Source organism: Hermetia illucens, chromosome 6 (genome assembly GCF_905115235.1).
Source record: "Hermetia illucens chromosome 6, iHerIll2.2.curated.20191125, whole genome shotgun sequence".
NCBI classification, from domain to species: domain Eukaryota; kingdom Metazoa; phylum Arthropoda; class Insecta; order Diptera; family Stratiomyidae; genus Hermetia; species Hermetia illucens.
The window spans coordinates 9,114,080-9,226,390 of NC_051854.1; the positions used below are offsets into that span (position 1 = coordinate 9,114,080).

The following is a 112,311-nucleotide window of genomic DNA, read 5'->3' on the forward strand; positions in this document are numbered from 1 at the left end:
CAGGTGGAAACCCTTTCAAGTGGCATAGCAAACATGGTACTAAGTGTGTGGGGTAGCAAAATAGAGATGTCGCAGTTTTTGACAGCAGGCCATCGGGTTTCTTATAGAGCGTAGGTATCCATGCGACTTTTATGAAGGGCTCTTGCGAGTTCCTCCTCTTTTTCGCCAGGGTGTCTTGCTCGGACTAACTTACTTACATCCTGACGCCATCCATGTGTCAAGAACTTTCGCCAATTTTTCAACAAGACTGGGGCCCGTCCTGTCGCGTCGACTGAGGTGGACCCCCTGACATTTCTCCGAAGCTTGTTACTCAACACGATCATTTTGTTTTTGACAACATTTATGCACTTGCTTTGTCGGCCTATTGCAAGACCTGTCACCAAGAGAGGTCAGGTAGGATTTAGCATAGTGACATAACCCCAACTATACTGTATTTTTCTCCTAATGACAGCATTTTATTTTTGTTTTACTGAGCACAACGCAAAGTATGTTGTTGCCTGTATGCGTTGAATGCGACAGGCTGAAGTTAGTAACAGTGTTTACAGTGTTTATACTCTGCAAATACACTAGGCAACATTTTGTGGTGTCGCTCCCACTGGGGGTTATCAAAACTGTCATGTCATTCCCAGTGGATGCGCTCTTTAACGCGGGATCGAGACGTGAAATTTTCGAGTGTATGGGAAGGTTCTATGTAATGTAGAGAAGCGAGGAAAGTGGAGAGCGGAAAGAAATAAGGGAGAAAGGAGATAGCAGAAAGAAGAAGAGAGATGAAAGGCAAGCAACGAGAGTCTGTTTCTCAGGACATTTCGCTGGATGAGGGCTGTCATCCTGCACAGTCTAATTTAAAATCAGAGCTGCCTTCAGATGAATCAACTTCCAGGAGGGAAGTCACTGTGGCACTTCGCCAAATCATTTACTTGGTGGCAAGCAACTTTTGCGAATATTTTAGGCATGAAGACTGTTAGAGCGCAACTTATTCTGAAACTGCAATACCCCTCATAGGACCAGACTCCATTTTCGACGGACATGGCTCTTGTAATTGCTTTTTATTCCCGTGCCTAAACTTATAAAGATGACGCTTTCGCCCCACAGATCAAATAACAGCAGGGTCTCTGATGTAGTTCAGCAGCCATAACACAACTTACAACTGACAACTTGTAATACTAGGTCGCAAAACATATCAGCTCACCCAACAATTTACTATTTATACAAATATAATATTTACATTATATTAACTCGTCAAACCCATTAGCAACTCACAGCATCTCATACTGTCTGATAAAGCTCACGCTTCTTTTTAATTGCTTGATAGATACTTTCTTAGCTTTTATGAGGAGACACTTTCTCAAAAGCATGTGCCATTGACTCTGGTAAAATGAACTCTACTCCCAACACAATGCCGGTTAACAACTGGGGATGATCAGCATAATCACACTCAAAACTTATAGTCAAAGATCCAGCTAAAATCGTGCCCAAGATAGATGGAACAGTTTTCCGACTTCGGCTGCACATGGAAGCGGTTTCCAGTCCGCGGATCGCTAATAAACAGAATCACCACATTCGATGTTACGATTTCAAGTGTTCAGTGATCTTCACTGTTATAATTTGCTAATATAACAACAGATTCCATTTGAAAATTGGACTTAGTGTTCTCAAACATCGCGATCGGTGAAGATATTGGCAAGGATCTTGTATCTTATAGTAGCCATGACGTTGATAAGTGTTGCAACGCGAAGTGATACCGTGCAAAATAGGCAGTGTAATGTGCCGTCTAAGGACTCCCATTCTGATTTGATGGAGTCAAGTGCTACGGATCTGGATGATGATAATGTTATTTCCGAGCTGATTGGTGATGGTGGACGGTGGCAATTCACGTGGGCTTTACTAGTGTTCGTTTTTCAGATACCAACTACTATGCACATGTTCACATTTGTTTTCCAGGTGATTCATTTCTTTATTGATAGCTTGAAAATGTTAAATTGGCATATGATTTCTATGTTTAATCATTACGCATTAGTCAGCAGTGATAATGGATTTATTATAAATATTTTAGATATTTATTTTTTTTAAACAATCTCGAAAATATTTTTTACGGTGAGGCATATTTTGAATCTCGGATGAAACTACCCTTACCACATACTACTCCTTGTTTTCTATTACTTTTTCTGTGATTTGCATGATTTTCCTGAACAGGCCACTTATTCCCATATACTATCCTTTGATAATAATCGGAGGACTCGCACCAAACTTTCCAGTAACGTGACCTACTATATATCATGATTTTGCTACCCAATTTCCCGCTCCTCAAGTGAAGTTAAAAAAAAGTTTCACCAAAGAATGTTTACTATTATTGACTTTGGGATGATATGCCTTTTGAAACCTACGATAGATAGGGACCATTGCGAATTTTCGAAATTTTTCAGTTTCACCGTCAGCGTCGGAAATTACTATTACTTCTTTTGATACAAACAGTTAAGTTTTTTCATCCCCACTTTTGATATCTGAGGAGCTTTTCCTCCATCCGTTATTGTAACCAAAATCACATACGGTTTTCCCTCATTTCAGCCCCGATTTCATGTATTTTGGTGTAAATTATCAATAAACCTTCAACGATATATGTACGTAAAAAGTGAGCCATTTATTTATAGTGGACACAACAGTCAATTTCTCATTTAAACAGGAAAACAATTGTTTGATGATATCTCCCTAGACTATTCATATTTGAGATAGATAAGAATTTATTGAAGTTTTCCTGCTGTTTACTAATACAATGATACATTTTCTCTAGATTTATAAACTCTACCAGATAAAGTTCAGCAACAATAGTCTGTAAATTACTCAAACGCTTAGGAAGATTATATCTCCATCATAAAATTATTTACAGAAATTTCTTGAAAGTTTTTTTCTGTTTTAGAATGAACACATACGAAAAAGTGTCAATTTAGTAAAAATAACAGCATATGAAAACCACCATCATGCGCTACCCTTACTCTCTCGTGCGAAATCATTTTTAAATCAAATTAATGGCCGGCGGTCCACTCTGCGAAATTCACAACTAGCAATTTCCTTGGAAAACAAAACAAATCCCGCAACTCCTCTCTAAAAACCTACTAACGCGTTTACAGCGCAATTCTTCAGTATTACCAAGAGGAAGTTGGGGACAGAAGTAAAATTTGTGGCAGTTGAAAAGCTGTTGAGAAGGAGGAATGAACCGCCAGTCCTGCTTATCAAGTCCGTAGGGAGATCCCTTATAAGATCAACACCTAAGACAGTGGGACTGAAGTATTTTCAATTCGAAAAAAGGGTGGTGGAGTACTCATCGAATTAGGTCCAAAGGCAACGTTCTGTAAAGCGGTCAAGGGACTACATGAAGAAAAAGCTCTGGCTTTTAGCCGAGAACTCATGTGCCCTTTGTAAATCCGAGATTTTGAATGTCTCATAGAAAAGATCGAAGCAGAAGAAGCCGGCAAGCGTGGACGTCCAGAGGTAACCAATGGCCCGATAGGTATCATTCCTGCGAATTCTCGAGGCCAAAAACTAGCTGTGGTGGAAGTTGTAGAGCAATCCAATTCACAACGGGAAAATCAGAATTGGTTGGGTAGTATGTAAGATACGAATTCGAACAGCCTCCATTAAGGGTTACAGATGCTTAAAATATGAGCCCATGTTTGTAACCTGGCAGGGTTCTAACAGGAGGGCAGCATGCTTTAGATGCGGCCAGATAGGTCACAAGGCAAATATCCGCAACGAAAAGGAGAGTTACATTCTCTGCAGGGATTATGGTACCTCGGGTAAGAGTAGTGTACATACTGTGCCCGGTCTTCAAAGCATCCTACAGATTAAGATGTACCGGAGTGCAACCGGTCGTGAGTTGCGGAAATAAAAAAAATAAAAAAGCTGATCTAGTGCTCATCAGTGAACCAACTAAACACCTCCTCGTCATCAGAGAACCTAGAATCTAGTCTATTACATCATTTCGCGGTAACCTTCCCGATCGCCGCCTCAGGGGAGCCTTCAAGTCAGGAAATTCCAAGCACCAAAGAGAGGATGGTTGAGCGGTAGAGCGTCAGTGTTCGTCCTGTGTTTGTCTCACTGCTGTGAGGTTATTACTTGCACACACATTAAGTGTGATAATAGTGAAACTGAACCACAATCTTACTGTGTGGATGCCCGAACCAAGAAGCGAACAGGAAACACTAACGAGTGAGGAAAGGAGCACGGGAACTGTTACTTCAAAGGACCCCTTGTCATTCGACCCTCCATCGCTCGAGCTCTATCTTCTTCACAACTGGAAGAATACGAACGAAATGAGTAACAGGACCTCATCTGTCAACGCTCCCCAGTATCTTTCTAACAATGTTTTCTGGAAAGGGTTCCCTTGTGTCTGCATAAAATTATTAATGAAAAAAAGTTGTGATTAGTGTCGTCTACAACCCCATTGCAATTCATATTGCACTGCCCGCTTGGAAGCTGGGTTAGGAAATAGACAGTCTCAACATGCGTCCAATTCAGCCACGCACCTAAGATGCCAATAAGCCGCGTAGTCCATTTGCCTCCGACTCATTTTGCACTCATTTGGTGTGTATTCCCGTTCTTCACGAGCAAACATCACCCTTGCGCTTATATATGGTCTTACGCGCCTTAGCAAGAAGGGCAACGGGAATCACTCTCACGATAGGCAGATGCCACCTGCAAAGCTTGAAGTCTTTGTACTTGCGCAGGACGATTACTTTATACCTCGTTACCATGAGCACCAACCCACGCCATAACAGACTGCTTCGCATTTATTGGAAGACGTGGCTTATGATTGCCATTAGCCTACTTGCCTTGTCCGAAAAGCAGCAGATTTGATTTGCTCGAAAATCTCATCTTTGAGTCAAGCGTCAATTCGATATGCTTAACCCATGAATCGACGCGATTATCAACTCGCCGATCGATATGGGACGCAGAGTCAGAATTCTCTTTTCAGTCAGGATAACCGCTTTGGTTTTTCCAACACAAAGTTAAAACCATGAGCTGTCATCTATCCGTTTAATTCCCATAATTCTGCCAAATCTACTTTGCGCTTGTTCAACAGGTGCGATACTTCTTGGGTGTGGAATCTTAGCAGGCTATCGCAAGAACCATTCCAAAAGCCTGGTCGTAAAATCCCTTTGTTACCCCTGATGTGATCTTTATCCTCCTCTGGCCCTCTAGCGTCTTATAGAGCAGGGAGCGGTTTCTCAGATAATCCCCCAATATATGTAAGAGTTAACCCGGAACGTAAATTGAATTTTCTAGTGTGCCTAGAATGTCGGAACTGAAGGCATTAAAGGCATTTCTGACATCAAGCGTGAGGAGTGCCACTCGTCGATATCGTCGGTTAAGGGCTTCAAATTGATGGACCACTTCCACGGTATACAGACGGCAACACGGGGCCTCTATTCCACTTCTTGATCAACGCAAGCATCGCCGCTTTCGAGTGGAAAGGAAAGATGCCCTCTTTGAGGCCAACGTCGAATGCGTCTCGTCGATGGTGGTACACCAGTTTTTCTACCTCTGACGGCCTGGCGCCTTATTGCTTTTCAAAGACAGAACTGCCTCTTCCAGCTCTTTTATGCGGAAAAGTGGACAAAGGCTCCGATTTTTCGAGTTACCTGTTTACGACCGAATTCGTACTTTCATTCTGATGCCTACTTCCTCCCAGTTGTTCAACCGTTGTGTCAAATGGCAGAGCTTAAGGCAATCCTTATAGAGCTCGGCTATTTCCGCACACACACCGAGAGTTAGTGTCAGTCACTTCGAACACAATGTATGACAGTCGTTTGTCGAGAAGTTTTCCAGAACTCGCCATTGATTCCGACGCGAATTTTACGACGTAAATGCTTCTTTAGCAGTCTGGGCGCCAAAACATCCGCATAGATCCGGTGCTCAAAACAACAAGCACTGTGCTCGCCGTCAATTCGAGAATCAATAAGGCATTCCCCATTCAAGGGCCCTGCCCTTGAAGTCCCTCCAAGCAGGATCCGCCTCTACATGCCCAAATCAGCGTCGTCCAGAGCATCTCCCTGTTGAAGCTCCCATCGAAGGGCAAAGGAAGTATTTTGCTAGCCTATTGGAAAAAAACGCACGAAACTAGAATTGAAACCTACAAAAAATCGGCTCGATAGCGCGTGTGGAGTCGTCCAACTTTGGACCGAAGTGCTGCAACTGACATGGAAGATCCTTGACGGGTCACATCCTCAATCGATACTTTTCCTGCCCCAGAGTTCATGAGGAGCGGCCTTTGTTCACGGGGTCGATTGAGTCGGTATTCGGTATTTTGCTGGTTTTAGCTTGTGTTTTCTCCCACTAGATTCACACGATACTGGTTACTTTCGCTCATTGCGATGTTTTGTATAATCGCACGCCTGACCAGCACAGAACCATTCAAACAATTTATTGACGAGACACTTCAGTGGACTTTTCATCGTAAATTTCGGCAACCTTTTACATTTTTGGAATAGCTTTTCCCTCTAGGTCGACTTTGGCTAACCAGGATGGTCTTTTTGATTATTCCCATTCGATTTAATCAATACAGAGGATAACGGTATAACAATCACATGAATCACTTATAATCATTTTTCAGTTTTTATAAATGATCGTTTCAATTAAATCCCCAAGACGAATTTGTGTAGAAAAAACCTTTAGATTAGCTATAATTTCTGATACTTAATTTGTTAAACATTAAACAAGTAGCTTCTCCTTTACAAACAATTTTTATATTGCATACTTATATGTATTTCCTGAGTTACTTGCTCCCTTCATTATTACTTGTTTGGGGAAAAGAAGGAACTACAACTTCTAGCCAAAACAGTTGACAGACGGCTTCGTCCAGGGTAGAGATAACTCATCAGACGCTGCCTCATCTCTACCCTGGGGGCTGTGGCCGGAGCGATTACTACCTGTCGTTACTTTCGGTCCCACTGCTCCCAGGGCAGAGGTGTGGTAGCGTCTGATGAGTTGCTTCTGCTCTGGTCGAAACCGTCAGTCAACTTTTTTGGAAAACTTGGGTGTTTAACCCAAAAAGAGGAGTCCGTGGACCACAATAGAGGAAGTAGGGAACAGTATCACCGTCAGACCGGCCATAGTCATGTTTACAGTTCCTCCTATCATGACAGTTACTGTACTCACATTTTTATCTGACTGTGCGGTAGACACTGAGTGTAGGCTTTGTACTGAAGTGGAGAGCATTTTTCTACAGATTTCTCCGTGGAAGAATCTGAATCTGGTGAGACAGACTTGATTGCTCAAAGTCGTAGATGGATTCGAACTTTGCGACTCCTTATCAGTTGGAGAGTTAAAATCCGTCGTTTTCATTTACGTGTGGTTTGGACACTCTTAGTGTAGTAGTAAATTACTACAGGCTACACCATCATGACGAGGTGGCGTTCAAGAGGAGGATTTATGGACGAGGACAGAAGACAAGACGACGTATGCAACTATAAATATCCAGTTCAGAGTACACTGATGATCAAAGCAACTTCTTCTTTACGGATGTCTTGATAAAAGTATTGTCCGCTGCAAACTATTTGAATTCAGTGGGCTTTAGATTACTTGGTGCAAAGAAGCGAGAAATTATCAAACCAGTGGCCTCGTTTTGTGTGCGATGATGAGACGACCCTCGTCTTCCTCTATCATCTCAATATGAACTCTAGATTCTCGGATTCAAGCGCTCATCGCAATTGTAGGGTTTGGAGCAATGTTAGGCCTTCTGGTCAAAAACGAGAGTGGTACAAATAAATCCTATCTCATCTTGAACGTGATTTCGAGCTCATTTAACAGATGATGGCTCCTGTCTAATTAGGATCTTAGGATCATAAAGTGTTAAAGTAACATAGATCATTATATGGGTCACAATACTGGAAAGTTTGGTGGAAATGCTATTATTATTAAGGCAAAGTTTCCATAATCTATGTACGATTAAATATCAATACTAAAGTGAATAATGTATCGTGCTGAATACATACACATATATTACGAAATACGTACAAATGTCACTGTCGTATATACAAATACTCTCAGAGAGATAGAAATACGCAAAACTGTTCATGCCTAGAGCGCTGAATTTCCGGATATTATCTTGTTACTGACACCTTCCCACATCTTAGTTTCATGTGGAAACTATTATGTAGTACTACTATCCTGCTATTATCGTGCGAGCTATCTTATCAAGTTAACCAACGATAGTTTACATCAAACAAATTAAATGAAAAATTCCTCAGTATCTAAATATATGAATAGGATAGTTTGAGTATATTACCATAAACTATGTATATGAAAATACTCTAAGGTAAATTTTGATGATGCAAAAATGATTTTCTTTTCGTCATTTATTGCGATTCAACTTTATTTCACATTCAAGTATAATTCAAATGTGGAATGCTCCCATTCCCATGGAACCTATCTGTTGAAACCACGAAATGTATATCAACTACAAAGTTGGTTGCAAAATAGTTAGCTAATTTCTTTAAAGGGTAATCCGAGCCAAGCTTTCAAGATAACTCTTCATATGCTTTTTGAAAGATCAAGTCAAATAATGGTCAACCGTGTTACACTTGGGAATCAACCTATATTGGTATTAAGATTCAAATCTAAATGTTACTTTCCTATTTATTATATTCGGAAACCATTCATCATTCAGACCACGGGAAGATTACTGACGAAGTTAACAAAATAAATGGTTCCCGAAATACCGGTTATGCGTTAGGAATTAAAATATTCACTCGAGAACGGAGGAATATTCTACTGGATTTTGTTTGTTAAAAGATTACGTAGTAAACATACTCCATACTCAACAATCTTTAAACACATTGTTACATCCAATTTAAAACGTTAGATGTAATAATTTGTCATAGTCATTATTAGCGATGGCAGGGCGGGATCTACTACAAAAACTGGTCTAAAGATCAACTCATATATCGTAAGATACTCATAGTAAGAACATGTAGACATGAAAAAAAACCATTAATTATATTTGCAAAGCTTAATTCATTGAGAATTAGTACAATAAACATAGTTCGAGTTAATAATAGATATTTTGCACTTCACATGAATACGCTTGAAAATTGGGTGGCTAAATCAAACACTAATTACTTCCAATTTTAAAGGCAATCGTTAAAGCGCAAAACAATACAGATAAATTATAAATGGACAATATCTCACTATAAATATCTACCTCAAGTCTCATAAAAAGCATCTGGATAATTGCTCAAACCGATACTTGCCACAATTCACAAATACCTTCTCTAACCACTGCATCTTTTTCGAAACCATTACTAAAAGTCACAATAAAAAATGCAGAAAAAAACGCATGCAATTTTTAAATTTCTGCAAGATTCATTGCGTCATTACAATTTTGTTAAATACAATTCAGATACAATGGAGTCGAGCACTAGAGGGACTATCGCGTGTTGGCCGTGTGATAACGAATTTTGCTTTATGATTTTACCTTCGCCATGGGATTGAGCTCGGATGTACCAATTTTCCATTACGTGCATTAGATTTTCACACGTTCGCTTGTGGCTTGATGAAATCCGGAAAATGTCAGATGTGAATTCATGCACATATGCGGTGAGTGCGAATGGATGAATGCTGATGGGTTTTCAGGTGAATGGAGAATGTGCTGAAAGTGATGGCAAAGAACATTGGACATTTTTGGAAATTATCCTTCACTGTTTAATTGAAAGTTTTCAATTTATTTACTAAACATCACCATGGAGTAGGTGAGAAGGAGGGCTGAAGCTGCCGGTAAAACTCTCGCAGCTATAATTCCGAAGAAAGGGAGAGGATCTCACTAGGAGAAAAAAGGGCTGCCTGGAGAAATGTGGCACCTCGGAAAAAGAGAGATCGGAGGAAGATAAGATAGGACGCTTTCATCATCTGGGGAAGGGTCCTATGCTAACATTCTCAGAAGAGTGACGGCAACATCAATTCGGAAGATATTTTAACCGTATTAGACGGTCCCACAAAAAAGACCTTATTCTGGATCTCAGAAAATCCAAGGATGTAACGACAGACATATTCTCGAACTAAATTGGTAAGTCCTTACGATAGAAAGACGATATAAAGGCTAAGAAAAACTTACGGTGGAGCATAAGCAGCCATAATCAACCAACCTTGGCTTTTATCACATTGCGAAGACATGCACCAGTTCGAGTGACAGTCCGAAGCAATGCAGGAAATGCGGACAGGTAGGTTTATCAGCAAGGACTGTAGGGCTGACCCAAAGGAAATTGCACATTGTAAGCAGCAGCTGCCCGCAATAAGGAGACGCTTCAACCCAAATCGCAGAACCATGGGTTGTTGGTGGGGTAGTCAAAGGCTTAAGCTTCCAGCCTGGTGACCTGGACGTGATCAAACCTACAACTTAATGGTGATCTTGAAAGACCTCCAGGCTAATTTGGTTACTGACCTGGTGGTGACATCACAACCGTCAAACTATCCATAATAAGTCAACAGGAAGATAAAGAGATTTTATGGTGCTCCGCACATTTCCCCTATGACGCAGAACAAGTTCTCACTGGAGCAATAACCAGAGCTATCCAATATACCAGAAATAAAGAGATGGGGTAACAGTAGGATGTGATGTCAACGTTCAACACATATGCTAGAGAAGTTCCAACATCAATTCAAGAGGATCGAGACTATAAGAGTATCTAGTAGAAACCGATCTGCAGATTCTCAATTTGGGTAATGAACCCAATTTCTCCAAAGTGTTCAGGGGGAAGGTCATCGACATCACGATGGGATCCACTGACATTGTGGCTATAGTCGGAGAGAGGAGAGGATTAAATGATATCACACTCTCTGATCACATGTGCAGTCGGTGCAGGTCTGGTTCCACCGCTGGCTGGAATCAGTCCAAAGAGGCACGGAAAGGTCTAAAGAAGCGCATAAGATCGGCTAAACGATGATCATGGAGACGCTTTTGCGAAGAGACTAACTCTCTTGCACTTCCAGGCAGCACCTTAAATTTCATCTCGGAGCTGACAGGTATGTACAGCCCTCAATTGAGAGACTGAAATATGGCATGCAAAGTAGTATAACTAGAGCGAGTAAAATAAACGTTTAACACGCTCCATAGATACAAATATGCAGGTCTGGATGACATAATTCCAACACTAGTAATAGAGGGAATGAATGCCCTGGGTCTTCATAATCGGAATATATACCGTGCCTAGGTATGCAAGGTATATATCCAGAATTCGTAGCACGATTATATTCCAATTAACTGGCGTGAAGTGAAGGCTGATATTTATTCCCCAATGAGGGATACCCACCTACACGGACGCAAAAAGCTTCCGATCGATCAGTCTAACGTCCTTTCCACTAAAAGGACTAGAAATACTAGTAGATCGGTTCATAAGGGTTACACGCATTCCTAGGTGGTCACTTTACCATAAGCAACACGCCCACCAGAAAGGCAACTCCACGGAGACAGCACTTCATAAGCTCATGGCAAAAATCTAAAAGGCGATGTTCGAAAAAAATACGCCTTAGGTGCATTTATGGATATCGAAGGCCTCATTGGCGGCAATTTGGTTGCCTTCACATACTGGAGTGAAGAAAAATCCACATATTGGTCGGCCAGAAGTCTTAGGATCACCTTTCTGTGGCCCCAGGTAAAGATAACGAGGGTGGTATCCACTTAGGTCGCGGGTTTCTCTTGCGCATCATCAACCATCCCTCGGATTCCTTTAGAACTGAATTTTCCCGACTTTATGCCATTTCCGTTTAGTATATTGGCGGTCATGATTGGCGCTCCGTAGGACTCGTTCGATCGATTTCGAAATCTCCTAGCATCGTCTCATCGGCTATTTTTATTTGCTTTATGCTGCGGAAAAGTGCATCCCTCCTCGCGAGTGCGCATACCAGGGTCAAGGGCTTAGTTAAAGTCCAAAGTTCCTCGAATGTTCAGAGTTCACATACTAGTGGCCAGTACCGCCCCTAAGTACTCGAAAGTGGCGTTCAGACCTAGTCTGCTATGGAGTCACAAAAAATTCGACCCGTCGTGAAACCTAACCAGAAGTTATCTGGTACCATGGGATCCGGGAAGGTCCTCTGAGAGCATATGCTTCATGTGTGGTTGATCCTCTAGTGAGAGTTTCATGGTGATTGGGCCCATACCCCGGGCAGAGCTCCTTTTAGACTCAAGGTCTCAGATCCACTGGTATGACTGCTGAGTCTACACTCAGATAAACCAGTACCGTAGTGCAAGTCACATCAATCTGTGGTTGAAAAGAATCGTGGGATTATGACTAAATGGCATGTACTCATGTTAAACTACAAGTGTCTTCACACTAGTGGCCAAGCACCCCCTTAGTCAAGCAGTAATGCACATAGGCCACCTCTGGCTTGGGATCCACATTAGCTACAGTCAATCAATCAGTTCTTATCTGTCATTACAACGTGATCAGCAAGTACGAGAGTTCGCAGTCGGAAGGGCTATCTTCCAGTCTAGCTATGTAAACCTAAGGGTGGTGTGATGATTTATACAGTCATAGGAAGAAACATAAACAGATGTTGCTTGCTAGAGCTTTTTGCACCACTCATGCATGGTGAACTAGAAGTGTATGCACTGAAATATGCCCGTCAGAATTAGTCTACCATTTCCTGCCAACAAGCATTGGTGTTTTGCAGGCACCAGGGCGAAATGGATTCTCTACTAGGCCGACTTTGAGTATTCCAAATAATGATCAAATGACTGTTACCAACACTGTGTAACTGACCCCCGATATCGTGCTTCGTGTTGTGGTTTTGCGATTAGTACCTCATGACTGCAACTCTTTCAGCTCCCCCAGTAGATTGTCCTCAATTTTTATAACTGCGAAGACAGCTTTAAAGGGAGGCTATTATATTTTTGAGGAGGCGTATTGATACAGTGATTCGTGCTTTAAGAGCGTTTTCATAACAGTCCTGTCAACTAGAGAATTATCTCGACTTCTTCACAATACTTTTTGAAATAGTTCCATTTGATTATCGTATGATTTCTTGTAGGGTGTCTCGAACCTCATCCTTTCTAAATGATTTGCAAATGGCATGCTGTTTGCACCATGGCAATTTTGCCACCTTCATTAGTTGGGTTGCCTGTTGAAGCGCAATCTACACATGGCGGCATCGCTTACTTCCACGACCCACTGGGTAATTTGGACTAACTTCGTCGTCGTCGGATCGTACGTCAAGGGAGGCTAGGTACTACCCAGTTTTAGTCCCTGAGGGGACAAGTATCTGAGAAATTAGGATCCTATGATTATATGTTTGAAATGAAGCTGAAATAGGCTTCGTTGGTTGTCAAAAACCCTACACAGATTTCGTCATATTAGCTGCTATCGCTAGTAAGGTTTGAAACTGCGACTAAATAAAGGACCTCGAAAAACTCTAACTCGAGTCGACAACTTGAAACAATAGCAGACAGACATTGAAGAGATATGTAGGAAAACCAAGCGAAGGTTAGAATAAAGGAATCTGGGTACCAATGCTCGGATGAAATCGCGAAATGTAACATTAAGCAAGGGTTTTGTCGCAAATTATTTTTTTTTTCTCAGCACAAACTCTCAACTTGAGCGACAATTTCAGTGATATAAGCTAGACATTCTACATAGGTCTGAGCGATGTGAGATGGTAGGACTCTGGAGAGTATTCCTATCTCTCTAGCGGCAATGTGCTTTTGTACTCTGGAAAACCAAGTGATAGTAGACGCGAATCCAGTGTCGGCTTGTTCCTGACGGATACCACAAGGCGCGCTCTTCTGACCTAGGGACCGATGTCTGGCAGGATTCTGACTAAATAGGAAATCATAGATGTACATTATCCCAACCTTAAGGCATGATAGTTGCTCACTTTCAGAAATGTTGTGATCGTTGTGATGCTACTATTTTTGATATTTGCTTATACTTTAAAAACCCACTAAGCAACTCAGCCCCTGTTTCTTTGAGGTCCGCTAGTCTTCCTGTGTGGTTTTCCAAGAAATTCCAAAAATAATGCATGGATATGGTATAATAGAAACACCAAAATTCGGCAGAAAGTGTATCGAAATTTCTGTTATTATTTTGAAATACTAAAATCAAAGGTGGTGTACAAACTCATGTGCCAAATTCATGTTTTGCGTACAACCTCAATTCGGTAACGAATAAAATTCAAAAATCTACGTAGGATTTGTGCACATGCGTACACACACATATTGCAAATTCATTGACTTTCAATTGAAATTCTGTTTTTGTTAATTGAAAACTAAATAAAATTTTAAGTGTGGTCCAGAAAAAACAATGTTCCTCGGAAATAAATAGAACGAACGCTGGAAGGATCGTAAAATCGGGGCTATAAAATTCTCATTCCCATCGAATAAAAGTACATATTTAGTGTATGCCAAAACCATATTTTGTGGTTGATACTAGTTTTGTTTTATTTCTATTTTATTTTTTCAAAATAAAGACATAAAAAGTCATTAGAAGCTATCATCTATGCAGACTATTAATTGATAGTCATGTTTTCATGTGATTGCTTGATGTGTAAGTTGGTAATCAAATTTATTTGTTAATTTGTGGCAATAACGAATGGTAATTGCTGTTTTAAGTGCATAAAAAGTTTTGATTGGTTGGAAGGTTGATAGAAATGTTTAAATATTTTGTATTCTTTATTTTTGAGATGATATATAAAATAATAAGGTGACATTAGAAACGGCATCTATGCATAGGTGCGGATAGCCGATGTTGACGGTGTATTACATTTAATGTTTTAAGCACTACCCTTCTACCTTCTCTTTTTGTACCAACTGACATTCAGCCGAAGGGTGGTTGACCCAGCATTTGATGCAGCACGAGCCGATGCTGATTAACCAGAACACTGACATCACTCACACTGACTGACCTCACTTTTCTAAAGAAATCGAACGGTTACGCCAATTAGATCACCAATTTCACTTTCAGGGCTTATTAACACCAAAAGAATTCAGGATGCCTTGCTTATAAAAAGGACTATTTCGCGAGAAAAACTCATTTCAGTTCTCAAGGCCCGCAGCAACACAGCTGACCCTTGCAGCTCCTCAGCATCAAACCAGGGATTTCTTTCAGGATAATCCTTTAGCTCCTCTTAATTAATTTAAACCTCCTTGGTTGAAAGCTTTTCCAGTGGAAACGCAAAAATTTTTTCATGTAGTCCTAACAACACAATCATTTTATCCTTCTTTTACTTAAACTCAACTCCGGGGTTTCCTTTGTAAAGAAGTCATGTCTCAAATAGAAAAACAATAATATGAATATGCCTAGCAATTTTAAGCCAATGACTTAGTGGGCTTTTCCCTTGATACAGACTTACGTCGGTAATATTAACTAAACTAAAATTTCTCACCCCCTATATTGGGTCGAACAAGAGGTAAATCCCCAAGCAAAAATTGGACAGGACAAACAGTCCAGCATCGACGATCTACATTATAATCTATATCGCACCATTCTTGATAAAGTACCGAGCAAACGAGGTACATAAAATATAAAAACTGTCAGTAATGATGACTCCCAAAAGCATACTTACAATACCTGGTGTTTGTGTGATCTATGAGGATCTGCATGGTTGAGACTCCATTGCTAAAATTGTCAGTAATTTCCACGGCTCCATCACTGTCAATTTTCTAAAAGGTGACAGTTTTGGAGAGTAGACTGGCTGCGTCTCTTATATCAATGGCACAGCGCAATAGATAAGCCAAACTTTGGGATAACAAGGGATATTCGACTGATAGCAGAAACAAAAGCTATGTTGAGTAGACAGAATATTTGGAGCTTATTGCGCGTCAATTAGATATCTATCACTTCGCCGACATCGAAGCATTACGAGAGAACTCCCATGGAATAAGCCCCTCTGCACGCTGAATGCCGAGATTACGAAGCTAGCTGTGGTTGATTTCTGAGGCCATAAAAGTGGTCAGTATTGTGTTCGCCTGTGATTATTACCCTGATTTGGTTCAGGTACTCGTTTACAGCTGGGTCTACTAGTAATTGACATCTAATTACGATATAAATCCCTCTGCCACCATTGGTATTCAATCTCAGAAAAACCACAGGGGATGGCTGACATGGGCCGTAAGAAAAAAGTAACAGTCTCAGAAATGCAGCTCCTCATGTGTGGTAAATCACAAAAAATGATCGGAGCTATGTATGCCGACCGTAATTCCTATCTATATCTTTAGTCAGATGATGGCCACACTATCAGCACCGATGAATTCCTTGATAGTTGGTTTGTCATCAGGGTATCCCTCACCAGCTTTAACGTGAATGAAAGACAGGAACATAACTTCATTCAACATGACCAAGTAAGAAATTTCATGGCTTGGTAGATTTATGAACTTGCTAGCTTTGCAGCCTGAGAACCTCTTAGCCTCTTTCCTAGCGCATTTAGTGTCATTGGCGTATTTAAATATTTCGCCGTGGTTAAAATCTATTGGAAAATAGCAGACATAACGGACACATACCATTGGAAGAGATGCTAGAAGAACTGAATACATCTCTTTTATATATGTTTGATAGGAGATATAAATTTAGTCTCACTGGCAAAAAAAAACTGAAACAGTTCAGAAGAGTATGTGGTTTCACAGGCAGAAGCATATGTGGTCTCAAGAACGACAACCTTTGTGATTGGCGGGTGATGGAAAGCCAGGCGTATCGCAATCTGAGCAGTCCCAATATTACCTCACTTCGCTCAGGAAGACAGGACTCTTCAAGTTTATATCAAAATTCAACATATGGATTTACTCAAAGTAGGGTCAACCCCTTCTGTGACTAGACAAGAACAACTAATTGTAGTGTCGGCAGCAGGAATAAGTGGATCACTGTTCGCGTACTCAGAGTGAAATTCATCTTTCCCTAATTCTAATTTTCAAAGATGTATGCAATTTGCAGTAGCACACGTGTACGCAGGCTGCGTATCCTGCAAAAAACTACATAAAGTGACAGTTACGTCTTTGGTGGTTTAACGTGAATATCTGGCGAGTTCACTTTATTCAATGGCCCTCTTAAGGCGCGGATTGATTTTGTGACCACAATCAGAGTCCCGCTGAGAAACGCTCACCGGTATCAGTATATACTGAGTGCATGGTTTAGCATTCATACTGATGAATGCAAGACCTACACCACGTTTAAGGCCCGAAGGTCTCTGCTCGCTTGGACGTAACCACAACCCCTCAATAGGAGACCAACTGCAACAACCAAGCTGAACGCAACCAGGAATTCTCCTGAGACATGTATTCAGAGACTAGCCCGGTTCTCATGGTACCAGTATACTCCTGGTAAATTTTCGTGACCTAAAGCCACGTTGGAAGAATCCCCGTGCAGACTCGGGTCTGATCGCCCTAATTGGAGCATTCGCGTATTGCATCACGGCCAGCATACCAAAATAAGTATAGCGTTTCCCAGTGCTACCACATGAAGGCTGTCCTCTGTCACTCGGTTTGGTTAGGCTGACAGTATTGCTGCCCCGTCTTCTTCGCTGCCACCTCAGGACACCACATAGAATGACAATCGGTTCCCCGCTAGATAAGCTGATTCATTCCCTAATATTAGAGATGAGTTCCTCATCGCCACACCGGTTTGCGAGCATGCCCCTGCAATAACTAGACGGGCGACACCTACAACAAAATGGACCGCTTTTGCGTTTTCCTGGTGTTTCGTAATGACAACTGCGCCCAAAGCATTTCCTGGACCGAAAATTATTGCCTCTTCTGAGGTGGGAAGTAGAAGAACTTCATTGTACATTGCATTCCACAGTGAACGACTTAGTACCGAACACGCCGCGGCGGTATACTATTCCATTTTGCATCCAAGAGTCCTCTGCAGAAGACAATTTTCAACCAGTCCCACCAAATACCCAGGAATATAATGATATATCGAGGCAGCATGGGGTCTCCGTCTTAACAACCTCAGCGATAAGGAGAAAACTCAGGTGAAGATATAATCCATTATCGATTTCTCATCACAAAATATGCATTTTGGAATCTTTATCCACACAACACAAACTAAAAAAGAAATGCAAAATCTTCACGTTTCGGAGTCATCCTACATGGCCAAGAATATGTAAATTACTTGGTCTGGCGCTGTTCCTTTTTTCAGTCAGACATACCTACAGAAAATGGTCTGACAGCGTTCACGATGCAGTAATTTTGAAGCAAGTCTCGTATGAACTTCTTAAATTTGGGACTAGGCAGTGGGGAAATAGCAACTCCAAGGATAGTGACAGTGTACGAAAACAAGCTTCCAATGACTGCATTCCTGGTGTACACCCACCCATTAGTTACTGATACAAGTTGATATAGCAACCAGGCTGCTTGACTTTGTAAGTGTTCTTCCCAGCGGTACGTGTCAATGGGACGCCCATGTAGCGCTCCGAATGAGCAACGAAGCGACCCGGGTAAGGTGGTAGTTAGTTGGCTACAGTCAATGGTTCCTGCGTAATACGTTACTTTGGCCGACACGGATAGATCGGTTTAATGAAAGCAGCACGTCCTAAATTAGGCCACATACCTTAGGAAGAACACCTTGAAGGACCGACATTCAAAGGAACTAACAAGTAAGAAAAAACGGGCTATTTGTCAAGGACCACGAAACATTGGGCGGCTACCGAAAGATGAAAGGACGAATAAAGGAATAAAACTTCTCATGAAACTCGAGAATAGCGAACGAGGATAACAACGAAATCGTGTCTGTATATGAGACAAAAGCCAAATTTTTTCAGATGCATAATGAAATAATATCATTAATGAAAGACTTCAGAAGGCCAAATCAGGCGGCTTTTAGGAGCAACTGCATTCCTAAAATAGTTGGAGATATGGCGATCAATGCTACAAAGGGAGAAAGAAAGCACCAATCACGTACAGACATTGCTAATTAAGACCAAAGACAACAAACAATTGAACCGCACCTCTTTAGAAAAAGCTCGGTCATAGGGAAATTGCCGCCCATTAAAGCGGCCTTCGCTGAACAACATGACGGGTTGCGGAGCATCAACACAAATGAAGGAGAGCCTTGGCTTATCAACACTTCTTTACCAAATGGAGCAATGCAATACAAAGCAAGACGATCATGTGATAGCAATGCTCAATGTATTAAGGAACAACATCCTTGAATTCAGCGAATTTATTAACGATTCTATCATTCATGAATACAGAATATGTTTCGAGGTATAGTGTTGGCATATAGGGGAACGGACGGGAAAATGAGGAGAGGAGAAACCACCAACATCGCCAAAGCCATCGGAAAGCAGAAATATAAAGGAAAGGAGTAGAGAAATAATGATAGGGATAGCAAGATCACTACAAACTCCGAAAGGCCTAAAGGGTCCTCCGGCGAAAAGGAAAGTCCGAATAAAGATATATGTGGCGCTAATATTCAAGCCTCAATCAATAAAGAAAAGGAAGCAAGATGAAAATTCGGCCTGTGTCTGTGGCTTTAATAATGCAACCTAAAAAGCACATTACCACATTACCTTTTACGAAGTAGTGTAATCCCGCAGTGTACCGTTACCGTTTTGAATAAAGTGCTCTTACACACTTCAAGGCCCTGTTCCAATTGGGTTTTTGCGCCTGGACCGAATTTGAGGTAAAGAAAAGGAGAGAGGGGACAAATTCGACCAAAGGTAATCATTATCTCAAAGGATAACCTCTAGGAGATATCCTGCTTATGGTTAAGATCGACTGGTTTTAGATGAAGTGGAAAAGAACATGAGTAGAGACGGACTCAGGAAAGAGATCTCCTAGTAGAGCTTAGAAAGTGTGAAGGTAAATCAGTAGAAAATCTTGCATGGGAATGAAAAAATCGCTTGAGCTGTAACTCGAAGTCAGGACACGCAGGCTTGAGATGTTTGGCGATTTCCAGGACAAAAGCAGACATAAAAGCGGGAATCGAAGACCAATTCATCTTGCATGGACTACAAAAGTCAATGGTAAACCGGCTGATGAGCGCATGTAGTCCCAACCGTCAGTTTGCTGATGGAAGCAGCAATAACACTGTTAGCAATTAAAAAAGCTTGGTGGTCTGCCGGCTTAGATACCAAGCTTATCTAAAAGTATATCCTAGACACTAGGCAGCATGTAAATAGGATAAGGATACATCGAAAAAATGCAGAAGTCACCAGAAAAAAGTCACACATCTAAGGAAGGAGGGGCAAAAATTGCCCTTAACATATTTTGCAGGGAGAGTCATAGCGCCGATGTAGACCACATCGCGGGCTGGTATTTAAGAAGGTACTGATCGCCTTGGAGAAACAACAGTTTCTCGATACAAATAGATTAATGTGCTTTGGCTGGGCCCAGATGACCTTCGATGGTAATACATTTTTCAAGGCGCTATGAATTGGATTCGGACCAGGATTGTTCCAATATATAGAAAGTGATGCATATCAGAAGATATGCGTTTGACGCATGCGATCCCTTTTTAATCAACCAGAATACATACCCGTGCAGACAACTAAATTACAACTATTAGTGGAATGGGGAAATGGCTCGATTACGATCTTCATGCCTCGGAGCGAGACTTTGATATCAGACCAAAGAAAGAGAGAGTGAGGAGTTGAAGCAGGAGCAACGTGGGGGTGAACGCAAAAACGCCATAAAGTGAAATGCATAGAATACTTCAAGCAACTATGTACAGAAGCAGACATTAACCACTAGAGAAACACACATAGAGTGGCTATTAAGAAACAAAGAGGGCATAGATCTTCCCGAAACCAACTACCCTAGCCTTCTAAAAAAGTTGCTACCGATTTTTCCTTCCCACAAGGCAAATGGCATGCTGTTACAAATATCCCTGAATGCATTAGTGGTACCCGCGATCAGGAAACAAGAGTTAGGGGAGTTTTGCCGGAAGATTAGCGATGACACAGCTGTCATTACCGCGCGGAAAATATTCGCTGGCATGCATTGTTGAAGAAATCATCAGCGTCATGGAAAAGCTAGGCTAGTTCTGATACCGAAGGGAACGGGAGACGAGTGAACTATCTTTGTACTATTTAATATATGTCCTGGGTACTGGAAGGACCTACCAACAACAAGCTGCTCCAAATTATTGAAAATGAGGTTTGGCTCTGAGAGAACTAATATAGGTTCCGCGAGCCCAACTTTCAGTTAATTCAACGGGCACAGTAGTGGAATTATTTGGATGGGGTCAAGATTTCTGTGTTATAACACGGACGATGGAGTTACAGAGTATGTGATTACGAAGGAAATATCGAGCTCAGTGATGAGATCTCTGTTGTCGAATGTCGTGTATTATGGCGTACTTGCCCTACCCTTCTTGAACGTGAGCATTATACTGGGTTGCAGCGATCGCCAGAGCTTGATGGTAATTGCAAGAAAATTTGAGGTTGTTGAAGTATTTGGGCCGAGATGGACCTGCCGGGAGAAGAGATGAAAGCAATTTTGATCCATAGATGAAGCCAGAAAACAAGATCAACATTCGAGTTGATTATTCTCCAATCATTCCGGGCGCGGCATGAAAGCATTGGCCATGGGTGCAAGCCATTAGGGGTTGAACTCAGTAAACCACTTAATGTTGCTAAGAGTCTGCTGTACATTCCCAACTATATCAGTTGTAGGGAGTATGAACTAGAGAACTAAAAACACTGCAGAATGAGATGGAAACCTTCAGAAGATGGCAACGACAGCAGAAGAGGTTAGAAAAGGGTCGGTTGATCTGATGAGGCAAACGAGAACGAGATGGGTCCGGAGATCTGATGACATAAGGCCAAACTTGTCCTACGAAAAAATTGTTAATAGTGGATCCATGGAGCAGAGGCAGGAGAGAGAAAGAGATATATTTTTAGACAGGAGCTAATATCGTGAACTCAGTTAAAGGTATTATGGGTGATAATTGTTACGCCAGGTTATGTGAAGGATTGTCAAATTACCCCTCTGCCCCGTTCAAACATCGACATCTTTTTTGTGATTTCTTCAATTTGCTTTTCAACCCGATCGAATTCACACTCCTTTTCTTTCAAACGGTTTTTTTAATTATGGATCGTCAGTGACCCTAATTGCTGCAATAAAAATAGCCTTAAACGAGGTACCACTGCAAAAAAATGCAATTTTATTAACAGAGATATTTGATAGCTCAAAATGTTAACTGCAATTTTAACTGATGAGACCTTCAAGAATGAACGAAAAAGTATTATATTTTGCTGCGGATATTAATTAATCTATGCAGCATGGGTCGGACTATAAAAATAACTTCTCGATAATCTGTTATTTCGGGAAATGCAAAGGTTCAGTGTTTTTTCCCTCGTGATGCAAAAAGACAAAGACGTAAAATCTTTAAGTTTGCTGACGGCTGTGGTATTTATTTGAAGATTAATACTTTGCACCGCTTTCTTCTCTGGTTTCGGAATTTTGTTTTGATGAATTTTGATATTACTCTTGAACTTTCACGAGATAATACGGGCCTTGGTACAAATTGCGTTTGTGTCAAGATGAAGCATTGATGATGAGCGATGGTCACACCATTGTAATCTGAAGCACAACATTTTGACATCTTTTTTTCTTCAGCACAATGAATCTACTATAATTCGCAAATTAATTGAGCTGGTTATGATAATATATAGAAGAGCTGCGCATGATACAAAATTTGTCGCCAATTGTCTTTAATTTTTTGCTAAAGGAATTAGATTTTGATATGCCTTATCCCTGACTTTGTTTATGTTGGCTCTACGGGGGCGCCACAATGCGTCACTTCAAAGAATATTTCTTATAAAAATAGAATATTGATAATACGATAATCAGTTGAAGTATTTACACATGTGTGTACTCTTATATACAAAAAGTTGACACAAATCAAAGCACTTCATTCAAAATTATCAAACTTGCTGAGTAAAACGTTCTAATTAATGCTTCCGATTAATCATTCGTCATAGTTTGGTAGCAATTTGAGGGAAAAAAATTTGTTTTCATAAAATGGGATAGTTTTATGGTAAATTTATTCTCATTAGCGTGTCATCACACATGATCAAAATATGCCTTCCCAAAAAAAAACCACAGAGAAATTTAATAATTAATGTGGTTTTAAGCGAGCTTCTGATCCAATCTAAAGCAAATTATTTACTGTTTGCACAGAATTAAGATATTTTTATATTTTGAGTATTGACTCCAAGTTTAAAGAAGAATATTTGGTGATGGTAATGGTAATCAATACAGAAAGGACTTCAAACAGGGCTCAATTGAATGAACGTACAGAAAGGTGCAAACCTTAAAATCCTTCAATCGTATATGCACATGAGTAAAACTGTTGACAAAACTGGTTTTAGGAAAAGATACCGCCGTTGCACTTACCAATGAATAGTACAATAAGGACCACATTGCAATATGAATGGAAGACGAATCTGCTAAAGCCACTGTTTAGCTGCCACCGCCGAAACATAAATTCACGCTTAACGGCGAAAGCGGTCAATTTTAGGCATGGATCAAGAACCACCAAACTGCTCACCAAACTCGAAAGAGTATCCCATAACACATACAGCCCCTTAAGGAGATGTCAGAATGCAGATTAATGCAACAAAGTGAAGTGTAGCACAGGTGTATACTGCTTCGGCTTTCAAAATGGGAGGATACCGCAAGAAGGAACTCATTCAATTGCGTCAAATCGGCATCGTTGCTAGGATATCTTTGCTGCTTTACAGTACCTCGGCACATCATGAAGATGATGAGGAGCCATCTAAAGAACAAGGGACTCATCTAAGACAATAGCGGAAGACCTCGCAAACCAAGTCAATAGTTTGCCGAGGATCAACCCTAGGTGGCAATTTCTGCAACGTCATCGACAAATGAATTTTAAAAATAGAGACTCCCGACGATATATACCTCGTCACCCTTACCGAAGGGGTAATAACGTTTTTGGTGGTTATTGCAACTGTGGTGAAGAACTTCAGCTGAAGTTTAATCGAGCGAAGGGGTTGAAGTAACATGAAAGAGCACGTCCTCAAGCTTTCCGATACGAAAAGGAGATGTGTTAGTTGGCAGCCATAGCTGCAGCCCGACACTGCAGCAACGATGAAGCTCTCATTGTTGGTAGGTTCATTTCGTCTACTTCACACACAAAAAATTATTCAGCTTATTATCAAAAATATTTATTTACGTCAGCTGCTGTTATTATGCTATTGTTGGCATTATGTACAACTAGATGGGTGGCATAGCGCATAGGTAGTACAGATTTTTAAGGAAGTAGTTATTGTGTTGATGTTGAATCTCAATATTCGAAGGATTTTAATTCCAAGAAAAAGCTTTCCAAGTAACACATCAGTCACTAACAAATTATTTACGTTTTGGGAGTTGGAAACCAAAGTACTAGATGCCGGAAGATGCTTTTAGTCCACTAGGAGGAGCAAAAATTGAGGGACTATTATCAACTGCTCAAGCTGAAGTCACACCATACCGCAAAAATTTTAGTGCCAACACAGTGCATTTTCGGGGCGGTAAATCATTTGGGTCAACAAAAAGCTCCCTTTTCGTTAAGAAGTTAAACCCTGTAGGCGTTTTTTTCGCAACTATACGATGCGTGCGGTGGCATATCGATTGCGATCACAGTGAGTTGTAGACCGATCCAACCTCTTGCATAATCAGGTGACGTTCGCTGTCCACGGTGGGAAAAGTAAGTAAGTATTTTTGAATTGGAAGCTTCGCACAATGTCCAGAAAATACTGTAATCCGACGTAGCGATGTGGCTTAGCACATTAACATTCCAGATACCCGATACTTTGAAAGAAACCGGATAATTGTCAGATAATCAATTCGAATTGCCCCATGAATTGGGGGTTAAGAATATAAGCAAATTCATCCCTACTTGTCGTAAAATGCGACTAGAAAGGATAGAAATTCGTGGGCCAGCCGAAACGTCAAGAATGCCTTAGATAGAGACTAACCTAATTCCAAAGTCCCTTGGCTATCCAAAACGGACTATGATTGGTTTCTGGAATGCTGACACACTCCTCGAGAACGCTTGCTAAGTGCCTAAGTGAAGTACTCCTCTCCCTCTTTCTACACTAATGGCAACGTGATTTTGTACTCTGGAAAACCAAGTGGTAGCAGACGCGGATCTGATGCCATGCCATGCCGATTGTTTCGGACTGCTACCGCAAGGCGTGCTCTTCTGTTCTGGAAACCGGCTTCTGAAAAACTTCTAACTGCAGGACTCCGGTCCAGGTTAAGCGGTTGCTTTCTACTAGCAATTACACGCAGTTCAGGAGAGGCTTTTGAATGTCAAGGTGGGTTCTGACAACACCTTGCTCGGTCAAGTGATGTGGAAGTACAGTCTTCGCGATCATAACTATAATGGTGGATTTCTGTAGGTTCCACTGACTCGTCATTGGTGGCACATTATTTGAGCAGAAGACCTGCCATAAGGTCAGTTGGGTTTCAACTGACCGACACCGTGCGAGCAATCAGATTGACCACTTTATGAACAAAACCAGATGTAGGAATTGTCTCTTGGATGCCCGTAACAAGAGAGGTGTTGATATCGACCTCGAAATGAATCACCATCTGATGGACGCTTACATCCGCCTGCTTGTTGTGTCAGTCAATTCTCACAGGGTTGGCGAGTTGCGACTCCCTAAGTTCAACATCGACCGCTTGTATAATCCAGGTGTGCCGAAAGCTTACTGAGTAACCCTCGGAGAATATCAATGAGCAGTAGGCCGCAATAAAAAAATCTCCGTCCACCACCTCCCCCACCTAGCTGACTGCGGATCAATTGACGGGAGGGGTTGGATGCTCTATCGACCGCTGAGAGTGTTGACGACGTGACGCGGTCGAACTCGGACACCGGGCGAAATCCCGGGAAGTTCAGTATAGTGTGCGTTGCGATACATTTGTTATTGCGCTGGCTAGGGAAGCGGAAGACTCCGCAGAACACAATGATTTCAGAAGTGTGTACCGCAGCACGAAAGAACTAACATATGGTCGCAAATATTTTGATGGTCCTGTGGAGGTCGTTAACGGTCGACTCCTTATCCACGATGACGAGCAACTGAAGAGGTGGAAAAAATATTTCACCACGATTCTTAACCGTACCACATCCGGTAAGGTTCATTCTCCTGTGGATGAAATGGCTCATCACGGTAACATGCGGATATGGACTGTTCTTGCAATCATTTCGACCATCAATGCACTCAAACGAAGAAAACCGCTTTGCCCGACGATCAACCCGCAGAGTTATTTATAGCTGCACCTGCAGTTTCTGCAAATTTGGTACTTGCTCTAATACAAAAGTCTTGGGAATCCGGGCCTTTCCTAGAGCGGAAAAAGGGGATGATCGTTAAGATTCCAAAGAAGGGCACCCGTTTTGAGTGCGAGGATTGAAGGGGTATCTGTGTGCGCTCCTTGCCACCGCAAAGATAATAGCTAAAATAATCCTGGATTGCATCAAAGAATTTCACGAAAGCTTTATCGACAGAGAGCAAGCTGGTTTTCGCTCTAAATCCTCCTGCATTGATAACATCAACCCATATAGATTATTTTGGAACACTGCATGGCGTTTAGATCTTTACATTTAGCGAAAGCTTTCGAAATCGTGAACAGGGAATGTATCTGGCATGCTCAAAGCAGAAGGGGCATTCTGGATAGAAGGAAAATCTCAGAAGTTGGATCTTGTCACCGATATGTTTTCATGCTGCCTTGCCGAAGGACGCAGAGGAATTCAATGGGCGATGATATTTTTCCTGAAACGCCACGACAACGCTAACGGCATTCGTTTGCACTCTCCCCGGATCATGGATCTTAGCGAAATGACTCTGAGGTGGCAGCGAGCTGGATGTCGATCGACGCATTAGCAATGCTAGATCTGCTTTCGCTACGTTGTATAAAAACCGAAAATGCAGTTACCTCACCACCAAGATCTAGCTGAGACGATTAGTGTTCTTTCTTTGCTGCTATATGAACTGTCACTGTCATTCGAAAGGTCTAAGCATTCATGAACACTTGTCTGCGACGCTGGTCAGATAATATTTCACAAAAAGACCTTAGTCAGCGCACAGGCCTGGCAGCCATACATAATGTGATCGAAAAGCGGAAGTGGCGGTGGATAGGTTACACATTGAAGGGGGGCGACAATTCCATTGTTGGCTACGCCATGAAGTGGAACTCACTCTTCCAAGATGACCGACGAGTAAATCGCCGCAAGAGCAATGGGCGTGGAACATTGTAGTAGGAGTGCGGGCGTCTCGAAAAGTCCTGGAGGGACTCGAAGGGCACTTCATGTAGCCGCAACCGATGGATACCTCACCAAGGGGTAAATGGCAACCAAATATAATAATACAAATGTACGCTAACGGGAAGCTAAACTTGGACACGGGCGGATTTAAGACAGTGAATGGTCATCAATTTTTCATTTTGAAATATAGCTTCGCCCTCGTGGATGATAATCCTCACAACTAAATTCTCCATCCTTTCTTCACTTACCCCGAGTACTATCATACGTTATTACAGCGTAGAGCAGTCAGTTACGGCTTGTGGCTCGTACTAGTGTTTCTTGTTTTCCGTCACAATATCTCATGTTTTTTCACCATTCCCAAATAGGTTTAGTTCACGTTAATTGAGGACGAGAGTTATTGAATTTGCCAATCGCATATGCTGTCGACAGAAACCGTGTCTGCGTTGTCGGATGTTGTTCCCAAGGTACAGCACTTAGCCGATATGCGGCTACGTCTTGCTATTCAGTGGAGTTATGTCCTAGACGGGAACTACCAAGTAGTAGAACCGAGCTAACAACCTTTCAAATAAGGAGACAATCGCTTTGATTGAACACATTTATATTTCAAAAGATTCTCGCAATCACCATACTGACTACAGATACCTTGTCCCTCCCTCTCGTTATACGTTATTATCCTTTTCCTTCCATCGGCAGTCCGTTATAAATTTGGACAGTACGTCGATATTCTTTAAGAGGTATATGACCTTTAGGAAGATATTCTCTCCTTTGGGGAAAGGACAGTACATGAGCAATCAGTTTTTAATTTTGACTTAGCCCAAGGCTTTATTTGCGGTAACCTTTACATCAAGGACTTCCTCATTGATTACGTTAAGCACTTCAGCTTGAGCGCTCTTATTGCAGGCTTCAATTAAAAAATGGTAATTTGGTAAGACCTTTGGGTCTATTGCTCGTTAACTCGCAGTTGGAAGTCCTTGAATACTGTGTAACTAATAAAAATTAGATCCCGCCATCTTCGAAAAGTGTTGGAGCATCTTTCTCTTCATCAAAAGGGACCTGGTATAAGCTCCGAAATCAGTTAGATTTCATCTATTTTCAAAATTTTTGAATGACATATGTTTACTCTTCAAGAACTTCTCAACTAAATCTATTGCCACTGATAACAGCTGAACAGAAATTAGAACTTGTTTATTTCATGTCAAACATTTCCTAAACATCCTCTTCACTTAGCACGACGTTTCCGAGTTGGCCACATGTACAAACTACTTCATCTAGATTAAGTTACAAATTAATAGTTAAACCAAAAATAGCATCGCATCAAAGATAACCGTCAAATGATAATCAATCATGATATGATTTCTGCAACTAATATTAGAAAGAATTCAAGATAAAAATGGAGAAAAACATCTAGAATTCAAGAGCTCAGAAGAAGCCGATCAAGTTCAAATACAGAAAGAAGCAAGAACTGCTGGATGGAATGGTTAGCATTTGAGGCTCCCGTGACATCCAAATGAAAATTTTTGCGCACATGGTGTTTCCAGTGGGTTTAATCCACTTATTATTAGCATTTGTGACGTATTTCTGGTGATGTGAAATTATTGGAACTGTTTACTATGTGATTCCATCATGTGCACCAAGCAGGACGTCAAGTTTGGATTGTTGAATTTTCAAAAGCCGGAAGCATCCCAGAAGGTTGTCCAAAGAACTTTTGACTATGCAGGATGATGTGATTTGTAGATCGCCGATAGTTCAAAGACGTATGGTATGGATTGAAGTGGAACTGACTCTAAACTGCAATTTAATCTTGTGTGAAGAGGGTAGTCCGATATGGGTTCACATGGGTTCAATGCCTGAAACTTAGGAAACCATATACGGATACAAAGCTAATGCGATGGAGCAAAGAATTTCCACCAATGATTCTGATTCTTGGGACTTTTACATCACAGACAGCGAACTTAGAGCTGCAAGCACCGAGAAATTGTCCAGTTGGAAGCTACCTCATGAGCTCAACTCCAGCATGTGGACCCTTTGCTAAAAGACAAGTAGGAGGTTAGATATTGTGGTCCGTGGATTCCACGTTATAGCTTGCGAGGACCAATTCTCCAGGGACTTTCTTGGTTCGTGCGACGCCTGGGAGGGCGTAAAGCTTAAAGTCATTCTCTACGATGATATTCCCAGGAGACCGGTTGCTCGGATCTGGTTGCCGAAAATCCGCGTGGATACGGACAAGCTTGTCCAATCCCTGCGCCTTCAAAACCCCCGGATTCCTATGGACGACTGGGTAGTTATCAACGAGCAAGAACCTCAAACAAACAGGCAAACTTTTCTGCTCCGTATTAACGGAGAGTGCCTGGAGACGCTGCAAAAGGTAGACTATAAAGTGCGGTTTGGAGTTAGGAACGCAAAGGTGAAAGTGTTTCGCTCTCCAAAACCGGACGACCTGCATCCAATCGACGCCGCCAATGCGCTATTGGAGGAGATGAGGATCGACGTCCGACGGGGACTGATGAACCCCCACCGCAAGCAGATGCTGACATGATGCAGATAATGCACAGCACTCGAAGTGCGCCTCGGGTAATCTGCTAGTCTTCTCCTAGAGGAAGACGTCGACATCGCACTTATACAGGAGCCTTGGGTCGGGGACGACTGAACCATCAAAGGCTCCAAATTCTATACTTTCTTCCACAAAGCAGACCTAGAGCATGTACAAAAGCAGCAGGAAAGGGTTGTGCCGTTGCTTGTCGAGATCTACCGGAGCTGTATCTTCCTAGGATACGTGCCACAGACTTGGAGAGACACACAAGTGGTTTTCATACCGACCATGAGTCCGCGGAGGAGTTTCGACCAATCAACCTCACTTCTTTCGTGTTGAAGACACTAGGCCGTTAGTACCACCGCTATTAAAGAAGCTTTGACCACTATTGGATTGGAGGGGTATCTAACACGAATATTCAACGGGAGCGGGGTGAGGTAGTGGCGTATGCCGACGATTAGGTAATATTATTGTCAGGGATGTTTCCGTCCATTACGTGCGACTTCATGGAAGAAGCGGTGCGAAAGGTGTGCCTATGGATCGTAAAATACGAATCGAGCATAAACCCAACCAAAACCGAACTGATGCTGTTCATCACCAAGAAAAGAGTATCTGAATTCCGCCTACCGCGGCTGAATGAACAAAGATTAGTTCTTTCCTCCAATGTAAAGTATCTGGGTGTAATCCTGGATCCAAAGCTAAATTGGAGATTGAACATAGAACTGAGGGTTAAGAAGACCTGTATAGTCTTCTATGCCTGCAAGAGAACCAAAGAAATGGTGTCTCCGGCCGAGGATGGTTCTCTGGATGTAAACAGCTGTAGTGCGTCCAATCCTAACGCACGGTTCTTTTGTATGATTGCAGACTTTGAGCAAAAAGTACAAATAAAACGAAGCTTAATAGGATTGAAAGGACCGTGAGTGCAGGTACTATTGGGGCTCTGCAGTTCAGCCTGACAGATGCTCTCAATATACTCCTGCATCTCCTTCCCCTAGACCTCCGCCTTAAAGACGTTGTAGCGAGAAGTGTCAGACTACGTGAGTCCGGACGTCGAGAAATCTGGGAATTCTTCACGGATTATACCACACGTAAGCTGAACTAAGCGAAAAACTTTGCTGTGGATTTTCCAACCAGGACAGAATGGAAGAATGTCGGCGTGTTGCAAGGTTACGAATCAACATTCTTCAGCGATGGATCAAAGATGGACTGTGGTGTCGGTGCGGGGGTTTTCTCGAATATACACAGTATATCCGAGTCGTATTGTCTCCCAGGTTTCACCAGTGTATTCCAAGCGGAAATACTGGCGATACGGGATGTCTGTCGATGGTTGGAGCATGATCCAAGCCCCAACTGTAACATAGCTATTCTGGCCGACAGCCAAGTGGTTATTAAGGCCTTGTACTCAGTAACGACATCTTCCAGGTTGGTAGGGCAGTGTAGAAATGCGCTGAACAGTGTGGGTGGCACGCTGAAGATCACCCTCTTCTGAGTTCCCGGTCATAGGAGCATAGAGGAGAATGAGCAGGCTGACGGATTGGCCAGGCAGGGCCCTGCTCTAGGGCAGGCCTTCGGCAGGTGCTGCCGGTTTCTCGCTGGCGACTTTACTGGCGCATTACTTAGCAGTCGCGAACCTTCGATGGCCCATAAGGGACCATGCTGTGAGGCTCGGAATACACTACAATGGACATTACCGAAGCTGCGGAAAAGACTGACTGTGAACGTTTTCTCCATTTATATATTCGATGTGGTCCCGTTACAGAAAGGCGATAATAATAATAAAAACCCCACAATTTGAAGTGGTGAGTTGGAATTTTTGAATGAAAGGCATCCCCTACCATCCTCCAAGATTTCCAATATGGACATAGGCTCTAAGCGCGCTATAAACTGTAGCGCTTGGTCAACCAAGGGAATATGCCATCTTTCTTTTTTACGTGCTTGTCAATTTAACACTTTTGGCACGCGATACAGTGTCTGGCCCAAGGGTTTACGTCCTTGTTCATGGACAGCTAGAAGTATTTTCCAATGATTAAGCAGTTCGTCCTGATGCCTCGGTACGCAAGATCGTTTCGAAATCGACCGGAATGAATGGTTTAGGCCCCTTGTCTGAAGTCTCGCAGAGCAAGTAGGAGTTTGAGTCGAAGATAGGAAACTCCTTGAACTCTTATTTGGAGTTTGTCCCGTTGTCTTTCTGCGCCTCGGCGTTTGCTGTATAATCGACTCCCGCGGGAACCGTGACCTCCGAGATTCGAGACAAAGCGTCCGCGACAACGTTTTTTATGGAGAGGTTAGAAAAGAAAGGTTTTTGTCGTGCTGATTAAGCGCAACAAAAAAGTAGATCGGTGACAAGTTCATGGCTAAAAACCTTTAGGGTAGTTTCGGGGCCATGTGAATAATTGTCACAGGATTTCGTATATGGACATAGCTGAGTTCAAAATATAACTGCAAAACTGCAATTTTTATTTCAACTTTACACCCCAAATCAGATGCAAGAGTTCCGGAAATAGCCTCAAAGTTCTCTTAATCCATTTTTGAATTTGCATATCTTGAACTTTATATTAAACTTTCTAGGAATTTATATGGATTTCACATAAGCAAAAACTACGGAAAAATTGCAACCCACATAGTCATAAAAGCAAGCAACTGACCTCTGCATGCTAAACTTATCATCAATCAGGTGACTACGTATCTGTTATCCAACATTCGCACTTACGTTCATTCAAATGCGAAACGACAGCATTGAGCTTGAAAACTCGATTAAACACCAGCAGAATATCTTTAAATGCACAATTACCCATTACTGAGATTTTTTCCGGCAAAACAGACACGTAACCTTGCCATTGAATAAAATCTCGCCAAACTACAATTATTTACTTTTTTTCGAATTTTGCAAGTTACCTGCCTCGTCATTATCTCTCGCGCATTCAAGTTTACGTTCTAAGATATTAGATACTCGTATTGTAAATGACAAACTGTTTATATTAGGCCACGATGAAATCCCGGTAGGAAAGCCATCAATTAAGATAAAATTACGTGTGGGTTATCTGGAAGGTGTAGATGAAGGATAAAATCTTTAAGTGAAACTACAGAAACGGAAATGTGGGTCAATGTTAACTGAGAACTGGTTGGTATGACTTATTTGAGTATTTGTTCCTGAAATAATTAATCTTGGCATTTCTGGGAAAAGTTTTCGTGGATATTGCAGTATGGGAAGTGGTTTTCGAATCACCAAATGGGGAAGTTTATGGTACAGCTATTACTTGGGAGAAAACCATTAATTTGGAGGGATGCATCTGTATAAAATCTTGGAAGCTCTTTTTCAGATTTTCATACCTACAGTGGATAATAAAGTAGCGTACTATTAAAAATATCTATTCAGTATGGTCATTTATTACTTTAAGGAATCACTCGTCCCATGTTGGTAACTGGAGTAGGAGTCCTTTTAATCCCTCCGCTTGTGTTAGCTCATGAAAATCTTTGTCCTTAACTTGGAAGTTCCAGAAAAGCATGTACATATAGACCTATCCTTGCTATTGCATGTGGAGTTGCAAAATCTACCATCAGGTCCGTCCCTTCCATGCCTCAGTAGTCGGAACCTTGGCTACTCTGGGATCCAATGTTACAAGCGCACGAGGGGGACTAAAATTGATTCCATTGACAGATCCTTTCAGAAGAACCTCGATTTTTCGCAGATCTGAATACATACGGGCACAAGTTCCCATGATTAAAACCGGTACTCCCAGTGGGAAGTGCGTAATGGGGTACTAAGATCATGGAACTCTGTGAGTTCATCAAGGGACCCTGGGGCAGAGGCTGCGCAAACATTTAAACGAATCAACAGGGTAGCAAATCCCACAAAGAAAAAGGGCTGAACTCCCAAAAAATGAATAAAGGTGAGGAGGACAGCTTAATCTGCCGACGAAACTCTCGTAGTCGGAATTACGGAGACAGAAAGTGGATATTTCTAGAAGGATTCGAAAGCCTGGAGAAAAGCGGGGAGAAGAAAAGAGAAGATTGGAGGTTATCATCATCTCCAAACGTGGTGCAAGGTCATACTTTTACATTCGCAAAGAAATGAAGGCAGACCTCAAGCTCACCACTTTGGGAAATAACTTTAGCCACACCAGATGGTTACAGAAAGGAGATCTTAAGTTGGAGCTCAAGGAATCCAAGAACGCAACCGCGGACAAATTCTTGAGCCAAGTTGGAAATCGCTTAGTGTAGCAAGTCAACATAAAGGTCTTCAGGTGGGACTACGAAGAAGGAGGCTTATGAGGCCTTGGAAAAGCATTTCCGCATTATCTAACTATAAGAGTCAGCGGTGAAAACATCAAGGGAAGTTTACGGTGGAACACAAACAACCATCATCAGCCCACCGTGAAGGTAGCACTTAAACTGTTGGCAATAGGGAGAGCAAGAATAATCAAGCACGAACGAGTGGCTTAGACAGTACTGCTCCTCCTTCAACGATGTGTGGTAGGGTGTGCGACTGACCCTGAAGAGGGTTTCCGGGCTACCCTCATTTGAAAAGTGTTTTCTCTGGCTTCCAAAAGAGGAGCGTAATGGTGCTGAGGTCCTGGATCAGTTTGGAGTCCAGAATAACAACAACACCTCCACCTGTATGCTACTAGGTAGTAAAGCAGGGGGAAGAGCCGATAGGACGGGATCTTTCCTCACTATTGGCATTCCTGAACTGGATATTAAGAAGGTTCGAAAATAAACGGGCGACCGGCTCTACTACGGGCTTGGGACCGCTCCTGCATGGTGGTTTCAAAAGCAGGAAAGCAGCTAACGACGCACATAGGCATGATACTATTGGCTCCTGAAAAGGCGGCCAATCATATGCTCATGCGTCGATCTAGAAATTTCTTGGTAAGTATCAAGTGGCTTTGGTGCTCGCCGATCATATGGTTACCAGATTCATCTTCGGAAAAACATCGTAATTACCAAAAGAGAAGAATAATCGATAAATGGCCACAAACCTTTTGGGGTTACTGACGTAACAATTTCCACTAAAGAGTCAATCATGGAAACCAGATCGGACGCAGGTATGTTCTCGGGAAATCCGATGATAGAACTGGCTCGACCTTTCGGAACAATTACGACCATATTCCAGGCGGAGATGTATGTCATTTTATTGGCAGCAAAAGAATTCGAATCTGTTTCAACAGCAAGGCAGCATTATCAGCACAAAGCAATAACGACATATCAAGCCAGTTGGTGTGGAGTTGTCGTCAGGTGCTACTGAAACTTGGCCGACATTCTTGATGTGGGAACCAGGACACTCAAACATCGCTGGTAATGAGGAAGCTGAGGAAGGCTCGCCAAAGTTTGAATCCACAATGGCGGGACCAGAACCAGTTTTTGGCATCCGGCCATCTACTTTGAAAGGCAAAATGGCAAGGATTCACACAGTCGAATGGAGAAAGTTGAACTTCTTCCGGCAAGCGAAAATCTTTATGAAGGAACCCTAAGACTGGCGCCCTTTTTCCAAATCTTAACGACCCTACTTTTTCTACAGTGATAATGAATGGAAGCAGAAACTCTTCAGATACTGCAGGGCTTAAAAGAAGCAATTCCACAACGAGTTCAAGACCGACGATTTTCCTCAACTTAAGAGCGTTGATGGCGAAGACTATGAGGTAATGGTCCTGTTCGAGACCAATTTCGGCGGCTCTTTTGTTACTCATATTCAAAAATCAACTCCTTCTACTTCTACTGATTGAGATGTGGCCAATCTGATTATATTTTTGCTGCCGGCCAAAGGTGGTGAAAGATTACTGGAAATTTATTTTCAGATATTAAACCTAAGGAGCGATATCTTAACCCAGCCGGTGACATCCATGACAATATGAAGGAAAGGCGAAAGGACCTGACCCCAAATTGACTAAAGGGGCGATTTTACTCAACTTAAGAGCGTTGATGGCGAAGACTATGAGGTAATGGTCCTGTTCGAGACCAATTTCGGCGGCTCTTTTGTTACTCATATTCAAAAATCAACTCCTTCTACTTCTACTGATTGAGATGTGGCCAATCTGATTATATTTTTGCTGCCGGCCAAAGGTGGTGAAAGATTACTGGAAATTTATTTTCAGATATTAAACCTAAGGAGCGATATCTTAACCCAGCCGGTGACATCCATGACAATATGAAGGAAAGGCGAAAGGACCTGACCCCAAATTGACTAAAGGAGAAACCGACACTGCTAGTATGAAAGTAAATTAACACGTTGAAACAGTAATGCTTGAATAGAAGGACCAAGAAAGTAAGCTAGTTGTTTTACTAAGGTTGGAGCCTTACCAGGGAACATGCTTCATCTAGTCTACAAAGAATTAGTGTCCTGTTATTCAAAAAGTAGCCGGAACTACTGAAGTGTGATAACCTAATTTCCACTAATCTATAAACCCCGAAAATGCCAAATGTCAAAGAGGTATTTCTGGTACATCGGGGACATGTCCATTTCTTGGCGGCATGGCCCACAGATTCTAGGAGAGTTTCTGAACCATGTGAACAATTGCCACAAAAATATCAAATTTAAAATGAAAATCGAGCATAACAGAAACCGCGGGTCTACAATTTGATGTAATGCTGGAACAAGAAAACCATACACGAGAGGAGCTACTCCACCGGTAAAGAGGCACAGATTCTCAACCATGTAGGCGCATACCAATGCACTGCAGTATATACACCACACTAACACCACCCCTTATGCGCGGAATTTAGCTCGCGCAACTCCCGTCGCGCATGAACGTGTGCAAGAATTTTCCGTCTCCATAAAATTTTAAAGGTTGCGGTGGGAACTCCTGTGTTTAGTCTTTTTGTGCAGGAAGGACACAAAGAGCAATTGCAGTTTGACGGAAAGCAAACCATGCTAGTCAATACCTTAACTTAAGGGCATTTTCATAGATCAATCAATCAAAGAAAATATTGCAAAATGTAGACCTCAACAAAGAAAACAAATTGAAAGGGCATGAAAATAACGGTCCCCCCAGTATACTCTCGGGACTACCTATATCAAAGTTGCAACCGATAGAATGGACGTTCCAAAAGTACAGAATATGAATGGCCAGTGCTCAAAATACTATGGACAGGAGAGCATAGAAGATTCCACCCAAATCATGTAAAAAAGATTGGGTGGAGAAAATAGAAGAACCATTAAATAAAAAAAACTGATTCTCCGGCAGTAGCAGAGCGTACAACTACCGAAGATCACCTAGTGAATTAAGGGAAGATTTCGATTGGCGCAACGGTAAACGAAAGTCAACAAGCGCCTCAGTAATTTGAATAGGGATACGCTCCTCATTATTCATAATACCTGAGTCGTAGCTTTAAAAGGGGATTAAAATCCCATTATGAAGACGTTGGATGAGGGTTGAAAATAAATTTTACAAGGAAGAAGATATTCAAATCTGTAGGTAAGGTAAGTTGTAGAACAGCGAGGTTTCTTACCGAAACACTGTGGTGGTTGGAAATCAATGTCGGGCCCCATCCTCCACTTCCAAAATCCATCGATAATTAGCTTGTGAAGTCTCCAGTTTTCATCTATATTCTGTGCATTCTTCCAGTAGCTATTTTAAGCCACAGGTTCTTCCTAATAATCACAATGACATTGCATGAGCTAAGGCACCACTTAAATGTGCCAGCCAATCGTCCCAATGAAGCTAAATGAGAACATCTCAAAAAAAAAAAAAAAATACGTCAAACTATAGCTTGAAAGATATTGACCCTCATAGCTCATATTATGATAACCAGGAAATCTAAGAGCATTTGGATTCTGAAACCAATCTTAGACCATATCTCGAATGGGCCTTTTTTTCTGCTGATGGTGCAATAGATCCTGAGGCCAATGATCAACCAACTCATCAGCCTCTATATCTCATTGCCTCCGGTTCACACACAGCCTCATTGTGATTTTCCTCTACTCCATAAAAGAGGGAAAAAGGCAGGAAAAGGGAGGAAACAAAAAAATAAGGCTAAAAATTCACTCTATTTCTTCATAAAAGAACATAAAATAGTAAAAATATTATGCTTATTCATGCCAGAATTAAATCCTAGATCCGCTATGCTTATCGTAATATTTGTGCGTCCTGTTTATTGGCATTTACAAAAGCTCTGCCCAGAGTCATAAGTCAATATCATTTCTCAGGCTTTTGAAGGTTTACTTTTTTTTGCTTTTTGAACTATGCTTTCGATGCTTGTTAGGACGTTCATTTGGAGTTCCCGACTCCCCTAAGACTTTCTTAATCCCTTGACGATCATAATTTTTTAGCTCGTCCGTAGTTTCTTTGGCAACGAACTTTATTATATCCACGGCATTGACAAGACCATCATATGGTAATCCATTCCATTTATCATTTTTTGGAAGCAAAAAAATGGTAGGACATCTATCAATTTCAAGCCCTGGTGGCACATTCTTTGAGGTCACATCTATTCTTGCAAAAGAAACTGCCTCGTTACTTAGTTTTTGGGCAACTTCCTCAAGGACCGAAGTCAGCCCCTTACACTCGCCACATAAAGGATCATAGAGTGTAACGAGAGTATCTACCGCATTGTCAACAATCACCCGTTTGAAGTTCGCAGCAACTACGTCTTTCACTAGTACACTACTAGGAGATGGAACTGACCTTGGTATTCGAAAGGGTTCCAGTTTCGCCGCCTCTAGTTTTGCTACAAAACTGTGGAGGTTCTTAGCACAGAATGGTTTTCTCATGATGAACTTCTGGTTGCTAGGATCGTAAGCAACGACAAGGGCCTCCTTTTCGGTGCTGGCGTAACCCAATTGGTTGATTTCATTTTCAAAATCACTTTTGGCGCTAACTGCAAAGTGGACTTTTTCAGCGAATTCCTTCGCCACTTTTAAAACTTCATTACGTAAACACGAAGTTTCAGCGAAATTTCTGTCGAAGTCCACATCAAAGTACACCACAATAAGTTGGGCTTTGAAATCCCGAGCTAGTTCTGGTGTCCTGTGTCCCACCAAGCCGTGACTATAATCAGAGAAGTTTGTTAAAAATGTTAAGATACTTGCAGAACTCATGATAATTACTAGTTATTCTGGACGAACTCTTTCAACTCGTCAAAGGAACTGCCCTCAAATTTCACGATGGAAGGCTCGTATATGTTTTGCAAATGAGGAGCGCGGTGGATGATGATACTATTACTGCAAAGAGAGCGCAATGACGGACAACGAAGCTTCAAAAACTAAATGAAAAGATACTTTTCATCCAGTTGATTCATGATAGCGGGTGTTGTTGTACAACCAAAGTGAAATTTCTTAGAGTACATGCAGCCAAAGAGCATGAAGACCGACTCCAAGGCACTCCCCTTTTCGAAGAAACCGACTATTGCCGTTTTCGGTTCTAAAAGGAATAACTTGAACTCAATCATGTTCCGGAGCCGCTTTATGGCTGGAGCATTCCATAATTCCATGGTTTTCGGATCTTTTGTAAAACTTTGGGCCAACTAAAGTCGTTAGATATGATGAAATTATGTCCTTCGGCAGAGATTTTTTAGTTTCAAACAAGACGCTGTTCCGGCTTTTTTTGCATAGCGGGAGTCCCTAAGCAAATTTAAAAATGTTTAGTTTCTGCCTTAAAAGATAGATCCTAAAAAGGAGAGTATCTCAGAATTTTTTCATTTTTTTTTTATATTTAAAATTTACTTATTAGATTTAGGGACTTGTCAAAGGATTTAATGACAATAAAATTATTTGAAGTATTGGATGCATACTAGCCAACTTGACTCAGCTGAAAGGTTAAGAAAGTTAAGGGTCAAAAATCGAAAATCAGCCTATATTCTTTCTTAATTTCCTTTGCCTATATTCTTCCTCAATCCTTTGAAATGAGTTACATTTATCATCATCATCAACGGCGCAAGCGGTATCCGGTCTAGGCCTCCCTTAATAACGAACTCCAGACATCCCGGTTTTGCGCCGAGGTCGGCCAATTCGTTATCCGTAAAAGCTGTCTGGCGTCCTGACCTACGCCATCGTTCCATCTCAGGCAGGGTCTGCCTCGTCTTCTTTTTCTACAATAGATATTGCCCTTATAGACTTTCCGGGCTGGATCATCCTCATCCTCACGGACTAAGTGATCCGCTCACCGCAACCTATTGAGCCGGATTTTATCCAGAACCTGATGGTCATGGTATCGCTCATAGATTTTGTCGTTATGTAGGTAGCGGAATCGTCCATCTTCATGTAGGGGGCCAAAAACTCTTCGGAGTATTCTTCTCTCGAACGCGGCCAAGAGTTCGCAATTTTCCTTGCTAAGAACCCAAGTCTCCGATGAACACATGAGGATTGGCAAGATCATTGTCTTGTACAGTAAGAGCTTTGACCCTCGAGCGGAACAGTTTTTGTAAGCTGAAGTAGGCTCTGTTGGCTGCTAACAACCGTGCGCGGATTTCATCGCCAGCACGAAAGTGTTTTAGTTGGGCGTCCTAACTAACATACTCGTTAGTTGATTTTGTCCTGCGGCTCGCTTATTTGATTGTCCAAATTGGCATATCCGACGTCCTGGTTTAAGCTTCGGATTAATTTGTGTGGCCCTTTGTAAAGTGACGGTAACGGGTGGCTTAACATCTGAGGCGAGCTTGAAGATAGGTCCTCATACATAAAGGCCTTTTGCCATCAAAACTGATCTAATAATGAATTGGACTAAGTTGGCAGAGTTTACGAGATGAAAAATTCTGTTGATATTCTTATAAAAGTTGCCAACAAGAGTGCTGACGGAGAAGCTCTAATTTCCTCCTTGTAAGAGTCATATAATGATGCATAAGTGCTGCTGTCAGTGCACGCTATGCTATGCTATGCCATTACACTGTTGATGACGCGCAGATTCATTCAAAACTTACAAGTTTGGCTATCGAGTTGAGGAGTATTGCCTCAGACTGGGGATCTTGGTGAGTTGGAGGGGAATAATATCCTTTCTCCTCCCACTTGACTGCATATCGCCAAATAATTTAATCAATTTTGAGCTCTTGATTTTCGAGAAGTTTATAGAACAGGGGGGTTATAGACTAATATACACGGAGCAAATAACATCTCTTTCAGTGGCGCTGCTTCAAGGGCATACCATGCAATTACAGAAGTTGGTCGTTGATCTAAGGAATCGACGCAAACACGTGCAGAGGGTTTGTATATGACCTGTTTGAAAGTCTGGCAACGGCTAGCTACTCATCGTCATAAACAACAATCAGTACACAGTGTATTCCTGCCTTAGTAAGGAATTTTAGATATCCCAGATTTGCAGGTTTACGCCATCGCTCCATCTGAGACAGGGTCAGCCACGTGTTTTTTCTACTATAGATATTGCCCTTATAGACTTTACGAACTGGGTCATCCTCATCCATAGGGGTTAAGTAACCCTCCCACCGTAATCTATTCAGCCGGATTTTATCCACATATCCTTTTTAAATCTGGTAGAAGGCCATAGTGTTGCAGTTCTGTATGTTCTTTCTACTGTAGCGGTTAAATTAAGCCACAATCCAGTGAATAATTCGTTGCAATTAACGCCCTCAGAGAAGGGGAGCGAGAAACCCATGTATCACGCCCCATTGTAAGTAAACTTTACTTAATAACCTGCAGAAAAAGTTCTGATTTTGTTGGGCAGGTCCTTGCTAACTCGAGCGAAACGGACCAAGAGAACGAATAACTGTAATAATCAGCAAGGGAACCATATCAGCCAAAAAAAGGAAATGAAAGGAGACCTTCAGCAAGCAAGCAAATCAAAGATGAGACTACGGATTGGTTGGTCGTGATGATGAAGACCAAATCCGAGACTATGTTGTCTGGCCATTTGCAATGACAATTTCCCCAATCCTTGATGAAGAGATTCAATGAAATTTTCAGGACGGCATGCTTGAATCTAAAGATTCTGTGTCCTCTTGTCCTGAGTATCAGCAAAGCCCTTCCAGGATATCAGTTGCTGCTCTTTTTAAAGAGATACCAACTTCTGTGAATAGATACTAATTCATATACACAAAAGCGGGATACCGTCCTGTGTCTCTCTCTTCTTCATCTTTAGCCTTTATCCCCGTATTTATTCAGGAGCAGAGTTTATTTAGGAGTTGTTGAAGTCCTTTAATGATATTCAGTCTTCAAAGCGGACGTGCCAACTGTTCATACATTGTAAGAAAAACAAGCTTTTCTCCAGATCAATAAAACTATTTCCATAACACCATATGCAATTGCAATTATAATTTATCTAATTCTAATAAATTCCTTCTCCTATCACTCTTCCAGACCACCCATAAGGATTTTTGGTGTGCCAGGCCAGATCATTTAAAATCAATAAACACCGACCTTTGGAAGAATCTCACCCAACCCCTGGGCCTTTGTACGATATTGGATATTGACTACAGCCGTTTCGACGCATCTAACTTTGAGGAAACCATGTCGAATCTATCGACGAGCAATCTAGATTTTCGGAAATGCACCAAATTTGAATATGACGATAGCAAAATGGGGCCAACAATAACATCTGATTACAATTTGATATGTGATCAAGTAAATATGCTGAGTGTGGTGGAAATGTGTTTCTTGGCCGGAGCAGCTGTTGGAAGTGTTACGAGCGGTTGGATTTCAGATAAATATGGACGGAAGCATATTTTGATGATATTTGTGACGATGCAGGTTGTTATTGGTAAGAAAAATTGTTTAGAATATTATTTTTAACTGCAATTTTTAAAAATTTTATATAGAATGACCTCGAGGGGAACTCAACTGGTATCTAAAATGTGAAAGGGGAAAAGATGCATATACCTGCGTACGGGATGGCTTAGTGCTTCAAAGTTTGGGAAGAAAATCCAAATATGCATTTTAGTTTATTTTCTTCTTTTCGTTTTCACCTTTTCCCAGACTAAACATAAGCGGCCTCCTTCAATACAAACAATCCATTACCTTCTTGGAGCGAATAATCTCGGTTCCACTAGCAGTAATGGACCATGTTGACTCCAGCACTAAGAAAGATGCTGCAAAGGTGCGCAACTTCAAAGCTGGGGCCAGCTGGGGTCTTTACTCGAGAGTGCCCCTCAAACTATATAAAGGTGGTGAGGATAGTGAGACCTTTCCCCCCCTATACCTCCTCAACAATCTTGGTGCCCAAACACCTTCAGAATGAGATAAAATCCCTCGCGACCGCCTCAATTCGCTTTGGTCTAGCTAACGAGCCTACTCTTTCTTTCAGAAGAACGACGACAAGAGAAAATCCCAATAAAAAAGTCTTCAATCCTCCTCTCTATTCGGTCATCAGAGGCAACTATGTAGCCGTAAACTATTAGCCCCAGTTTCTAATAAATACCATACAATCATAGAAAACACTGTTGTTGATAGCACCCCAGCATTTTCAAATATCTCACGGTCTTAAATCCAGCCCACAAATAGGAAGCCTTAGGTTTCACAATCCTGGCAACCGATGAATTCTGGATGCTCGGTCTATTCAAAACTCCAACCGGTCTGCAACATTCACAGTTTCGGTCGTCTTGGCTGAGCTCCTTGCTCTCTGGCAAGCCATAGAACTATCAACCGACGCAATACTCGACAAGATTGTCATCATCACAGATTCCTTTCAAGCCAATAAAGGCCTCACCAGCAAAGCACCGAACAAATACCTGGTCGCGCGGGCGCATGATAAAATGAGGAAAGCTCGGCTTGAAGAGGTCCTTATGCTCTGATGGCCTGGTCACGTCTGGTAATTCTTACAATGAAGAGGCAAATGCGCAGGGTGCGCAACACCATTTGCGGTGAATTTGACTGAAACTTCCTTAGGTAAAGGAATCTTTCATGACATTCCTAGGAAGACTTGGTTCTAGGAAGTATCTCTCAGTGTGAAGGATGTGAAGACACTGAATAGGTTGTCTACCAACTTTTCGTATGGCAAAGTTTTTTTCGTCAAGATTGGGACTATTCCTTTGCGGGACTGTGACCGCTGTGGGGTAGAGGAAGCAAATGACCATACCATCTTTCAGCGTGACAAGTTTTTGAGGCACAGGACTGCTCTCAGCTGGGCTAAAACATACAAATCTTCACGAGACCTTCTCGCGGCGCGTGGCTTGTCTCTATGGATAGACCCGGCTAGCTTTATAAAAAAAGCTGGAATCAGACTTTTGCTTCGACTTCCAGTTTTCAACCATACAGCAAATTGACACATCAATGCCCATTAGTACAACTTTGTTATCACGTTTGAACAACAAGGAAAAATTTAGGCTTTCGATCGCTCCCCTCCAGGACGTGGAACCTTTCTCAGGAAGGACTGCATACAGCCCTGTGAGTTAGGGCTTAAAAATACACACAAAGCCTTCCCTGCTTATCGTAAGATGCGTCTAAAAGGGATAGCAACTTGAGACCTTATTGCTACCGAAACGGATAGAGACTGACCTCACGGCATCGAACTTTGGCTTTGGTTTCTAGAATGTGCGCACGCTCCTCGACAACGGTAGTGGGGTTCTTCAGAATTCCAGCTCAAGTTGGGCCAGAATAGGTGGGAATGTGCTTTTGTATTCTGGAAACCAAGTGGTAGCAGACGCGAATCCGGACGTCATAAGATCTGATTGACTGCGGAATCGTGGAAGCGGAGGAATGAACGGAAGGAGTTGAAGGCTCTACTGACCGCCGCGAGTGATGGCGGACGTGACGTGCTCGAACTCCTATACCGAGCGAAATCACAACAAGTACAGCGAAGTGTACACCATGACAAGAAAGGATTTGGTATTGCGCCGGTCAGGGAAGCGAAAGATGCCGGACATACCGCATCACGAAAGAGTTTGCATGTGGTTGCAAATCTTTCAATGGTCCTGTGAAGGATGTTAACGGTGGACTTTTCATACACGATGATGAACAACTGAAGAGATGGAAAGAAGACTTCACCACAGTTCTTATCTGTATCGGTGAGGTTCCTTCTCTTGTGAATGCAATGCTGATACGGACTGATCCTCCAACCAGAAGAGAAATAATTTCGGCGATCAATGCACTTAAACGAAGTAAATCCGATAATCGCTCCCAAAAAGGGCACACGTTTTGAGTGTGACAATTGAAGGGTATGTGGGCGCTCGCTGCCGTCGCAAAGATGATAGCTAAAACCAAATCAAAGGACATCTCAGAAGTTTGATCAACAGAGAGCAGACTAATTTTCGCTCGTGATTTTCCTGTATGAACCACATTAACACCCTACGGATCATTTTGGAACGTTGCATGAAGTTTAGGTCTTCGTTGCACCTGCTCTTCATCGATTACGGTTATAGCGAGCCAAATTTCAGAGGAGGTCCAAAGCGGAGTTCGGCAAGATTGTATCCTGTCACCGCTATTATTTCTTCTTGTTATCGGTGAGCTTCTTCGGGAATTCTGGAGGAATTCAGTGAATGATGACATCTTTCCTCAAGCATCTCGACTACGCTGATGACATATCTTTGCTGTCTCACTGGGTCACGGACCTTGGCCAAATGACTCTGGATTTGGAAAGAGAGGCAAGTAGAGTTGAACTGAAGGTAAAATAAAAACAAAACCAAATGACAAATCAAGGGAGTTGTTAGTTCAAGGAACCCCTTGCCATCTGGTTCCTTCACCGGTCAAATTCAATCTTCTTTTCAAAAAAGGTTCCCAGTCTGACGGGTCATCACACTCTCCTTACCTACATTAATGGATAGAGCATCGAAAGCGTGGATCAACTTGTATATCTAGGAACCGTGGTTTCTTCTGACGGCGGCACTCAACTAGATGTGGCCGGAGGCATTAATAGCGCTAGATCCGCTTTTGCTGCCCTGTGCTAGTGTTCTTTCCTTGTTGCTATATGGAAGTAGCACATGGAAAGTGTTACTCGAAAGCTCCAAGCATTCCGGGCTATGCCATGCAGTGGAATCCACTCTCCAGGTTATCCGACTAGTGGGTCACCCCAAGGGCATTTGGCACAGAACTGTTGAGAGCGAGTGCGATGGCCTCGGGAGGTTGTAGGAGGAGCTGAAGCGCATTTCAGGTGACCGCGAGCGATGGCGCGTAGGTGTGGTTGACGCGCTATACCCCACCAAGGGGTGAATGGCAACCATTATGTATAGATTATGTCCATTACGTTACTGCAATTAAAATTGCTTTCCTTCTTGTTTCAGGATTGTATGGTCTTGAGTTCCTCATTCAGACACTAATTATTATCTCTCACTTTTGTTAACCGAACCATCGCCAGTAGGGGCAAATCAATTCTTAGTGTCAGCAGATACTACTTGAAGTAGAATTTGAAATTTAGCAGATACTCTTGTGAAGTCCCTTTTGTTCGTTAATGCACAATATCAAAGGAGAGTTCTTTTCCCCGCTTGTTCGTAGCCCTCGAGGACAAGTTTCATTTTAATAGCTCCTTCTTCAGCATCATAAATGTTTCACTCATATCTTATTTGAAACTGCTTTCCTCGCCCATAAATTCTACCCAAGATCCATAATATATCTTTAAAAGCAACTACCCTTCGGAACTGGAATTTCTTCCCAGCTGAGGAGTTTCAATTTAAACCAACATGATCCTTTTTTTCAAGAAAAATGCCCCTGTTTTAAGCCCCATACTATTTAGACTACTCTCTAAAATTTGAGTCCTTTGATGAGCTCCTTCTTCATAAAAAAAGATACAGTCAATATGTGCTTGTCGCTGGAACAGAATATTGGAAACCCATTTGCAAATTTGGTCATAAAAGTAAACCGAGATTCAGCTTGTAGTATCCATGAGATGCAGCGAGCCCATTCAGATAAAAAAAAATTCCAATGCAATTTACCGAAAGTAAGCTCTTCTTTTCAATTCTATTTCAAAGCTAAACAGTTGCTAGTGTGTTTTTAATCATCGTTAGTGTTCCCATGGACATTCTACTACAACCAACGACAATATCTCTGCTCGTTTGACCTCCGTATCAAACTGGGTTGGATTCTGGTAGACGCCATAGCCATCATCATTCGAAGACTGTCCTCAAATTGAGAATTTCTTTTTAATAAAAAAAACGAGCGTTATATGTAGGAGTACCGCTGAGATACTTGGGACAGAGAGTCAATTCCGATACTGTCAGGACACGTATGAAGTCTACCATATCTGCTTCGGTCTGTACGTATGTGCACTACTTAAATCGATGAAATGTAACTGGATTTCTGATACAGATTTCAAATAGTAACAATAGCGAGAAAAGAGCTTAAAGAGCCAAAGGGGATTTCGTTCTGATTCAATCAATGTCGATTTTGTCACTCGACATCTACCTTACAGGTAGACAAGGAAAATTTTTTTCTAACTGTTTGATGTACACACAACACGGAGATACATATATGTAGTCAAGGACATGTGCTCAACAATCACGAGATTTTTTCATATATTAGATTTTATCCCAACAGATTTCATGAAGTCTCTTTATTTTTTGGAACACGCGAGACAATATGTTAGTGTCAATACTCTGGTTGATGGAGCGAAGGATAGAAGAAATAGTTGTGAGGGTATTAATTTGTGGATATATTAGAAGGAATAACTACTACTATGAACCAATCCTAACGTTATTCTCTATCTTCTTTTTTTCGTCTCTCAAACTCCCAACAGTCTTCAATGCAGTTAGCTTTCCTGGTTAGCAAAATTTCTAACAAGAAGGGCGGAGACGTCTGATGTAAAATAGACGTAACTCTATTCGGTGGAAATGGAAGTATGACAACTGTTGCTCAAAGTTATGTATCAAGTTTCTTATCATCATTTTTCGCCAAAAAAAGCCAAAGCGGAGAATCTTTCCAATGTGACAGTGACAGCAACTTCCAAAGTGATACTTCCTTGAACCCAATTCCTTGAAGTTCTTATTTCATTCCTCCACTATAGGGCCCAAAACTGCCAGCTCCTCTACTGGCCTCAAGCCCAAAATTTCTGAGACAGCTTACTGTGCCTCCAGTGTCAGGACGCTTGCTACCAGAACCGCCAGGCGCTTCACTATCTAGTCCGAAATACCAGGTTTCCCCACTACTCGGTCCAATACTACTTAACCTCCTAATCATGGAAAGTTCACTAACAGGTCTAACGCCACTGGAGATACCGTGGCTTTTTCTCTGCTAGTTCTACTGCCGCCTGTATCGTCAGATCCAACGTTTATAAGGCCACCTACGCTAATAGTAACTTCGTCACCGGGAGTTACTCTACATGGATCACCTCTACTAGAATGCCTATCAAACTTTTAACAATTCTTTAGACGAAAACTTTGGAGCGACGAGTTGCCAAACCAATTTATCTCCTTTTAAATCCTCTAGATTAAAATCCTTCTAGTTCTAGTTTAAAAATAGCTGGCAGCTCCCAAGTTTGGCTTGAGGTGATTTCTTGGTGCATTTTTCTAAAGAATGGTGGCTTTTACTTGATTTGCACTTGCGAACCATATGTGCTTTCTTACTACAATTGTAGCACTCGTCCTAGAAAACCAAGTCTGCTTTTTCGTACCTCGTAGCTGATCGTTCAAGCTGACGTTTCCTTTTAATTTTTTTTTGGGACCCTCACCAGAGAACTAGCTTGGATTCCTTAGGAAACATTCAAATCAGAGAATTCCTTCCATCAACGGGAGGAGAGAGAGGAAAGGAGTTGTTAGTTAGGAACTCTTGTCACTCGGACCCTTCATGGATCAAGTTCAATCAAAAGAAGAATCTTAACGTAATACGTAACACAACTCCATCTGACACCGCTGCCTGGAGAGATTTCCTCTGTGTCTGCATCAAGTTTCTGGCGAATCCCATTCCACCCTGCACAACAGAAAAAGCTATGATCAGCGTCGTCCACCACTCCATTTTCAGACAGATGGTTATGTTCCTTAGCAAGGAGGGTAATGGAAACCACTCCCGCGCATATCATAGCTCCCCGTCTCCGTACTTGGTACTCCGTACAAAGTGCTTACGATACACCTTCTTGTCAAAGGCCGTCACCGATTCATAACGAGTCCCTTATGATACAAGAAGCAACGTCCTCGAAGTGCACGAGCAAGTCGTTCTGACCCCCTAGCTGTTGTTATACCTGCGTCCTAGGTTGTTGCCTCGAGAAAGTCTTCCGGTGAAGAGCAAGTTGGTAATGTCTCTGGAGCTGTCGACAACTCTTTGTTGACTTCGATAGGATTTTGCCAAGCTGTCAGGATCCTGGTCTCGAACCGGTATTAGTATACCACGTTTCCCCGAGCTGGCACTGGCCCGTACGTGAGTTCCGGGATCAGCTAAGCGTAGGTCAAACCTCAGGGAGCTGGGGTCAGGGATCACTCATTATTGACTATTGCGGCTCGCTTCCTGACACACGTTGCGGTTGTAAATTTCTCATGGAGAACAAAAACCAACAAAATCAATAAAATAGGAAAGAAGTAGGAAGAGCTAACTGCATTTGGGTGCAGCACAAAAATGCATGGCTGACGGCAGCGCTCAGCCGCGGAAACACCGAGAAACGCCCGAATAAAGAGGGAGCCTTACAAAGTAACATAGCTGCCGGTGTGGAGACAGCAGTAACCTGCAGTGTTTCTTTTCCAGAAAGAAGAGAAGACAAAATTGGTAGACTTGAGCAGGTGGATTTGAACACGAGCCGAGCGGAAGTGCAGTCAGCTGTCCTAGCTAGAGCCCAAGAGGATAAGTCCATCAGGTAATGCGCGACAGTCGTGAAGCGCATGTGGTCCGCAACGTATCTCCAGAAGAGTGCCAGCTAAGACATGAAAAACATGCTGATGGAACTAGAGGAACTACTGAACCGCGTTTGCTTCCATAGGCGAACATAGACAGCAGCGGAAGACGCGCGAAAAACAGAAAAAGCCGCACTCCAAGCTAAGAACACTATGAACGCCAAACGAATCACGGGCAGCCCACAGCAAAGCGAACGGGGTGAAAAACGAAATAAAAAGACGCGCCTGAAGGAAACTTTATCAAAGTAATTCCCAGCGCCCAAGAAAAACAAGCCAAAGAAGAACAAAAGGAAACGCCGGAAAAAAATTGTCTATCCAAAAACAAGGAGGCTGCGAAAAAAGACGAAGCCTGAATACAATCAAGCAGAAGTGTCTTCCGTACCAAAAATGAAGTGTGGCAGGGTCTTCGTCGAATTAGACTCGTTTTTAGTCGATAACCTATGTGTTCTCTAGAAATGTGAGATAGGTATCACCTCTGCGGATTCTCGAGACCAAAAACCTCCACCACAGCCGAATAATGGGCGGGGAAACTCCTTAACAGCGAGAAAATTAGATGGGTACTGTGCAGGGTACGAATGCAGATAGCCCCACCAAGTGGCATAGGTGTCTAGATTATGAACAAATGTTTACAACTTGCCAGGGACTCGACAGGAGAACAGCACACCGTAGATGCGCTCATGACTGCATTTCTCCCATAAAATGCCATCTACTGGAAGATATAAAGCCCCCAACATTAGCGAATAGCCGAATTATGGCAGAGATTGCAGCTGCATAATACAGCTTCCGAACTGGAAAGTCCACCGACGATGCCTTAATACATTTGAAAAACTTTATTGTCAATTGTACTAACAAATACGTCCTTGGGATCTTCGTAAATTTCAAATGGGCATTTGATCACTTAAGTTGGTCATCAGTGCTGTTAAAACATTGTGAGTGCAGCTGTCACGAATTTGCTCCGTGGAAGAGCTACTTGCTTGGTAGAAAAGCATTCGTCCAAGGTGTCAGTGGGCATGTGGTATTAGTAGCGTGTCTTCCGACGTCATGCAGGTAGTTTAATCTAGAGTCAGTCCGGCGTACCAAAGGGTACAAGATCAGACGAGCCCTACCTTTCCTGCAAGCGGATTTAGTTAGTGCTGACCATGTGCAAAGTCTAGGACATCTCGCGTTCAAAAAAAGGTTAGATTAGATTGTATCACTTAAGTGGTAACTTAGATGTCTATGAAGTCTCACCAGAGGTTATCTAGTACCATAATACCCGGGATGACCCTTTGAGAACATATGCTTCAGGGGAATTCCTTGGGGATGTGCTCTAGGCTCGGTCTCCTTTGTGGAAGTTTCATGGTGGTTGTGGTTAAGTCTATATCAAGTGTAGAACTTCATGTGAACTCAAGCGTGGAGTTGCCCTCTACAGTTTGGGCGCATTACCCCTTAGTTTGCGAATGCGGACCCTGCACTCTGCATAAACTAGTACCATCAAGCGAGTCACTGCAGGTCTGTGGTCTTTAAATGAAACCATGTTGGAAGAGGCCCGTGAAACTTTGCCTACACGACGAATACTCAGATTAAACCCCCAAGACTCACGACGAAGCAGGATTCTAAATAGGAAAATTCAGTCGTCAATTTATGAATCTCCGACCCCAGAAGAACCACGTCAAGTCAAAAACAAGCACTTTTTACAAAGATATGACCGCAATAAGAAGAATTTAGTTATGAGAATGAACTGAGAAAGCTTCTACAAATACAATACGATTCGCTGGTTCTAATGTTGTTTTTCTCAGCCCACCTCCAAGGACTCTTATATATTCTGGACTTACTCCTGGACACATTAAAGTTATTAGACGTTTCCCTATCACCTTCATGGAAGAGGGATTATATATTAAATCAAAAATAATATCAATCCTTACCCTTACTCCTATATATCAATAGTTTCATGACCATGAAGGAGCATAGTTTACTAACGAACAAGATGGTTCTACCATCAGATTCAAGAATAAAGAATTATCTCTGTCAAAATGATTAAATGTTCCACGGGTTTATAGAAATCAAACCTCTCAGAATACCTAAAAACCTATCGCATCCAGAGTATATCCCAAACAGGACAAGGTCAATCAGAACTTTTCTCATGTATCTTACGCCTCCATCTCATGTCAATTTCCTCTTTTTTTCCCCCTATTCTAGGCACATTGATAAGCTTCACTACATCACTGCATATGTACATGGTCCTAAGGATTATAATTGGATTTGCATCAATGACTGTCACGGTTGTTAGTTTCGTTCTGGTTGTCGAATATGTAAGCGGTCGATGGCGGATTATAATTGGCATCTTGAATCTGTTACCGGTGCCACTCAGTTACGTTATCACGGCCGGCATTGCCTATGTGGCGCGTGAGTGGCGTCTAATGCAGATACTGACGTCGTCACCTTGGGTTATCCTGCTCGTCATGTGGTAAGACACGACTTATACAAGGAATTCGTTAATTCAATTACATCCATCCCTATTGGATTATCATGTCATGTGTACAAATGTTTTTATCTACGCTCTCCCCAGGTATTGGCTTCCTGAATCTCCTCGGTGGCTCCTATCCAATGGAAAGATTGATAAGCTGAAAATCAGCCTGGAACAAGCGGCACGAATGAACGGACAAGTGCTACCATCGAATTTCGAGAAAACCCTTGAAGTCTACTCGCAAAGGGAGAAGGCCGAGATCTCAACAAAGGAGCCAGTGCTGGCTGTATTCAATAAGGAGTTTCGAAAGACAACTATCCTTGTAATTATTGTCTGGTACTCGATGATCCTTCTATACTTCGGACTAACGTTACATCTGAATAATTTGGGAGGAGATATTTACATGAATACCGTATGTATGGGTCCAAATAAATAAGGACATAGTATGTATGCTCTTGTATCCTGGTGGAAGAAGGATAAAGATTTAAATGTTTGTTACGCTACTCAAGGATTCAAGAAGTATACAAGAGTATGTCATGCATAACGAAAACTGAAGGACATGAAATCCTGTTACCAGTTTTGGATTAGATAATTCAATTCATTCAAATCAGTAACTATCCCTTTTGGATATGTCCTTTTACATTCAGCACTCAACTCTAACTAAAGGTTTTAAAATTTACGATGATTTCAGGTTATTAGTGGTCTCCTGGAAGCCTTCACTATCTGCATTAGTATTCCTATCGTTTTGAAGATAGGCATGCGACCCAGCGTTGTGAGCTACATGGTAATAGCTGGAGTGGCGTGTTTAGGTGTTAACTTCGTTCCAGAAGGGAATCTATGGATCATAATCATGTTAGCTATTATAGGTAAGTCCATCTCACCCATAAGTCCGTCTTTACGAATTTCGTGTACAAAACCAATATGCACTTTTAACATATCAACCGCTAATTAGGAAAGTTGCTCTGTGGCTCGTTAGCTGTTAGCTTAGCAGGAACTTTGACAGGAATCTTTCTATACTTCCACTTAAAAATCCAAGGAGTTTGATATGAATTCCTGGTACATAGATTTTCGGAGACATATTAAGTTTGTAATCAATACCAATACCAATGGATATTTTTTTTATCAAGGGAGGGAATATGCATTGACTTCCCTTTCAGACTCGCTAAAACACCCCCAGATACATCTAAGACTAGGACCCTGAACCGTTTGGCATATTACCTCAGGCCAGGTGTACTCAGTACAGGAGGACCCCATGGTTCAGGGAGCCTTAGCTACCCTGGCATCTCTTCTATCCATCTTCTTCTTGTTGACCTTAAGGGCTAATGGCTAATGGCGATAGCGCTATCGCATTCTGCAGAAGAAAAAGTGGTGGCAGGGATCATTCACCACATTCTTGCAATAAATGCAATCGGGCGACCGTTATTTCCCGATTGTGTTCGCTGAATAGCTAGATTACGTAATAGTCTACGGGTTCTCTCTTCACAAGCGACAACCTCCTTTTTTCTCTTGCCCTCGGAGGTATATAAGCATCCGCTCGGCAGTATGGGAAGCGATCGGAAAAGCTGTTGCTATCGCCATTACCGCTGGCTCCGAGCCCGTACTCCGAACCGTAAATAAGGACGAACTGAATCGCACTCATCAACCTCCTTCTAGCCGCAGCTTTGTCTGCGGTGTTGCAAAACTGCTCGAAGAAGCTCATCTTCAAATCTATCAAGATGCTGAGGTATTTCACCGCCAGCTTTGAATAGACCATGGTTTCCCCAACCTGAATAGGGGGACTGTGAGAGCCCTCTCCTTGGTCAGGACAACGACTTCCATTTTCTCCAGAGCTAGAGAAAATCCATGTTCAGCTCGCCGCATCACCATCGGCAGCGTGCGCTGAGCTCTCTCAACTGGACATACAATAACTAGTGCCGGAACATTATCCGCGTATCCTACCAGATGTGATTCATCAGGTATCTCGAGTCGTAGAAGACTACCGTATAAGGCGTTCTAAAGAAGATAGATCCCTGACCCGTCCCGATGTGACCTTCGTTTTGCGCTGTTCTTTCCGGATATCGTAGAACGGGGCACGATCCTTTAAATTGTCGCTCAATATCCGCATGTGGCATCACCTTGTAGAGTTTAAGGCGTCTCTTACTTCTAGGGCCATAAGGACGCCGACAGTGGCGACTATGTGTCTCAACCAGTTTCACCACTAAGGTCCTTGCAGAGAACACAGCATTTTTCAGACTCATAGGTCTTCATTTGTTGAGCGCTTTGGCACCACTTGTAATACACCGTGCTCCTGTCTTCTCCTTTGCTATGAGTCCGTAGGCCCAGCACTTAAAACAGCAGGTTGAAAATTCCATTCGCCTTATCCTGCAAATGATCCACCCCATCTTTATTCTGAAGAAGTTGACTCGCTATCTTCTCAAAGGTCTAACTAGCGTCTATCATGTGCCTCCTTCAATCTCCAAAGGAACTATGGGGGCAGAACATTGCTATTCTGACCAGCAGTCATCAAGGTACTCAGGTCAAATCAGGTGAACATGCTCAGCTTGCACAATAAGGTCTAGATACTCTGAGTAGCAGGCCACATTGGACTAGAAGGCAATCAGGCAGTGGTCAAGGAAAGAATGTCCCTATCCGAACCATATCCCTTCTGTCGAATTGGAAACGGGTGCACGATTACGACGTTGAAGAGGAACAGCTGAGGAAACTGTACTAGGCGAATCCAGGGTTGTTTAAACCCTATCAAGCAGAGCCTGTGGTTCTTGGAGGAGTACCCACTAGTTATTGCCGGCTAAAGTATGACCTGGCGAAACTGGGGATATCTAGGGACACCGTTTATAGATTCTGTGCGAAGAGTGTACGGTAATTGTACAAAGTAAGATGAGGCGCCTGGGAAAATGGGGGTAGTTGATAGGTATACTATAACCGGCAAAGGGGCACAATAGTTCTACCAGGATACACAATGTTAAGGTATGACCACCGAAGTGAAATGTGCAGCTAAGTGCATTGATCCAACCAACCGCAAATCACTTGCTCGAACGGATATGTTTCAAGATTTTTCTGAGGGCATAGACCTCCAAAAGGCTACTCTAGTGCGCACCAGCTGACCTTCAGTGAGGCTTCGTTCACCTCCTTCCAATTAAAGAAAATAGTAGGTTCACTAGTTTAGGCATCGGTTATCGTAGTTTGGAATTCACTAGCAGGAGAGCTTTACTTCAATTCTTTCCGGCTAATAATAGAGACAAAAGATACTAGTTGAAGTCTGTTGACCCTGAGTAGTGCAAAATTTTGGCACTGTGGCGTCTAATATTACATGCGCCCAGGAGAGAGTGGGACTGGACCTGGCAACAAACCCTTTTAAAAGTAGGCTGATAATCCGTGAATCTCCATTTTTACGCAGATAATATGCTTCCCAAACGCGCAATCCAAATGGAAGAAATCCATTAAACCTTAAAAAGAGAAAATGAGCCCCTGTAGGAAAGTGGCTCAAAGAGGACCAAAAAGCAAGGGGGTTATTGCGCGTCAACTACAACGAAGAAATCCGCGCACGGTTTTCGGCAGCTAACAGAGCCTATTTCAGTTTATAAAAACTGTTTGGCTCTTAGGTTCTTAGCAAAAAATGCGAACTCTTAACTGAGTTCTCGAGAAGAATCCTTCTGAGGTGATGACCGACGTTCAAAAGGCACCTAGAGTATGTCTTTTGAAAGACAGCTATGGCTGCAGCGGCACTTACACGCAAATTATCGAATGTTGATGGTCCGCAACAGAGCAGGAGATTACTTATAGCAAGAATGGTGTGACCTAAAATATATCAACTCGGTTTGTCAATTTATGACTCTGAGGGTTTGTAGCAAGCCAAAATCCTAGTTGACTTCTATGGGTAATGGGTCTTTCGTACTGAAACCACGTCCTAGAACGAGGCGTGTGATAGGGCGAGCCGTATCGTCAATGAGAACGCAGATCCTCGAAATATTGACAAATGCATAAAAATGGTCAAGATGACAGAAACATCCATGGCGATCAGGAATCGAACCCGAGGCAACCAAATCAATTGGTAAACCATCTCAACATTCGCTGTATGGATTGCATGGTTCTCCGGATTCGCCAGAGCTTACAGAACACGTGCTGCCTAAAATTTTAAACTAGAATAAAAAAGCTAAGCAATCCACTAAAGAGGAACGTTTATCCCAAGACTGTTGGAAAAATGGCCAAGTCAAAAAAATGAAAGTTACAGGAGGTTCCACACGAGTACCTCCCATGTAGGGGTAACACCACAGCCTTCTTTGGACACCAATTGATTTTGAGGCGGAGCCCCGCCGTAACTAGCACTACTGGTTTACACTAAGTGCAGACTTAGCATCCACACCAGTAGAGACGAGGTCTATCTAACCACCTCTGCCGCAATTAAGGGTACGACAACCGAATTGTACGGCGCACTTTCACGCTTGAGCCCACATGGAGCTCTGCGGTCCTCGATATGGGCCCAACCACGACCACCATGAAACTCTCACGCGGAAGTCAAGAGAAGCACCGCTTCCAGGAATCTAAAAATGAATTGCGAAGGATGCAGCCTTCAGGAGCAAATTTCGTCTAAGAAATGCTTTAGATGCCTCGAATTATGCTGTAAAAGCGTTGTACAGTGCTCAGTTGTAGACGTAAATAGGTTGACAAAAATCAATCTGAACTATCGCGAAGCATCTCAGGGCGTGTGTTTAAAGAACATTCAAAAATCAAATTTTTACGGCAACCATATCTGCAGCCATTAAGCTCAGGTCTTTCGAATGGCCAGAAGAAGTGATTCCTTTGGCTTCAAAATTTTCTGAAAAGCTGCGAAAATAAAGTCTTAAACAAAATTTTGGGGCAAGGTGTATGATTTCTATTCCGCAAAGGGAGTCCCTGAGGATTTCCCCCTCTTCTCAGCAGCTTCGGCAATGCGTATTGTGGGGTATGCCGAGCCTGGCGGCATGGTCCCCTATGAGCCAGTGTCCGTGCAGGCTTAACCTTTCCCATCTGAAGTCCGTGGCTGCTAAGTAGCTCGAGTAAATTCCGCCCTTGACAGTTGCCAACGGGACACCAACTGTACCCCCCGAAATACTGCCAAAAGCAGAACCCTTCCTGGCCAATCCGTCAGCCCGCTCATTTTCCTATATGTTCCTATGACCGGGAGCCCATGGGGGGGTCCAGACTGTTCGGCGCTTTTCTGTACTACCCCGCCAGCCTGGAATATGGAAATTGAACTAAACTGAAAACAAGGCCTTAATGGACTATCAATCAGGATGGTTGATGATGATGATCATGCTCTAGTCATCGACAGGATTCCATTGTCGCCGGCACTTCTGCTTGGAATACACTGGCGAAACCTGGGAGATCATACGAGCTGGATACACTGTGTGTTTTCGAGAAACACTTCGAATCGACTCCACAGACCATATTGGATCCGTTGGTGGAGAATACTATGTCATAGCCTTGCAACACGCTGTCGGTCTTTCACTCTACCCTGGTTGGAAAGTCCATATCAAAGCTTCCCGTGAAGTTCAGCTTGCGTGTGGCAGAGTCCGTGGAGAATGTCCAGATTTCCCGAGCTACTTCGTTTAGGATGTTACTATGACCATAGGGCTTCGCTGATCAGCATCCGGACACACGTAGTCTGACGGCACTGCACGCTACAACGTATATAATGTGAATGTCTAGAGGGAGGAGTTGCAGGAGTACGTTGAGAGCATCTGCCGGGCAGGAGTGCACCGACGAAAATCGTAAAAACTGTTTAAATGGTATATTTTCTCGATACTGCAGCTACCAACACTGCGCTATATGAAACGTGGTGTTCGTGATATCTAGAGGGTTCCCTGGGAAGTTCTATTTTACGGTGCTCCAACAGGGATAGAGACAGAAGGAATGTCGAAATGCTTTTAATCGCTCCCTTCTCGGCTGTCTCTATTCATAAAAAAGACTACATAATAACTATTTCATTTACTTCATCCTACTCGTGTCCAACCCTAAAAAATACCACATTTTCCTTCAGACACCACTCAGACAAAAGAGGTCATCTCCTTTACAATTTGATTCCATGAACTCGAACAGCCACATCCGTTTTACAGCTCTATTATGTCATCTGTACGAAGGACGAAAGATATACGTTTTTATGATGCGTCATGTAATTCACGGAAGTCTGAAAGTTCACGGTCGGAATTGACCGCAACCTTTAAAACAATATTGACATGCATTTGCATCCCGTTTTCCCGAAATGTATATTTAACGACCTATAAAAATCGTTCAGTTCATAAAACTGCTACCCTTGAACTTTGTCTATAGCGTTGAATTAATTTTCAGGATAGCGAACAAACCAGCTACTGTCTTGCACAGTGCAAGTCCTGTGTCCCCATATTCCGCAACGCACAACCGAAAATCGTTATCACACCACTTAACTAGGTTAAGGGCAACATGTTGATCTTTAATTTTACGTTTCTACGGGAAATGCAACCCCCACTTCTCACCCCCGCTTTCGACGGGAATTATTATATGACTCTATTTATTTTCCACCCTCTTTGTCGCTCTATTACCCGAAAGTGTCGCCTGTTCACTGGGAAACACTTGCCTCCCACTTCTGGAGTGGCCTAAACGTATTAAATTTAAAGTGGGTATAAACCGACTACCACGGTGCATAGCATGCAGCTTTTCGGATCCTGTGCACGTACCAGTTAATTTTCGTATAAGATAATTAATAAAATTTGGTGAATTTTACAGGTAAATGCTTAATTGGGGCAAATAACGCCATGGTTTCAACATACACAGCCCAACAGTACCCCACGATGATCAGGAACTTTGCTGTCGGTGTCGGGAATTTCGCAGCTGGATTGGCTTTAATAACAATACCGTATATGTGGTTGTTGGTAAGTTATTTGCACGTTTGACTATATGCACGAATAATTTTACATATTGCGTCCGTATGTCCTGTCACGATGGAGGGAGTAGCGTTGCATGCAAGCAAAGCATCTGCTCGGAAAATGGCAGTCTCGTCAAGGATTTTCATTAACGAGAATATAAATTGTCACAGAGTTGCGAAAATGTTGCAGGAATTTATGCATTTTGAGCTTGCATTATCCTTGCCGGAAGTTCCAGTTCAATACTTCTGAAAGTTGCGATGAATCAAGGCCCCTAAAATTGGCCGAATCAAATTCGAAATACCGGAACAAAATTCCAAGTTAGCAACAATCCAACAAGAGCAGGTACCAAATATATGTGTTGCAACCAATCTGGTTTTAAATATGTTACGTCAGTCCCTGGTATCGCATCCGATACGGAAGGCTCTTAGGTGAATGGTGTTCTGCGAATATGGATTGCTAACTGCTGCCCGACCCTAACTTCGTTAAAAAACCCGTCGGAATTAGTACCGACCCTTGTATGAATTCCAGCTGGGGAAGGGTGCTGTATCCTGGGCCTAACCTCGACTTCCCAGGAGATGATTGGTTAGAAAGTGTGAACTTATCCTCCAATATACAAAGGACGTGTCATACGAGGAGGAGGTGCGAAAAATACTAATTGAGCTCTTTCATTTGATACCCTACATGGCCACATTCAGTAAAAAGAAAGTGCACTCCCTTTGGCATGTATCTTAAACCTTACAGCTGAAGGTGATGGAGATGCTGTGGATCTATGCAGCTTCCACATTGTCGTATGAAAGCGGACCATTTAGCGAGTTGACTACATTCTAACCTCGGACGTCGATGAGGAAACTATGCTTCAACAATACCAAAAATGCGGACGTTGAAACGCCAAAGGAGCAGAAGAGAAACTAAAAGGCGGAGAAGACAGCGTACCGTGACCTTTTCTAACCGAACGGAACACTGACTGTGCTTGTCCTCGAGGCGAAGAATCTATGCTGATGAAACAGCAGGATATCGACAATTTAAAGTCATCATTATGCACTTGAATTATAATTACCACAAAACCTTATGCAGTATGCCCTGTACGGTGCTGTTTGCATTCTACTGCAGATTTTCAGTAAATCATGTTTGGTTGCTTCGGGTATTAACCTTAGATCCAGTGATCGTAGGAGATTGCTAGTGTCTCTCCTATCCTTAAGAGAACTACATAGTTTTCAACGGGAATGTCATTTGCAGAGATAGACCGCCTCTGAACGGTCTCAACAAATCCTTAGATATTTCCCTGCAGGTTAATGTAAGCCTTTGAACCGACGCCCTTTCTAGCTTCACTAGATATATAGCTTTCAGCAAATTTTCTTGTGATAGTACTCCCTATCGGGCATTACAGCTGAAGAAGCCAAAAAATTGCAAATGTTAGTGGTCTCTCAAAAGTGATTGACACAGCAAGAGCCAAAGAGAGAAGCATCGTCGCGAACGCAGAAGGCTCGAAGACCGCTACTATCAAATATTTTCTTCTTTTGCGATGTGTCCTGTCACCAGTGTCCTCCCGAACTGCACTCTTGAGGTTTTGCAGCTAGACTATCTGCCACTCGCAAAGATTGAAAAATGAGTGACTTTAACCTGACTACGAGTCAGACATGAAGATAATATAGGGGTACGTTCAGCGTTTACCTCATAACAAACGAGCCCATATTCGCTCTAATGAAACCATAGCCCTCCAGATACGAGATCACCAAAGGTAGAACTCATTGTTCAACGAGAGGCTGCTTGGTGCATACTATCTCTGTTAACCGTTTTGAGTCTAACTTGCATTACAGCACCTCCAGGATCGAGGAGCGTCTCTATTACTCGTACTGCTTTCAGTTTAGTGGACGGTGATCCTGCTCCTGAATAAGAACTAAATCTCCCTCACCGATCTGGCGTCTGGATCTATAACGTTTTTGTAAATGGCCCAAGTAATCGTTCTCGAATTTGCAATTCCTCGATCTGCAGCCACCGCTTCGTCGCAGGAAGATCTTTCCGGGTCCCTGCCTCATCGGAAGCATGGGAAGACAAGGTTGAATTAAAAACTGCATTGTCGTCAACACCTGAAGATAATGCTGGTTGCCTGTTAGGGGATACAACGGTCACTGTTAAGGATCGCTTCCCAAGAACATACTGCGATATGAAAGTCCTCAGACATCTAAATACAGTCCGTTACCACCATGCAACGGTCATTCCTTTCATGTAATTGATGAATCAGAAAATCTGGCAAATGAAACTGGCCTAGGATGATGGGGTGCTTCTGATCATAAGAAATTAGAGCCTGAGTCAGTTGTCCTCCCGCTTGTAGGGGATCGCTGTGAACTACCATAAAAGCATTGATGATACCCAACTAATGACAGCTTTCTACTGGATGGCAATTCTGAATTCTGCTTATCTGACTTTCAAACAGGATGCTCTGCCGACAGCCTGCTACAATTCTAGGACTGTTAAGGGCCCTGGAAACCCCCACTGGCTTCGTTTTTGCTATGACCCCATACCCTAATGTAGTTTCGACTGCATTGAAAGGTGTCGTTGGGAGTTCTTTTTTTAAAAAAAAGGAGGACAAGTGAACCACAAATCATGATATACGAATTTATGCAGTTAAATGCCTCTAGAGGCGCAGTCCGCCAGGTTCCACTTTGATGTTACATGCTGAATTTCGGAGGGAACTAGGACTTTGTGAATAGCCGAGACTCTTCGATTCACTACGTTATTTTCCCGACCCTCCTGAATTTGGATCTCCGCGAGAGCTACTTTTAAATTAGTATAAGCGATGAACTTTGTGAGGATGGTCCCCAAGCTCCTCTACAAATTTCAACATAACTCCATCAACAGAACCACACTCTCTAATTGCAACTTGGCAATAGTGCAGACCTTGCCCTGCCCTTCAATGGAATGATGCGTATGTGGCGCAGCAATCCCGAATCTGTGAAAACCGATCTCTTGTAGAAGACCGGATCACTGAGGAGCCTTGGGTTCTCCCCCTATGCCAGCTCCGCGCGGCAAATTCCTCCCGGCGGGTTGTTCGGAGGTCAAGTAGGACGAGAGGCAAGACCTGAGTCCAGGACGGATCGTCGCAAGCCATAATGGCAGCTTTCAGCGTCCGGTGCCAACGCTCTAGCATCCCATTGGATTGCGGGTGGTATGCCGTAGTTCGCTGGCTTTTGAATCCCAGGAGTTTGCCTAACTCCGAGACATCTCTTGGCTGCAATTAACTGTGCGACAAATTTTCCGCTGACATTCATCCGGCTATAAATTACTGTGGCATACCCATCACCGGAAGCGGCGCTGAACTCTACTAATTCCGTAATGTCGTTTGGATTGCTATACCCAGTCCACCTTGGAATCCCGATTCGGTTGAGCTAATTCAAAAAGAGGAAAACCTTCGTTAACTGTTTTTGGGCGCTCTCAGGGATTTTGCCGTCCCAGTTGGATCTTTCTTGCCAGAACTTTTCTATCACAATGCGAAGCTTGATGACGGATGGGAAACAACGATTCCATGGAGTCATACAAGGACGCAGCTAACAGTCCTCCTGGAGATCGAAATGCAGACCGAGGATATTGATATCATTTTCCAACCTCCAACCTTCTATAGCTTAATGAATGAATCCAGTCGTCGTGAGTTATCCTCCAGGAGATTTTTCCAATTGGTGGCCTACTTAATCAAGGACAACTTGCCTTTCTTCAGGGTTGTCGACACCCTTCGGATAGTTTTCTTAACCTTGTCCGCCGCCGCCGATCATCCATAGAAAAGGCATTCTTGACAACCCTTCTCATCGGTAGTATTATCTTAAGTAATTGTTTTCCAGAAATATTCCTTTATAGGGTCCTTGGGATTATCTCTCCACAGAATATGCATTTTTAATTGACTCTCCGGGAGCAATAGAAACGATATCGAATATATGAGTTTGAAGCTTTGACCCAGGAAAAATTCCCTGATTAAGGCTAATACCATTGGAAGCTGAATTCCATGCATTAAACACATTCCTAAGTTTCGTTTTAATTGCGTCCTTGGGTATGAACGAAATGTAGTAAATTTCCCCAGTAGAATCTCTCCTTAACGTAACTTCTCCCAAGTCCCTGTATTTCTCAAATAAATGCATACGATCTCTTTTTGAGCTGCACGTTTCTGAGTCATCTTTTTTCCTAACCGGAAAAATGGAAGGTATACCCTTACTGGAGCTTTTCTTGACGTCATAGCGTGGGCACAACGTAGCGACCATTCTTTTCACGATAATGTCTAGCCTGATATAGACGCTCACACTCTTCTTGACCTATTTCAACACCATGTCCCAGAAGTTCCTTAACTTTTATTTGACCTCCTCCATTGCTACATATGTGACTGCAACGTCGGCAATGCACATCTCAGATAGGCCCGAAATTAAATTGAGTGAGGAATCTATCTTTTGTCGACAACCCCGTAATACAGCAATTCTGACTTGCCTTTACTTTAATCAGGGTTGTGGGAAGAATGATACCAGAGGGTACCTGCCGTCGAGTTTTCGACATGGTATGGTGCGCCCTCTACCACAGGAGCTCAACCACGCAGTGTACTAATAGATACCTAAAAAATACGAGCCTTCCAGAAACTGTCTTAGATTCCGCCAACTCAGTGCAAAAGGGGCTGATAAGCCGACATAACTTTTAAATACCTAAGTGCACTAAATATCGATCTAAACAAAGTTAGATACAAGTTAGTTAACTGCACCGGAGTTCCGACTGAATGAGCAAGAAAGTTGCACTTGATATTTACCACGCGGAAGAATAAGATAATGTTGGCACTTCCTCTTTGATGGAGGTGATCAGTTACGCACTGATGGTTTTACGTGAGTAACCATACCTTCCCCCAGGTTTTTTAATTTCGTTGCCGCAATCAGAGCCGCACTATAATAAGCAACAACGGTACCTGTCTATACTGAGTGAAAGGCGCAACATTCATACTACTGGATGCAAGACCTACCAAATTCTCTACCAAACTAAAGAGTACAGCAATTGAGTCATAAGCACTACTTCATGTTCGAGGGCAGAAGGTTTTTTGTTCGCTTGGACGTAACCACAAGCCACATGAAAGTCCCTCTAGGGGGCCAACCACTAATAACCGGGCTGAGAGCATATGCCGCAGAAGAGGGCTATCCCGATTCCCATGGTACCAGATAACTGGTGAGACTTCGTGTTCGAGGCTACATCAGATGAGTCCCCGTGCAGATTCGAGTCACTTACTGCATCACGACCACCAAGTCAAAGTGAGTGCAGCGTTTCCCAGTACCATCACGTGGAGGTTTTCTTCCGCCACTTGGTTTTGATTCGACCGATAGGGTTGCTGCTTCGTCTTCTACCTCGCCAACAGTGCGCTATGAACGACAAAGTGACGAAGTACCCTTTGAAAAAGAAAGCTCCACGGATTATACTCAGTGGTCCACGTTAGGCCGTAGATAAAGCAAAGGTAATTAGGCCGTCTCAGGATAGGAGTACGACTCTTTGCTGGAATATAAGGTTTTGAGCAGGCATTTTTATCAGTAATTTTGTAACCAAAAAATTTTAATAACCTTCCAAAGCAATATTAATTCCTATTTTTCTTTTCCATTTTCAGGAAAGAGTACAAGTCTACTTGCCCATGTCTATAATGGGATGTGCTGGCATTGTTGCAGGCATCGGTCTATACCTCATAAAAAATAATCCACAAGTTTAGAGCAATGCAATCCAGATTGTTATGTTTTTATGTAAAGTTGATTTGTGATGTAAACATGAACATTATTACCTAAAATGGGGCTATTATGCTTCGCCACGAAAAGTATTAATTTAGTTTATAATACTGAGTGTAATTTAGTCCTTAAATGTAAGTTCAACCCTTCTGTGGAAGTATGTTGGAATTGTATTTAATCTTAAGCAAAATAGAAGATACTCTCATGAATAATACCACAAAAGTCCTGCAGTTTCTGGAGTACTACATTCTAAAATCATTACAGCAAAAAAGGATCTACAAAAGGTTCCACGATATAATCCATAACCCTGTCATACTGGATCTCTCCAAGGATAGTCTTTGAAGCTGTACTTATCACCACAACTTGATGAAGTAGTAATTCGCTGAGTTCAGACTCCTTGGTAAGCTTTCAGATTTTTTTTCACTCGGAAAATCATATACGATGAAAACTTTCATCAAATTATAAAAGGGTAGCATCTGAGGAGTTAGACCTCCAATTCGTTACCTCCCGAGAGCTGAGAGACCGGAATCGCAAAATCAGTTAAGGAACAGTACCTTATTCACCTCAGGAGCATATCCATGAGTTGTATCTTCTTGCTTAAACAAAAGTAAAGAACGTACTTACTCATACGCAGATACCTTCACTTTTAGTAGACAAACCTGTATAATGTCTTGCGGTTTTGAAAACTTTGCAAATATATCATGTGTCTCTCAGAGAAGTATTGCCCCCATCCATGTATCTGATAGAATAGTTAGAAGCTTACTTAGTATTTTTAAGTGTTGTGAATTTGTAAATTGTATATTTCATTGAATAAACGAATTTTATTCTAAGTAAAAGAGAACACAATTCCTTAAGTATTTGGAAATAAGCCTTGGCTTCATCGCTGTTTGTTGGCAGGTTCTGTAAAATGAAACGGGGAAGGCTAGCTCGAAGTAGTAGGTCAAACGGTTCCAGACTGGTTCCCTGATGAAGGGGAGGTGTTTTTTTGATAAACCGACGGAAAACCGCTGTGGGATTCCAACACGCAACCATCCTACAGAAAAAAGTATCCAAGGGAACATTACCATACCGTTGAACAGCAATCCTTAAAAGAGTCATCAGATTCATCGAATTACAACTAGAGGTTTATGTCCCAAAGACAGATCAAACTGCATAACACCGCGCACACCAATGGCCGAGTCAAAAAGAAATCTGTAGTCAAAATGTTCCTCTCTTCCTCGAAAACAATGCCATCATGTATTGGACATTCCGGTGACAGGCAGTAGATTGGGTCACGCTAAAGTTAACATCCTCGAACCACAGCCGCTCTCGCTAATATTGCGGTACATACCACTTCACCATAAACGGCCGATCACTTAGTCACACCCACCAAATATATTACCGCAGACTCCAATTTGGACGCTTTTTTTTTATCATAATAACTGTATAACTCGATTCGAATCCCCATATCAAATCACCTCAAACAAATCTACCTAAATCGGCTCTCAGTTTTTCGAAAAGTTAACAAGAAACTTCGTCATTAGGACAACTAAGTTGAGTACACACCATCAGGAACCAAATGAACTGGTAGAACGCTTGCGGTGGGCTTCAACGTCTGTCATCAAAGATCACGAAATAGAGTATTGGACAAAATTCTTTCTGATCATTCCCTCAAGATTGCGAAACAGCCTTCAGGTGGATATGGGTATATCAGCCGTCGAGACGATGCGAAAGACTGACCTAAGGCTACCTGGTAAATTTTTCATCAAAGAGGACATAAAGATTCTGGGGATTTAACGTGAATACCTACTGTGTAGCGATAATCCTAAGATCCCACGGTTCGACGCCGTGAGTGACGCAACACCAATGCCGTAACTAAAGTGTACGGCGAGTTGTACAGTGCAACTGCACGCTTGAATCCTCGAAGAGCTCTTCTGACCGGGCCGAGAACAGGAAGTCTCCTGTTTTCAGAGGGCCATCTCGGTTTCCATGGTACCAGATAACCTCCAGGTAAACTTCACGACAAAAGCCACTTCAAATCCCCCTTCAAGTCCCTTGCAGACTCGGGTCTGGTCGCCTTCCTCGAGTACGTGGGGGCGACACGAATTTGCAAACGCATTTGATTCATTCGTCAATGAGAAAACCAGACCAAAAAAAAAAACAAAGTCATATCCGATAAATGTCGAAAATCAAGAAACAGACAATCAATTTATGATGGAGGCTTCTTTGGTAGAATATTAGATCTATCATTCAATAACAAGGGTGGTTTTTCACCAAGAACAACTACTGCTGGGTCTAGTGTTGACACTGCAGGAAAAGTACCAGCTCTGAAAATAGATCTCGCAAGACGCGTTGAAAATTCAAGTCCAATGAGAGGCTACATGATTTTTTTATAATATCCTCTCCGACATTTTCTGGCAAAGGTTCCGAAATTTTCTGTCCAACTTGACTGAAAAACAGCCTCTCGAATTTCGGCTGTAATTGCATCGGCTTCTGCCGTCGTCTTCAGTTGGTGGCACCTCCAACTGGCCGATATTTTGGTTATTCAGGAGTTCATCAAAATACTCAACCCATCGCTCCAATATACCCATTCTGAGAGAAATCGCATTTCCCTCTTTGCCGGATGTGTATCGAAGTGCATACGGCTTCATCCTGCAGACTTGTTGCTAACATTTCCGCCTGGAAATGCCTGGTGCGGTTGCTCCCTGTGCTTTTCGAGATCACAGACCTGTTGGTTCTCCCGGGTTTCCTTTTTCCGTCGTTACGCCTGTTCCCAAAAGGAGTTAACCCCTTATCATTATTGTTATCTAACCGTTTTGTACTGTAATCACAACCGGCTTTCAGGTTATGTTTTTCCGGAAGACAGGAGCGGCAGTGCTGACATCTCTGTGAAACTTTTACCCGGTTCGAACACACAATTTTCTACACTTCCACCCACTAGAGGCGCTTGCCTCGATAAAGTGAACAAAACACCGCGGACATATGATAAACATTCCCAGGTTATAAGTGCAAGGGATGACATAAGGACAGCTTGCCAGTGAGCTTACAAATAATTCCTTAATAATGAGTACCATTACGAAGGTCCTTAGTTTATCGAGGGCTGTCGGCTCACTCTGTAATAATCTCAGGGCATTAAGTGTAGGAAGCGCCGGTCCAGCTATATCTAGTCCTCTTCTAAGGTAACCTCCTAACTAGATGTCTTCGCAACTATGCTCTTAACTTTTTTTTAACTAACAGAAACTCCACCCCAATCACTAGCAATGCCTTTCACACAACATCCTCCCGTCAGGATCTAATGGAATTTTTCGATGACAAGAAAAATTGGGGCGAGAATGAGGTGAAAGTAGGCAGAGCATGGCGAGCAGATGAGCTCCGTATTAAGTCCAATTCCGACCTGCACAAACTCTGGTTCATTCTACTGAAGGAAAGGAACATGCTGCTCACAATGGAGCACGAGTGCAATGATAAGATGGAAGTGTTCCCTAGTCCGGAGCGATTGGATAAGGTATGGGGTTCACTATTGATGACTAAGTTTATAGATGGAATAAAACATTTTTTCTGGGGGAAATAGGTTAAGGAGTCAATGGAAAATATTGAGACAGTAGTCCGTGAGCGGAATAAGGCATACCATTTGCTAGAAACTGGTGAAACGGGAGAAAGACCGGGCCGGCTTGTTACTAACCCATTAGGGCTGAAGTTTTACTACAGGTTTGTACAATTATACTTTATTATTTCCAGAAACAGTGTAAGGAAGCTTCCAAGGATGATAGGAGCCTAATGGTGACCTTTTGATTAAATTCCTTAGAGGTACTTAAAAATATCCTACAGACCCTCTAAGGGCTCTTCACACTATAGCCAGATTCCTGTAGTTGTCTTCTGTATATCATCAATGCATTCTGGTCATTCGAGCAAACTCTAATCAGCGCAAACCCTATAATGTGGGCAAAGAAATGAGAACCTTAATCCAAATATTACCCTCTAAAAATCAACACAACCATTGATATTTACTCCACCGACAGATCCGCAGAGCATGTCATCCCGTCCTTCATGAACACGAAATGGTTCAAAACTCATCAATTCCAATACAGCGGGCGTGCGGTTCGTAAATTTTTACTGCTCTACCGCGAGAAACTGTACAATGAAAAGCGAAGGGCGAAGAAGTAAGTATCCTTAATTATTCCCCCCGGTATGGGTTTTAATATTTTTAATCCCTGATCCTTGCAGCCGAGATCGCAACCACGTAATGATGCTTATGCGACGCAATCCGAACACAGACGTAAACCTGCTTCGGGAACGCTATCCGCATGTGAATATTGATAAATTGATAAGAGATGATAAGTGCAGAGGACATTATGTGCCGAAGTTTTAACCTATGAATGTAGATTAAATTACAAGGAAAGTTGAGTGAACTTTGCGTGTTTTCTTTTAATCCCTGTGAATTTCTGAGCATCATTTTTATCACACCTGAACTTGGTTCTTAAAAAAAATAAATAAAAAGGTCTTATAAAGCCTCTATTGAGGATGGAGGGAACCGCAGACCAGTATATCATTTGCTTATAATAGCTAATCAGTTTGGACTCAGCAAAATTCTTCCCCTACATTACCATCGGTTGCACCATTGCTTCTATCGAGGATAGAAAATGTTTGGTGGGATTGCGAAAAATAATGTGGCCGGTACTGTCGACGAGCAATACGAAGAGGACCTCGTTAAAGAATATAATAATAAACGCGTGGAAAACTACCAGAAAAGGAAACCTACCGTCTCTAAACGGATTTGATCTCATGTTGAGGTTGAGCAGGAGAGCAAAACGAACAGATATTGAAAGGGTTCGGACGCCAGCAACATCTGATCCTGAACTTAAGAGTCACTTCTACTTGTGGCTAGCGAATTGAAATTGCTCTCGCGATAAATTGGGCCCGAAAGTATAGGACAGGCTTTCGGAGCTAGCCATTGAGAATTTTCTGGAACAGGAAGGATATATGTATCTGCTGCTTTGATTTCTGCCCGGTGATCCGTGGGTACCATATTCTAGCATGCAAGGACCAGTTCTTCAGGGATTTTCTCAGTTTTAGTTCAGCGACACTTGTTAGGGACTGGAGTTTAAGATTATACCTAATGACGACGTAGCCACCAGAACTGTTGTTCGCCTCTCTTTGCCAAAGATCCGCACGGATAATGACAAACTCGCCTTTAAAGCTTTAAGATTCCCATAGATGACTGGATAATGATGATCAATGAGGAGGAACCCCAGACGAACAGCAAACCTTTTCTACTTCGCATGAATGGAGAGTGCTGACAAAGACGGGAAAAGGCGAAGTACAGAGCCCGGTTCGAGGTCAGGAACGCAAAAGTGTTCCGTATCGACGACCATGCTGAGGGTAACGCAGATACTTGAATTGCGCTTCGACTAACCTGGTAGCCTTCCTCCGAGTGGAAGCTATCCACACGGCCACAACAACACGAAGCTCTAGAGAAGGCATTTGATAGTGCGATTAGAATCTTATACATGCAGAACGCCCCCTCCCCACTGGATTAGACAAAAGCCAGTCCAATCTAAGAAAGCTGGCAAGGGAGGGCTTCAACATCTGTTATAGAAATAAATATGATGAGTTATGAATCGGTCAAAGCTAAATCCACGAATACTACTCTTGACGAGGTGTTAGCACGCTTAAGCGATCGTTACACTGCGCGCAATATATCTTAACTGCCATAATAAATATAAATGGAGCATGAAACAACGATAATGCCATAGTCATCAAGGAGACTAACCAAAATAGAATTGGAAGGGTGTCTTACAGAATAGATCGTATCTATGCCAAAAAAGATAATCCAATCTGATCTGGAACGTAACCACTTGATCAGAGCTATGTGTAGAGATTCTGTAGAAATTCTGCGGGTGCTGGGCAAGGCGTGGAGGTGGTGACGTATGGCGACGACTTGGTAATATTGATGCGACAGCTGCTTTATCCGTTATTAGCGAAATTACGGAGGGATCGTTCAAAAAGTTGTGCCTACGAGCGCAAGATGCGGACTCGACATAAATCCAATAAAAACGGATCTGATGCTTTACCAGAAAGACAAGGATATTCGGATTCCACCTCCCGCGGCTAAATGTAAAATATCTGAATGTGATCCTACTTTCTAAGTTAAATTGGAGACCAAACATAGAGCTGACGGTTAAGAAGGATTGTGTAGAATGATACGCCTGCAAGAAGACTTTTGTGGGGAGATGGGGTATTGGAAGGACTAGATAGGCTGAGCTCCGTTTTTGAAAGCTCCTTCGTTGAGCAGTCCGCGTTCCAATCGCGACCGTAACTACACTCTAGTGCCTGACAGTCGCTGACTCCAAATGGCGAAAGTTCATCATCTGCGCTAAATCAGAACATAGGAGCCAATCCTTTCTTAAAAAGTCGGAGGGCTCCTGGACGGAATCTTCTGGAGAAATTTTGGAGTTAGTAGTTCGCACCTTCCCGCTAAAGTGCCTTGTTTAGAGAATTTGCAGCCACCGCAGCCGTGCGAAGCTATTAAATTGGTAATTACCGTTTCTCCGCATATAAATCTTTAGGTCCAGATGGCATAATGCCAGTCATGCTACAGAAGCAGCACGAAAGGGTTGTGCTGTGGCTTGTCGAGATTTACTGGAGCTGTTTTTTTAGGATACGTACCACAGACTTGGAGAGTGATTTTCATACCGAAAGGGGGCAATTATGGAGAGAAGGCCTTTCTCTAAATCCCAGCATGCCTACCTCAAAGGCAAATTCATAGAAACTGCTGCTCCCCACGAGGTAATTGGCACGGTTGAGCGGTCACTGTAGTACAAGCAGTATACTCTAGCTGCCTTCTTGGATATAGAGGGAGCATTCAACAACGTTAGTACCAGCACCATCAAGGAAGCCTTGACGAGTATTGGATTGGAGGGGTATCTTACGCATTGGATTATATCCATGCTAAGAATCAGGATAATCCAATGGAATCTGGCAAGCAACCACTTAACCACAGCTGTGAACAGGGGCACGTGCCTTGGCCGCTCTTTGGTGAATACCGTCGGTGTTTCATGGCGGCTGTCAGGCGCGGAGTCTACTCGCGAGCATTAGATGGCGAAGGCTTACGAACTGTGCCAAGCCAACAAGTATTTGGTCCGCTTATAACATACCCCGATCGCGAGAGCTCCTGTGCCAGAGGAGTGCAGATGCATTCACGGGGCACTGGCCACGCCGCCAGGCTCGGCATACCCTACAATTCGCATTACCGAAGCTGAGGAGAAAGAAGGGAAACCCTCATGCATTTTCTCTGCTCTAGCTCTAGTCAGGCTATGGACGCTCGGTAAACTATTCGTTGGGGACCTCAGAGAGATTTCAAGCTGCAGGGTGGGAAAGCTACTTTCCTTCGTGGATGCTACGGGCTGGCTCTGGAGATCCGAACCAACTGGACTCTGTCTCCCTGCTCTCAAAACAACAGTCACGTTCTTAGGCGTTTGTGGCAACAAAACGGCGCACCACAGCGCTAATTAGGCTCCTCGCCGCGGCCACTGATACGAACCTATCTACCTACCTCAGTAAAGAATCCTGGATATGAGGTCACATCAAATGAAAGGAAAATCTTGCCGATTGCGCTTCGAGAGCTATCACATCCCCTGAGTTATTGGAACATCGGCTATGGTTGCAAGGTCCGTCCTGGCTTCTGAAAGGACGATATTCTGATCAAGTAGCCTGCCACCTGTCCCTGTCCCATTTTTCTACTCGGTTGAAAGAAGCAAAAAGCTTCGCCGAATACGAACAGGCTAGCCTCAGGGTTTTAGGGTTACTTCAGAAAGCGGAATTTGATAAGGAACTCGAGGATTTGAAAAAGACCGTCTGACCACGAAGAAGTTACGTAACCTAAATCCATTTATTGACCAAGAAGGCATGCTTAGCGTTGGAGGTAGACTGCCTAACGCAGAGATTTTCAACGATTACAAGCATCCAATCCTTCTACCAGGAGATCATCAGGTCACGGTCGCTCTCTGGAAAGCACATCACAAGGCGATGCATGGTAGCACCTCCACGATTCGGAACTATTTGAGAATACGTTATTGGATCAAAAACGACCCGAAGGTGATACGTAACGAACTGCATAGGTGTCTTACCTGTATCAAGCACAATAGCCGGCGGAACCAATAGTTAATGGGTAATTTGCCTGTCGTCCGAATCTCACCTAGTCCAACATTTTTACACTGCGCGTGGACTATGGACTTTCAGAACAAGGATGTCGAAAGACGATCTACAAATACCTTGAAGCGGTGTGTCTTTGTGTATATGGCCACTAAGGCAGCACACCAGGAGTTAGTGAGCAATCTTTCGACCGAAGCATTGTTAGCAATATACAAATGGTTTGCTGCTAGACGGGGTATATTCTCCGAGATACATAGGGATCATGGAACCAATGCCAATATTAAAAGTATCAGAGAATATCGCAGCAGTACCAGCAGAAGAGGGCGTAACATGGAAATTTATTCCGGTTGCTACACCTGCATTGTGGCAGCCTATCAGAAGCGGTCGTGAAATTAACAAAGCGAGAGTTAAAATGTGCGTTTGATGAGACAAAGATCGTTCCTACTTTCGAGGAGTTTACGACAATTTTCTGCCAGATTGAGACATACTTAAACTCCAGACCGCTGACTTCGCTATCAAATAATCCAGAGGATGTTGTCCACTTTTAAATTCAACGGCCGGTCAACGCACTTCTGGAAGCCCTCACCTGCAGGTTACAAGCAAATGGGACAAGGAGGGTACTAATGTGAAACCAGGCCAGTTGATACTGGTCCGACAAAGGGACGCACCCCCGATGAAGTGGCCATTGGCCCATATCTGCGAGATACAGTCCAGTATCGTGGTTCCCTGAAAAAGCAATTGGGTACGGAGAACCTGTGTCCGAAGTTCCGAACGAGCAAGGCGACGGGTTTAGTGGGCAAGGTATTAACTGCTCCCTTCGGCATAAATGATGAGATTTACAGCGACATCGACGAATTCCGACGAGGTCAGCTTTTAGGACTTCAAACTACGACTCAACAGGATATCCTCCTAAACGCTCGTGTAGAAGCTTATCATTCAGCAATCTCAGATCGACTAGAGGAGTTTGGCGGAAAATTAATTTCGGTCATCAGATCAATGAACGAAATGACTCGTTGGTTTAAAAGAATCAATGCGGTAGATCTAAGTGTCCAGGCGGTGTCCACGTACTCAGCAGCGGTGAATTAGGAGGAGCTGGATCCGAAATATACTAGAACTGTATCCACGCTGAATCGCCGGGGAGATCTCCTGCGCCTGGTGAAAAGTAACGCGCTCTCCAAAACAATAAACGACATCTCTAACAGAACAGGATCATCGTTCGACATCTCGAATGTCCCTCTAGAACGTATGATACTGGAAAAAGGGGACGACAAGGGAAGAATCTTCGGATTCCTCAACATAGTTGGAGTATATGGATATAAGTTACTCCACGTCACAGCAATTCCCCATGCAAACGGAGAAGGACGATATATGGTATCCCAGATCGACGTTCCTGCACTAGTTATTGACTACCAATATGACAGTTATTGCGAGCCCAATGAGGTCGAGCTCGCATCCTGTAGCCCTTTCAGTGGAGTCTTCTTACGTTCTCTCAAATCGATGAGATGCCCAATTGCGACTGAACAGATCGGCATGCCCTATGCATGCTCCCTGGAGCAACAGGACTACGTGGAGGAGAAACATGACAGACAACAGCTAGCTATACGTTGCAACCTCCGCCTTAACCTACAACGGCCGGCGCAGCGAGATCGCGTTAAGTGGTGTGGGAACAATCCAGACAAATGCAAGTTGTGTCGTTCGAGCGAAAGGTATGTACCAAAAGGCGTAACTATCTTCTAAAACCATTGAAGGTATTACCCTTCCCTAACTTAATAGACCAGACTGGAGTGGTTCGCTATTGAGTTTCAACACAGTGCAACCATAATTTTATGGGACTTGTTTTCGGATTCAGCGCCCCCAAAATAGAAGAGCATTAAGTCCTAGAATTTTCCATTTTGACCCCACAATGTGGCTGTGGGTAGGAACAATTGTAATGGGCATAGACGGTACTAAAAGGAATAGAATTTGGCCGCATTTTAATTTTCTATCCTCCATTCTTTTCAGATTCAAACACGATGAACTTTTTTGATTGTAATTAAAGATAATTTGAAGCAGAACTTACTCAGTTAATAATTTTTGCTTCTTGATTTGCAGTCCTTTGGGGCAATCCGTTTGATATATGATTCCTGGACAATCAAAAACTGCAAATCCTGGCTTGTCAGGTTACAATTTTAAACTGAGAGTCATCAAATATCACGATATATATACGTTCGGACACTTTTCACACTCGCGAAAACCGACTTATTTGCACTTTAGGATGATTGTTTGCGGACAATCTGGTTAGTTATTATGGCTGGGGAGCTATCCTACGCAATTGGAACACATTATTTTAGGATTACAAACATTTAAGAAGGCTAACGGCTATGAAGGCTTAACTAAAATCCTTACAAGTACGAATAGTTCGAATGAAATCGGTGGAACAGTTTATTTCCTATTAAATCTAAACTTTTATTCGTCATCAAAAACAATCTTCTTCCCTGTAAACTGGGCTATGCTGGGTTTCAGCTTTTGTTTTGCTTCCCACGACGGATGCAGTTTCTCCTTGGAATCGCTTTTTGGAACGCTCTTCACACTACTCTCTTTTGACTTGCTATTTACAACCTTTGAAGCGGTGTTTCCTTCGTCATCAAAAACAATTTTCGATCCTTGCGGTGGTTCAATGCGTTTTTGACGTTGCTTTGCAGCCCAAGATGGATGCAATTGGTTTGATGCTGTATCATTTTCCTTTGAACTTGAGGAGCCTTTGAGGGGCTTTGTATTTCTAATGTTATCACGTTTGAAGGGTTTGGTGGCTCTGTCGTTGTGGCTGTGCCAGTCTTGCCTGTCGAATTTTCGTCGTTTTTCCGGATATCTATGATGACCGTTCTGTATGCTTCGCCTCTCTTTCCGCACCATGCCGTCGTCAGGTTGGTCGGGCTGTTTGCGGTCTATCACGACTGTTGAGAGGTAATGATCCCCAGTTTGGGTGATGAAGAAGTCATCGACTGTGTGGTGGGCCTCATGTTTCTCATCCGACTCTAATGAAGAATCTTCAACAGGTGCTTCTTCCTTCGGAACTCTAACCTTTTCTTGTTGCTTTTTTCGATCCTGTTGGACCTGTTTTACCTTATCTACATCCTCTTCCTGGAACATTGCTTGCAGTGTATTGGGTTTTTCTTCACTTTCCACAGGAGCCTCGCTTTCCTGCGGAACCGATGGAAGGTTCTCGACAAGCCATTCATTGCGTTTCTTCTCCAGCTCCTTACGAGCCTTTCGCTCCTGGCGAAACTGCTGCTTTCTTTCAGTACGTTGTTGCTTCCTTTTGCGTTTGCTCGGCTCCACGACTTGATCGCGCCATGACGTATCTGAATCGTTTATGTTGAGGACGCTCTTCAAATGCTTGACGATTTCTTCAATTGTTTTGTGTGAGAAATACAAAGCCTGAGCGATTTCTTCCGGCGTTGATAGACCATTTGTAATTACAGCGCTGGGACTCTTCTGATTCAGGAGGGCCTGTCGTAATATTTCGTTGAATTTGATTTTCTAGAAAGGCAAGTGTAAATCATTGAAGCATTTTCGAGGACGACAATATTACCTTGAGACATGCCAGGACCTCGGTGGCTCTGGTGAACTTCATCTCCAATTTCTTATTTTCCGGATGTTTGTCCTTGAGTTGCTTGAGCTTCCGCAGCTTCTGCACTTGTTTATTAACCAGGATCAGCCTTGCCTTCTGCACCGCAGCTTTATTGGCTAATATCTATCGAAAACCGAACCGATTCTGAGTAAGTACCCGCGGAAACTGAAGAGTCATCCACTCACCTGGTTATTCAGTTGCAGCTTATCGAGCATCCTGCCAGGTTCCAAATAGTCGCCAAGAAGAAAACAAACCTCCCCGGCAAGCGCCGAACACCAGTTGCAAATGTCATTTTGATAACCACATGCCTAACAGTAACAGCCAAAATTATTTGTACACAATGCGTTTGTAAATTTTCGTAAGAGATGGCGCTGTAACTGATTAGGCGAAGTATATTCATTCAAAATCGCAAGGAGCAGTCCATATGTTGAGCCGCGGTTGAGTGGGTCTTGTTTCGGCAGTAAAGTGTTGATGCGAAGCTATGAGGAGGAATTTTGTGAATTATTGATTAAATTTTAGTGAGTGTGGTGACCATTTCAGTGTGTTAACATTCTCCAATTTAGTGACCTACCGAAGCGCCTGCTGATGGGCTAGTTGCCTTGCTAACGTCCCAAATAAGAATGGCTATGATCCCGAAGTCCCTGGTAAGATTAATTCCAAACTTAAATTGCTACTGATACTAATATTAACTAAACCATAACTCATGCCTCTTTATGGGGATCAAGGACACCAAGTCTAAGTACTCGAAGGATCGTAATTTCAGAATAAGGGATTCAGTGGTTATTCAAAGAAGGCTGACCCTTTTGTTTCCAAAACATTGAATCGGATTGCAACGTTTGGGCTTACCTGTGCAAGAATTCTAGAAGGTTCTCCGACAGCGCGAATGTCTTCCACAAAGAACATAATATATATCCCGGAGAATACTAATATGAAAAAGGACCTTCTCATTTCCTTTCCTTCAAATCAATTATAGTTTAGCTACTAATTATTAGGGAAAGGAGAAACTTTTTTTTATGGATGGAGGTGGACATCTTCACACTGTTGCGCCAGGTTGCAGCAGAGTGTGGGATTCTCACCCCCTAAACCCTAGGACTACCAAGTATTACTTTCCGGGGGAAGCTTTAGTTTACACCTACACCATTAAGTTATGCATCCACCGCGCCTTCCGGGCTTGGCCCAGTTCCAATTTGCACTCAGCATCTCCTCCACGAGACTTTGGGGTCTGATAACTACGTTGAGGGTAAATCTCAGTCAATGGAACTCCGCTCCGGGTCCTTGGCTTTCCCGGCGCATTCGGGACAGTCTGGTGACTTGCCCGACCCGAAGCGATGCAGGTACTTCCTTTATCCACCGTGTTCCGTAAGGAACTGTCCGAGGTGATAATTCAATTCTTTGTGTTTTGGCTCGATCCATCTTTCAATACATGGGACCATACAGCACAGTACATTTCATGTACACCTCCCTACTAGTGACTTTTCGGAAGTCCGCAACCACTTCGGCCAGATTTGCCCTTCCACTGGTGAAGACAGTGTACCTCATTTGCTAGAACCTCCAAAGGTATCATTCCTACGATGACAAACATTGCCCCACCGGATACTATCTTATATGCGCTGCACACCCTCAGTGCGATCAGCTAGTATACCGAACCCCCTTCTCCGGTGCACTGTGTTGTCCGTGTTTTAGCGTATAACAGAATGGATTTCACCACCCCTGCAATAAGCAGCCGGTGACCAGATTTGGCCATCCAATATTAGCCATCATCCTTGCTAGAGATGAGCTAGCCTTCGCTGCCCTTTCGTGCGCCTAATACAGGTACTCCTCCAAGCTCAATTTGGCATCGATCATTATCCCCAGATATCTAATGGTCGATTTTGAAACGACCTCGTGATTACCAACCTGGATTTTGACAGAATTGTTTCTCCTGTGATTGGTAATAAGGACTGTCTTCGTCTTATCTTCCGCCAGGTCCAGTTTCACCATTTAGAGCCACGCTTTGATGGCATGAATGGTTTCACTTCCATGCAGTTCCACGTCTTGGGGGCGTTTTGCACTACTACCATCGCCAGGTCGTCTGCAAAACCAATCAATGTTGCCTCCTTTGGCACGGAAAGGCCGAGCACTCCGTCATGCATTATGGTCCACAACAGGAGCCCTTTTTTTGTTTTCTTTTGGGAGTAGGGTAGTTGAATGCGTTTATGCACAGAGTGTTGGATTCCCGCAATAGCACGCCGTCGGACTACCAATTAAACACCTCCCTGTTATCAGCCTGGAATCGTTTGACACATTACTTCGGGTTAGGCTTCTCGCTCTCCCGGCTTTGCGATTCTTCGAGTCAGGGAATCCCTTTCACCGACGGGAGGGCAGGAGAGGAAGTGAGTTGTTAGTTCAGAGAACCCCTTGCCATCCGGTCTCCTCCGCCGGTCGAGCGCAATCTTCTTCGCCAAAAAAAAGCCCGAACATAATGTGCAACATGACTCCATCTGCCAGCGCACCTCAGCATCTCTCTGACAATGTTGCCTGGAGAGAGCTCCCCTGTCTTTGCATAAAACGGCTGACGAAAGCCATCCCAACTCTAACAAAAGAAAAACGTGTGTTTAACATCCGGAGATCAGGAGATCGCGCCTTCCCAATCCTGTTCAGGTAAGACTGATGCTCCATGCGCACTTAGAAGTTGAATAAGGAAATAATAAATCTTACCGTGCGTTCAGTTCAGCCACGGATCTAGATTGTCGATGAGCCGCGCAGTTCATCTGCCTCTTGGCTCATTTTACCAAGATAGTTCCTACTTGGTAAGGATGTTTTGACGTTCTTCTGCACTTGAGCAAAGCGCTTATGATACACTTCCTTGTCAAGAGCATCAGCCCATACCTCCACGTCATAAAATAGAATTGATTGCGTTGCTTCCATAAGAAGACGTCTCCTGGTAGATATAGGGACCCCAGCGGACTTAAGGCCGAGATCCCAACTGGAGCCCTGTTCTTGGATTTGCTCGAAGAAGCTCATCTTCGAGTCGAGCATTAAACCAAAGTGTTCAACCTCTGGTTTTGACTTTATAGTCAACTCGCCGATTGATATGGAACACAGGGCCAGGATTCTCTTTCTGGTCAAGATGACTACTTCGGTTTCTTCCAGCGCAAAGCTGAAACTATGAGCAGTCATCCATCCGCTTACCTGTCGAATTAATATGCCAAGTGTTGCAACGTGATCTGCATAACCGATTAGGCGCGACTCTTCGGGCAAATCGAGTCTCAGCAGACTATCGTAGGATGGGTTCCAGAGGTCCGGTCCTAGCATGGATCCCTGTTCTACCTCCGACGTGATTTCCATCCTCCTCTGGCCCTCTAGCGTTTCATAGAGCAGGGAGTGGTCTTTTAGATAACCCCTCAACATCCGCAATAGATAGCTTGGCACGTGAAATGAGTTTTCTAATGTGCCTAGCATATTTGTCCATCTTACGGAATTCAAGGCAATTTTCACATCAAGCGTTATGAGGAGCACTATCCGTTGAAATTGGCGGCTGTGTGCCTCGGTTCGATTAATTGCATCTACGAACTCCATAACAGCATCCACTGTGAATCTGCATGTTCTGAACTCGAACTGCCTTGGGGATATGTCTCCGGCAACGCAGATCGCTTCAGCGAATCTATTTCTGGTGAGCTTTTCGAGCACTTTCCCCGCCGTGTCAAGCATACACAACGGTCGGAGCTCTAGTATTAGAATCATTAGAATGCCCCTCCGTGCTCCAAACGGCGTCCTCCAGAGCATCAAGCCGGCGCCGAAAGTCCAGTATCGTCTCATTCGGCGTCAGATAAACGCTAAAAAACGTTATCCCTAAACACCGAATTCAGCCAAAGTTTTTCCCTCGGCCCTGGAACGCTGTTCCGAACCCCGATAGGTTGAGATGTCATGAAGCCGAGCATTGCTCGCAGATTAGCATTAGATCAGCCTTTACCTCTGCAGCGAATTGCGTTAGCAGCTAGTGAGCGGTTGGACTCCAATTCATGTTAACTTGTGGCGCGGCAGGATTCGCAGCATTCGAAATTTATTTCGAATGTTGCGAGTGCGAGCGAATAGATGGCGCGGATCTATCCACTTTGCGTAGCACGCCACGGGAGTGGAATATCGCAGAAAAGTGTGCCATGAGTTGTTGTCTAAAACGTAGTAGACACACAAAAAATTAATCTAATGCAGTAATTATGTTTTTCGTAAATGTCTCTGATTTATAATATTTAAGTTAACATTTATTATTAAATTATAATAGTTATACATGTTATTTGACCTAATCTTAGTCGGCGGACTCAACTTCCGTTTTCCTATTTTTAATTCAAAGGACTTCAGTATTTATTCATATATTCGAACCTAATATTACAAATCAGAGACATTTACGAAAAACATAATTACTGCATTAGATTAATTTTGTGTGTCTACTACGTTTTAGACAACAACTCATGGCACACTTTTCTGCGATCTTCCACTCCCGTGGCGTGCTACGCAAAGTGGATAGATCATGTTATTCGCGCCCTAGTCCTTTCTAGTTCCACCCTAAAGATTGGACACCATCCCGTGTGTGCGACGCTCTCACCTACGCGCCATGATCCCTGCAGAGATCGCAATGCAGTCAAGATCTCAGATTTCTAGAGAGCACATAGGCTCGAGACTAGAAATAAGGGCCTTCTCCCGCAATAACCCCTTGACCGCTTCGCAGAACGAACTCTTGCTAGTCGTCTTCGGGCCCAGTTCGACGAGAACTCCGCCACTTTGCTCGTTGTCTTCGGCTTTCATCCTGTCGCGGATTTCACTAAGGACTTCCGCAAATGTCTTGCCTTCCGTGGGCTTAATGAGCAGAGCCCACGGTCTAGTCTTTCTTCGTCTTTTCTGCTACTGGCTTTTGGTTTGTAGCCTCGTCTTTGGACAGACGTCTCTAGCGTCGTAGCCAGTTCTTTTTCCCCAGTTCGCTTTGTAGTGGGCTATCTGCGGTCCGTTTGGCGCTAACAGTATTCCCAGTGGGAAGTGCGGCTGTCTTTACTTTCCAAGCGTTTTCCGCTGCTCTCCACGTTCGTTTGTAGAAGGAAATGCGATCCAGTAGTTTCTTCAGTTCCATCAGCCCGTTTTTCACGCCTTTGCTGTCGTTCCCCTGAAGGAACGTTGCCGATCGCATACGCTTCACCACTGCCGCGCATTTCCTGATTTCGATTTTAGCTAAGACTATCGGTTTACCTTCGTACGTACCCTGGTAAGAATCGCCAGGAGTCGTCCAGGTTTGGGATATCGGTTCCGAATTGGATCTGCACTACGTAGCTGCTATCCTAAAAGCGGAAATATATGCCGGCGAAGATGTGAGCACAATAACGTTATCCTCCCGTCTCGGGAAGTCTTCTTGCAGTCAAAGCGCCCAGCGGATAGAATGCGTTGACTAAGGGCAACCCAGCCAAATTTGCTGGGCCAGGTTGACCGCCTACAAGTGTGGGTTCTATGATATTTCGTCTAATGTCCTGGGAACAAGATCACGCACTGGTTTATACTCCTGCACGCAGCTGGAGTGCTACCTAGTGTACTCACAAGATCCCAGGAGCTTGTTAGGATCCAAGACTTTGAGACTTTGAGCCTGGAGTTTTGGAATCTCGGAGGAAAAAAACAGTTCTTCCTCAATTAGGCTGGGTTGGACTTCGTGACTTTGCCAGTACAATGTTGATGACCAGCTCGCCATTACTCGTAGGGCGCGGAATGACCCCGCAATCGACTATTGACTACAATAAGGTGTTCAATGATTCAGATGAAGGTAGCCGTCATGCGGAGAATCCGCGCAACGGCTAGCTATTGCGATATCTTTCGTTGAAAGCTTTCCAAATCTGCTGGTAGCAACGAGCAAAGAGAGTTCGATGTAGACTGTACTGGGACGCTCTTTACGTACTGTTCCGTCATCGAGGATAATGATGATCATCTAGGCTTACAGATGGATAATAGTAAAAACAAGAAATATGCGCGCTATCAATATTATTATTATTTTCTATGATACATTAAAATTAAAAGACCACATTTTGTAATATACAAAACATAAATAGTGTCAGAGAAAGCGAGAATATTATGCGAATTCGTGTGCTTAAAATTGGACCGCATAGTCTTAAATTAGTAGTTAACGAAGTTTGGACCTAATGACGTGTGCTAGATACCAAATAACAGCGGTAAAAGGAAGCAAAGTAACTAGGGATTCACACTCTTCGTCTTATAGTGTAGACAAATTTCAACTCCCATTTTTGTAGTATGGACTAGTCAATCTGGACTTTCCTGAATCTATAACACACCATGAGGTAGCTTGGAGACCTTAACATACCAACCAGGTCATCAAATTAAAGGCTACTCGGCAAGCAAGTCATTGTAAACTTCCGACATTTCCGGTCTATGCTCTGGCCTATCTGAAATACACCTTTTTCCGATAACTATTATTCTTTGGCAGATTTTTTCTGTTTCGGGATCCACTATCAAGTTTCTATCGATTAATGTTTCAGCGGTTGAATTAGGCATGGCCATCATGTGCTTTGTTAGAAATTTATGTTCCCGATTTTTATCATATGCCCGTAGCCCGGTCACTAATTCCAAAAGAACAACTCCAAAGCTGTAGGTATCAACTTTTGTGCTGAGACTCTTGTAACCGAGGAATTCGCCTGGCAGATATGGTTTAGTTCCATAAACACGTGACACTTCCATAGATGAATTCAAAGCATTTGGTCCTTCGCGTGCTAGTCCAAAGTCTCCGATTTTAGGTTGATTGCAAGGGTCTAGAAGAATATTAGCTGGTTTGATGTCCCCGTGAATGAGAGGCTTCTCACGGAATGTGTGAAGATATTGCAAACCTCTGGAAATTGAAAAAAAAGGATATTAGATTTTTCAGTGCTGCCTGTATTGTAATAGTTGGCACACTCAAACTAGAACTAAACTCACCTTGCAGTCCCTTGGGCAATATTCAGTCGTTGCTGGCAATTTAGAGGTACGAATTTTTTCGAAGTTAATCTCTGCTCCAATGACCCTCCAGCCATGAATTGGTAGACTAGACAGGGTTCATCTCCATTAATGCTGTAGCCATACAACGGCAAGATATTATCATGCCGGCATGAATTCAAATGTTTCAATTCATTCAAACTTTGCTGAACTTGTATCTTATGGGCTTCCCTTGTCCCCGTCCCGCGATATTCAATTCGTTTAATAGCAACTTCAGTAAGCTTCCACATACCCTTAAACACTGTGCCAAAACCACCTTTCCCCAAAATATTCCTGTCATTCCAGTCCATTGTTGCCACTGCCAACTCTGCGTAGTCTATTCGTGGAATCGTGCTGGCATAGTGGCGTGCATCTCTCATATCCATTGATTTGGATGTTATCTTGCTAGATTCGTCACTTATAGATGTGGTCGTACTTAAATTATTTGAGTCGCTAAGCATTTGAGATGAGGGACAGTTCAAAATCTTCTTTGACCCATTGCTATTTGCTATTAGTTTGCTGAGATCTGGTTGACCGGACATTATCAGTCGATGGTATTTCTTGTCTACTAGATTTCGTATTGCGTCCATGGCTCCATATTGTTGCATCCTAGAGAAAACATGAGGGTCAGATCCTTTAACGATTATGAGGAATAAATAGAATATCTACCGGTATAGAAGGATGAAGAGTTCTGTGATTGTGTGATTCAAGTTGCCCCACATTGCCAGTAGCTCATCAGTCGGTGATGCCCCAAGTTGGATGGCTCTCCTGATGCTCTGTAAGAAATAAGATGTGAAGTGGTGACAGCCTCTAATATTTTAAATTGTAACAGATCGCATTCATTGCGGCTTGCTCATTTAAAATGAACGATTGAGTTTGTATCTGATGTGCTAGAGGACTATTCTTACGCAAGCCTAAATAAGCACTTCATTAAAAGCGTGTCAGTGAGTGAATTGGCTAAGCTAACCACTTATTGACAGAGCTAACGCTAGGCGCCAAGCCAACTACTGTGCAGGGTGAATTATTTGAGTAGTGTCAAAGTCAGCACCAATCTGCTACAGACACTTCCGGAAAACACAGGACATTTTAGCTTATACGGATCCGAGGTCTCTGATCACGCCGATAAAATTCAGGTTCACGCACAACCAGTGGTTGGCCAGGTGTCGTGTGATACAGAAATCTAAGTGGTCCAGCTGCAGCAGGGGATGGCGGCGCTAATAACCAGAGTTTCTAAGTTGGTGAAGACTCCGTACTTTCCGATCGGGGAGTAGGACTGACTCACGGTCTAGCTACCAGCGAAGGTTTGTAGAAAAAACCACTATATGTATGTATCAGCCGATGCACCTTTTTTAGCAGAGACTACACTTGCGGGGAGCTCTGGTGATGACTGACCCATTCTAGCAATTTATGACTCCTTGAGCCGACGCATCAACCTAATTAATACAGGCGCTGAAGTCTCAGTTCTTTCCGCATTCCGGAAAAATCAACTAACGCCACAATCGATAAAACTCTCGACAGTAAATTTCTTTTCGATCCGCACCTATGGATACAGGCCAGTAAATAGGTTCACAGTCACGAGGAAAGAGTTCAAAGAAATTCTTAAGCAGTATTTGCAGGACTTCAGAAAAACTGCTGGTTTTCGCCATTTCACATGATCACTAAACCTAATGGCGAATCGAGACTTTGTAGCGACTACAGACGTCTAAGTGGAAGACGATTTCAGACCGATACCCCATTCTACACATCCACGCACTTTATCGCAAACTGCCGTATTTTCTCAATCTTGGACAAAGCCAAGGATGGGGCGGCACTTCGGAGGCATGAACCACGACTGCGTTGCCGGTGGTGAATTCGCCTCTGCTGACGCATTGTACTGCCACCGTCTCTTTGCCAATTTTGGCAACTGAGCTTCACCAGCCAGTTTGCTTCCGACATACAACACGTGTCTGGAAAAGACAACGTCGTTGCGGGCGGTTTGTCTCGAATCACAATCCCGCGGTCGATTATACGGCAATCGCCGAGGCGCAGGAAGACCACGCAGAACTTCAGAGTTTGAGGGCAAACTCCAAATATAAGTTCGAGACCTTAGACAAAGGACGGCTATTTATTCCGGCCGATTTTCGCAAGGGAGTGTTTCACGCTGTACACGATTTTGCGCACCGAGGCATCAGGACGACGAACCGATTAGTCACTGGAAAATACTTCTGGCCGTCCATGAACAGGGACATAAACTGTTGGGCCAGACGCGTGCCCGAAGTGTAGAATCAGCAATCACGTAAGAAAGGAAGTAGACGTATTCCCGCACCATCCATCTCGACATCATTGGCCCTTTGAGAGACTCACATGAATACAAGTATTGCCTCACAATCATCGACAGGTTTATGCGGTGCCCTGAAGTAATACCTCTGACTGACATTACGGCACAATCATACGGCTAGGCCCTCTGTTAAGAATGGATCCCGCGCTTTGGTGTACTAGCCGTAATCATCACGGACCAGAGGATGCAGTTTGAGTCTAGTCTTTTCTCGGCGTTAGGCAAGCTCCTTGGTTTCCAACATCACAGGACCACTGCATCCGCAGTCCAATAGGATGCTGCAACGTTGGCACTGGACACTAAAGGCCGCCTTAACGGCTCGCGACGATCCGTCATGGTCGCGGTCCTTGCCTTTCGTCCCCCTCGACCTTCGCACAGCTCACCGAGAGAAGTTCACGGCCCCTCGGAGATGGTGTACGGGGAGATTCTGCAGCCCCTCGCCGACCCTGTGCTGAATATCTGAGCAGGGTTAAGGTTGCAATTAACATGGAGTTGTTGGGATGGTAATGAACATGACAGTCTGGTGATGAAAAAGACTACCCACGTCATTGTGCTCATTGCTGTACAGTACAATTCGATGGAAATAGTTTTCGTGCTGCCCAACGTGTAGGGCAACGCGAAAAAAAAAGCCGGCAGATGCTCTCAATGTATTCCTGCATTTCCTCCTCCTAGACCTCAACATTAAATACGTTGTAGCGTGCCTCCCAGGTTTCGCTAGTGTATTCCAAGCGGAAATACTGGCAATACTGGAAGTCTGTCGATGGCCGGAGTCAGGCGGCCATTAAGGCCTCTTACTCAGCGATGACATCCTCCAGGCTGGTGGGCAATGCAGAAACGCGCTGAACAGTTTGGGCGGCACACTCAAGGTCACCCTCCTCTGGGTTTCCTGTTATAGGAACATAGTGGGGAATGAGCAGCTTGATAGTCCGCATCTCGCTGGCGCTTGACAAGGGCGGAATCTACTCGCACTATTTATCAGCCGCGGGTCTCAGATGGCGAAGGCTTACCACCTGTGCCAAGTTAAGGAGAATTTGGCCGGTATACCCTACAATTCGCATTGCCGAAGCTGCGGAGAAGAGGGAGGAAACCCTGAGGCATTTCCTCAGCGATTGCCCAGCTTACCGGGTAATGGACATTGTCCCATTTTTTCTGGATTTGGAAAAAGAGGCAAGTAGACGGGACTGAAGGTAAATACCAATTAAACTAAGGTTTTCAGTCTCCCTATCTCTGTATTAATGGGTAAAGTCTTGAAGGCGTTGATCAATGTATGTATATAGCTAGGAAGCGTCATTTCTGCCGACAGTGGCGCCGAACTGAGTGTTGTTCTACGCACTCTCCCCTGGAATACGTGGCGCAGAATAACAGAGAAGGAATGTAGAGTTCTCAGGAAGTCCTGGAATTAGTTGAAGCACATTTTACCGCATCATGTTCATAATGAACAACGCGAACGTCTCTTTTGGTGTGCGAAGCTTGCACCAATAACATTATATCTGTTGCTTTGCAGATCTTATGGGTTCGCATTGAGAAAGCGGATGTGACCCCTCTCTTTCCGCTTTTCTTTTTGGGATATTTTTAATTGAGACGTTGAAGTATCGTGGGCACAATCGTTGGAAAATAGCGGCTATCGTTTCCGTTTGACCGGCTCGAAGCTGCAACTGTTCATAAGTTACCCATGAAGAGAATCGACACTCATCAGAACTTGATAACTGAATTGTTTCCAGGAAACGAGTGAGATTAAGCACGTATAAAATGATGTGAATTTGGTGACTAAGTTCTGTTGGTGGCTCAAGCCATTAAACGATTGGACAAAACAAACGAAACGAAGAGAAAAGGCATACAATACAGAAACAATAATTGGAAAGCTAAAGTACCACGATCAGTCTAAGTATGATGCATAGTTGAGGGTCAAATTTGGCTTACCCTCTCATTGTGATCACTGGGATCTACGAAACATCTACAAAACCTAAAAGAGTTCAATGTATTCCTAAAAAAGATTATTAGTATTGGTATCTATAATAAATTCAAAAACACTCGCTGCATTCGATATCTTCATGTTCCAAAAATGGAAAGCCCAACAAAAACATGTTTTAGCTGTTGCAATAGACGATCTTAAAAAGAAGTCCATAATATTGATTTATTAGTTTCGTCACGCATAATCTCTAGACTTCAGTGGTTCAATTCCAAAAAGTCGATGAAGCCAATCATTCTATATACGTCAACCGTCGACATGAATGTGATCAACATAAAAATGACCCCCATTATGATTTGCAAAGATTCTTTCTTAAGAATTGAAGACGCTGATTCTATGCAACGATGACTCAACCCGTCATTCACTTGAAGAACCTCATCGCAGTCAAAAAGACATCCAAGAATCACTTGTCTCACAATGAGACACCTTACCTCCCGGTTTGGTTTTTACGACTTAACTCTTCGGGAATGAAATGCACGAATACTTTAAGATACATATTTGTACCGGTTTGACAAGAATGCACTTCGGCTCCTACTCATAGTTGGTTACTTATGGATTAATAGAAAGCAAACTCACCTGTAGATCTTCTTTTCGATACCCCATATGATTTACAGCCAGGTCAGCCCAAACATCCATTTCATCTAGAATCGTGCATAGTGCATGTCTTTCCGGTGAGGGGATTTCGTAGAGATACATATCCTTGATGGGCTCGCTGCTGGTCCTCGTAGTTGAATTACCGGCGGAACTCATTTTGTTTACAAAATACTTCACTTTTCCTCGATTATTGTATGCAAAAATCCAGATTTATCAACTAGTAACAATCTTTAGACGACGGTTCACTTTGTCCAATCCAAGTCAACACATATCCCTTTACGCTTACGATTACATGACAAACTGCAAAATTTCCGTTCATATGGAGAAAGATATTTTGGTTTTCCCAGACAGATAGACTCGACTGAATACTGAATCTACTTGGGGAGAAGTTAAAGTGAAAAGCGATAGAAATGTCAAATGCTGCATCCACGCTACGAATGTTCACTACGCGAAGCTTTTCCAAGACCGATAGCCAGCGATAACAACAAGTGAGCAACTTTGAGCGGTCTGAAACGTATCTGGCAGAGCTACAGCACTCACTAACTACTGCGTATGGAGTTCACATTCACTATGACTTCACGAGCCAGCAGCCTACTCATTTGAGGCGGAGAGAGTGTGAGAGAGAAATTGGTAGTAAATCGCAGAAGGTCAACCTTTTGATGACTTCTTGGAAAGTAACACATTAATTTGTCGTTGGATCTAATCTTCCGGTAAATTTGGTGGTGGTTAATTTAATGGATTATGTCTGTGGGGCTGATTTTCTGAGTTTAATGAAGTTTTTCTTTTTTGGTTTTAGGAATACAACAATGAATCGACCTTGGCAGTCAAAATGTCTGGAATAAAAGTTATATACAGTCAATTCCGCTGAAAGAAAATCTTTACATTCAGTTTCAATATCATCAACACTCAATGCTATGCAAGTGATAAGTTTACAACAGCTAGACAAATAAAGAGCCGAACACACATTCCTTGCAAACCGGGATTCCAACTCGGATCACCGAGATCATAGGCTGACACAAAACAAACTCGGCCATCGCACCGTTAAACTTGCAAATGAGGTTATGAATGGGATTGATTTTGGATGGATATGATTACATTTTAATAAAATTAAATTTTGTGTTCATTCTAGAAATTCACCTTAATACGGATGAAAGATCCTTGTGAACTACCTGCATCTCTTCATTCAAATAGGCAGGTAAACTGCACTCATCACCATCGTCTATTTATAGTTACGTTAGGGACGAAGCCGAAGGTCCAAGCAAAAATCGTATATCCAACAGTCTTCTGACACAAGCGTTCCCAGGCTTTTACAAATCTGAGAACGTTTCCCAGAGGGAGGGAATGCGTAGATTATCCGTTGAAGAAATCCTTTTCGCCGTATCTTCTTCTAGAGTCTGAGGAAGCCGGAATATGAAATGTAGAACCGTCTCCTCCTGCTCTTTACGTTGACTCTATATAACCGAGACCACCACGCCTACATACTCCATATGATAGTTTACGAACCAAAGCATTCATGTTCCTCTTCTTAAGAGGCAATAAAAATAACTCTCTAAAGGCCTCGGGTTCTTTCATAAATATTTTCGCCTTCTAGCAGGAATTCAAATTTGTCTATTAAACTGCGTGAATCCTTGCAACTTTGCCCTTAAAACTAGACTTAACAGTATATGATCAATGCCTTATGCTGGTCCTGGTCCCTCCACTGTGGAGCCGGACTTTCGCCGAGTCCCCATTACTGGCGATGTTCAACTGCATCGTCACCCACATCAGGGATGTTTTCTTCAATCGGCTAAGTTTTTGCATCAACGGGTTCAACTCTACACCAACCGGCCTATTATGATGTTGTTACTTGGAGCTGATAACGGTGCTTGACCCTCGAAACAAATTTGGATGGGGAGACCTCGTCATTTTTGTCGCAGACATCCTTCTGGTGCCAATATAATGTGTCTTCACCTTGAATATGGTCATTATTCTTCCATAAGTTCCATAAACGGATTTTCAAAAAACACTCCCGAGCCCGATTTTTCTTCCATGACTGACCGTTCGGGGAAAACTATTATGTTTACAATAATAAAAGACTCATGACCACTTGTGATCTTGAAATCATGTGATCAGCAGGCATCAGAGCCACCAGATAGAAGCACGACATTATGATTGGTCGCTTTTCCATATGCCAATGGTATCAATTCTATATGCGTGGTTAGCCCTTTCCATTTTCCATAGAAAGCGTTTATATGGGACGAAACGTGTCGACCACATCTACGCGTCATTGTTTTGGGTTCCTGGCAATGTATTTCCGCTCTGATCACGAGATAATGAAAGCTAATAGTGGCGTTTGTTTTCATGTGCTACTCCCCCCCTGCCTTGACGTGTGATGTTCAGATAGCTGTATTCTATCTTTATATCCAAAGCTATTTGCCCAAGACTCGATACAGGGGTTGCAAGGAACAGTTCCGCGCTAAGACCGTCTAGGTCGGCGGCTTTGTTTCGTTTTAACCATTGATGGAAAATAATAATACTTCTGTTTGGAAGAGTAATCTGTATCCGTATGTTACGGCGACTTACCATATCATTCGCATGTTTGGATGTTATACCATCGTGGCAGCTGCTCATTATCGTGGATGAGAGCCTACTAACGCTCCTCACAAGGTCATGGGAAGGCTCACGATTACCTGTAAGCTTGTTAATGATTACAGTGGCGAAATCCTTCCTATTTGTGGCAGCTTCTGTCACTTCGCTGGTTTGCTCGTACTTTTCCATGTATCCCTCCTTCACAGCTTTCAACATAACTCTCAAATCTTTACGTTCACCGATTTGCGTACTTGTTTCCGCATTCAGTCAGGTCTTGTGTTGCTTTTTTTGGGACGTGTTCGACAACTTGACCCATATCAAAGGTAAATAAGTTTTTGATAGCAACCCTATGCTTATCCGCACCGAATGCTAAATAGTAAACAAACAGTGGGGAGGGGGTTCCTACCGAATGACCATGACCAACATGCGAGCTAAAACGGAAAGATAAAAGTAAAAAAAAATAACGTCTTGACCGCTTGGGGCCGCAACTCCGGACCCGAGTGCCTTGGCATCCTCAGGCCATTCATGTGGAAAATGCCATTGGCGTTGGGTGCCATTTGTAATGACCAAATTTGATTTGGAGATAGTTTAAAAACCATAATGAATGATCGAAGACGACTAAGATGGGAAGGCTATTCTAAAACCTAAAAAGATGGAAATTGACCGTGAAGGTCCGTCCGCAAAAATATTGAAGGGTTGCCTTTGCCCTTGTTATCAGCACAAGTCTCGCAACCTTTCTGCGAAAGGAGTTGTTAACCATGCGTTGAATGCGTCGAGTAGTAAGTTCGGCTTGTATTTACATACGAGTTTCAACACTTCGCTGGGAATACCATCCGGTCCTGGTGCTTTTTTGACCTTCATGGACAGGACCGCCCCCTATAATTTCTTTGCAATTAAGAGTGGACATTCCTTAGTGCTCACTCTTTCATCGACAGCGCCAGTTTGGATGGACATCTGGCTTTCTGTTTACATCTTTGTTTAGCTGCGGTCAGCAACGTGCCTTCTCTTTCCTGATTTCATGGCGAAGCAACTTTTTCCCACGTTTATACTCTGCGGATCTAAGCGTCACCTTGTTTTGGCTTCTTGCGCGCTACGCAATCCGTCAAAGTCTAAGGCAGTTCCTTCGTAGGTTTCCAATTTTAGAAGTCCACCAGTACACGGGTAATTTCCCGGGACGCAATTTCTTTTTGGGACCCGATGCATTACAAGTTGCGATGATAAGACTCATTGTTGAATGAACTAGCGATTCTTCTGTCTGCGCCTGGGTCTTGTCGCTGATTTCACCCTCTTGACAGAACTTCGATAAATTTTGTAGCGTTGATTTTCCCGATGTCCCTCATTGGACCGCTGACACTTCGCAACCAGGGCGTCGGAATGTCAGAGTGCTACCGGCATTTAGGACAATGAGTCCTCTCCCGGCGGCCATCTTCAAAATCTGTGTGCCTCGAGAATTTGGTTCAGGCATATCCCATTCGAGGGCTCTAGCGTTAAAATCTTCTTCGACTAGAATTCTCCCTTCCTGAGGGCACTGCATTTTTTGCATCTAGGGGCTGCACTACGATGTGCTTTCTCCTCAACTCCATTTCGCTGGTGTGCAAAAAGAAGCAAAAGTTCTTCCATCTCTATTATGTCATTTTTAACATCCATGGGGGTGTTTCACTCGATGATGGTGGCGGCCTTCATTTTCCGTAGGACCACTCCGCACTTCTTGAGTAGCCTCTCTTCCTTTATACTTGTTTTTCGGATGGGGTTCTTCCTCTCCGGAGAGATGATTTGCATTTCCACGTGATTAGGGAGCTCGTCACTCTTTTTTCAAGACAAAGGACTGTCGCGCAGCTTGGAGTTTGCCATCTTTTCTCGTGACCTCTTTTCCGAACTCGAATTCGATGGAGTCTTTCTTTTTTGGCCGGCAGCACTGGGCCTCTATACTATTGCAGTGGGTGACCGCCGTAGCTGCGCGTTTCTTGCAAAAGGATTTATAAAATAAAATAAGGTATGGCTGCATTGTAAATTTGGTTTATATTTGTGTTCCTTAGTGCTCAGAGGTGGCGAGCAGACAAACGAGGCACCAAACCTGTCTGCTGAGTCAACACTAAGTAGCTAAGAGGGACCTTCAAGTGGTGGCGTCAGAAAATGCTGTATTCATATTGACTTGTTTGTTGGTCCACGAAGCCTCACCAGTGGTTATGTGATACCACTGGAACTGAGATAGCCCTCCGAGGGCATATGCCATATGAATTCTCCTATTCGTGGGGGATGTGTTTTCGACCCGGTTATTTGCGGTTGGTCCCCTTCTGGGAATTTCTTGGGGGCAGAACTCGTGTTCTCAAGCGTGAAGTTTGCTATACAACTCGGGCGCCGTGCTCTTTAGTTAGAGGCTTTAGGTCTCGCTTTCACCGGTATAAATGCACTTGGTATAAACCGATACCGCTGTGCCAGTCACAGCGGGGCTCTGTGTCTCCAACTCAATCCGTGTCCGCAAAAGGCCTTGGGTTAAGTCGATACGGCGGATACTCATGCGGAACTACCAGAACTTATCTCTACTTATGTTCTCGCATCTGGCCGATTCCAGTCATTCCGTTGGGGAGTACTGTCCCTACGTACTCGAGGAAGGTTGTCAGGCCTGCGTCTGCAATGTGACTTGGCTGAAGTGGCTCTTGCCACAAAACCTCACCGGAGGTTATTCATGGGGACCGGAATGGCTTCCTGAGAACCATGTTCCGAGAAATTTCGTAGGGGATGTGTTCTCAGTCTGGTTATTTGCGGTTTGTCCCTAGTGGTCGTTTTATGGTGGCTGTTACTGTTCCATATCGCGGGCAGAGTTCCTTGCGGGCTGAAGCGTGTAGTTGCGCTTTCACAATGCAAGAGGTATTAGATTGGTCTCGGATCCGCTGGTATGAATGCTAACGCTGCACTCAGTATAAAGTTGTACCGCTGTGCTAATCACGGTGGGAATTTATCAACCTGGCTAGCATGAAAGTGCGTCTTGACGGGGTGCTGCTGTCACTTGCACTTGGGTGCTGGGGATCTTCATGGTGAACTTTCGCTGCTGCTCCAGTTTCCGACATTTTACTCTCGATTGGTTGTTCTGTTCATCCTGCTGCTACAACTGTTATTATAAGGTGTCCTACGCGTACGAATGTCTAGATTTTGTCGATCAGTTTTTGGAATGGCAGCTGACAAAGACCGGCACAGTAATTGTCTGCAAAGCTCTCACCTAGTTTCGGGATTTTCGCAAAGATTCTATTCCTCCTTGGGAAAAGATGCTGCTGCTTCCTAGCTTCTCAAAAAGGACTAGGTACAACGTACCTATAATATACTCTTGAAAGAATCTCTCCAGTCTTCAACAAATTTGCATCATTCGAGGCAATTGTTGGCCGGAGGGAAATGCTGAAACAAACTTCAACAATCAATGTGTTTATTATCTTATATACAGTACAATTTTTGGGTCGTTTTACAATTTCTGCACAATCCAAAACCTAGTTCATATCATCACATTAAACTTAAGTCCCACAGCGTACTATCATCATATTCATCCATGCATTCTATGACAATCTATCCTGGCTTTAAGGAGGTTTACTAATTACTGCTAGGTAACAAAATGCACCACAGCGTGGAACAGGTTGGGCGGCCAAAAATGCCCCCTTGTCAGGAGACTTTTCAAATATTTCAGCTCTCTTTCCGCCTCCTTTTAAATCTTTTCCGGCGCCGACTTCGTCCGGCTGAAAATTTAGATAAATTCATGAAAATTACTTTCTATAATTTTTCAAAAAGAATATAACCAGTAAGCTCAGTAAATTCAGCAAAGGTCCCTTGGGTGGTTTCTCTCGGAATGGTGCCGTTAATTGTCCTGTTGTACAGGATTTAACCAGATAGTATAGGAAATCATTTCGTACGCGAGCCTCATGAACCGATCCCGCGGCCGATTTCAATTTGTTTACCCACGCTATGGCGATGTTCTTATCATGTGTGCTTAAGTTTTCAATGGCATTGTTGAATAGATACACTTGTATATTGAAGTCATAATTTAATTGATGAATAAGTTCATCCATTTTGATGGTTTAACTATCAGATGTCACTTAACAAATAGTAATTAACTAAAATTTCAAATATTGAGGGAAAAACGAATGAATACAGTTTATAGGTAGATACAAATGGATTTTAATTTCAAATTCTGAAAGTATTTTTTCAAGGCACACTAAACTTTTAAAGGAAATATGTGATGTCCTGTTGGGCTAGGTAGCAATTTTGAAATCTTTCATGAAAATCTTTTAGTAGAAAAGGAGATCATAATATTTGGGACGTTTCCAATTGACTATTTGACATCATCAATAGAGCTTCCAAAATGTCTGGTTTTATCCTACCTTCCTCCTCCGACTTTACCTCAATTCAGCCCTCCTTAACACTCTTCTATTCCCTTGTCAGAAATATCCTTGAATATTGCTGTGTAGTCTGGCCCCCCTTCCGCATTCGTGACTGCCGCGATCTTGAAGTTGTACAACGCCAATTCACTCGGACCCTCTTCCCTAGAGCAACGCCGTATCTTCCTTGATATGTGTACTCTTTTCAAACTCTGCAATTGTCTGATGGACTACTCCGCCAACTTGGATATTACTTTCCGTATCGCCTCATCTCATAACACACACACGGAGCTCGAGATTTACTTCCACTCTCCGATCCCGATTCTGAGCCGGTCCTACAACGCTCTACAGCTTGGGTCCTTTGACTCTATTTCCTTTTCTAGTTTTAAGCGTAAAATTTTGTTATCTGTGTATTGTCCTTATTAAATAAATAAATAAAAATTTCTAAAGAAAATAAAACGATTGGATCTGCAGTTTCTGCGAAGACGCCTTCTCTCAATCGAATTTTGGATTTAATAAGACATCAATCCACCAGAAACTGCTTGTTACAAGGGGGAAATCAGCTAGGTAGTAGTAGACGCGTTAATTCCGAAACGGCAGTGATTAGGTCACATTTTAAGCAAAGACAATAACTCCACTGCTAATTATGCCATGCCATCGAATCCACTATCCTAGAATCACCGATGCGTGGGTCGACCCAGAAACATATGGCAGAATAGTAGAAGAGGAGTGTAGGGTAGACCTGGAGATTGCTGGGGCCATTTTCGGCGAACCGTAGGCGTGGTAGATGCACTCTGCTTCATTTAGGGAATGTTGGCAATCATATGTTTTAAAGTTTGCAGGACATGAAAACGTAGAAACAGTGTGATTGTCAGAAGAAGACGCTGCAGTACTCCCAAGTGACAATCCACCCTTCCTATGTCTAACTAAAATGAAAGAAGGGGCATATATTCTAGCTGTTTAGAAACTGCCTTGTCAAACATTCTCAAACGATGTTCGCAAGGGGTATAACGTCAACTTTTGTTCCCAGTTTGTCTCCTGCAAAACCACCTGGGCCGAACGCTTTTCAAAATTATGTGCAAGCAACAGTGGAATTATTAGTTAATAACTAGGTGAGCCATTGCGAATAGAAACTATTTTTTATGCTATACTAATTTTGACACTTAGATGACACTTTAAAAACTACAAAATTACTTATAAAAAATTCTTCACAATTTCACTGTTTTTCTCATAAATCTTAAAGCGAACTGAACGTCCTTTTTCGAAGTGATGGTGCATCAATTAGATCGTGCTGCTATCCAATTATTAGACAATGAATTCTACAAACAGGTGTACATATTTGGTCGGACCATAGAAAATTTAAAATCCTACGAAGAAGATCTAGCTTTCGATTGGCTCAATAAACTAATTATCGTTACTGATAATGTTGAAGAAGTTCGCTTAAGAAATGATTTCATGCATTACCTGGTGAAAAGTTGTATAAACGGCCAATTGGATCCGCCATTCGATGAGAAGCCACCATCCAAGGGATCTTTTTTGTCTATGTCAAAACTATTGGTAGGAACAAGTTGTTTATGTGAATTGTATTTTGGAAGTAAATAATGTAACCTTTTGTCATTAGCCAAAGAAGACGAGGTCATGCACTAGGTTCGGAAAACATGAATCGAAAAAGGCCGCTCAGATTGAAAACCGAACGAAAAATATTGTCAGCAAGATTTGGCATTAGCTCACATATTCAAGTTTGAACTACGTTAAAAAAAGGCAAAGTATAATGTTTAGGGCATTTGACATTGACTTATGTTTTGAGTTTATACAATGGTCAACAGAGAAATTAAACGATCAGAAATAACAGGAATTCTTGGTATCTTCTTCTTCAGCCTTTATTCCGTTCAGAAGTAGGGTCTGCTCCTCTTGATCGGTTGCGCCATTTTGCTAGGTCAAAGGCCCGAGAGGCTTTTAAACCACAATCTAACGTAGAGCGCAATGCTGACCACATTGCCTCCTAGTGTACCGTTACGGTCTTGAATGAAGTGCTCTAACACACTTCAAGGCCCTGATCCAATATGGATTGTTGTGCCAACGATTATTATTATAACGTATTAAGCGGTCGGCTTTTTGATCGCTTCCCATTGACTTCATGTTCAAACCAATCCTGGCAAATAAGTTTTCATCAGCGGGAACTACATGTCCATACGATCGAAGGCCTTTTTTCGCAATTTCTCCACGGTCACTGCCACCCTATATCGATCGCGGATGTTCTCATTTTGGATGTGAGCATAACCTGTTATGCTATTGGTTTAAAGCGAGATTTTCGTTTCCATTACGCGGGACGCCGTTCATTGCTTTTTATAGCTGGCCATCATTTAGTACTATGGAAAGCGACAGGCCGCATGATCCTGCGATAAATTTTGGAATTGATATGTTCGTTCATACATCGATCACAAGGAACGTCAATGCAAGTTGTGCTGATGCGTAAAGCAATTTCATAATGCAGTATTATAATGGCTGATGAAAACAACCACACATAATAAAACCGCCTAACCAGGAACAATTTTACATATTCGATGAATTAATAATAATTCCCGCAATCTGTTTCCACGGTTTGTAGAACGACACTTCAGCAGACGAGAAGCTTCTACTGCTCCCCAATCGTTCTGTTTCGTATGCTCCTCGGGCAATCCACTTGTTGGCCAACTTAGGATAGTGGCTTCCCTCGCTCGATATGTATCCACTGCCACTTCGGTGTTCTTATCACCACACCCAAAACTAACTGGCTTGTGTGCCGACGAAGTTCTTTGTTCGAAATCTGGCTTGATAAAATTTCGAACTCCGATGATACGACGTAGAGAAGTGTTGACGAAGGGTTGGAGCTTTCGTGTAATAGTGGTGGTCATTTTTCATGTGCTACTCCCATATAACAACTTGGCGTTGGCGCTGAGATAACTGCATTTTCAGATTTTGAACAAAGCAGCAAAGCCGGATCTAGCGCCGTTAAAACATCGAGCGACATTAAGTTCGGTATCACCGGCGTCAGAAACGACGCTTTCGAGGTATATAAATTGACTAACGCCTTCAATGTTCTGCGCATTAATGCAGACAGACACAGTTCCTTGACCCGTGCGACTGGTTTTCATGTTCATATCGATGCTACTTGTCTCCTTTTCCAAATCCAGAGCCATGTGGCCAAAATCTATGACTCGGTAAGAGAACATATTTCGTATTGCACACTTTAATCTGCAGTTAAGACTTTTCCTTAATTTCCAACCGCTCGTTTTTCATTAATTTCAATTTTGATATCTCCCCTTGAACTGATCACATCAACACATTCTAGTGACTATTGTGGAATCTTGCGTGCAGTTCGGCCCTCCCCTTCACTTGCTCTTCATTGATTTCGAGACGAATTTCTGGGAACCTCTGCACACGATGAACCTGCTGCCTCGAAGAGTGATTCAATGGACTATGCCATCTTTCCTCAAGCAGCTCGACTTCGCCGATAACATCTGCTTGCTGCTTAGCCAAATGGTTATAGATTTGGAGGACGAGCTAAGCAGGGTCTAATTGATGATGAAACACCAGTCAACCAAAGATTGTCAGTCTGACAGGTCATCTCATTCTAACTATCTGCACTAACGAACATGAAGATTAAGTTGAAGTTGTTACGAGCCAATGTTCTCTCTCTGTAGAGGGAACTGGGATGATCACAAGGAAGGTGACAACCGCTATTATTCAAAAGCTAAAAGCTTTCATTAACATTTACGTCTGCCGCGCCATCAGAGTACATCGAATACATCGTCCGGCGCAATCTCCAGGAAGTTCTCCTGGAGTGTACGGGCTAGAGACCTCGATACATTTTGATTAGTAGATGGAAGTGGTAGCGGATAGGTCATACTCTAAGAAAGAGCAACAACTCCATTGCTGGGTTGGCTATACAATGGAGGGAGCTTCTGGCCGAGCGAGCAGGATGCGAGGCGAATGCACTCAATTGTGAACGCTCTGGAAAAACAATTGAAACTTCTACCGTCTGTTCCGGCAGTGACGGAACCCATCGAGGACCTGGAGACGTGTAACGTTGAAAAAGTACTGCGGGAGAAAGTCTAGATTCAAAACGTGTATTAGATGCTGAATGATGGAATTCTTCGAAGCATTTTTCAGTGATGTGGCCGATTTGAAACGATCGAAGGCGCTTATCAATTCATACAAAATCAAATCTGAAGCTTCTAAGTTGGAAATAGACACTCCTGTGAAGAATTTACAAATTGACAATACGAAAGGAGATAAAGGAATGTAATATCTTCTGGAATGAGTTATTTTCAAACGCTGTATTTACAGATTGAACGTTGGTTTTGGAATAAATTATTGCTTAAAAAAATAATAAAAACGAAGACGCCGTAAGCGACAGTAAGCAGCTCTCTTCCTCCACTCTTTCAAGGCCCCGGTTCGTCTGTCGCAGCAGATTTCGTTATAAAATGTTCTCAGACAAAATCGAGGCAAGGCCTTTAATAAGAGCCGTAGCATTACCGGTAGCACAGTTTTGGCAATGGAATCTGATAGTATGGTTCCCCCAGCTTGAGTCACTGCAACGCTGACAGACACGGTTTCCAAATTGACAAAGGCAGTAAGTCTTTTGCGTTTGGGAAGTAAGACTAGATGACGGTCTAGACCGGCTCCCAAAAAGGATGATCGGGTGGTAGGTCGTCAGGATCCCCGGCAAGTGTTGGGACAAGCTGTTGTCTGCTGTCACCGAAGATTCGCGCAAAATTCCACGAAATGTACCAGCTCTGCACCTTTGCGCCATAAAACTAGATTTACTGGCCAACCGGAATTCAGCACTACTTCGCCTGATAATTTATCTACCCTTGAACCGGCACCACTATCTCATCGATACAGACGTTGAAGTTTCGGTTCTCCCTGCATCCCGAAGTCACGTCCTAATTCTTGAAACTCGCGGTAGAAAATTTCTCGCCGATCCGCACTTGTGGCTACAGGCAGACATGAGTCTAGGACTTTGATGAACGTTTCCTTCTTCATTGTAGTGAATTTCAGCACTACCATCTTAGGAGCAGACTTCCTGTCCCACTATGAATTGCTAGTGGGTATACACAACAGATCCTTTAGGTCATCAGGAAGAATCTTAACTTGCACGCCCACCACTCTTTCTATCGTTTCTGAAGACATTGCCCACCCACGTATTTATATAATAATCGTTGGCGCAACAATCCATATTGGATCAGGGCCTTGAAGCGTGTTAGAGCATTGCGCTCGCCCGAGATTATTACCCTGATTTGACTCAGGCACTCATTCACAGCTGAATCGACTGGTATCCTACGTGAAATCATGATACAAATCCCACTGCCCCTAGTGAGATTTCAACCGGGACCTTCCGTACAACAGCCTTGTTGCTCTAACTACCCAGCTATCCGGACACTTCTTATAAAATACAGCAACATCACTACTGAGCGTAATTTCTCTGAGCGGGTTAAGCATGATGTTCAGCACCAAATTAACCCTACTGACTCCCCTATCTTTTCTAAGGTGTCCTTTCACCCCGGAAGAGCTCGCAGTTGCACGAAAATTGTTTTAAGAACTTTTTAGGCAGGTTATTTGCAGGTCTTCAGACAGTGGTTGGTCTTCATCACTTAACATGGTCCCTAAACTCAAAGGTGACCGTATTTTCTAGACCTTGGATTTAAACAAGGAATATCACCAAATCCCCGTGGCTGCCGAAGACTTTCCGAAAATACGCACAACGTTTGAATTTTTCGAATTCACTCGAATGACTTTTGCACTGTGCAATCCGGAGCAAGCCTTCCAGAGATTTATTAACTCTGTGCTTCTGTTTCGCTTATTTGGTTGATGCTGAAAATTTAGAGCATCTCAAGTGCATTTTGCGACGTTTACTTGAGGCCGTTTGGGAAATATGAACTCTCACAATCGCAGGTGAGATTTCTCGGTCACCTTATGATCCCTGAAGGTATCTAACCGGCCGACTATCGATCGATCTTTAATGCCTAATGGTCCGAGCTGAAAACCAAAAATTCCCGCTTGATTGCGTGGTCTCCCGAGGCTGTCAAGGGTTTCAAGGCCACTAAGCATCAACTGGTGGAATCTATACTTCAGACATTCCCTCAACAAGATGCATCCTTAACCATATTCGACGATGCTTTAAACCCCGCAGGTGCTGCCCTTCACAAAAAGGTGAACCAAATCTGCCAGCCGTTGAGCTTCTTTTCCAAGCAGCTTAATCGAGCTCAACGGGACTATAGCAGTTATGATCGTAAGCTATTAGCCGCGTACCTCGCAACAAAATACTTCTCATATTCTCTTCAAGTCAGGCTGTTTATAGTCTTCACCGATCATAAGCCACTCACCTTTGCTTTAAAAAAGAAGCCTGACAATGCTAAGGCGGAGATAGAGAGGTCAAGATAACCGCCACCGTCGATTTCCCGGTAATCGAAGAGGTGCGGAAGGACTGCGCAGTTCTTTGGAGCATCAGGACCAACTCTAAATAGGTAGGAGAGCTTCCTATCCTCAATTTAACGTACAGTATATTGCGGGACCTCACACAAGGGACCATAGTCATATATTCCGGTCGAGTTCTGGCCGCCCAAGAAGAAGGACATTTAGTCTTGGTCCAGATAGTACATCACATGCGCAAAATTATGAAATATGTCAGAAAAGAAGTAGGCGTGTTCCCTCGGTCCACCGAACGCTTCCACACAATCCATCTCAACAAAATCAGCTCTTTATGAGACGCTCATGGTTTCAGGTATTAGCTCATCTCATTTATAGGCTCAGGCAACACCAGTGCAGACATTTCTGTCTCCCTTCTCTCGGAATTAGGCAAAATCCTCAACTTCAAACGCCACCGGACAACAGTTACCCGTCTTGAGCATCATATTCTTGATTCAATTACTCGTGTCTTCGATGCTCGTTATGGTCACAGTCCCGTTAGTGAAATTTGCTGGTTACATCGCAATGAGTCAGTACAATAATCTCGTAAGAGACGACTTTTCTGTCAGTGGTGGTGAGAAAATGGCTTCGTCTTATGAGAATATACTCGATCTTCGTCTTACTATCCCTACCGTAATATGTAGGAAGATAAGATTCTTAACTCTCAGAGGTGACAATTCTGAAACCATGTTAAATGCGCGCGTTATGAAATTAAAGGAGTTTATAGCTATTGCCTCGTTCAATTCTATTTTACAACTTTTGGGACCACCGCATTAACTTTCTTACAAAGTGCAGCTAAAGATGCGTCTAGAAGCGTTCTTACAAGTGCTACTGTTTTAACAGTGAGGGTACCAATATTTAGCGTATAAGCAAGAGAGATCTGGTGGGATTTAGTGAAGTAACTACAACAGAACTTTATTTACCTCTTTCCTTGATCTCAGCATCATGTTTTTGTTTTACTGAGGATAGTACTCACTAAATTATCGCTAATTCTCCTCGCAATTTACGGCCTCAAAACCATGTTACGATATTTGCTAGCCCACTACATTTTTGAATCATCTGACAACATCATCGCTATAAAGAAAATGATGACATTATTATTATTCTGTTAAGGGAAAGTCGCACCGCGTCCTTGAAGAACTATTGTGCCCCTTTTACTGGTTACAGTGTACCTGTTGATCATAGTATCTCAAGCAGGCCTGTAACCGTTAGGAACTTTAGTATGTTCCCCACTTCCAGATGTTTCAGCTTTGCATTTGGTATTAAGTGTTCTCCCAGATGTATCGACCTACTTTGCACAAGTGCCGAACACTGTCCCAGGACGTGCATAGAGGTTTCGTCCTCCTCCTCACAAAACCTGCAGGCAGTGTCCGTAGATATCCCTAGCTTCCCTAGGTGATAGTTCAGCCGACAATGACCAGTGAGAATTCCCACTATGATTCGGAGGTTCTTTTTGGTGAGGTTTAAGCAATCCTTTGTGCGTATGGGTCCGTATCCCCCAATAAGCACCCTGGACTGCCCCATCCCTGGTAGGCCCGCCCAGTATAGTTCCCTCAACCGTTCCTCTGATGACATATAAAACAGTATGATTTAGCCCTCCCGGTGAAACACCCCTTCCTAACCAAAGGCATTTTCCAAATAGTTGATTATGTAAGACAACCACGAAATCCTTCATTATTGAAATGTCAGAGCTACAATTTTCGGTAAGCTTCAATCTTTCTGCGTAGATGCAAAACTGAAACTTTTTAAATCTACACATTGAACATCACTTCCGTTTCTCGCTAGAACTATCTAACAACTTCGTTAGAATTCTTATCAATTGCATGCTAACAGCTAACAGCTGACTGTCAGATTCATGACTATAACCTTAAGTCAAGTCAGTGAAAATTTCAGGGTCTCTCTAAATGGGGTCTTTGTAACCTTATCACAATTTTACAAGTTGTCGCAAGAAAAGCAATTTTGTGAGGAATGTGCTTTCTGTCATAAGAAGTCCTCTTGCAAGCAGTCAACTGAATGTGATCTCCGAAGTAAATCGCTCAAACATGTGTTAGTTTCTCACAGAAAAGACTCATATTCACGCTTTGTACTTACCTATCACCGTGCTCTCGCCTACTCACTGGCCTCGACAGCGAGCAGGCCAACGGCTTCAGTAAATTGCATCTGTAGTTCCATTCTTTTAAGCAGAATCACGCTTTAGTCATCCATTCCCTCGTAGCTAGTAGAGATGCTCCTAAAATGCTTGGGCCGAAGCTCGCGGAAAGTAGGGACTTGTTGCATATACACGAGTTGCTTATCAAAAGTATATCATTTGCTCCGGTGGCGGTTGATTTAAGTTTTCTAGGAATAATACAATTTGTTTTACATTGATTTCAGCAACAACATATGGATAAAACCTGTTGGACCCCGGTCGAGCTAATCGAACCCAGCGAACATAAAAATTTCAACTATGCTCTTCTAGTACTTAACACAAGGATAGCATTGCCAAAGACAGTAACGTGCTCACTATGGCAAAATGGTAATAAAAATATTTTTAGTTATGAATGAACAGATGCTCAGGTCTGAATGTATTTTAGCCAAACATCGAGTTCTGGTGGACGGAGGAACGAACCGTTGGCTCTCTTTTCTACATGACCTTCCAGACGAAGGTCGGGAATTGAAAAATCCTGACGTGGTTAGTGGAGACTTCGATTCAGTCAACGAGAATACACTGGAATTCTTTAGAGAAAAAGGTGCTACCATAGAGCCTACCCCAAATCAAGATGAAACTGATTTCACAAAAGCAGTTCGGTTGCTGGAACCTATTCTTGAGAAAAAACAAGTGAGTGTAGAAATCTATAACTCTCTTTAATGTGCGGCTCTCCCTTCGATGCGTGCTGATGAACAGATTCCTTCACAGTTTTTAATGGGCTGCAGGTTATTTGTTCATGCAGCGTTCCTTTAGAAAAAGTTCTTTCATTGATGATTCCGCCTCTTGTGAGTCAAGAGTTGACTTCCCTTTAATGCCCCAGGGGCTGGCTTGCGTGTGTATCAGTGGGGCAATGAGGATATGCCCAACGGCATCCCTGGAAGTCCTTCTGGGATTAACCCCTCTCAATCTGCACATGCAGATGCAGGCAAGGAGGACAATATTCAGGATGGCCGGTAGTATGAGTGAGGCGGGGAGCTGCCTAAATCGGAGGAAAATCGATACCAAGGGATAACATGACAACGAGGTTTCACTTCGATAAGAATTTTGAAACACGTTGGAGTAACAAGGCAAACTGGTAGAGCGTGGCTGCGACATACGGCTTAAACCAGGAACTGATTACTTAGTACACTGACCACAGCAGAGGGAGCGGGTGCCACTAGTATATTCCAGGCGGAAATATACGCCATAGACAAATGTGCCTCCAGAACATAGCTATTCTCACTGATAGCCAAGCAGCGATCAAGGCACTTAGGTCCAACCAGGTGAACTCTAAACTGGTATGGGAATGCCTTGAGAGACTGAATACACTCGGCTCGTCCAACAAGGTCTGGATACTTTGGGTTCCAGGCCATGCTGGGTTGGAAGGCAACGAGCCAGCTGACGAACTAGCCAAGAAGGGAGCAGGGATGCCTTTTCACGGGCCAGAACCCTTCTGTGGAATCGGAAACGGTTCCATGGCTATGACTCTAAGAAATGAAGAGGAATGGTTGAGGGAACTATACTGGGCGGGCCTACCAGGGATGGGGCAGTCCAGGGTGCTTATTGGGGGATACGAACCCATACGCACAAAGGATTGCTTAAACCTCACCAAAAAGAACCTCCGAATCATAGTGGGAATTCTCACTGGTCATTGTCGGCTGAACTATCACCTAGGGAAGCTAGGGATATCTACGGACACTGCCTGCAGATTTTGTGAGGAGTAGGACGAAACCTCTATACACGCGCTGGGACAGTGTCCGGCACTTGTGCAAAGTAAGTCGAGGCATCTGGGAGAACACTTAATACCAGATACAAAGCTGAAAGATCTAGAAGTAGGGAACATACTAAAGTTCCTGACGGTTACAGGCCTGCTTGAGATACTATGAAAGACAATTTCCCTCCAAAGATACCAAGTCATATCTCGATTTATTTATTTATTCCCATAGAAAATACTTCCATCATCCGTACGAGCGATCAGTAGAAGGAATAAATTCTTCAAAGTAGAAGTTACCGGACATGTCACCACAGTATCCATCGATCGACTCAAACTTGCTTACGCAATGGCCGAAGATATTGGAGAGAACTCGATCTTTGATCAACAACAGCCTTCGTCACAACGCCCAATCGCGAGAGAGACATCCGAAAAATCGTTGAAGAGTGTGAACCAAAACTTAGAAAATGAAGTTAAGTCCACGTGGAGCTTAGTCAGAAGCAATGTTGAGAAGCCGATGTGATTTCTATCCAGCAAACCAAAAACGAAGTATACAGCGGGAATTGGCTATCTTCCACAGGTTGACTGTTGTGTAACCTAATAATCCCTTGTTGGACACCAACCGAAATTACCGTCGGTGGAAGAACCATCCTCCTACAAGATCAATTGCAAACGAATTCGAAATCACTGGCACCATAATGTCCCATTATCATTATCAACCGGTATCCGGCTTAGTCCTGCCTTAATAAGAAACTCGCGACCTGGCAAGTTCAATATCGTCTGCTTATATGATCCGGTGAGCATTGGACGCCTACGTTGAGAAGGGGCGTCACAAGATCTAACTAACTGCGGAATGGTGGAATGAGCAGAAACGATTGAAGGTTCTGTTGACCGCAGCGAGCCATAGTGATTGCGACGCGCTCAAAATTCGATGCCTTGCAAAATCTCGTTCAACTTAGTGTCTACCGTGATAAAAGAGAATTTGTTTTTACTCTGGTCAGGGAAGCGGAACCTGCGCACATGACAATCATTTCAGAACTTGCTACTGTATCAAAAAAGAGCTATAAATGCGCTCAAACAGAGTAAAGCCGCTAGTTTCCCTGCAGAGTTATTCATCGCTGCATCAGGAGTTTCTGCATATCTACTACTTTCATTTGTACGGAAACCCTTGAAATGTAGAAAACTTCCAATCTAACCGCTCCAGTTAGAGAAGATGTTTGTGAAGGAAGGTATAATTCTCAATGTTATTCGAGAATATACCCTTCGCTATGATTGAGAATGTTAACAACATGTCCTGCTTCATATTGATTTGGTGCCTCGTTTACTCTCCATGTTGACGATATTTAATAATAATAATAATAATAATAATCGTTGGCGCAACAATCCATATTGGATCAGGGCCTTGAAGTGTGTTAGAGCACTTCATTCAAGACCGTAACGGTACACTAGGAGGCAATGTGGTCAGCATTGCGCTCGCCCGAGATTATTACCCTGATTTGACTCAGGTACTCATTCACAGCTGAGTCGACTGGTATCCGACGTCAAATCACGATGCAAATTCCACTGCCACCAGTGAGATTTGAACCGCGACCTTCCGTATGACAGCCTAGTGCTCTAACCACTGAGCTATCCGGACGATATTTGCCCGTTGCAAATGAATACCCTGGCTGCTATTACCCCACCGATGATAATCAATGATACTACTATCACGTTAATGGTCGCAGTATGATTGGGATAGTGCCTAGGGGCGAGAAGGACCTCTTCCACTTCTTTCGGTGGAGGAGTGAAGACTGGGTGGCCGATCCTGGCGATCGTCGGGAGGTGGGGAGTGGAGCTGTTATCCTGGTTACCTTGTCACGCGACAGGATAGACTTCTTTCGTAAGAGCCTGGATATTCCTCTTGGTTATTGAAACTGTTGCTCGAAGTGTCATTCCGTCAACTTGTATAACGCAATTGTCCTTAGTGTGGATTACCCCCACGTCTTCGAGCGATACCTTGATCCTTTCGCCGTCACATATTATCGAAATCGTAATTGGTTTGTTGGCAACATAGAACCAGCTATTCGGTGTCAGACACACTACCATTCGTACCAGTCTCATATTACTGTCTCAATACTTCTACGCTTGCGGTTATTACTTGGGGCAGGTTAGCTTTCCGTGCTGTACCCGATGGCGTCGGAAACCTCCTTATCCGTTTCTGATGGACTGTTCCTCCTGACAGCGGGATGATCTGCGGATCTTCCGAAACCTCGATCGGCAAGGAACAAAGGTTCACCACCCTAATCTGCTTCTCCTGGCAGCCATGGTAACGGACGGTGACGGATCGAACTCTCCCATCATCTCCTGGATGGACCTTTCAGACTCGTGCCAACGGCCATTTCGTCGGCGGCGTGTCGCGTTCTCGTAGTAAAACCAACTGTCCAATCCTTACGTTAGGAGCCTCGTCAATCCTTTATGATCTGTTCTGTAAATGGTCCCACTTACTCGAGGAGGGTGGTCAGACTCGAGTCTGCAAGGGACTCATCTGAAGTGGCTTCGGCCACGAAGCCTCAGAAGGTTATCTGGTACCTGTTATCTGGTACCATGGGAGCCGGGACGGCCCTCTGAGAGCATATGCTCCAGGACAATTCCTGGAGGATGTGTTCTCGGCCCGGTTATTTGCGGTTGGCCCCCTAGTGGGAGTTTCATGGTGGTTGTGGTTATGCCTACATCGCGGGCAGAGCTCCTCGGAGCTCAAGCGTGGAGTTGCGCTGTACAACTCGGGCGCCGTACCCCTTAGTTGCGGCGGAGGTGTTAGATAGGCCTCGCATCCACTGGTATGAATGCTGAGCCTGCACTCAGTATAAACCAGGACCGCTGTGCTTGCATGGCGGGGCTCTGATTGTCGTCCCAAAATCATTCCGTGTCCGAAGAGGACCGTGGGATTATGCCTACACGGCAGGTACTCACGTTAAACCCCCAGGACTTTCATGTTCTGTAAATGGTGTAGATACTCTCGAGTCCATCTCTGCCAGAAACTCTGATGGATTGCCTTCAATTGTTGCCACCGCTCGTGCTGAATCCGTTGAGTCCTATCAATTATAGGAATCGCAATCAATGGTCGTTGCACCAAAAAATGTCCCGGTGTCAACGTTTTGAAATCGTCAGGATTTTTTGAGAATGGAACTATAGGTCTTGAGTTCAGCCAACTCTCCACCTAGCACCTCCTCCATCAGTATTGATCGACAGAGAGCAGTATGTTTTCCGTTCTGAATCATCAATTGTATATGTAGGAATCGTTGTTTTTAAGCATTAACAGCGCCTTCGCTGTTTTGTTTAAAACCTGGAAATGCAACGATTTCAACACGAATATCAAAACACCATGAAAGGAATCCACTATCATAGAATGGCCGACGAGTGGGTTGCCTTAGAAGTTTTGTAAGCAGTAAACAGTAACCCATGGTGTGTAGGTGTGACTAGCGTGCTATGTCCCATTTAGGAGTAAATGATAAGTCTGAAATAGCGAGACAGTACAAAGATGATCATAAACATCCATGACTAACGGAGAAATCCGGGGTAACAAGATCGAGAGGTCAATCAGGACAGGGAGACAGGGAAACTTGCAGCTTCAGGCACTCAGACCTCTTGAATTAACCACGTTTATTCGGTGCGTTTTGGTACATTGTTGTGAAACCAATTTCTACTTCAACGTGGAATCTGCTAAAGTGTCATTTCACCATTGATGCTATTTCTCTCTCCCATAAACTGCAGATATTCATCAGTTCTTGTGAAAAAATCAGCGCATCAGGTCATTGATAAATGAACAATTAAATTCATGAATTCTATTACGCCACTGGAGCTCAACATTTGATTTTGTATTGCATTTCAAATTAGTTCGTTGCAGTGCTAATGACTACTTTCCTTTTTTTAGATAACATCCATCATAGCTATACAAGAGCATGGAGATCGTTTCGATCACATCATGGGGAATATAAACACCTTATACAAAGCAAACAAATTTCTAAAAGACACCCGATCGTACTTAATTAGTGAAGGTTCCTTAACGTGGCTTCTAGCACCTGGAAAACATTCCATTCATGTTCCAATGCACTTAGTTGATAATCAACGCTGGTGTTCATTGGTACCAATTAGCGGAAAGACGATAGTAACGACAAAAGGATTGAAGTGGGATTTAGGTAAGAACGACGCTACAAACACCTACATGCAAATATCTTACAAAACTATAATTTCATCCCTCTTGATGTTGCAGAAAATGGTGAATTAGAATTCGGTAAACTGGTAAGCACATCCAATACTTATGCATCACAAAATCTTGAGGTCACAACGAATAATTATTTATTATGGTCCATGGGAGTATTTTATTTTGATTAGAGTTAACTTAAGAATGCAAAATAAAGCGCAATTTTGAACGCAATTATTTTTGAATTGAATTATATCTTTCATTGAACAAGCCATTCGGAGTCTTATTAGCTTTGCAGGATTCAACACATCCTACTTAATTACATACAAGAACTTGCTACAGATTAACATTTTCATAAAGGGCCGGGCGGTGTAATGTATCTAATGATTTTCAATATTCTTCCAACAGCAGAGAGATACCACCCTGATTTACATGTGTCTTTCAATTGAAACCGTTCTTTACTTGGAGAATTTTGAATCCTGCGGAGAGGCCTAACCGAATCATTTTAAACATCTATCAACAACAGAAGTTACAAAAAATGATCAAATCTCCTTATCTACTTCGGTAAGTACAAATTTCAGTACCCGTTGCTCGTAAAGAGCTTCCATGTCTGTATTTTCTTCCACTAAGATTGGGAAATTTATCCAAGAGTACTTTTCAAATGTCACATCTAACAATGACTTACAATTTATTATCCTAATTAAATTGGTAAATGGTCTGAGCTTCAAAATGGTATATAGGTTGTGGGGTCTAGGTGCCAGGAAAATTTCTGATTTTTGGAGGAATCTGGGGAAAAATTTTAAACGCTTATATCTCTATTACTAGGGGAGGGTCTGAGCTTCAAAAGCAAGGGGAGAGCACCGATACATTCCAAACCACCTCTGAATGTGCCGGCAATTCCGCCAGTCACCAGAGACGAGCTGCTGGTGATCTGCGGTAGAATAGGAGACAATAAAGCGCCAGGCCTGGACGGAGTACCGAATAAGTTTGCCGTGAAATCCAGACCGGACATGTTTGCTAAGTTGTTCGAAGCATGCATGTCCGAGGGAATATCTCCAGCGGCATGGAAGCGGCAGAAGTTGGTACTTCTGCCGAAGCCTCTTAAACCTCCAGGTGAGGCATCCTCATATCGACCCATATGTCTTTCGGGAACTGCAGGAAAAATGTTAGAGCGGGTAATATATAATAGATTACTCCCGGTTGTTGAGAGCCAAGGCGGCCTTTCAGATCGGCAGTATGGGTTCCGTAAAGCCAGAACAATCATAGATGCATCAAATTGGTTACGGCACGGAAAGGGTTAGTACCAGCAAAGATTGCCTAGTAGTAACCCTGGACGTGAAAAATGCATTCAATTCGGCCAATTGGAATCTGATACGCAAATCCCTAGCGGAGGTTGGTATTCCCATCTATCTCGCTGCTATCGTCGATAATTATTTAACTGAAAGGAGGCGGACAGAGCCTGTATTCAGGCGATACGTCGGCTTCCATAGCTTACATAGAGATACCAATGATAACGGACTGTGGACTATTCAGTTAGCAGTATCTCACGAAATGGTTGTTGAAAGTACCTGGTTTACGCGGAAAGCGGTCCGCAAACATACTTGGGCTTCTCCAGACGGGACATCAACGTTACCATTGATAAGGGCACAAAGATACTTTTCCCCAGCCGCAAGAAATATCGGAACTACTGGTTTGACGGTGAATTTAAGCTAGCAACGGAACGGAAGACTGCCATATACCGAATAATGTTGTATTCTCATAGAACGCGGGCACGCGCAGAGATTTATCACGAACTCCGTCGAGCGGAGAAGCGACTTCACAGGCGGAAAAAGGGAGCCCTGGAGAACCAACAGGCAAACAGGCAAATCTGATTTCCGACAGAATGGGCATATTGGAGCGATGGGTTGAGTATTTTGATGAACTGTTCAACAACCAAAATATCGGCGACTTGGAGGTCCCGCCAACTGAAGACGACGGACAAATACTGCCACCAACAAGTATAGAACAAACAATCCGTGCAATTCATCGGCTTAAAAACCATAAATCGCCAGGATCCGATGGAAGTACAGCCGAATTGGTTAAATATGGAGGCGACCAATTACACCAAGTGGTTCATCAACTTGTGCTCAAGTTATGGGACAGCGAATCAATGTCTCATACTTAAAAGGGAGATATCATGCAGTGCAGCAATTATACAGGTATCACGTTGCTGAGTACCATCTATAAGACATTCTCCGCTATTTTGCTAGGCCGGATAGCCCCATACGCCCAGAACATCATTGGCCCATACCAAAGAGGCTTCACTCCAGGCAAATCAGCAACAGATCAGATTTTCTCTCTGCGGCAAGCGATTGAAAAATTGTTAGAATATGGCCATCAGTTGCAGCATCTTTTCATCGACTTTAAAGCCGCCTGTGACGGCATAGTCAAGGTAAAAATATAGACGGCCATGAGAGAATTCGGTATCCCAACGAAACCATTCAACATCAACAACGGTTTACGACAAGGGGATGCCCTCTTTAACCTCATCATCGATAAAGTGATCCGTGATGCTGAGGTAAATGCCAGGGGTACGATCCTCTTCAAGTCCACCCAACTACTGGCCTATGCTGACGATATCGACATCATTGGAAGAACGACCCAGGATGTACAAACTGCCTTCATCCAGATCGAGCAGGCGGCAAATGGCGCGAGATCCTGAGCTGCACATCAATGAAGGCAATGAAATATATATAGTGGCAATGTCAGCACCAAAAACCAACCAACCAAAAACATCAAACCGCACTGGTCAAACGGGAAGAATAAAGATAGGAGACTACAACCTTGAGACCGTTGATCATTTCTCCTATCTAGGGTCGAAAATCACAACCGATAACAGCTACGATGAT

The 112,311-nt window shown here is 43.1% G+C and overlaps 8 protein-coding genes across 13 annotated transcripts; 4 read left to right on the forward strand and 4 right to left on the reverse strand.

Moving 5' to 3' along the window:
• Positions 1–1,476: 1,476 nt before the first annotated feature.
• LOC119658795 (organic cation transporter protein) lies at positions 1,477–65,226 on the forward strand. Its single transcript, XM_038066513.1, has 7 exons — positions 1,477–1,941; positions 41,963–42,362; positions 51,523–51,790; positions 51,893–52,202; positions 52,482–52,656; positions 58,529–58,674; positions 64,283–65,226. Exons 1-7 carry the CDS (start codon positions 1,708–1,710, stop codon positions 64,379–64,381), a joined length of 1,632 nt encoding a protein of 543 aa, XP_037922441.1. The 5' UTR covers positions 1,477–1,707; the 3' UTR covers positions 64,382–65,226.
• Positions 37,687–39,438, reverse strand: LOC119658802 (protein disulfide-isomerase A3-like). Of its 2 annotated transcripts, XM_038066524.1 has the most exons (4): positions 39,380–39,438; positions 38,936–39,323; positions 38,765–38,878; positions 37,687–38,705 (listed from the first exon to the last, which is right to left on the reverse strand). In XM_038066524.1, exons 2-4 carry the CDS (start codon positions 39,145–39,147, stop codon positions 37,877–37,879), a joined length of 1,155 nt encoding a protein of 384 aa, XP_037922452.1. In that variant the 5' UTR covers positions 39,148–39,323; positions 39,380–39,438; the 3' UTR covers positions 37,687–37,876. The 2 variants fall into 2 exon arrangements, with proteins under 2 accessions (XP_037922452.1, XP_037922451.1); XM_038066523.1 differs by having other exon boundaries at positions 38,936–39,420.
• Positions 65,227–67,341: 2,115 nt separating the features above from the next.
• LOC119658804 (39S ribosomal protein L47, mitochondrial) lies at positions 67,342–68,782 on the forward strand. Its single transcript, XM_038066526.1, has 5 exons — positions 67,342–67,552; positions 67,611–67,878; positions 67,945–68,081; positions 68,393–68,533; positions 68,598–68,782. Exons 1-5 carry the CDS (start codon positions 67,437–67,439, stop codon positions 68,740–68,742), a joined length of 807 nt encoding a protein of 268 aa, XP_037922454.1. The 5' UTR covers positions 67,342–67,436; the 3' UTR covers positions 68,743–68,782.
• A 6,139-nt stretch (positions 68,783–74,921) lies between these two features.
• Positions 74,922–76,426, reverse strand: LOC119658801 (serum response factor-binding protein 1). Its single transcript, XM_038066521.1, has 3 exons — positions 76,320–76,426; positions 76,096–76,257; positions 74,922–76,043 (listed from the first exon to the last, which is right to left on the reverse strand). The coding sequence occupies exons 1-3, from the start codon at positions 76,347–76,349 to the stop codon at positions 74,970–74,972; spliced, it is 1,266 nt and encodes a 421-aa protein (XP_037922449.1). The 5' UTR covers positions 76,350–76,426; the 3' UTR covers positions 74,922–74,969.
• Positions 76,427–82,113: 5,687 nt separating this feature from the next.
• On the reverse strand, positions 82,114–88,496 carry LOC119659231 (serine/threonine-protein kinase pelle). The gene is made up of 4 exons (XM_038067206.1): positions 87,969–88,496; positions 83,779–83,885; positions 83,074–83,718; positions 82,114–82,987 (listed from the first exon to the last, which is right to left on the reverse strand). Exons 1-4 carry the CDS (start codon positions 88,140–88,142, stop codon positions 82,489–82,491), a joined length of 1,425 nt encoding a protein of 474 aa, XP_037923134.1. The 5' UTR covers positions 88,143–88,496; the 3' UTR covers positions 82,114–82,488.
• A 622-nt stretch (positions 88,497–89,118) lies between these two features.
• Positions 89,119–109,668, forward strand: LOC119659232 (thiamin pyrophosphokinase 1). 5 transcript variants are annotated; one of them, XM_038067208.1, is made up of 5 exons: positions 89,119–89,181; positions 103,739–103,880; positions 103,939–104,183; positions 109,154–109,418; positions 109,493–109,668. In XM_038067208.1, exons 1-5 carry the CDS (start codon positions 89,134–89,136, stop codon positions 109,612–109,614), a joined length of 822 nt encoding a protein of 273 aa, XP_037923136.1. In that variant the 5' UTR covers positions 89,119–89,133; the 3' UTR covers positions 109,615–109,668. The 5 variants fall into 5 exon arrangements, with proteins under 5 accessions (XP_037923136.1, XP_037923135.1, XP_037923137.1 ...); XM_038067207.1 differs by lacking the exon at positions 89,119–89,181 and adding an exon at positions 103,218–103,664; XM_038067209.1 differs by lacking the exon at positions 89,119–89,181 and adding an exon at positions 103,218–103,625.
• On the reverse strand, positions 93,956–94,732 carry LOC119659233. The gene is made up of 2 exons (XM_038067212.1): positions 94,337–94,732; positions 93,956–94,276 (listed from the first exon to the last, which is right to left on the reverse strand). Exons 1-2 carry the CDS (start codon positions 94,604–94,606, stop codon positions 94,121–94,123), a joined length of 426 nt encoding a protein of 141 aa, XP_037923140.1. The 5' UTR covers positions 94,607–94,732; the 3' UTR covers positions 93,956–94,120.
• On the forward strand, positions 96,022–96,770 carry LOC119659234. The gene is made up of 2 exons (XM_038067213.1): positions 96,022–96,472; positions 96,537–96,770. Exons 1-2 carry the CDS (start codon positions 96,185–96,187, stop codon positions 96,639–96,641), a joined length of 393 nt encoding a protein of 130 aa, XP_037923141.1. The 5' UTR covers positions 96,022–96,184; the 3' UTR covers positions 96,642–96,770.
• Positions 109,669–112,311: the final 2,643 nt, after the last annotated feature.

Coding starts and splice junctions, on each gene's coding strand:
- LOC119658795 (XM_038066513.1), top strand. CDS start 1,708: ATGACGTTGATAAGTGTTGCAACGCGAAGTGATACCGTGCAAAATAGG. Junction 52,657..58,528: donor AATCATGTTAGCTATTATAG/GTAAGTCCATCT, acceptor TGAATTTTACAG/GTAAATGCTTAATTGGGGCA. Junction 58,675..64,282: donor TACCGTATATGTGGTTGTTG/GTAAGTTATTTG, acceptor TTCCATTTTCAG/GAAAGAGTACAAGTCTACTT.
- LOC119658802 (XM_038066524.1), bottom strand. CDS start 39,147: ATGGAATTATGGAATGCTCCAGCCATAAAGCGGCTCCGGAACATGATT. Junction 38,879..38,935: donor ATGAATCAACTGGATGAAAA/GTATCTTTTCAT, acceptor CTCTCTTTGCAG/TAATAGTATCATCATCCACC. Junction 38,706..38,764: donor GAGTTCGTCCAGAATAACTA/GTAATTATCATG, acceptor CTCTGATTATAG/TCACGGCTTGGTGGGACACA.
- LOC119658804 (XM_038066526.1), top strand. CDS start 67,437: ATGAGTACCATTACGAAGGTCCTTAGTTTATCGAGGGCTGTCGGCTCA. Junction 68,082..68,392: donor GGGCTGAAGTTTTACTACAG/GTTTGTACAATT, acceptor CTCCACCGACAG/ATCCGCAGAGCATGTCATCC. Junction 68,534..68,597: donor GAAAAGCGAAGGGCGAAGAA/GTAAGTATCCTT, acceptor TGATCCTTGCAG/CCGAGATCGCAACCACGTAA.
- LOC119658801 (XM_038066521.1), bottom strand. CDS start 76,349: ATGCTCGATAAGCTGCAACTGAATAACCAG. Junction 76,258..76,319: donor AGCTGCAACTGAATAACCAG/GTGAGTGGATGA, acceptor GGTTTTCGATAG/ATATTAGCCAATAAAGCTGC. Junction 76,044..76,095: donor AGGTCCTGGCATGTCTCAAG/GTAATATTGTCG, acceptor TTGCCTTTCTAG/AAAATCAAATTCAACGAAAT.
- LOC119659231 (XM_038067206.1), bottom strand. CDS start 88,142: ATGAGTTCCGCCGGTAATTCAACTACGAGGACCAGCAGCGAGCCCATC. Junction 83,719..83,778: donor CTCTTCATCCTTCTATACCG/GTAGATATTCTA, acceptor TGTTTTCTCTAG/GATGCAACAATATGGAGCCA. Junction 82,988..83,073: donor ATTGCCCAAGGGACTGCAAG/GTGAGTTTAGTT, acceptor TTCAATTTCCAG/AGGTTTGCAATATCTTCACA.
- LOC119659233 (XM_038067212.1), bottom strand. CDS start 94,606: ATGGATGAACTTATTCATCAATTAAATTATGACTTCAATATACAAGTG. Junction 94,277..94,336: donor TGAATTTACTGAGCTTACTG/GTTATATTCTTT, acceptor CTAAATTTTCAG/CCGGACGAAGTCGGCGCCGG.
- LOC119659234 (XM_038067213.1), top strand. CDS start 96,185: ATGGTGCATCAATTAGATCGTGCTGCTATCCAATTATTAGACAATGAA. Junction 96,473..96,536: donor TGTCTATGTCAAAACTATTG/GTAGGAACAAGT, acceptor TTTTGTCATTAG/CCAAAGAAGACGAGGTCATG.
- LOC119659232 (XM_038067207.1), top strand. CDS start 103,590: ATGCTCCTAAAATGCTTGGGCCGAAGCTCGCGGAAAGTAGGGACTTGT. Junction 104,184..109,153: donor CTATTCTTGAGAAAAAACAA/GTGAGTGTAGAA, acceptor TCCTTTTTTTAG/ATAACATCCATCATAGCTAT. Junction 109,419..109,492: donor AGGATTGAAGTGGGATTTAG/GTAAGAACGACG, acceptor TTGATGTTGCAG/AAAATGGTGAATTAGAATTC.